The sequence below is a fragment of the Girardinichthys multiradiatus genome, chromosome 12 (assembly GCF_021462225.1).
Source record: "Girardinichthys multiradiatus isolate DD_20200921_A chromosome 12, DD_fGirMul_XY1, whole genome shotgun sequence".
In the NCBI taxonomy this organism is placed as follows: domain Eukaryota; kingdom Metazoa; phylum Chordata; class Actinopteri; order Cyprinodontiformes; family Goodeidae; genus Girardinichthys; species Girardinichthys multiradiatus.
Window position 1 is genome coordinate 6,104,937 of NC_061805.1, and position 141,395 is coordinate 6,246,331.

Consider the following 141,395-nt stretch of genomic DNA (forward strand, 5'->3'; position numbering starts at 1 on the left):
TACTGTTTGTTGCTCCAAAACCTATGTGTACCTTTCAGCATTAATGGTGCCTTCACAGTTGTGCAAGTTACCCATGCCATGGGCACTAACACACCCCCATACCATCAAAGATGCTGGATTTGAGCTTTGCACTAATATTAATCCAGATAGTCCTTTGCTCATTGGCCCCGATTTTCACAAACAATTTCAAATATGGGCTTGTCAGACCTCAGTACACATTTCCACTTTACGTCAGTCCATCTCAGATGGCTTTTGCTTTGCATGGCTTTTTCTCCTGTGTGTCTCTGTGTTGCCCTGCAATGGACTGGCAACATGTCCAGGGTGTGCCTCTCCTTCAGCACCAGGTCCCCTGCGACCCTCTACAGTAGAAGAGGGTATAGAAAGGGGATGGATGGATGGATGGATGGATGGATGGATGGATGGATGGATGGACGGACGGATGGATGGATGGATTTGGACTGAACTGCGTTCCACACAGCTGGGATTGAACTGAACTTGTTTGGTAATGTTTCTTGTGCTACGTAAACTAGATTAACTGAAGTTACTACAAACAATAAATTTTTATGAAATTTAATCAAAAGCAGTCTTGAGAAGCCTTAGGTAATAGTTTGCTGTAATAAAACGTTGAGCTAAGAAAAATAAGAATTACTTAAGGCTAAAAAAATGATGAAATTGTGTGGGAATTCCTTTCATTCATTCATCTTCTATACCGCTTCTTCCAGAGTGGGTCACAGGGGAGCTGGTGCCTATCTCCAGAAGTCTATGGGCAAGAGGCAGGACAGGTCACCAATCCATCACAGGGCAACACAGAGACATACACGACAAACAACCACACACCGATTAGAGAGTCCAACTAACCTAACAGTCAGGTTTTTGGACTGTGGGAGGAAGCCAGAGTACCCGTTGAGAACATGCAAACTCCATGCAGAAAGACCCCTGGCCGGGAGTCAAACCCAGCAGCCTTTCTTTCCATATGTTTATCTAACAACTTATTTGGGTGTAGTATAATGCATTTAGCTTTTTCAGCACTCCAAGTACTGTGTAATGGCTCCAGCTCAGATGTGGGTAGTAACTAGTTACATTTACAGAGTTATATTTACTTGACTAACTTTTTGGAAACACGGGTACTTTTAGGAGTAGTGTTACTGCACCATACCTTTTACTTCTACTTGAGTAATGTTATTTGGAGCGCTACTTTTACCTGAGTACAATTTCTTGATAGTCTATCCACCTCAAGTTATTTCACTAAATGAAAAACAAGCACAAAAACAAGTTTTAATCAAAAATGCATGTTGAGACTTCTAGTTTGTAAAAAAAAAAAGCTTCACTGTTTTAATCTGCCGAGGTAACATATTCCTACCCACACTTACTTGGTTTCAAAAATTCTATGTTGTGGAAAACCGAGGTTTGGAACTATGTTTTTCATCTGCCCTAGTTTGTCATTTTTTAATTATGAGATTATTTTTGTTTCGTTTTTTTTTTCTTTTTTTTTTTTTATTATTCCAAGTACAAGAACCTGCACATCATTTTATATTTTGTCTGTATGAATAAATCATTTCACATATTTAATCAGATGAAACAGTACTATTCAAGTACTCAGCATAAAGTAGCCTTTAACCAAATACGTTTTCACTCTAACATGAGTTAATTTTTGGATGACAACTTTTCACTTCTACTTGAGTAAAAATATATTAAAGTGGCGATCCTCTTACTTGAGTACAATTTTTGGCTACTCTCACACTCTATTAATATGGTTTATTTGTCATATGCAGGTTAACATCCAGTCAACAATGCGATTAAATGTTTAGGATAAGAAGAACCGTCCAACTCACTATAAAAACAAAAGTAGCGTGCAAAAAAAGTACACATCATGCAGCAATAATAAGCAAATAAATTGTCACAGATGTGGTTTCGTGCAGTATTATTGTCCAGAGTTCAGTAGTTTGACAGCTTGTGGATAATAACTGTCTTTAAGTCTGATTGAAGATCCTTTTATTTAAGGCCGATTTCAAAATAAAACTCAATGAATCTCAAAAACGGGTCTCCCACAAAATATTGCGAGATAACGCAAAGACTTTTCCGTGAGTACCCAAAAAGTATAGCGTGAGGACGCAAAAGAAAAAAAATTCCCCCATGTCCCCTCGCGGGCTCCGTAGCTTTACTCTCCCCATAATGGCTACTGTTATGAAATCCAGGCAGATCGCGGAGCATCTTGGGAAATGCTGTCTGTAGATAACCAGTGTATAATCGGAAATGGTTGAAGTTAACTTTCAAAATAAAATCATTTGACACAGCTTAGGAATAATGTGCTGCACCATAACTGGATCTCATCATAGCTGACTTTGATTGACTGAAGATTTAAAAATTCTGAGGAAATGGAATACTTTGCCAACATGTCCAGATTATGTATCTGTAATCAACGTGTCAGAACACTTTTTTTTTTTATCCATCCCATATTAAGCATAAAACAACTGCAAATGTTGCTCCTAACCTTTATCATCTACTTAAATTTCAGATCCAAATCGCTAGCTTTTGTAAGAAAATATTTTGGATTAGTAGAATGAAGCTATTTGCAAAAAAATCTGTATTCAGCCCCTCTCAGTCAATACATTATAGAACCATCTTTTGCTGCATTTACTTTTGCTCAAGTTTAATTAGATCAAGTGGAAGACGTGTAAAAATTTCTTTTCAATTCTTGCCCTTCCCCCTCCTTGAACTGCCACCTTAACGTGGTGGAGGGGTTTGTGTGCTCAAATGATCCTAGAGGCTATGTTGTCTGGGGCCTAAATGCCCCTGGTAGGGTCTCCCATGGCAAACAGGCTCTAGGTGATGGGTCAGACAAAGAGCGGTTCAAGAATCCCTCATGAGGACAAAAATATCGAGGCACGTGACGTTGCCCGGTACGGCGGAGCCGGGGTCCCACCCTGGAGCCAGGCCTGGGGTCGGGACTCACTGGAGAGTGCCTGGTGGCCGGGTCGCTCCTCGCGGGACCCGGCCGGGCCAAGCCCGAACGAGAGACGCGAGGCCATCCCCCAGTGGGCCCACCACCTGCAGGGGTACCGCGAGGGACCGGTGCAAAGAGGATTGGGTGGCGGACGAAGGTGGAGACCTCAGCGGCCCAATCCCCAGATGCTTAGGCTGGCTCTAGGGACGTGGAATGTCACTTCGCTGGGGGGGAAGGGGCCTGAGCTTGTGCGGGAGGTCGAGAGATATCCACTAGAAATAGTCGGGCTCGCCTCCACGCACAGCGTGGGCTCTGGAACCCATCTCCTTGAGAGGGGTTAGACTCTCTTCTACTCTGGAGTGGCCCACGGGGAGAGGCGGCGGGCTGGTGTGGGTTTGCTTGTTGCCCCCCAGCTCAGCCGTCTCGTGTTGGGGTTTACCCCAGTGGATGAGAGGGTCGTATCCCAGCGCCTTTGGGTTGGGGATAGGTCTCTGACTGTCGTCTCAGCCTACGGGCCGAACGGTAGTGCGGAGTACCCGGCCTTCTTGGTGTCCCTGTCGGGGGTGCTGGATAGTGCCCCTCCCAGGGACTCCATTATTCTGCTGGGGGACACATGGGAAATGACAATGACACCTGGAGAGGCGTGATCGGGAGGAATGGCCTCCCCGATCTGAATCCGAGTGGTGTTTTGTTATTGGACTTCTGTGCTAGTCACGGATTGTCCATAATGAACACCATGTTCAAACATAAGGGTGTCCATCAGTGCACTTGGCACCAGGACACCCTAGGCAGGAGGTCGATGATCGACTTTGTTGTTGTATCATCAGACCTTTGGCCGCATGTTTTGGACACGCTGTCCACTGATCACCACCTGGTGGTGAGTTGGATCCACTGGAAGAGGAGAAAGCCGGACAGACTTGGCAGGCCAAGCGCATAGTGAGGGTCTGCTGGGAACGCCTGGCGGAGCCCTCGGCCAGGGATGTATTCAACCCCCACCTCCGGGAGAGCTTTGACCAGATCCCGGGGGATGTTGGAGACATAGAGTCCGAGTGAACCATGTTCTCTGCATCTATTGTCGATGCTGCTGCCCGTAGCTGCGGCCGTAAGGTCTGCGGTGCCTGTCGCGGCGGTAATCCCAGAACCCTGTGGTGGACACCGGCAGTAAGGGATGCTGTCAAGCTGAAGAAGGAGTCCTATCGGCTGTGGTTGGCTTGTGGGACTCCTGAGGCGGCTGACGGGTACCGTGAGGCCAAGCGTGCTGCGGCCCGGCTGTGGCAGAGACAAAAACACGGGCCTGGGAGGAGTTCGGTGAGGCCATGGAGAAGGACTACCGGTTGGCCTCGAAGTGATTCTGGCAAACCGTCCGGCGCCTCAGGAGGGGGAAGCAGTGCTTCGCCAACACTGTTTATAGTGGGGGTGGGAGGCTGCTGACCTCGACTGAGGACATTATCGGTCGGTGGAAGGAGTACTTCGAGGATCTCCTCAATCCTGCCATCACGCATTCCGTGGTGGAAATAGAGGCTGGGGACTCGGGGTTGGACTGTTTCATCACCCAGGCTGAAGTCACCGAGGTGGTTAAAAAGCTCCGCGGTGGCAGGGCTTCGGGGGTGGATGAGATTCGCCCTAAGTACCTCAAGTCTCTGGATTTTGTTGGGCTGTCATGGTTGACACGCCTCTTCAACATTGCGAGGCGGTCCGGGACAGTGCCTCTGGACTGGCAGACTGGGGTGGTGGTCCCCCTTCTTATGAAGGGGGACCGGAGGATGTGTTCCAATTACAGGGGGATCACACTCCTCAGCCTTCCTGGTAAGGCCTACGCCAGGGTATTGGAGAGGAGAGTCCGGCCGATAGTCGAACCTCGGCTTCAGGAGGAGCAGTGTGGTTTTCGTCTTGGCCGTGGAACACTGGACCAGCTCTATATCCTCTACAATGTGCTCGAGGGTTCATGGGAGTTTGCCAAACCAGTTCACATGTGTTTTGTGGACCTGGAGAAGACATTTGACTGTGTCCCTCGTGATGCCCTGTGGGGGGTGCTCCAGGAGTATGGAATTGGGGGCTCTCCGGTCCCTGTACGAGCGGAGCAGGAGTTTAGTCCGCTTTGCCGGCACTAAGTCGGACCTGTTCCCGGTGCAGGTTGGACTCCGGCAGGGCTGCCCTTTGTCACCGGTCCTGTTCATAACTTTTATGGACAGGATTTCTAGACGCAGCCAAGGGCCGGATGGGGTCTGGTTTGGGGACCAGTGGATTTCGTCTCTTCTTTTTGCAGATGACATGGTCTTGCTAGCCCCCTCTAGCCAAGACCTACAGCATGCGCTGGGGCGGTTCGCAGCCGAGTGTGAAGCGGCTGGGATGAAGATCAGCTCCTCCAAGTCCGAGGCCGTGGTACTCGACCGGAAAAGGGTGGCTTGTCCTCTTCAGGTTGGAGGGGAGTTCCTGCCTCAAGTGGAGGAGTTTAAGTATCTCGGGGTCTTGTTCACGAGTGGGGGAAAAATGGAGCGGGAGATCGACAGACGGATCAGTGCGGCTGCCACAGTAATGGGGGCACTGTGCCGGTCCGTTGTGGTGAAGAGAGAGCTGAGCCGAAAAGCAAAGCTCTCAATTTACCGGTCGGTCTACGTTCCTACCCTCACCTATGGCCATGAACTTTGGGTCATGACCGAAAGAACGAGATCCCGGATACAAGCGGCTGAAATGAGCTTCCTCCGTAAGGTGGCCGGGCACTCCCTTAGAGATAAGGTGAGGAGCTCGGCCATCCGGGAGGAGCTCGGAGTAGAGCCGCTGCTCCTCCACATCGAGAGGAGCCAGTTGAGGTGGCTCGGGCATCTATACCGGATGCTTCCTGGACGCCTTCCTCGGGAGGTGTTCCAGGCATGTCCCACCGGGAGGAGGCCCAGGGGACGGCCCAGGACACGCTGGAGGGACTATGTCTCTCGGCTGGCCTGGGAACGCCTTGGGCTCCACCCGGAGGAGCTGGAGGAGGTGTCTGGGGAGAGGGACGTCTGGGCGTCTCTGCTGAGTTTGCTGCCCCCGCGACCCGGTCCCGGATAAGCGGAAGACGACGAGTACGAGTACGAATTCTTGCCACAGATTCTCATTTGGAGTGAGGTCTGGGCTTTGACTGGGCCACTCTAACATATGCATATGCTTTGATCTAAACCATCCCATTGTAGCTCTGGTTCTATGTTTAGGGCTGTCATCCTGCAGGAAGGTGAACTTCTGCCCAGTGTCAAGCAGCATCTAACTCGTTTTCTTCCAGATTTGCCCTGCTTTTATTTGATCTTTATTTTATTAGGAAGTTCCTATGGATAAAATTTCTTTTTTGAAGGACGGCTAGCCATGAGGCACAACAGTGTACAGTAAAAATATATGTATTTAGCTCCATCCATCTTCTAATCCACTCTGACCAGCTTCCCTATCCTTACTGAAAAAAGCATCTTCACAGCATAATGTTGCCACCACAATGTTTAACAATGGGGGTTGTGTGTTCAGGGTGATTATGCAGTGTTAGTTTTCTGCCACACAGCATTTTGCATCTAGGCCAAAAAGTTCAACTATGTGTTTACTTGACCAGAGCATGTACTTCCACTGTGTCCCCTACATGGCTGATGACAAACTGCAAACATGAGTTATTGGGGTTTTCTTTCGTCACTGTCGTCCTTCTCATTACTTTTCCATAAATACCAGATTTATGGTGTGCACAATTAGTAACTGTCCTGTCGACAGATTCTACCACCTGAGTTGTGGATGTCTATAACTCCTCCAGAGTTACCACAGGCCTTTAGGCTGCTTCTATGATTATTAATCTCCTCGCTCAGGCTGTCAGTTTAGGTAGACACCCATGTTTTGGCAGTTTTGCAGCTGCACCATACCTTTTCCATTTTCATATTATGGACTGAACAATGCTGTATGAGGTATTCTAAGCTTCAGACAGTGTTTTATAATCTATTCCTGACCCTGCTGTGTTCCTTGGTCTTCATAAAGCAGTTTGTTCACTAAAGTTTTCTAGCAAACCTCTGAGGTCTTCACAGAACAGCTGGATTTAAACTGAGATTAAATTACAATTTTTTTTTTACTACATGTAATTAGTAAATATGAAATCCACATATGTGTCAGTAGAATATTCTGCACTTTATTTAGTGGCTTATTACAAATGCACACCACTGAGATTTCTATCAGCAAAAAACTGTAAAACACATATATTACTTTTGCTCTTACAATAATGTGCTACTGTGTGTATGTCTGTCGAAAAAAATCCTAATTAAATACACTAAAAGATATTTGGTATATCATGAAAATATTTTAAAGGGTTTACTGGGTATGAATATTTTTTTACACGGCCTCGTCCATCCTTTTAATAATTTTTTTAACTTGTCCTTTATTTTGAAAGGTACTAGCGGAATCAGTTGGTGATATTCCCTAACATGATGGACTCTGGGTGTCTCCCCAGGGAAACGTCAGTATTTACATCAATATTTTCTGAAGGCTTTTCCGACAGTGCTTTCCAGCTCGGACAGGGATTTCGCCCGACGGTAGGACCGGTTTTGATCCATACATTATTTTGTCTCCTACCGTAAGCAAGTCCCAGATCCGTCTGTGTTTGTGTGATTTGGAGCGGTTTCCTGTGATGTTGCTGAGCGACACCCGTCTGCCGTGTGCACTGCAGTGGTACGCAGCTTCGCCTGGAGAAACACCTGTGCGCCTCTGCTCTCTGCCGGGCGGCCTCAGCCATGCATGCTGAGTAGGTATGGATGCAAGAGCAGTGCACCGTAACATCCACGCAGCAGCAGACACGGGGAGGCATGGGCTCTGTTCGTGCGATCGGCTTGTTTACCAAGGATAGCTCCCAGTTGTATTTTTGCTCGTTAGTTTGAACGGCAGCTTGGCCGTGATGGCAGCAACTCTCCCACTCTGGTGGCTTGGAAACAAAAGGAGTACGTGGAGGAATAACAATGTGTGTCTATGTGCTTTTCGTGGCATCTCTGTTTGGGTTGATTGTCTCACCTAACTGGAGGTGGTGTGCTGGTGGGTTGGTGAGGTGTGGGGGCGTCTTGATGCTGTCAGACGGGGTGGAGGGGAGGCTCTGTTGGAGCAGGATAACCGGACCATTTTTGGTGAGAGCACATCGTAGAGTTCTGATCACAGCTGACGCATTGCACTCCTCGCCTTGTGGCTGCTGGTTCATTAGCATTATATAATCACACTCATGTAATGCAGCCTTCTTTTGATACCAAGACTTATCCCTCCTTCCCCCAGGAGCCATTTATGCGGCTCCCGCTGAGCTACCTATTAATGCCAGTGCCAATTATAAATGTGGGTTGTTTCAACTATGTTTATGTTTACATAATTGTATGTGTGTGTGTGTGTGTGTGTGTGTGTGTGGTACCCAGTAATAGGAAAGGGGGAGATTTGATTTAAATGCAGCAATGTGCCCATGACTCATGGCTTTATAAAGTGCGGTACAGGGGAGTGTGTGGAAGGCTGGATTCCAGCTCTCAGTGTGTGCATGTGTGTTCAGGTCCAGCAGGTGTTTATTACATGCAGTGAATCAAGATGACAGAGACACATGTGTTTCATAAAGTGTACTTATGCCAAAACCATAGCAACATATAAAGAGTCTCTCTTGTCAGTCTCAGCTGTATAGGCCTGGGGCAGGATGAGATTCTACTGGTGTGATAACATTAGATAAAAAATACCACATTTTCAGGGTATTTAAACAAAAATCTGAAACAAACATGTATAAGAGATGTAGCGATTAGGGATTTCTTGGCGGATAACGATTTCCTGCTGTCTTTGAAGCCTTACCCGTTGATAGCGATCTTGATCAATTCCATTTTTTCTAAGGACTATAAAGTAAAAAAGACACTCCACTCAACATTTATTTGGTTTTTACTAAACTTGGAAATGTGCATCAGTGCACATGCTTTTGGTTGATATGAAAATTGTGGGTGATGCATGTAATGAAAAGGCAGGAAAAAAAGTTTCAGTATTTTACCTGCTGATCACAGATCAGAGTCAATGAATGGAATTTCAGCAGATTCCCATCTTGGAACAATAGTCCATCTCTAAAATGATTTCATTAGAGATGCACCAGTTGTCCCCATTCCTGTTTTAATGATATCACCTATTGATTATTACAGTTATAGTGATATTATCTGTCACATTCATAGGGGGCAGTACTATGCTACTCTATGTTTTATACAGCCAGAGAAAACTCATTTTGTTCATTTTGGTACTGTCTCTGACCTCTCATTTAAACGTATAAACTTGAGGAACAGTATGATGTGAAATTTTTGCAATAACTAAAAAAGAATCTCTGTGTGTTAAAACCGTTAACCGAACTGTGCCCTCTCAGCACACTCCAATAGTGTGAAATATTACATCCTGTTCTTTTTTAACTCTCTTCATCTCCTTCTGTCTTTGTTTTGCAGAGAACAGATAACCGCAGGGGAGGTGTCTGTCTGCATTTGTCGGAGAAAAGAAGCGAGAGAGCAGCAGAAACACTGCACAGCCAGACACCATGCAAGGAAAAACCTGCCCTCATCGCAAAGTGTTGAAATGCTAGACCCGAAGAGCAAGAGTTTCACATCAAATCAGCAGACTGTTTACATTGGTGGTGGCCGCAAGAGCCGCTTGACACTAGACTCCATAACTGTCCGTGTGTGGTTTAAGGCCCCCTTCAGTTATAATCGAGAAAAGACACATTAACTGATCCTTCATCAGCACTTTGTGCTTCTGTTGGATTCAGCAGCCCAGAGGCGAGCCAAGATGGAGTGGTCACTGGAGAGTGTGAGGGAGATGGTGGCTGGAGGGATGCAGTCTGTGAGGGAATGTGAGATCTGTGCTTTTGCCATAGCTATGTGTGTGCTGCTGCTTTTCATGTGGTACTGTTACAGAGTGGGCCGCGAGCATGGCACCAGCCCCCTGCGAGGGAGGTATCTGGCTGGGCCCAGCCGGATCGGAGGGGTGGTTGGGGGTTTTATGAGTTCAGACTGTCGAGGGAGGGGAAAAGGAAAGCATGGATCGCTCCTGGAAGAGCAGAATGGCTTTGCTTTCTGCCAGTCATCCGAGTGCTTTCGATGTACCAGCGCCGGCAAGAGCCTGAACCAGAGGCTATACCACAGCCTGCAGGAATACGCCAAGCGTTACACCTGGTCAGGTATGGGCCGGGTCCACAAGGGAGTCCGTGACCAAGGTCGGTACCTCAACAGCCGACCAACTATCCAGCGGCCAGAAGTCTTCTTCCTTCCCGACCTACCTTCAGCTCCTTTCTTCTCCAGAGAAGTACAGAGACATGATGTGGAGCTACTTGAGCAAAGCTTTCCTTCCCTTCTGGCTGAGTTTGAGAGCATCTACCACCAACCCCCAGCCCGCAGCGGCTCTTCCCTTCCACCAGGCTGGAAAGCTAATAGCACTCCTCGCGGTCAATGGTGCACTTACTACCTGGTAAACCAGGGCACCCCGTTGGTCCTCAATGTCAGGAGATGTCCACGGGCGTGGCGAGTGCTGGGTCAGCTGCGCACCTTCATCGCCAACAATGTCTTTGGAAACGCTTGCTTCTCCGTGCTGACACCTGGAGCTCTCATTACGGAGCATTACGGTCCAACAAATGTCAGGCTGCGCTGCCACCTGGGTAAGGGTGTCAAATGAACTGAAACTGATGAGGGTCTGTGTTTGTTAACCTCAGTGTAGCAGCAGATGATTTCACAGATAGTAAATCAGCTGCTTTAGTACTTTAGACTGAACTCTCCTGAGTAATAGAGACACATGGGTGAATTGTGCCAGTTGCAAAATTCATTATTGTTCTCTCTGCACCTGAGCTTTGATTTTATTTCCATCTGTACTCTCATGGCTATATATAATCACATTTATTGTGATAAAGGAATATGCTGTAAAACATCACACTGTAAGGATACAGACACTGGAAGTTAAATAGCAGCGCAACACGGTGCCTAAATTTACTCTTGACACATGGATAAACCTGTTATTATTCCCTGCCAGGTCTCAGAGTACCTCCATCCTGTGAGCTTGTTGTTGGTGGAGAGCCACAGTGCTGGTCTGAGGGCAGCTGTCTGCTTTTTGATGACTCCTTCCTCCACAGGGCTTTCCATGACGGTAAGAGGGGACAATACTGACAAAATCCGATCTGAGAAAAATAGAAAAACTCAATTCATGAACATGACAAAACTAAGTGCTTGATTTTTTTTCTTTTAATTTTTGTTGTCTTTATAGGCAGCCCAGAGGATGGCCCCAGGGTGGTTTTCATGGTGGACCTGTGGCATCCCAATGTGGCCGCTGCCGAGAGGCAAGCCTTGGATTACATTTTTACTCCGGGCCGTTTAGAGGACAGGGATGGGAAATAGTTACAAGTGAGAAACCAAATCTTTGAGTAAGAAACAGTTTAGAATAAGTGTCTGTATGATTGGGGAGCAACTCTTTTTCTGCCTTCAGACCAGCTTTTCACATTCACTGTGTACATATTATCCAGCTCTCACAGTATTGCTCATAACTCTTCTCAGCAGATAACCAGACATTGGGCCTCTCTTATCAAAAGCTTTTTTACCTGTGGAGCCATAATACATCATAGAAAATTAGTATGGTCTTATTGTACCTGTATATGGTACAATTCATCCAAACTTTGTCATTTCTAAACATTTTATGATTTGGTAAAATAATTAACTTTTCTGATATGCTGATGATTCACTGCTGTTTATTCAAAGTTTCATGTTACCTTTAAAATATGTTTTGTCCTTGTTTACCCAGATTGGTGACTTTTCAGATTGTAAATAAAATGTGAACAAAAGTGAAATATTCCTGTTAAACGATGAAGCGCTTAAATGGATGTGTCTGCCTTGCTCTTTAAAACAGTTAAAGAGCAACAAGAAAGTAAACACATTTTAAAGCAAAGTTTTTAAAATGAAACTGAATGATTGAATGTCAAACAGCCTATTACTATGATGACCCCTAAACACAACTTTTGGCATCAAAGATCCCTCAGCTGGGTTATGTCTGGGTTAGCTGGTTTTGCCACTCAAGGTGTAGCGGTTACTGCAGGTCTGTTTGATCACTCCATGCCTCCTTTTGTTCCGCGGTGCCAGGCTGGTTTTTGAAAGCTCACGTGGCTGCAGGAACTTTCTTGGTTGAACTGGGATTTATGAACAGACAGATGCAACTTTGGAGAGGGAGTCATGTTTGTGGATTAATGACAAAATTGTTTTAAAAAAAGACGCTTAAGTTGCATTTACAGTGATCCAAAGGAAGCACAGAAATTCCCTTTTTTATTCAACCTTCAGGCAAAAGACTAATATTTCTTTACTTCCAACAAAGTATGAAGAATATAATTTAACTGTTTATGACACATAATCCTTCGTGGTTAAGGTGCCATTTCTCCTAAGTAGCTATTATAAAATGCGTCGTCATTACACATATATGCTTTACCACAAGACCATACTGGACATTTCCTCCTGTTACATTACAAATTACTGAATGTTTATCTGCATACAGATCAATGTTGTAACAAATCATTCACTATGTTCGTTTTTTTTTTAAACTTTGGGCTGGTTCAGAAGGAAAAAAAGGATTTCTGAGAATGGCGGTGCAGGTCATACCTTTTTTGTTTTGGTCATCAGTTAAAGTGGTTAAATGGTCTGATATAGAGTTATAGATATAGAGCAGAGTACATGCAATTTACAAGGTTTTAAACTATCTGAAAAATTATATGTAACTTCATTCATGTCATCTCTTAGAGCATAATGGGTCCGTAGGCCAACCAATTCTGTTAACTATTAATGAAGATTCTTATGACATGAGAATCCTGCCTACATTTCAACAAGGGCTAAAAAACTATAATTTGGTATTTTTTATGTATATATATATACATTTGAATTGCAGTTGAATTTGCATTCAGATTTTCAGGATGAGCACTTTAGAATGTATGTATTTCTCTGAACAACTGCATCCTCCTGCTACCAGAATGTTAACACGTTGTCAATGATTGTACTACACATCACAACCTGCATACAATCACAATTACACATTATTTTTGTTCATTTACTCTTTGAAAAATCTTGTCTAAGAAGCACATTAGGTAACATTTAGGTAGCACAGAACTCATAAATAATCAGGAAGGGATGAATTAAACTTTTTTTATTGAAGGGCTGGATTATAGCAGGGAATATTTGGCTATTTCACATGCACATCCAGACAAAAGGGACACTAAAATCTTTCTGCTGATATCAGAAATAGGATTTGATAACTGAGGTCCAATGTTGATGATAATTTGAATGTTTACAGTTGCAGGTGCTGTCTCTGTCCCCACGCCTACTGGCGAGGTGGTTAATTGTGATCACCTTTGAAAATCACTCCTGTTTTCACTGGATGTGGTTAGACAAGCACATTTCAAGTTGATGTTTTGTGAATCGGCTTGTGCAGCGACAGATTTTTGGTAAAATTTACTAAACTCTTCTAATTTGGTTGTATTTGATATATAAGGTTTGTATTTCTGTAAATACATTTGAAGTGGAAAAAAACTAACACCTCGAATGCCCCGACATGTCCTAAAATGACTGTCCCCAATGCTTTAACTATTGTGTTGTCTTGATTTATAGCTAAAGTGATTGCAAGTCATCTTCTGACTGACAAAAGGCAACCATAAAAATAATTTTTGATAGATTTGATCAGAATGTTCTGTGAAATGTTTATGAAGTACTCTCTTTGTTGTTCTGTGATGTTTTCTTTAGATCACTGTAATTTTCCGAGCTCCGTATGGTACCCATTATAAAAATTACGATTCTTACTTATTCAACAAGCCTTCATGGATAAATGTGCGCAGTCTAAAAGGTAGTGAAAATGAATCGCGTCAGCTTTACTCGTCGTCCATTGCAATTCAAGAGACCCGTTTTAAGTTCTAATGTTTACAAAGCTGCGATCATTTTACATCAGACAAACACTGACTATTACGTTGAGCTGTGCATAATTGGGTTGAAAATCAACAGTGCTGCTAATCCAGTGAAGACAACAAGCTTCCAAACCATTGGCTTTATGCACACTGTATGATGGGGGACCCATTTTGTTTACATTTGGATTAAGGATTTTGTCCTTTAATACTTTCTTGTGTGGATTTTGAACAGTATTTCTGTACATTTAATAAATGGTGGAGTATCTTATATAACCAGCTGGTGTCAGAGTTCTTACTTTTGCACAAACATCACCAAATCTCCTCTTTTAAATTATATATGCATTATTTCCGCTGCAGTTTGCTGAATGGAGCTTTTTGAGAATTAGGCCATCAGTGCAAACCCTACTTTAGTATTGATTGTGCACTGACAAAATCAGTATTGGAAAGTGTACGCAATACTTGAGAAGGTTTTCTATGGAAGACTTTGTCCTCTTCAAAAGCTTCCCTCAAAAAAGTGCAGAAGTGTAAATGTACACAAACATAAAGAAAGGTCTGTAGGCAGTGTTAATGCAGCTCAGTAATTACCAAGTTGCCCCATTGAATGATGAAAACCTTTAGCTGTATAAGATACAAACAGCAGCATGAAAGCCAGGAAACCCAGCAGACAGGTCAGGGAGAACGTTGTGGAGAAATTACAGCAGGGTCAGGTTATAAAACAATATGCTAAGCTTTGGAAATATGAAAGAACAATATTCCATTCGTAATCTTAAAATGGAAAGCGTGTGAAACAACTGCAAACCTACGAAGACATGACTGTCCACTTAAACTGACAGCCTGACAAAGAGCATTATTCAGAGAAGCAGTCAATTTGTTCCATGGTGACTCTGGAGGAGCTGCAGATATTCGGAGCTCATGTGGGAGAAGCTTTTTACCATACAACTATTAGTTGTTGAACAAAGCCAGAAGAAGTGTATGGCAGTGTTTCTTAACCCTCCTCAAGGTCCACTGTCCTGAATGTTTATGGTGTTTCCCTTCTGACAAATAAATGGCTTAACAGAGGTAATGAAATCATTTGAATTGTGTGCTGGAGCAGAGACATATCCGAAGCCTGGACGACTGTGGGCCCTGAGGACCAGGGTTGAGAACACACAAGTTAAGGTGCCAAAGTAAATGTGAAAGAAGGTTCTCTGATGAGACCAAATTCAACTTTTTGGACAACATAAAACATTGTATATGTAAAGGAAATACTTTCACACTTTCATAACCCTGAACATATAAGTACAGGGCAACCCTGTAAGACTGGGGCAGAGGGTCACCTCCCAACAGAAAATTAATGGTAAACATACTGCTATGGGATGGTTTAGAACAGGTCTTCAACGATGGGGTTGTGACCCCTAGCGGTTCTGTGGAGGTACTGTGTAGGGGTCATGAGATTTTGGTTAGTAAGACTTTTTTAAATACCTTGTCTTTTATTTCAAAGTTATGTTTTTAAACACACATTAACATGAATCCAACATGTTGTAGCAAATTGAGAAGCACAGTGTCCGCTTCCGCCTCTCTGCCTGCTCAGACGCTTTTCTCCTAAGCTCCCTGCTTGCTTGCATTCTTTTACTCCTAACTTTTGATCTCTTAGCCAAAATTACGGAAATATTGGACTAAAACAACTTCTTACCAGCGACTCCCAAGGATTATTATTATTATTATTATTATTTTTTTTTTTTTCTAAAGGATTTTGATGTTTTTATAATCGAACTCGAAAGCAGGACAAGTTGACGCCAGCTAATCAGCACAAAATGCCTCCCTTTACCACAGAGGACTTCGACTAACTTTTACAGAAATTGGCTGTTTTGGAGATGAAAATCCATTGACTAGAAGTGAATGTGCAGGTGAATATAGGGTACAACGATGATTCAACTCTGCCTGTGATCCCAAACAGTGACAGCCAGCTCAACAACTCAGCCAGCAATCAGAGCACTGAGAATAAACCTACCGGTAGACCCCCCTGGCATGTTTTAAGGCACGTGCCCAAAAAATCAAGGTGGACAACTCACTGGAAGATCTCAGCAATTAAATAAATTAGAATGGCCAGAATTACTTTTCCCCTGGGAAAAGGAGACTTCGACAGCGAGCTGCTGTTACAACAACTGATAGGAGTGAGACAGCTGGAAACAATGGAATTCTCCTCCAAAACAGATATCCTCCACTACAGAATGAAAACCAGGAAAATTATCCATCTTCTGAGAACAATAAAAGGTTTGAGAACAGCCTTCATTCTAAACAGTCTTCTCCTAAGCTGCCAGAGAAAAAGCGACCCACCGGACCAAGAACCCTAATAGTGGGCAACACAGCTGTGGATGAGATTAAAAACCTCTGCAACAAGAAAAACACAGAAGTTATGATTGGTACCAGTAACGTGGTCTCTGATATCTCAGAGAATATTCTTGCAATCACAGAAAAGCGCCCGTCTCTAGAAAACCTTATTATACACTTTGGAGCCATGGTTGACGTGGCTAAGAAAAAATTAGAAAGACTGAAGGAGGATTTCACTTGTCTTCTGAATATTGTTGGAGGTCTCAATATCAAGGTGTTTCTCAGCGGACCCTTTGCACCGATTTTCTGTGGAGATGAGATTTTTTCCAGACTTCTGATAATTAATAAGTGGTTGAAAAAAACATGTGACATCTCACCTGTGAACTTCATCGACAACTTTAATATTTTTTGGGAAAAAAGACAACTCTTCAAGCAAGATGGTTTCTGTGTGAACAAGCCAGGAGCCAGACGTCTCACATCTAATCTCTTCTATTCAGTAAATAACTCGCCAGCAGCTTTGACCTTCAGCAGAGAACATGGAGTATCAACAACAATGATAACGCTGCCTCCAACAGCTCCAGCAGAAACAATCAGCCAGTTGGCTGAGAAAGAGAGGTCATCACAAAAGGTCTCCCCGTGGAAATCCATAGGAGAAGCTTTTTGCTTTACTGGATTCTGATAACATGAAAGGAGCTCTTAAAATCGGGACCCAAATGGCTGTGACATCTTCTCCATTCAACACCCCCCGTGGCCGAGGCCCTGCTGCTAAACCAACATCTTCCAAATGCCGCAGACCTCCAGCACCTCCTAATCTATCTCCTCCTAATCAGGATCTTCAAATCACTTCTCTGTGATACAGTCAGGGCCCCGGTGCTAACTCCATAAATGAGCATGTCCAGGAAAAACTTGGGCCCCTAATAGGAGATAGTTGTAAAATCTCTGTGCTTATGTGTGACAGAAAGAGCAAAGCCAAATTTACCTTGATGCGACGCCTCCGAACTACAATTTTCTTTGTGAGACCCGACAGCAAAGAAAAGATGGAGGGGTGGGCACATTGTTTAAAGATTTACTAAAGTGTAAAAAAGTATTTCTGGGCAAATTTGACTCTTTTGAAAATTTGGCTCTCCAGATAAAGAGCCCGGTCCGAACCATGTTCTTGAATATTTACAGGCCTCCTAAGTCCAAAACAACCTTTTTCAGTGATTCTAATGAGCTTTTATATGTGATATGTGTTGATTATGACTGTTTAATTATTGTGGGAGACTTCAACATTCAGATGGACAATCCTGAAGATAGAAGTGCAATAGATCTATGTGACACTCTTAGAAATTTTGGTTTGAGTCAACATGTTAAACAGCAAACACACAAACAGGGACATATTTTAGACTTGATCATCACTAAGGGTCTACACATTTCCAAGGTGTCTGTAACTGATGTTGCCCTATCTGACCACTTTTCTGTTATTTTTGAAAGCATCATCTGCAATGACTCAGTTTGCTCAGTTTGGACGGTGGTGCTGAAACCTTTAACCAGATTTACTCTTCTACCTCCACTTTGCCCTGTAACACTGTAGATGAGCTGGTAGATAACTTTCATTCTAAAATCTCGGACATTATTGATTCAATTACTCCAATTAAAGTGAAAGTTGTTTCTGGGAAGAAAATGTCTCCATGGAGATGTGAAAAACAGGAGTGTTAAAAAGCTGAACGCAGGTGGCGAAAGACTGGACTTCAGGTTCACTACATTATTTATAAAGAGAGACTATACAGATATAACCTACAACTGAAAAATGCAAGGGAATCTTTCTTTTCTGAGATCATCAGCAAAAACATTAACAATGCTCGTGCATTATTTGCCATGGTCGACAGGTTAACAAACCATCCTGTAACTGTATCATCTGAACTCCGTTCTACCAGGGCCTGCAATGAATTTGCTAACTTCTTTACTGAAAAAACCCAAAAGATCAGAGAGGCAGTCAGCACATCCACATCAACTCCAGTACCGAAGTTGTCTCCAACTAGAACTGATTTTAACAAAATTTCCCAATTTCACCAAATAAACTACAAAAACTTAGAAGAAATCGTACAGCAACTAAGCTCTTCTTCCTGCTGTCTCGATGTTTTACCCACAGCTTTCCTTAAGAAAGTTTTGCCTGTAATAACATCTGATTTAACTCAAATAATAAACACATCCTTTTTGTCAGGTGTTTTCCCCCAGGCCCTAAAAACAGCAATTATCAAACCTCTATTGAAAAAGAGCAACTTGGACAAGCTGCTACTACAAAACTACAGGCCTATATCAAACCTCCCCTTCATCAGTAAGATTATTGAAAAAGCTGTGTTTCAACAGTTAAACAACTTCCTAACAACGACCAACTGCTTCGATGTCTTCCAGTCAGGCTTCCTGCTCACCACAGTACAGAGACTGCTCTTGTCAAGGTGTTCAATGACATCCGTATAAATGCAGACTGTGGAAGAACCACGGTGCTGGTATTAATGGACCTTAGTGCAGCATTCGACACTGTTGATCACTCCATTTTATTAGAGCACCTGGAAAACTGGGTCGGCCTTTCTGGTACAGCACTCAACTGGTTTAAATCCTACTTGAAGGACAGGGACTTTTTTGTGTCAGTAGGTAACTTTACATCAGAGAGCACAAAAATCACATGTGGCCTTCCCCAAGGGTCCCCTTAGGGCCCCTTCTATTCAATATCTACAGGCTACAGGCTAACTCAGATTTTAACAAACAACAACGTAAGTTACAACTATGCAGACGACACACAGCTACACATTACAATGTCACCAGGTGACTATGAACCCATTCAAGCACTGGGTAAATGCTTAGAAGAAATCAATGCATGGATGGGCCCAAATTTTCTTCAGCTGAATCAAAACAAAACTGAAGTAATAATCTTTGGACCAAAGGAAGAGCGTTTAAAAGTTAGCACACAGCTTCAGTTAATACAGCTAGAAACCACCAGTCAGCTCGAAACCTGGGTGTAGTGATGGACTCAGACCTGAACCTTCAGAGGCACATAAAGGTAGTAACTAGGTTGACCTTCTATCACCTAAAGAACATCTCCAGGATTAAAGGACTAATGTCTCAGCAGGACCTTGAAAAACTAATTCATCGTTGATCAGACAGCTGCAGTTGATCCAGAACGCTGTTGCCCGTGTCCTCACTAGAACTAAGAAAGTGGACCACATAACCCCGGTTCTAAAGTCCCTACACTGGCTCCCTGTAGCTCAGAGAATAGACTTCTGTTAGTCTATAAATCACTGAATGGCTTAGCACCAAAATACATTACAGACTTGTTGTCAGTGTATCAACCACCCAGACCTCTCAGGTCTTCTGGCTCAAATCTACTCTGCATACCCAGAACCAGAACCAAACATGGAGAAGCAGCTTTTAGTTCTTATGCTCCACTGATCTGGAATAAACTGCCAGAAAACTGTAAAAGCGTCGAAACCCTAAGTTGCTTTAAATCAAGATTAAAAACATTTGTTTAGAGTGGCCTTTGACTGTGCCATTTAGGCATGATTAGTTGCGTTTTCAGTCTAATTTTCCATTCATTTTCTTGCCCATCATTCTATTCTCTTTATTTATTTATTTATTTTTAATTACCTCTGTTGTTTGATTTTATCATTTGATTTGTTTTTCTGTGTCTGTATCTGTGTTTATTTGCTTTGTGATTGTATTATAATCGTGTGTACAGCGCTTTGAGTGTCTCGTTGCTGAGGGGGGCTATATAAATAACCTTACCTTACCTTACCTAACCTTACCTTACCTTACCTTACCTTACCTTACACATTCAGTAAACACGCCAGCTACACTCTGCTTCACTCACAGTCTGACTCCTCCATGCATTCTGCACACAAACAGAAGGACCCGGCCCAGAGAATACTCCAAAAGACTAGCAGAACCAACTGCATGAAAAGGTGCTTCTGCACCTCAATGCTCAATGCAAATGCGGGTAACACTTCAGAATTTTATTTGTATGCTTTGCCTCCCACTTCACAATTATGCACTCTTTTGCGTTTGAATGTGACATAAATTCCCGAAAAATACAATACATTGACTACACATGCGAAAAATAAGCTTGAAAAGGCTTTGTGAATCCTTATGATTACAAAGCTCATTTTTTGTGGATCGCGTTGAGACCTTCTTCAATAAAAATCAGATAAATGACATCTACTTTTTAGATTAAAACTGTTCAGATCTGCTGACTATCCATACCTCCGTCCTTCTCCACGTCAGAGCTACAGAAAACCTTAATGGACAGGTGACGCGCTCTGCAGCGACGCAGCCGCTGTTGCTCTCCTGTTCGCAGCCTGAGTGCGCTCAGGCTGGACTACCGCACCGCGATCAGGTGGGGAGATGTAGCTCAGCTTAAATCGGACAGCCTTGACTGAAAAAACGACATGATTATAGCACGGAGAGAAGATGGTGTGGATGAAAGACCCACATAGGTGGAACAGATCAGAACCGCCGCGATGAGCACCTCCTTTCCGAAATCTGATTCCACAACCTCGCTACTCAAATCATCGAGGAGATCGACACACCTCCCTGATCAGACATCAGAGATCCAGAGAGGTCACCATCAGCACCAGCACCACCACCGTCCCGTTGCGCTCCAGGGTAGCGGCGGCAAAACCGATGAGTCTTTCTGGTCGGCCGAGGGCGACGTCAGCGCTCGGAGACCCCTGTGTCATCCCTCTCTCGTCGGCAGCCAGGACGGGAGTACTCCAGCCACTCGGAGTAAGTGCAAGCCCCATGCCCCCCTCAGCCAAGTTCCCGTTCAACCGGGACCAAACTGCGAGGCGGACCGAGGTGTGACCGAGCGGAGCCGTACTAACCCCAAGCCCTCACACCGTCACCACCACCACCACCGCAGGAAGCACCACCGAGGGGATAATCCAGATAACCCCGCGCATCCCTGTCACACGCATACCCACAGGGCGCCATCCCTTTCGGACAGCACCGACGACAGGGCCCCGCTGTGTGAACCGAGGGACCGTGAGAGGGGCAGTTTGGCCAGTGGCGGCGGTGGTCAGGTCAGCAGTCCATCCCCGTCCTCCTGCTCCCCTGTCCCGCCGTCCAGCAGGCCGTCCCGCCGCTCCAGGAGGTCCAGCTCTGCTTCTTTTGCATCTGACATCAATTTGAGGAGCGTCCTTAATTCACTGTTCGGGCAGGTACGATATTTGTTCCCCTAAAACTGATCATTTGGCTTCTATTCATTTGAAATTCATTGTGTGATGTCTTCCACTGCCTCTGGAAAATTCTCTGACAAGTTGTGACAGTGATGCTCCAAATCCACATTTAGATTCTGTGAAGGGGCTTCTTGGGTTTGCTGACTGAAGGTTTGCAGCATTAGTCCGTATATCATCTATAAATAATACCTCATTCTCTGAGACTCCTTTGTTCGGGTTGTTATTCTGGTCTCTTCCATCACCTCTATGTTTTCTGTGTTGCTGTTTGCAAACACTGTCACTACTGGACAGACTGGGGAGAGAAAAGCTCCTTTTACGCATTCATTTCTTATATAATTTGTAAAATAAAGTGCCACCTCCTACAGATTTCCTCAATCAGGCAGCTCTCTCTGACTGAAGTAGGACAAAAATATGTTCCAGGACAACAGAGGTAGAAAAGAAAAAAAAAGGCTTGTATGGACTTATGTTCATTCACCATTCAGTCAGAATGCTGGATGCAGTGATTGTTTTGTGTTTAAAGGTAATCACTGATGTTCCCACTGGTGATGGACCATCTATTTTGAGCTACGGGATGTATTTATACAAAGGAAAAGGAGTACAGCTTTATATGCCCGCTCTCTTATCTGTGCTGTCATTCTGCATAAATTGGCTGCTTTGAAAGCAACTGGCTTTATAGTTCAATGTTGAAAAAGCCTCAGAGCGCTCCAGCTTAAGTTTTAAACCACTGATATGTTGCTTACTAGGTGCATTCCAAAGAAGTCAGGGTTTATTTGCTTCCATGTTTGGTAATTAGGTGTTATCCAGAAGGGATTTACATACAGTGCTTTGTAAAAGTGAAATGTTTTACATTTGCTCATGCTACAACCACAAACTTCAACGTGTTTTATTGGGATTTTATGCAATATACCAACACCAAGTAGTGCATATTATTGAGATCTTAGGAAAAGGAAACATGTTTTTAAATTTGTCTTGTAAAAACACACCTGAAAAATCTCTAGTACATTTATATTCAGCCTCTCTGAGTCAGTAGTTTGTACAACCACATTTTGCTGAGTATACAAATATAGATCTTTTAGGGTATGTTTCTACCAGCTATGCAAAATTACAGAAGTGTGTTTTTGCCAGTTTTGCTAAATAGATTTACATTGAGATTCTCATTTGGATTTCAGTCTGGACTTTGACTGGGCCATTTGCACTTTGCAACAATTATTTTCCAGTCTTGCCCTTAACTAGTTCTATCCATATTTCAGCTCTGACCAGCTTCCCTGTCCCTGCTAAAGATTATCGCAGCATGATGCAGCTACCACCATGTTTTACTGTGGGGATGTTGTTCTCAAGGTGATGTGCAGTGCTCGCTTTTTGTCACACAGCATTTTCCACATACGTAGGTGTAAAATGTCATTTTTGACCAGATTACCTTCTTCCACATGTTAGCTGTGTCCCCTACAAGGCTTGTGGCTGAAACAGAACGTCTTCTTACATCTCTTTCATAAAGGCCAAACTTGGGAAGTGGATTATTGATAGTTGTCATGTCAAAAGATTTTCCCACCTGAGTGTCATTCTCTACAGCTGCTCCAGAGTCACAAGGAACCTATTGGCTTGTTCTCTGATTAATGCTCTCCTTGCCCTGCCCGTCACTTTAGGTGTCGATTTGTTGGATATTGTTCTTTAGCCTATCCCTGCTTTAAACTTTCCACAGTTGTCACTTGTCTGCTATGTTCTTTTGTCTTAATGATGCTGCTTGTTCCCTGTTTTTTTTCTAACAACCCCTTAGAGGCCTACAGCTGCATTTATAATAAGAATAAATGACACACAGGTTATCAGAGTAAACATGCAGATGCATGCCACGGTTTTAAGGTTTTTATTTTTTTAAAGATTTTTAAAACCTTGTATCATTTTCTTTGCACTTCACAATTATAAACTACTTTGTGTTGGTCTATCAGATGAAGTGCCAATAATGCACTGTATGTTGCTAAAATAAAAAGCTCTCAGTTATAAGTAAAACATGTTGCTCATCCCTCAAGGGAAGCCATCTGATACTCATAGTATGAAAATCCATTTGTACAGCTTACCCATGAGTCAGCCAAGGATCATTCTGTGAAAACATTAGTGTGACCTGAAGATGGTCTTTGTTGAGAAACCTACAGTTGTTGGTGAGGCGTTTAGCGACAACGAAGATGCAATGTACAGCTTTAGAGCTTCACGTCCTGCAATTTGAACAAGATGTTCAAAGACAACTCAGGAGCTGTTTGACCGGCCTGCACAGATATGCATAAACAGATGCTCATCAAGCAGCAGAGGATGTGTTAAAAAGAACGTCACGTTCACACCTTATATATACAAATATATGTGGTAAGTCTAGACATAAATGTCACCGCAATAAAAACAGCAGCTATAGCTCTCCCACTTGTTTCTTTGTCGTATTGCCATGTGGCAGCTGGACTGGAGGTCAGAGTAACCTTGTCATCACCTGCAGAGGGCAGAGGATGACGTGCATCACACCAGGGGTGGTGAAGCAGGAAAAACAAAGGCGTGTGCAGAAAAAATAAAGGGGGTTTATCTTCAGATGCAGTTTAGATGTTGAAAAAGATAAATTGTATTCCATACCTTGAGTACAGGTGAGGATGATGACATGAAGCTGGAAATAGGTTGTAACAGTTTTCTTAAACTTATCTTGACTGGATTTTCAGTTAAAGTGTAAACACTTTGCAATAATCTGCAGAACAATAATTAGGGATCAGGTGCACGTTTGTTAATCTTTTGCAGCATTTTCCTCTGTTGTTTATTCTCATGCTTTCAGAGCCCATAAGCCTGGGCCGAGATGTCAGCACTGTTTACAGAATAATCAACAGTTTGGGCGTCGTGACAGCTGAATGAAATGTCTTTCAGAGGTCCCTTTTCCTTTAATAGGCATTATTATCTTTCCTTCCACAGCCCTCCCTCATATTCTTTCTCTCCCTCCCCCCCAATCATTCTCACCCATTTCACTTTCCCTCCCTGATGCTGTTGCTGTCACTGGTCCGCATAGTATGGTGTAGGTTGGTGTTTTTACTGCGCTGCATAGGGACAGGTTAGCACCCCAGTCTTCATGGGTCTTGCTGAAAGTAGAGTTTGCATTCCTCTCAAAATCCGACCTGCAAATCCAAAGGAGAGAAAGTCCTCATGGTCGTATTTAATGCCACTTTTCTCGATTTGAATGGGAAACTGCTTAGACTGGCCTCTCAGAACGGTAAACCATGTGTTTTTTTCATCCATGTTTCTGGGATTGTTTGATTGGTTTTGTGGCACTCTAGAAACAGACAATAAGGGAAGTTTGACTATGCTCAGAATACTGTAATTAGGCTTCTGTTGAATTATTGCTTTAAGGTTTCGGCAAACATTTCCAATAAAATGCAAATGTGATATTTTCTAATTAAACTCTTTATTAAACTCTAGTTGCACAGTCTCCCTTGCAATATCTTTCGTGACCCGTTCCCTAGTTGTTCTGCTCGCCTTTTCTCTGCCTCTGAGTATGTTTACTCTTCCTGCGACAGTGTAAAGGTGCCAGTCTGTATAAGTGTCAAGTAAACTGTTATGAATAATGAGTGGAAAGTTGGCATCATGTTTGTTTTATAGATATATTTAGGTTACCTTTCTGCTATGTCTTCATATATTTGACATTGTTTCTCAGGTAAGGACACACAGTAAGACTTAGCGTTTCCTCTGCTAATGTCTGAAGCTCCCTTACTACTAAATAGGCTACATTAGATTTTTGCCTTGAAGTATAAAGACAAACCAAAGTTACTTTCTTACAGTGCCTCTCAAACGTTTTCGTAACCCCACTGAACTTTTTCATTGTGTCATGTTATGACAACATCATTTTTTTTTTAAACTAGATTTTAGGAAATAAACTGGCACATAGTTGTCAGTAGTTTTGAAGCAGAACGAAAATTTTACATGGGTTCCAAGCTTTTTGGAAATCTTCAAAGTGTAGCATGTATTTGTCTTCAACCCCTCAGAGTCAATACTTTGTACACAGCAGGAAGTCTTTTGGGGGTAAGTCTCTACCAGCTTTGGACTGAAAATGTTGCCAAGTCTTCCTTGCAAAATAGCTCAAGCTCAGGCAGATTGGATGGGGAGTGTCTGTAAACATCAGTTTTTAAGGCTTTTCACAATTTCTTTTGTGTTGCCACTATTTAAAGAGCACTCAATTTGTAGAGTGTATGTTTATGCATGGAATCTGTTGACAAAAGTTGTCTCGTCAACAGATTTTCCCACTTAAGCTTTGGATCTTTGCAACTCCTCTGGAGTTACCTGGAACTCCTCTGACTGTTTCTCCTGGTAATCCCTTCCTTCCTTGGCTTGTAAATTTGGAGTTTGGACGGTCATGCTTTGGCAGGTTGGCAGTACCATGCTCTTTCCATTTCCAGGCGCCGGACTGAACAGTTCTCTGTGAGATCTCCAAAGCTTGGGATATCGTTTGCTCTAACTTTGCGTTAAAAATGTCCACAACTTTATTCCTGATCTGCCTGATGTGTTTCCGGGTTTTGATGATGGTTTCTTCTCTAATGTTCCCTAACACACCTCTGAGGGCTTAACAAAATAGCTAAATTTATAATGAGAAAAAATTTCAACCGGTAGGACTTGGTGTGTAAGCGGCTTCTAACAAACGTTGATTGTACTAGATTTTATTTAGGGGCATCAGAGTAAAGAGGGCTAAATACAAATGCATGACACACACTTACAAATTATAAAAAATGCTCAAGGAGTGTGAATACTTTTACAAAACAGTGTATGTAACTTAAAAGATCTTTCCGACGCCTCTCTTATTTCTACTCTCCCTTGTCTCTGCACACCTTTGGAAAGATGCTCCAGGACGCTGAGAGGAGACTCAGACTTGTGCTGTCTTGTGAGGAATCAGGGTATCTCGGGCCGTATCAGGACTCCATTGTTTCCGTGTCACAAAACTGCGTTCTCGTAAGCAACATACTGGGACAAACCCGTGTCTTCCTGGGCAAAGGCATGGCAAAGTGCAGGCAGGCTGTACGTAAGTCTTGCAAAACATGCTTCTATCTGTTGTCGACATATTAGTAAAACTGGCATCTCTCTTATTCTAAAAGAAGCTACAGTAATGGATGAGTATATTGTGAGATATAGAGTAGAGTTATGGATGAAAAAATGACTACATTCTTTAAATGTAAGGTTTGAAATCTGAGGGTATAACTAAAAATTTATTAGTCTCACATGGTGTGAAATTAGATAAACATAACTTTATTTGCCTTGTTGATGAACAACCCATAGCCTGCCTTCAGTCATTTTCCCCCTCCATTATCTGTTGCTGTTTGGGATCACTGTGCTTTTGCAAGACACAGTAGTGGCCAAGATTCAGCTGTTGGAAAGACTGACTTTACTGTTGGAATCAAACACAATCATGCTTTACTTTACAAGATTGACCAATTGACTGAAAGAGGTCTTGGTTCTGCTGCGCCAAAACAAGCCCACAGCATTGTGTTTTATTTTGTTACCTCCTGCTAAAGCAAAGTTCGTTCAATCACCGATGGTTGCTCTACAGCCTTCAACGCTTTTTTTGCCCCCTGATAAAGATGTGTAAAACATCTTATATAAATAAGCGAATGTTTTACTACAGTGGTTTGGTCTCACCCTGTACCAAGTTAGAATTTTTTTTTTTAAATCGACCAGTCCTAGTAGAGTTTAGGAAACAGCACGTTTACATTTGTAATGGTTGGACAGAACATTTTTAAGACTTTTTACACATATTTAATTATCAATTAATTGTTAATTGAATCAATTACACTATTCCTCAGTTAAGGTTTGAGCACAAGTCACACATGCTGGCAACTGTGGTTCAGCCAATAAGCACATTTTTCAAAGTGTGCAGCTGTTCCCTTTAAATCCATATCCGCGATAATGATCAGCTTGTTTACATCCTTGTTTATTTTAAGGGGTTGCTGATTATGCTGTCTAACATGTAGGAAGTAAGCAGTTTCAAGTTTTTGTATTGTGATGGAGAATGTTAGTGATGGAGGTTTGTACACACAGAAAATGCATTTATTTGTCTAACTGTTACTTAACTAAAAAAGTACTCTTGAGATGTCAAATTCTCTTTTATAAGAGTGCCCTGAATGGGGAAATGTTACCCTGACGAACTGGCATTGATGGGTTGACACAGAAACTGCTGATGGTGTTGGGTTGCCACATAGTTTTGGGCTCATGCGCCTTTGTTTTTTGTGTCAGAGGTTCTGGTCAGTATGTACTTGGGGCCTGACGTCAGCACTTTGTGTTGTGTTTAGACGTCTCTCCACTCCTGCTTTTAACCCCTGAGTGCTCTGGGAAATGTCTGCTGCGCTCTCTGTCCTTTAAAGGTTGCTTTTATTGTATACAGGCACTGAAAAACAGAAACAGTCACATTCTTCTTTGAACTGCAGTGTTGAGGTTCCTTGTCCCCACTGATAGAGATCAGCGCTCTTTCCTCTAAAGTTTTTTTATTACGATGTGACTTAATTTCACTCGGCTGTTAACTTTTCCTTAACGCTAAACTGCTTGTAGCCGGGGCTCCTAGGAAGGCTGGGGAATGTAATCGAGAAGATTTGGAAATCAGATTTTGGCATCACTCTGGTCACAGTATTGTCAGAAGTATGTTTGCATGGAATGTGTTGACAAAAAAACTTTGTTTCACTGTTATAATAATGTATGTTGTTTTTCATTAGTGTGTGATCATTTGATTTTTACCAGCCAGTAGTAAAATGTTTTGTCTTAATAGGATAGAGAGCTGCGGCCAGAAGAAATGGATGGTAAGATTTTGTCCTCCATAAAGTCTCTTTTGAGTTCAGCTCTTCATCTTAGGGCCACACTGTTAGTATATCACTATACCACGTTCTGTCTTCTTCACAATAGAGCTGCGAGATGCTTTCAAGGAATTTGACAAAGACAAGGATGGCTTCATAAGCTGTAAAGATCTGGGAAACTGTATGAGGACCATGGGATACATGCCTACCGAAATGGAGCTGATAGAATTGAGTCAACAGATAAACATGAACTGTAAGCTCATAAGTGCCTCGTACTTTTATATGTAATGTATGTACAAGAGTTCCCATCAGAGGTTAACATGCAGTCATCATCAGCATGAAAATCATAATAATTTAGGGCCTCAAATAATTATTTCGCTTTGCAACAGAAGTATATAGCTGCCCAGATGGACATTGTAAATGCCTTCCAGAAGAAAGGTTTTATGGTCAGAGGAGACAAAGATTGAGCCATTTTGGCCACAATGACAGGAAGTATATTTTAGGAAGTCAAGTGGGGGTTTCAAATCAAAGAGTGCTGTAACAACTGTTAAGCATGGTGGTGGTAGCACCATGCTGAGGGTCTGTTTCACTGCTATTTTACACAAAGTAGGTGGAATAATAATTGAGATAGACGATTAACCTCATTTCTTACCTCCAACCTAAATCAGCAGCAAGATGGTTAAATCTTGGATACAGTCTGGTGCCCCAACAGGACAATGTCCCCAAACAGACATCAAAACGGGTTGTAGAGTGGATAAAGCAAGCTGACATAAAGGTCTGGAATGGTCCCCAGTTCATCAATGTTAAGAACTTATAAACAATACTTCAGTGCTAGGTTTGTGTCAGGAAACCAACCAATTTAATGAAGGTCAACCACTTTTGATAAGAGGAGTGCTCAAATATCCATCCAGAATAATAACAGTATGCTTTTGATGGCTACAAAGGTGTCAGTTTTTTTCTCTACAACTAGGTGAGCCAGATTTAATTGAATATCACTGGGGTTGTAGGCACAGTGCTGTAAAATAGTACCAATTTCAGATCTATTCTGTTTTTGCCTTTTTCAGATCATGAAGCAAACCATTAGTCAAAGATAACCTGACTAAATAAAAATGCAGCTTTCAAATTATGATTTCAATATTAAGGGAAAAAACTATCCTAGTTAACCTGCTCCGATTTTAAAAATTATATCCACCCCTTGTTCGTTCGTTCGTCGTCTTCCGCTTATCCAGGACCGGGTCGCGGGGGAAGCAGACTCAGCAGAGACGCCCAGACGTCCCTCTCTCCAGACACCTGCTCCAGCTCCTCCAGGGGGAGCCCAAGGCGTTCCCAGGCCAGCCGAGAGACATAGTCCCTCCAGCGTGTCCTGGGCCGTCCCCTGGGCCTCCTCCCGGTGGGACGTGCCTGGAACACCTCCCGAGGAAGGCGTCCAGGAGGCATCCGGTATAGATGCCCGAGCCACCTCAACTGGCTCCTCTCAATGTGGAGGAGCAGCGGCTCTACTCCGAGCTCCTCCCGGATGGCCGAGCTCCTCACCCTATCTCTAAGGGAGTGCCCGGCCACCCTACGGAGGAAGCTCATTTCAGCCGCTTGTATCCGTGATCTCGTTCTTTCGGTCATGACCCAAAGTTCATGGCCATAGGTGAGGGTAGGAACGTAGACCGACCGGTAAATTGAGAGCTTTGCTTTTCGGCTCAGCTCTCTCTTCACCACAATGGACCGGCACAGTGCCCCCATTACTGTGGCAGCTGCACCGATCCGTCTGTCGATCTCCCGCTCCATTCTTCCCTCACTCGTGAACAAGACCCCGAGATACTTAAACTCCTCCACTTGAGGCAGGAACTCCCCTCCAACCTGAAGAGGACAAGCCACCCTTTTCCGGTCGAGTACCATGGCCTCGGACTTGGAGGAGCTGATCCTCATCCCAGCCGCTTCACACTCGGCTGCGAACCGCCACAGCGCATGCTGTAGGTCTTGGCTAGAGGGGGCCAGCAGGACCACGTCATCCGCAAAAAGAAGAGACGAAATCCACTGGTCCCCAAACCAGACCCCCTCCGGCCCTTGGCTGCGTCTAGAAATCCTGTCCATAAAAGTTATGAACAGGACCGGCGACAAAGGGCAGCCCTGCCGGAGTCCAACGTGTGAATTAACTGTGGTGAGCCACATTTTTTGGGATTAATTTCACTAGCCTGACCCAAGTCCAATTGCTGCCTGACCTACATAATTAGGAGATCACTTAAACAGAACCTGTTGGACAACTTGAGCAAACAAAACAGCAACACATCAGGACAATGATCCAAACACGCCAGCAATTTGACATCTAAATGACTGAGAAAAGCAAAACAAAATGAATGTTTTAGCATGGCCTAGTCAAAGTCTGGGTTTAAATTCAATTGAGATGACTTGAGATTACCAAAAACAGGCTGTAAATACTCGAAAACCCACCAGTGTGGCTAAATTACAACCAATAATTATTAATGGCACGCCATGTTTTTCAGTATAGATAGGCAGTTACTTTTTTACAGGAAAAGGTTGGCATAGAGTTTTCCCTTAATAAATAAAATAATCATTTACCATGGCATTTTTTCTTTATTCAGGTTACTGTTGCTTGATATTATGTAATAAAATAATTTAAACTATCTTCTATTTAAAAATAATTACCAAAAAGCAATCCACTATGAAAACAGAATTTGTAAAATGCATAATTAAAAGCCCCAAATCAATTCAACATTTATGTTTATGATTGTAAACACCTTTTCTGAACTGCAGTCAATGTATCTGAGGTTGTTTTGATCTGTCTTCCATCAGTGGGAGGTCATGTTGATTTTGACGATTTTGTGGAATTAATGGGCCCAAAACTTCTTGCTGAAACAGCAGACATGATTGGGATAAAGGAGTTAAAAGATGCATTTAGGGAGGTAAGGTTGTCTGACATTTTAGTAGTTAATGCTCCTGTGTAATTTCTGCCATTCATTTTACTCCTTTTGTTTTGGATTGTTGTGAATGTTGCTCCTCTGCTTGTTATTCTCAGTTTGACACAAATGGGGATGGTGCCATAAGCACTACTGAGCTAAGAGATGCAATGAGGAAGTTACTGGGTCAACAAGTAAGTGATCAGAAAGAAAACCGAGCTGGTGAACTGATTTTTAACCCCCGTATGAGGAGTTTTACTCACTCTTTCTGACCTAGTTTTCTCTTTTTCAGGTAGGTCTTAAAGAGGTAGAAGATATCCTAAGGGATGTGGACTTAAATGGTGACGGACTTGTTGACTTTGAAGGTAAAATAACTTTTACCACCCCTTTTCAGTGCCTTGCAAAAGTATTCATGCAGCTTGAGCTTTTTCAAATTTTTTTCACTGTACAACTCCAACCTTTAGTGCATTTTACTGGGATTTTATGTGACAGGACAACATAAAGTATTGCATAATGCACAGCATGATGCTTCCACCACCATGTTTCACAGTGCAGATGGTGTGTTCAGGGTGTGAGCAGTGTTATGGTGTCATGTATGGTCTCATCTGACCAGAGCACAATCTTTTAGTGTTCTCTTGTTTCGTTGTCCGATGAGCCGGAGGCTATTCCATGCACCTGATGGAGAAAAATTATTCTGGTAACAACGAGTGATTTCTTGAAGGGAATACAACTTAATCTTCAGTTTTCTTCCTTTAAGTGGCAGGCACTGACACTCCAGGCTTCGATGGTTAAACAGGATCTTTGTTGTCATATGTTTCCGAAGACAGTAGTTTCCAGAAGCTGAAGAGTTGAAGTAAACCCGGAAACATAAATGAGGTTGATTCAGGACTTCCAGAAGCCTGAAACCTAGAGCAATCAGCTGTTCACCGATCAAGTTCACTTCTGTTGTCTTTATAAAAAGGCTTTAGATGAAATCCGAGTCTTAATCTTGAGGCACAGTCCTTTCTGGGCTCACAGGTTGATCCTCTATTTTAATGCAGTCAATCAGTTGGGCTTTGTCTCTGTTCCTTTTCCATCCAAGCTTATTTTCTCCGTCCGATCTTGTTCGCTGGTGTTCTGAGAGGAAACAACCCCGTTCCCTCCTTCACCATTGCTTTTATGGTGCTTGATGCTTTCACCAGTCAGCCCCTTATTAGGCTTCTCAGTTATTGCGCAACCTATTCAGCTCAGCTTCTTGGTTATTGCACAACCTATTTAGCTCAGCTTCTTGGTTATTGCTCAATACTTTAGTCATGGTCATCGTGACCTACTGATTCTGTTTCTCAGCCTTGGAGATGCCGATAATAGCCATGCAGCTGGCTGTAGTCGCATCCTCCCTTCCTCCCGTTTGCCTTGAAAAGGTTTGCTGTCAGCATGCAGCTGGCTCTCGTCACTCCTAGTCATCCTACAGTTCTTTCCCTAATCTGCTCAGTTTTAAACTTTACACAGTATTACACATTCCATTTTTCAGCTTTCAGCATTTAATTTAAAACACAGTTACAAAACCATCACTTCATTCTTTTTATTCATGCTTCACAAATGATTAATGTTATATCTCTTTCATATATAGATGATTGAGAATGTCAAACCTTAATGTTTTTTTACTCTAACTCTCAGTTCTTACCCACATTTCAATCGTACATCTTTTAACTTGTTAATCAAACGTTACTAATTTAATTTAATACATGTGAAGGAATGGAAAATCATCATACATCATTGGATACTTGTTGTTTATACTTCTGCAAAAGATAAGACAGATAATATGTGGCAGATAATATGTGGCTCCACACAGGCCTCTCCAGACTCTCAGCTCCAGAATATGAGAACATGCTTGTTTCACTCCTCACTGCTTCAACTGTGTTTTGATAATTATTGCATGGATTACACATAAGGATATTTATTGTAACTTTTATGGAGTTAACTGTGAGCAGTTACTAAATGTTGCATGGATTACATGGAAAGATCTCACCTTATTTTGACACTTAGTAAAATAAAACATTAAATGCGACTATTTATGGCAAGGGTATGTATACATCTGCAAGGCCCTGTACTGAAGCTGTACAGCAAGGTATGGCTCAGTTGTTCATTCGTACATTCCTTTGCCATTCTCTTCTCTTTCAGAGTTCGTACGAATGATGTCTCGCTAAGATCAGACATTGGTCCTGAATGTGAAGCTGTGTCCCACTTTACACCGAAACCATGCCCAACTAAAGGACAAGCCAAGATCCACTGAGCCATCGAAATCTAAACGACACTGGAATTCAAACTCCTCGAATGTCAAAGAGCGAGGGGGTCACCTCCCACTTTCAATCAATAAGTGTTCTTCCTTAAAACTTTTAAAGTTTAACTGAGGCAGAATTTGCTGTAGCATAGCTAACGATTGTCTAATTTATGTTTTTGCACTTTAATTCCCACTTAATAACTTCCTGTGTGGATAAATTGTCGGTGTCCTGTCTCAAACTCTATGTGGTGTGATTAAGTGTCTTACAAAATGTCACCTTCAGTGTTTCATCGGAATCACAATGAGAGACTGAATGTAGGGAAGACAAGACATTATTACTGTCAAATGTTTATATATTCACACACTGTCTGTTGTATGAGAAATGTACTTGAATGTACTTTTGTGCACCAATGGTGCTTCACCAAGAAATCAAAGTGGCAATACCACACCTGTAATGTAACTTTGTGATTATGTGTAGTTTTTCATTGTGCCAGACCTGTTCCAATGAAAAAGCATCACTGTCTGACATCTGGCAGCAAAGGAAGAAATCTGATCCTAATGAGAAGTAAATCTCTAAAATGTCTCCATATTTGTTATTAACTGAGATCAGCAAAGGAACAAGAAAGAAAAAAAGACTGTAAAAGATGGGCAGCTTTTCTCAAAAGCTTAGAAAGTCCTCACCAACACTTACCAGCGGTGATTTGCAGCAACACAGAACATATTAAGATTGTCTCTTTTTGTGTTCATGTCTGAATTTACAAAAGGCTGAGAAAAAAGAAATGACCGTTTTTGAAAGTCTGTTTAGGTCTGTATGAGGTTACACATTAGAAATTACAAATGTGAACTGTATGTACAGTGGATCTGATCATGTTGTACCTGCCACTGTCTTTATGACTCAGTATGTGCTAATGTTACATAATGTTATACATCTGAGCTGTCAAAAAAAGTTTTATGCATGCCAAAGAGAGACATTTACTACATTTAGTATGCACAATTTTGTCTATCAAAACAGGAAACATAATATTTCAGCAAGTTAACCATAGAAAAATAAAAGGTGTTGACATATGATCCTTTTTTTTACTATTGGTATGTGTTTTTTACTACATGCGCTATGTCAAAATGTTATTATGGTACTGAGAGATGTCACAGCATGTAGTGAGGATAAAGCTAGTTATATCATTACATAGATCTCCAGATGTATGTATTAAGGGAACACTCAAATAACACATCCTAGATCTAAATGAATGAAATATTCTCATTGAATACTTTGTTCTGTACAAAGCTGAATGTGCTGACAACAAAATTACACAAAAATCATTAATGGAAATCACATTTATTAACCGATGGAGGCCTGGATTTGGAGTCCCACAGAAATTAAAGTGGAAAAACACACTACAGGCTGATCCAACTTTGATGTAATGTCCTTAAAACAAGTCAAATTGAGGCTCAGTATTGTGTGTTGCCTCCACGTGTCTGTATGATCTCCCTACAACACCTGGGCATGCTCCTGATGAGACGGCAGATGGTCTCCTGAGTAATCTCCTCCCAGACCTGGACTAAAGCATCCGCCAACTCTTGGTGTTGGGCTGTGAGCACAACCCCCATTTGTGGACGTCGTTCCCTCATACCATCCTCATGGAGTCGGTTTCTAACCGTTTGTGCAGACACATGCACATTTGTGGCCTGCTGGAGGTCATTTTACAGGGCTCTAGCAGTGCTCCTCCTGTCCCTCCTTGCACAAAGGCGGGGGTAGCGGTCCTGCTGCTGGGTTGTTACCCTCCTACGGCCTCCTCCACGTCTCCTGGTGTACTGGCCTGTCTCCTGGTAGCACCTCCAGGCTCTGGACACTACGATGACAGACACAGCAAACCTTCTTGCCACAGCTCGCATTGATGTGCCATCCTGGATGAGCTGCACTACCTGAGCCACTTGTGTGGGTTGTAGAGTCCGTCTCATGCTACCACGAGTGTGAAGGCACCACCAACATTCAAAAGTGACCAAAACATCAGCCAGAAAGCATAGGTACTGAGAAGTGGTCTGTGGTCCCCACCTGCAGGACCACTCCTTTATTGAGTGTGTGTTGCTAATCACCAAAGATTTCCCCCTGTTGTCTATTCCATTTGTACAACAACATGTGAAATTGATTGTCAATCAGTGTTGCTTCCTAAGTGGACAGTTTGATTTCACAGAAGTTTGATTTACTTGGAGTTATATTGTGTTGTTTAAGCGTTCCCTTTATTTTTTTGAGCAGTGTATATATATATATATATATATATATATATATATACATACACAAGGGTTGGAAACACCTGTCATTTTAGTGTGGGAGGGTTCATGGCTAAATTGAACCAGCCTGGTAGCCAGTCTTCATTGATTTCACATTGCACCAGTAAGAGCAGAGTGTGAAGGTTCAATTAGCAGGGTAAGAGCACAGTTTTGCTCAAAATATTGAAATGCACACAACATTATGGGTGACATACCAGAGTTCAAAAGAGGACAAATTGTTGGTGCACGTCTTGCTGGTGCATCTGTGACCAAGACAGCAAGTCTTTGTGATGTATCAAGAGCCACGGTATCCAGGGTAATGTCAGCATACCACCAAGAAGGACGAACCACATCCAACAGGATTAACTGTGGACGCAAGAGGAAGCTGTCTGAAAGGGATGTTCGGGTGCTAACCCAGATTGTATCCAAAAAACATAAAACCACAGCTGCCCAAATCACGGCAGAATTAAATGTGCACCTCAACTCTCCTGTTTCCACCAGAACTGTCCGTCGGGAGCTCCACAGGGTCAATATACACGGCCGGGCTGCTAATGCCAAACGTCGGTTTCAATGGTGCAAGGAGCGCCAATCTTGGGCTGTGGACAATGTGAAACATGTATTGTTCTCTGATGAGTCCACCTTTACTGTTTTCCCCACATCCGGGAGAGTTACGGTGTGGCGAAGCCCAAAAGAAGCATACCACCCAGACTGTTGCATGCCCAGAGTGAAGCATGGGGGTGGATCAGCGATGCTTTGGGCGGCCATATCATGGTATTCCCTTGGCCCAATACTTGTGCTAGATGGGCCAAGGACTACCGAACCATTCTTGAGGACCATGTGCATCCAATGGTTCAAACATTGTATCCTGAAGGCGGTGCCGTGTATCAGGATGACAATGCACCAATACACACAGCAAGACTGGTGAAAGATTGGTTTGATGAACATGAAAGTGAAGTTGAACACCTCCCATGGCCTGCACAGTCACCAGATCGAAATATTATTGAGCCACTTTGGGGTGTTTTGGAGGAGCGAGTCAGTAAACGTTTTCCTCCACCAGTATCACGTAGTGACCTGGCCACTATCCTGCAAGAAGAATGGCTTAAAATCCCTCTGACCACTCTGCAGGACTTGTATATGTCATTCCCAAGATGAATTGACGCAAAAGGAGGCCCTACACCATACTAATAAATTATTGTGGTCTAAAACCAGGTGTTTCAGTCTCATTGTCCAACCCCTGTATACAGGTCCTTCTCAAAATATTAGCATATTGTGATAAAGTTCATTATTTTCCATAATGTCATGATGAAAATTTAACATTCATATATTTTAGATTCATTGCACACTAACTGAAATATTTCAGGTCTTTTATTGTCTTAATACGGATGATTTTGGCATACAGCTCATGAAAACCCAAAATTCCTATCTCACAAAATTAGCATATCATTAAAAGGGTCTCTAAGCGAGCTATGAACCTAATCATCTGAATCAACGAGTTAACTCTAAACACCTGCAAAAGATTCCTGAGGCCTTTAAAACTCCCAGCCTGGTTCATCACTCAAAACCCCAATCATGGGTAAGACTGCCGACCTGACTGCTGTCCAGAAGGCCACTATTGACACCCTCAAGCAAGAGGGTAAGACACAGAAAGAAATTTCTGAACGAATAGGCTGTTCCCAGAGTGCTGTATCAAGGCACCTCAGTGGGAAGTCTGTGGGAAGGAAAAAGTGTGGCAGAAAACGCTGCACAACGAGAAGAGGTGACCGGACCCTGAGGAAGATTGTGGAGAAGGGCCGATTCCAGACCTTGGGGGACATGCGGAAGCAGTGGACTGAGTCTGGAGTAGAAACATCCAGAGCCACCGTGCACAGGCGTGTGCAGGAAATGGGCTACAGGTGCCGCATTCCCCAGACCTGGGCTACAGAGAAGCAGCACTGGACTGTTGCTCAGTGGTCCAAAGTATTTTTTTCGAATGAAAGCAAATTCTGCATGTTATTCGGAAATCAAGGTGCCAGAGTCTGGAGGAAGACTGGGGAGAAGGAAATGCCAAAATGCCAGAAGTCCAGTGTCAAGTACCCACAGTTAGTGATGGTCTGGGGTGCCGTGTCAGCTGCTGGTGTTGGTCCACTGTGTTTTATCAAGGGCAGGGTCAATGCAGCTAGCTATCAGGAGATTTTGGAGCAGTTCATGCTTCCATCTGCTGAAAAGCTTTATGGAGATGAAGATTTCATTTTTCAGCACGACCTGGCACCTGCTCACAGTGCCAAAACCACTGGTAAATGGTTTACTGACCATGGTATTACTGTGCTCAATTGGCCTGCCAACTCTCCTGACCTGAACCCCATAGAGAATCTGTGGGATATTGTGAAGAGAACGTTGAGAGACTCAAGACCCAACACTCTGGATGAGCTAAAGGCCGCTATCGAAGCATCCTGGGCCTCCATAAGACCTCAGCAGTGCCACAGGCTGATTGCCTCCATGCCACACCGCATTGAAGCAGTCATTTCTGCAAAAGGATTCCCGACCAAGTATTGAGTGCATAAATGTACATGATTATTTGAAGGTTGACGTTTTTTGTATTAAAAACACGTTTCTTTTATTGGTCGGATGAAATATGCTAATTTTGTGAGATAGGAATTTTGGGTTTTCATGAGCTGTATGCCAAAATCATCCGTATTAAGACAATAAAAGACCTGAAATATTTCAGTTAGTGTGCAATGAATCTAAAATATATGAATGTTAAATTTTCATCATTACATTATGGAAAATAATTAACTTTATCACAATATGCTAATATTTTGAGAAGGACCTGTATATGTATATATTAAAGTGTTAAAGTGCTTATCTATCCAGGCTGGCTTTTAGTAGTTATTCTTTACTTAGATTCTGTTTTTATTTATTTACATACTGCATATTTGATTGCATTGTTCTTTTGATTATTTTAGATTCTACCAAAAATATTTTTATCTTTCTAGCATTTGAATCTAAATCTGCGTTTACTATTTATGGCTCTTTTTAAGTGTGCACATAAATCTTTATATTTATTTCCGGTTTCCTCGCAACATGATCCCGTTCTTTTATCCTCTATAATTGTCTGTTTTGTTTTTTTTCCTTTTCTTTTTTGTGTACTTCTTTTACCCAGCGTGTTTTTATGTCTGTTTTATTAAACATATAATAAGAACAATAATAATATATTTTTAAGGATACATTGCTGGTTAAAAAATATCGCTGTTGCCACAGTAACTACATTCATTCATGTCTCTAGTAAAACCTCAAGTACAATCTGCGCGTTGCGTTGGACTCTCCTGATTGGACAACACTTGGAGCATACCATATTAGAAAAAAAAAGGAAGGGGCGTGGCATTTGAAGCACGGTAATATTTAGCTTCAGAAATACATTTTAGCAGAATATAAAAAGTGTTTACAGTTGGCATTTGCAAAGGACAGTCATTAATCCACGAGCACAATGTGCTAGAAAAGTAATGAAAATTCAAGCACCGAACGATGAACACTATAAATGTTCATTTTTAGCAGTTTCAGAGGAGTCTTTTTCCGTTTGTTTTGTTTCTTTTTTTTTTCTAATTATCCACATTAACATAGGTTTATGAAATATAAATTGCATTTGTTAGATGAGGAAGCTTTAACGGGAAGCTGTGATTCGGCACAGTGCCTGTCACTCACCGTTAATGGGAAACCTCAGGTTAGGTAGCGCTGGTGTTCCGCCTCCTTCAAACTGCCAGCTGCTGTAGTTAGCAGCAGCACGGTAAATGTTACTTTGAATATCCACTCATTGAATGAGAGTCAGGGGCAGGCTGTGGCCAGTAACTGCATACACACTAAGGTTACCTTCTAGTGCGGCTTGTAGACGCTTGGCAGCACCGTGCCAGCAGAAATACGGCTGATACACCCGGACAAAAGACTTTAGAGACGGTTGTGGAAGGGAAAGGTAAGAGACACTTGCATTTACGTTAGCCAGCCAGGCTCTCATTCACCAAGAATTTCTGGTTAGACAGGTAGGTTAGCTAGACTGTCAAGCTAACTAATCAATGTTACTCGCTGATTCTCTTTTCCATTAGTTAATACAGAGCCGACGCGTTATATAGGTGTCCAGTTAAGTTAGGGCACTAGTCCATACTGTATGCGTATAACTGTCATTTCCCACATCTTGGTGTTAGTGCTACTCAGTACTGTTAATATTAGCATAGTGGCTAACTTAAGGATATCTTGTTCCATGTCACTCAGACACGCTGGCTAGCTCCTTTCGCTGGCTAACCTTGTGTGGAGGGCTCCCTTCATTCGGTTTAAAGGCAGTTTTAGCTTTATACGAAAAGATACCGACGCAGGCTGTCTCTGTGACCCAGGAGCAGGGGGAAGACTGCGCGGCGTGTGAAGCAATGCAGCGGGTCACGGCGCAGCTCGTCGCCGGGCTGCTGGCAGCGGTGCTGTCTCTGCTGTCCGAGCAGAGCTGGGCGGACGGTGGGGGGCCCAGCCTCGCAGAGCGGGTTATCTGGGCTGTAAATGCCGGTGGAGACGCGCATGTAGATGTGCACGGTATTCATTTCAAGAAGGACCCACTGGAAGGGAAAATTGGTAAAGGTAAGTCTGCTTAATAGAAACGGGTGAGTTTGCAAATGAGCGTCTTGCTGGGACTTATTTATCAGGAACTGGAGATTCTAGAGCGACGTTAGAAGGAAGATGTTTCTTTGAATCGCTTACGTTTTTCAGCAGCGACATATGCATGGTGTGGCTTCCGCAAAAAGCTTCGAACTAATGAAGAGTCAGCATAGAGGGCTAGAGCCCCGCCCCTCTCAACAAGCAGAGGAAGCAGGTGATATGTTCAACACATGATAATATGACTGCAGAGCTGGGTGGGAATTAAACCATCAGTGCCAGATTTACAAAGATGGAGGTGTGGGCCGGGCTACACCAAGTTTGGTGCCCTCCCCACAAAACTTCATATCAGCTTCAAGATTTTTAGGCCTTATTTTAGGCAATATTTATGTACAAGGCCACAGGACCTTTACCCATGCCGCAGAAACCTTTTTCAGATAAATCAGTACTAACAAAGAACAATGCAGAGGGAAGCAGAAGAGAGGAAGCGATGATGAGACTGAGGGTAGGTCAGACCTGCCGAAATGACATGTATGTAACTGAGAGAAAAAACAATGATAAATAGAAGCGATATGGAGAAAACGGAAATGTGGAACATACAGTATGTTGTTGAACTGTGAAGTGTATACAACTGAAAGAGAGAGAGGTGGGACAACGATGGAGTTTATGAGTAGTAGGAACTGAAGGGAAATAGGAGAAAACCTGTGAAAATAGAAAAGCATTGTTCATATAACTACATAATACAAAACTTAAAAACAGTTTAATGGGTGGAAGTTGTGTATGTTACACTCATTTACAGTAGGTGGCGGTATGCACCTACAAGCCATTTGCAATCTGTCATAGAGAAGAAGAAGAAGGAGGAACCAGACTAGTTTCTTGAGGCCATTATTATGCCCCTGTGTTTCCACAAGGGCAAAAACAAATGACCAGGGTTAGAATTTACCTTGATAGCAGGTTACTAGGAACCTTTGGATGGAGTTTTGCTGAAGGAGAGTGCTAAGTATTCCAAACTGGTTGAAGTTTTATCAGTATTATCAGCTGCATCAATTCAAGTTAATCTGCAGCTCATATTGTCTGTTAAACCGTGACAGATTTTAAATAATTGACATCTACCTACTTCCATCTGTATAGAAAGATGGAGTAATGGTGTGTTCTCTATATACTCAGAAGGTAGATTTTCCAAGCTCTCTGTTGGGGAAAAAAAGAGAATTTATCTGACTTGCAAGCAGAAAACTGTCAGTTCAGGCCTTGCGTCATTCCCGGCTCAAAGCACCTACTTCTGAGACGATTAAAATCCAAAGTTAATCCTTTACTGAAAGTAATAGTTTAGTGCGGGCCCTCAGACTTCAGCTCTCAAGGCCAGGTGTCCTGCAATGTTTGGATGCATTCCTGGTCCCACACACCTCTATCAAGGGCTAAGTTGTCTCCTTAGCATCCAGTCAAGGTCTGCTAATGCTAATGAGTCAGGTCTGTTGAAGCAGAGACGTTGCAGGAACCCAGACCTGCAGAACTTGAGTTTGAGATCCCTGGTTTGTCTTTAAAGGGTTTCTGTTCTACTGCAATAAACACAACCACAACCCTCCTCGATCATTAACTGTTTATAAGTTAAAAAACAACATCCTGCTGCTTGTCTACATGGTTAATTCTTCTTCTAGACACATCTAATAGCCCTTAATTATTAAAAATCTGAGCATGCCACAAACTTTCTCTGACTTTAAAGTGATTATAATTCTGGCCCACAGTTTAAACACTAAAATGTTAGGACTAGACCTTCAGCCTTTAATCCCATCCACAGCTGTCTCTCTCCTTTTTAAAAGATGAAAGTCAACGTAGGTGAAATCTCGATAACATTTGTTGAAGGTTACTTCCTTCTATGACCTTCATAGTGACTTTATATAAGTTCGAAAGTGTTTTCACTGTTACAGAATCATAGATATGGTACCTTTTGTTACTTTCATTTTCACACCGGGACAATCGGTCCTGCAATCAGTTGTTGAAAGAGATACAGGTCCTTCTCAAAATATTAGCATATTGTGATAAAATTCATTATTTTCCAAAATGTCATGATGAAAATTTAACATTCATATATTTTAGATTCATTGCACACTAACTGAAATATTTCAGATCTTTTATTGTCTTAATATGGATGATTTTGGCATACAGCTCATGAAAACCCAAAATTCCTATCTCACAAAATTAGCATATCATTAAAAGGGTCTCTAAACGAGCTATGAACCTAATCATCTGAATCAACGAGTTAACTCTAAACACCTGCAAACGATTCCTGAGGCCTTTAAAACTCCCAGCCTGGTTCATCACTCAAAACCCCAATCATGGGTAAGACTGCCGACCTGACTGCTGTCCAGAAGGCCACTATTGACACCCTCAAGCAAGAGGGTAAGACACAGAAAGAAATTTCTGAACGAATAGGCTGTTCCCAGAGTGCTGTATCAAGGCACCTCAGTGGGAAGTCTGTGGGAAGGAAAAAGTGTGGCAGAAAACGCTGCACAACAAGAAGAGGTGACCGGACCCTGAGGAAGATTGTGGAGAAGGGCCGATTCCAGACCTTGGGGGACCTGCGGAAGCATTCGACTGAGTCTGGAGTAGAAACATCCAGAGCCACCGTGCACAGGCGTGTGCAGGAAATGGGCTACAGGTGCCGCATTCCCCAGGTCAAGCCACTTTTGAACCAGAAACAGCGGCAGAAGCGCCTGACCTGGGCTACAGAGAAGGAGCAATGGACTTTTGCTCAGTGGTCCAAAGTACTTTTTTCGGATGAAAGCAAATTCTGTATGTCATTTGGAAATCAAGGTGCCAGAGTCTGGAGGAAGACTGGGGAGAAGGAAATGCCAAAATGCCAGAAGTCCAGTGTCAAGTACCCACAGTCAGTGATGGTCTGGGGTGCCGTGTCAGCTGCTGGTGTTGGTCCACTGTGTTTTATCAAGGGCAGGGTCAATGCAGCTAGCTATCAGGAGATTTTGGAGCACTTCATGCTTCCATCTGCTGAAAAGCTTTATGGAGATGAAGATTTCATTTTTCAGCACGACCTGGCACCTGCTCACAGTGCCAAAACCACTGGTAAATGGTTTACTGACCATGGTATCACTGTGCTCAATTGGCCTCCCAACTCTCCTGACCTGAACCCCATAGAGAATCTGTGGGATATTGTGAAGAGAACGTTGAGAGACTCAAGACCCAACACTCTGGATGAGCTAAAGGCCGCTATCGAAGCATCCTGGGCCTCCATAAGACCTCAGCAGTGCCACAGGCTGATTGCCTCCATGCCACGCCGCATTGAAGCAGTCATTTCTGCAAAAGGATTCCCGACCAAGTATTGAGTGCATAACTGTACATGATTATTTGAAGGTTGACGTTTTTGTATTAAAAACACTTTTCTTTTATTGGTCGGATGAAATATGCTAATTTTGTGAGATAGGAATTTTGGGTTTTCATGAGCTGTATGCCAAAATCATCCGTATTAAGACAATAAAAGACCTGAAATATTTCAGTTAGTGTGCAATTAATCTAAAATATATAAATGTTAAATTTTCATCATGACATTATGGAAAATAATGAACTTTATCACAATATGCTAATATTTTGAGAAGGACCTGTATTGGTTAATGCCACTGCAGTGTGAGGAGTGAACACTGTCTGCACAGTTGATGGCCCTGTTGTGGGCTCCACAGTGGAAATGTTCACAAGGTAACAGGCAGGCTAAATGAAGGTTCCAAAGTGGGTAAAATGTATGAGTGTTATTATCAAAAGATCCTTTCTAAGAAGTTCCTAAACATGACATAATTTCTAGAGATGTCTCCATCCATACAAAAAGATTACCTAAAACATCATGGTAACTATGCCGGTTGTAATGTAGTCAATGAAACCCACCAGAGTAAAAGATCGATGCATGAAGCAAGTGCTTAAAGTCCAAGGTTGTTATATTAGACTTGATTGGGTTTCAGGGTTAGAGTTGTGTTTTCGAAGATCATTTTGTTTTCAGATAATTGTTTATTGGTGATCTAGATAAAACTGCCAAAATTTAAATAGGCATGTCACGAATGTTGAATCAGTTGTCTGTGGTAAAAATGTCTGATTGGGTCATTAAAATAAAACCATGTTTGATTTACCTAATGGTGATTAGCTTTTTTTTAATGGATCAACCAATTAGTTGTCTTCAAGTACCTATGTACAAACAAATCAACTAACATGAAATGTGAGCACATGCTTAATCAGGCACAAGGTGTGAATAATTGTTACAAACATCCTTTTCGGGTTGTTTTGACACCTGTTTAGGCCACAAAATGCAAAGACTAATCATCTTGATCTCTAGCAAATGGATGTTTTTGAAAACGGTGAATCTGTTTCTGAACCGACGGGTGTTTTCCTTGTCCTTGTTCCTACTGTTCAACAACCATTCACCTGCTACACACCTATAATGCTGTTCTACAATCAATTCACGGTTCTTTCAGGTGGAAATGAGTAAATTTGGCATCTGCTTTGGAGCCTTCACCTTTTGAAATAAATGAAACGGTGCTTTACTCAGCAAATAACAGGCTACAAACTATATGCCAACTTCAGCTCATAAGGAGAGCGATTTTCAGTGGCATCTAAAATCTCAACACAGGATTCTTTCACACTTCTTTTTAACGTGCTTTAAATATGTTAATACTAAACACCTCCCCACCTGGTCCAAGCCTTAACTGGGGTGTGTTTTCTACCTTTTAATTCTCATTGTGTCCCAGAGAGTCAGTTCTGGCTTTATTACGGACGCAGCCGCCTCGCATTGCATCAGTGAGGAAACACAGAGTGATAACTATTCACTGGGGTTTAGGGAAAAGGTCACTGATTGTGTAATGTGGTGTTTTGCTAGACATTAAACATTGTCCAGTATTGGTATGCAAGAGGTCTTGTAAGCCTGATGTTATTCTCCTCTGTAGCATCTGATTATGGGGTGCGTCTGCCAATTCTACGCTCCAGTCCTGAGGACCAGATTCTCTACCAGACAGAGCGCTACAATGAAGACACTTTCGGGTACGATGTCCCCATCCGTGACAATGGAGACTATATACTAGTCATGAAGTATGCAGAGGTTTACTTCGCACAGTCACAGCAAAAGGTATGGCAGTTTATTATTCAGACGTGCTGAAGTCAGGTTGTGTGTGTGTGTGTTGAGGTCTGAGGTTTGCTTATGTTGACTGATTGAAAACTGTGAATCTTTAGGTGTTTGATGTCCGCGTAAATGGCCACACAGTGGTGAAGGACCTGGACATCTTTGACCGAGTGGGCCACAGTACTGCTCATGATGAGATAGTGCCCTTCTCTATAAAAAAAGGCAAGCTGAGCGTGCAAGGAGAGGTGTCCACCTTCAACGGCAAGCTCACTGTGGAGTTTGTAAAGGTTAGAGGGGTTTATGTGTGTTTCTGTGAGAAGAGGGGATGTTTTTCTTTTACCAATGTTGGACAAATCCTTGTTAATTTATTAAATATGATTGATACGTTTCATCACTCTAATTAATTTTTCAGGTTTTGGTATTCTTAGACTTTTCATAAGTGTCATAAATTATCCTTAAAGTTTCCATTGCATTATATCTTTCATAAACGGTACATGTTAATTTCTACAATGCACAGCAGTCGCATTAACAGTCAGGCATGCTCGCTAGTAACGGCTTCATTTCACCTTTAACAAGCTGTTCATAGAAATATGACTGATCCTCTCAACCTAATGGTTGCACTACATAAGCATTAATGTCCTTGGTTTTTTAGATGTTTTTACCTGCACCATCTTGTATTGTTGTTTTTTTTTATTATTATTTAAAGCCTTGAACCAAAAAAAGAGACTAAAGTACCTGACATTGTTTTAGCAGCAATGGAAACTTTTACTTTCTATTTCACTTCATTTCAGTGGTTTTTGCCGCTTCCGTTACCTAATATTCATTATATTCCATTTCATTTGCTTATAAAAACACTGTTAAAACTAAAAAAAAACGGCAGCCTTATTGATAAACCCTAAAATGTTTTTATGAAGGTGTATCATCAGAGCTTAACCTGTGGATTTGTGTCTTGAAGTGAAAGATCTGATTAACCTCATGTTTACAACAACTGTTAACCTTCAGAAACCTCAGGTTTAAGATGGATTTTTTTAGGAACAAAATAATAAAATCCTTTGGTAAATTTAGATTTTGTATATTCCACTGGACAAGTATTCCCATTCAATATTTTCTGGAAATAAGTATGTATATGCAGTCTATACACCAGAACAAACCTGTGCTAGACCTGAATTTATGGCAAAAGTTTTACAACCACGGAGGTGGAGGGGTCAATGATTTGGGCTTCCTCTGTGGTTACATGTTTGAACTGTCTCCCAAAGTTTTGTAAACCAGAATCGATGTCTGTCCAAATGCTTAAGTTTGGATGAATGTCAGTGATCCCACCGGTAACAGCACATCTACAACAGAATAAATAAACACTCAAGGTGTTGCAATGATTCTTTATTCAGAGAATTTAAAAGTCGTGATTCTGTAAACCAAAGACTGTAGATCAGCAACTATTTTCTTTTATTGTTTTCAGAATATTTTGAATAGTTTTTATTTTAACATCATAGATCTGTAAGAATTTAGTCTGTCTCAAAATTAGTCTGATGTTAGCCACAGACTGAGTATCTGTATGAAACCACCTCTGATGATGATGATGCCTGTTGAGGTGTATAACTGCTTTAAAATCCTAAATAAGTCTCCTGTTTATAAAAAGGCTCAGTAATTCTGCACCACACTGCATTTGTGCAAGATGACTTTAAAATAGAAGATGCATGGACAACATTTATTTAAAGCAAACTTCACTATTTGCCCTCAAAAAAATAAAGGGAACACTTAAATAACACATCCTAGATCTGAAAGAATGAAATATTCTCATTGAATACTTTGTTCTGTACAAAGCTGAATGTGCTGACAACGAAATCACACAAAAATCATCAATGGAAATAAAATGTATTAACCAATGGAGGCCTGGATTTGGAGTCACCCACAAAATTAAAGTTGAAAAACACACTAGAGGCTGATCCAACTTTGATGTAATGTCCTTAAAACAAGTCAAAATGAGGCTCAGTATTGTGTGTTGCCTCCACGTGTCTGTATGACCTCCCTACAATGCCCGGGCATGCTCCTGATGAGACAGCGGATGGTCTCCTGAGGGATCTCCTCCCAGACCTGGACTAAAGCATCCGCCAACTCCTGGACAGTCTGTGGTGCAATGTGACGTTGGTGGATGGAACGAGACATGATGTCCCAGATGTGCTCAATCGAATTCAGGTCTGGGGAACAGGCGGGCCAGTCCATAGCTTCAATGTCTTCATCTTGCAGGAACTGCTGACACACTCCAGCCACATGAGGTCTAGCATTGTCCTGCATTAGGAGGAACCCAGGGCCAACCGCACCAGCATATGATCTCACAAGGGGTCTGAGGATCTCATCTCGGTACCTAATGGTAGTCAGGCTACCTCTGGCGAGCACGTGAAGGGCCATGCGGTCCTCCTCCACGTTTCCTGGTAGCGCCTCCAGGCTCTGGACACTACGCTGACAAACACAGCAAACTTTCTTGCCACAGCTCGCATTGATGTGCCATCCTGGATGAGCTGCACTACCTGAGCCACTTGTGTGGGTTGTAGAGTCCGTCTCATGCTACCATGAGTGTGAAAGCACCACCAACATTCAAAAGTGACCAAAACATCAGCCAGAAAGCATAGGTACTGAGAAGTGGTCTGTGGTCCCCACCTGCAGAACCACTCCTTTATTGAGTGTGTCTTGCTAATCGCCAAAGATTTCCCCGTGTTCTGTTCCATTTGCACAACATGTGAAATTGATTGTCAATCAGTGTTGCTTCCTAAGTGGACAGTTTGATTTCACAGAAGTTTGATTTACTTGGAGTTATATTGTGTTGCTTAAGTGTTCCCTTTATTTTTTTGAGTAGTGTGTATAAACACACAGTCGGGAGAACAAGTATTTAATACACTGCCGATTTTGCAGGTTTTCCACTTGCAAATCATGTAGAAGTGTGTGCAGACCCCCTTCCCCACCGTTTTTCTTTTTAAATGCACACTACAACAACACGCATCAACACCACATTTGAGCTGGCGGAGGCAGGCTTGGGGTCTTTTCACACCCCCGTTCGCTATTTCCCATCTGTGGTCGGAAGTCGGGAGAGGGAATGGGCCCTCTAGTTGGGTCTTAGCTGGGGTTGGGGGTCGGGTCTTGGGGATTGTCTGGTGCTGGGCGTTTTGGCTCTCTCGGGATCGCTTGGGTTCCCTTGGATCTCGGCCCCTGGCTTTTGGGCCCTGGTCTGCCGGCTGGGGGGGGGTGCCGGGCTCCGGCAGGGGGGTTTTGGCTGGCGTTTATTGGGATGTGGCCCCGCTTTGATGGAGGGGCTGGCCAGCTGGACTGCTTCATGGCCATGTGGGGGTGCGGGTGGCCGGCGGGCTGGGGCGCCCCCGGGATAGCTGGCGGGTTGTGCTTGGCCTGGAGTGGTTGGCATGCATGGCCCAGGTCCCTGGCTGGTGCATGTATCCCTCTCGTGGACTGGTGGGCTGGGGCTGCTGGCACTGTCTGGGGGGGTTGGGCGGGGTTGAAGGTTTGCTGCTCTGCTGGTTGTCTTGTCTGAGGGGGGATCGGGGCGGTGGACTGGGGTGTGGCGAGGAGGGGCTGCGGTCTGTGGGGTGGAGTGGTTGTGTCCACTTCTAGGGCGTAGGGTCACTGGCATTTGGATCGGCTGGGCGGCGATGGTGGAGCTGAGCTGGATAGTGTTTCTCCCTGGGCGGTCGTTGCAGTGGCAGTGATGTAGTGTTTTTTGTTGCTGAGGGGGGTGGGGTGGGGTCACTGGCCCTGGGTGCCTGCCGCTGGCCGGGGACCTCTTGGTGGATGAGTTTGTCCCATCATGGTGTGGGGTCGGGGGTCCGGTTGTGGGTGCGGTGCTGGGTGGTGTCTGCCTTGTTGCGCCAGTGGGCGGGGGTGGCATTGCGCAGGGCCCTTGCCTTGCCGTTGCGGCACGCTGTGTGGTGGGGGAGCGGGGTGCGGCGGGGGTTCTTAGAGCGGGGCTGTGTGTGGAGCTTGCGCTGTGTGGGTGTGGCTTCATCGGCTTCTCGGCCACGGAGTTTACCTGTGGGGTAGTGCCCCTGTGGGGGTGGGGATTTGTGGCGTTTGGGTTCGGGGGGATGTGTTCGATATCGGTGTCCTTGTTGGGGGTGGCCCTGTGGGGAGGTTCTTGTTAGGGTTCACTGGGGGTGGGAGACTCATGGGGTTGGGATCGGAGCTCGTTGGGGGGTCGGGACTTCTCCGTCCTGGGGCGGCTCCGGTTGGCGGGTTGCTTTGGGCCATGTGGACCCCTCTTTTGTACATAGCCCCCTCTCCGGAGGTGAATGGGGGTTGTTGGGGACTGGGTTCGGGGCTGGAGCTGGGCCGGGGTCACCCGGGTCTGGGCAGTACCGGCGCTGTCTGCCTGCCTCTGCCCCAGGAGGGAAGGGGACCACCTCCTGGGTCCGGGAGCTGTTTGCCCCGAGGGGGTACCGGTGCCTGGACCTGGGAATATAGAGTATGCATGGGGAATGTGAGTGAGTGTATGACGTCCATGGTTGTTTATCCTTACGTTGGGTGTGAGTAATTTTATGTGTATGCATGAGGGTGGGAGTGAGTGATTGTAACTGTGTGCCTGTTTTTTTGTTTTTTTTTGTTGTTTTTTTGTGACAGGTTGGGTCTTGAACTGCTCCCTCTCCTGGATCAGCTTCCTCCCCGCCACACCGCCTGCCGGTGGTTGGAGTCTCTGCCCGCTGGTGTATTTGTGGTTCTCGGTGTCTGGGGCCGGGTGCTTTGGTGTGTGCTGACTCACTCCCGGTGGCTGCTTGCCGGGGCCTGGCCCCCTGGGCTCTGTCGGGCCTCTGCTTGGGGGGTGGTGTGTCCTGGGGTCTTGGGCCTCTGGCTGGATCTGCTCGGGCGTGGACGGCTGCCGGGGAGGCCTGCGGGCTCGTCGCTGCGGCTCCCTGGGGCTTCTGCACTGTCGCTGCTGGGTGGTTCCCCTGGGACTCTCCACTACTCTTCTCTGGAGGGGTTGCAGTAGTCCCGGCGGTGGTTCTCCTGGGGTTCCTGTGCTTTGGAGGGCCTTTAAATGTCTGTGGCTCGGATCAATTCAGTGTCTGTCCAGGGACCATGGGGCAGGCCTGTGGGTCCTCACACTCGCTATTGCATATTTTTGTGGAGAAACCTTGTATACAGGAGCGCGTCCACACCCATACTCACAGGTGTTAAGCTTCAGGTGTTGACACATACACAGATGTTCTATTTTGGGCTGCACCTCTCACTAAGTACATTTTACATTCAGAATTACCGTGTACTATTTTGTTAAAAAAAAGCTGCAGGTGTATAAGCAAGCAGGGTGTAATCTTGTATTCTCTTTATCCTTCTTTCTCTCCTCCACTCTTTCCTCCTTTTCTCCCCTTTTTCCCCCATCTCTCTCTTTTTTGAGCTTCTTTTTTCCTTTTCATTTCAGTCTCCATGTCTGTAACAATTGAAATATTCCCAAATAAGTTTATAATAAAGTTTATTTTATAAATATCAAGCAGAGCTTTAAAGCATTAGCTATAATGCTCTACTTGTGAAAGTAAATCTGTTGGGCAATTTCTTGGCACTCAGACAACAATTCTGAGCGATACTCTGCCGGACAGGACACAGTAAAAAAAAAAAAAAAGAAAAATAATAATGGCCTTGTGTGGATAAATGGTAGTTTTGTACCTTACTTTATTTGTAAACTGAAATATTTGTAAAATAAATTAATTATACAGTAGAAAGAAAATAAATAAATAAAAGATCAACTATTTTTAGGGTTATCACGGCAAAAAAAAAAGATGTTCTTTGTTCATGAGTTCACTATGGTTAAGGATTCTGTTTTTTTATCTTAAATTTCACGGTGAGTTGAAATTAGACAAAAGGTTATAATCTTGAGCATCGTAGCATGACGCCCACTTTCCCTGTTCAAAACCTACGTTGCACCATGTACTGTTTGACCTCTCTGCTTTGTGTTTCAGGGTTATTATGACAACCCCAAGGTCTGTGCCCTCTATGTAATGAAGGGGACTTTAGAAGGTGAGCCGTACGATTCCAAAGCTACCCTTAGGTTTTTGTACTTGAACTAAATATATCAAATATGAGGACTGAAACATGGTTGGATTAGAGTGGCTTAGAAAAGTATTCATACCCCTTGATTTGAATTGAATGTTTTCAACCACAAACCGCAATGTGTTTTGGGGGAATTTTGTGTGATAGAACAACACAAAGTTGTGAATAACTGTAAAGTGGATGGAAAATGGTAAACAATGCCGAACTTCACCTTCCAGCAGGAAAATAACCCTGAACATGCAGTTACAGCTGCAATGACAGGGCTTGGATTAAAATCATTCTTGTTCTAGACAGGGCAGGGTAGTATGGGCGAGAAATTCAGCCTTTAGATGTGGCCATACTGCAAAGAAAAATGCAACTGTGATTGCAGCAAAAGGTGGTTCTACAAAATACTGAAGCTATTAAAAAAACATGTTGTTTTCCTTTGACTTCACAATAATGCACAACCTTTCCTTAGTCTTTGCATCACATAAAATGTAGATAAAATGAGTTGAAGTTTGCGGTTACAATGTGAATTGGGTATGAATACTTCTGCAAGGCAATTTATTTCCACTTAACACAGTTTAGTTTATCACATACAGGTCCTTCTCAAAATATTAGCATATTGTGATAAAGTTCATTATTTTCCATAATGTCATGATGAAAATTTAACATTCATATATTTTAGATTCATTGCACACTAACTGAAATATTTCACGTCTTTTATTGTCTTAATACGGATGATTTTGGCATACAGCTCATGAAAACCCAAAATTCCTATCTCACAAAATTAGCATATCATTAAAAGGGTCTCTAAACGAGCTATGAACCTAATCATCTGAATCAACGAGTTAACTCTAAACACCTGCAAAAGATTCCTGAGGCCTTTAAAACTCCCAGCCTGGTTCATCACTCAAAACCCCAATCATGGGTAAGACTGCCGACCTGACTGCTGTCCAGAAGGCTACTATTGACACCCTCAAGCAAGAGGGTAAGACACAGAAAGAAATTTCTGAACGAATAGGCTGTTCCCAGAGTGCTGTATCAAGGCACCTCAGTGGGAAGTCTGTGGGAAGGAAAAAGTGTGGCAGAAAACGCTGCACAACAAGAAGAGGTGACCGGACCCTGAGGAAGATTGTGGAGAAGGGCCGATTCCAGACCTTGGGGGACCTGCGGAAGCAGTGGACTGAGTCCGGAGTAGAAACATCCAGAGCCACCGTGCACAGGCGTGTGCAGGAAATGGGCTACAGGTGCCGCATTCCCCAGGTCAAGCCACTTTTGAACCAGAAACAGCGGCAGAAGCGCCTGACCTGGGCTACAGAGAAGGAGCACTGGACTGTTGCTCAGTGGTCCAAAGTACTTTTTTCAGATGAAAGCAAATTCTGCATGTCATTCGGAAATCAAGGTGCCAGAGTCTGGAGGAAGACTGGGGAGAAGGAAATGCCAAAATGCCAGAAGTCCAGTGTCAAGTACCCACAGTCATTGATGGTCTGGGGTGCCGTGTCAGCTGCTGGTGTTGGTCCACTGTGTTTTATCAAGGGCAGGGTCAATGCAGCTAGCTATCAGGAGATTTTGGAGCACTTCATGCTTCCATCTGCTGAAAAGCTTTATGGAGATGAAGATTTCATTTTTCAGCACGACCTGGCACCTGCTCACAGTGCCAAAACCACTGGTAAATGGTTTACTGACCATGGTATCACTGTGCTCAATTGGCCTGCCAACTCTCCTGACCTGAACCCCATAGAGAATCTGTGGGATATTGTGAAGAGAACGTTGAGAGACTCAAGACCCAACACTCTGGATGAGCTAAAGGCCGCTATCGAAGGATCCTGGGCCTCCATAAGACCTCAGCAGTGCCACAGGCTGATTGCCTCCACGCCACGCCGCATTGAAGCAGTCATTTCTGCAAAAGGATTCCCGACCAAGTATTGAGTGCATAACTGTACATGATTATTTGAAGGCTGACGTTTTTTGTATTAAAAACACGTTTCTTTTATTGGTCGGATGAAATATGCTAATTTTGTGAGATAGGAATTTTGGGTTTTCATGAGCTGTATGCCAAAATCATCCGTATTAAGACAATAAAAGACCTGAAATATTTCAGTTAGTGTGCAATGAATCTAAAATATATGAATGTTAAATTTTCATCATTACATTATAGAAAATAATGAACTTTATCACAATATGCTAATATTTTGAGAAGGACCTGTATGTACAAACCTGATTCATGTGGTTTTTAACTAGTATCTCCTTTGTACCTAAAAGATGTACCAAAGCTTCAGCCTCACCCTGGCCTGGAGAAGCATGAAGACGATGAGGAAGAAGAGGAGGAAAGTGAAGTAGGCGAGGAAGGTGGGAAGAAAAAGGTCCAGCCAGGTTCAAAGTACAGGGTCCAGTCAGGCCCCCGAACACCAAACCCCTACGCAGCAGACAACAGCAGCCTAATGTTCCCCATCCTGGTTGCGTTTGGAGTCTTCATCCCGACGCTGTTCTGCCTCTGCCGGCTGTGAGCTGAAACTAACAGAGGGAGACACCAGCAGGCAAGAATGTGGGATATTGATGAAGAGAGAGAGAAGGGGAGAAAGGAGGAGAGGAGGTTAAGATGACAACAGCAGCACAGGTATAGGCATACACACAGGAGGGAGAGCCAAAGGCTTGGGGAAAATCACGACGGAGGACAAAAAGAGACAAGTTATCGGAAAGCCACTGCCAGACGACGCAAACGCTGCTCTATTAAGAAAAGGAGATGTTGGAAGTGTATTCTGCACGCTTCTTCGAATGTGTTTCGCATCCACCTCTGCTGACACTATTTTGAACAATCTTAGTCATTTCCATTTAAAAAGCTGGGCAGGATTTACAGAAGCCAGCCTTCATGCAGGAAGCCACATTTCTGCAGCTCAGAAATGCTCAGGAGTGACCGGTCTGGGCCAATTTTCTAAACTAAACACATTTGTTTTTGTATGAGGTGTAGCACGGAAGCACACTCTCTCAAACTCCTGAAAATGGTGCTGCTTAGAAATTGGATATCTAGAATAGAAAGTGTGAATGAGATGGTCTCTTTGAGAGGCTTCTGGTCCTCTACTTTGAAACGTTTGTTTTTGTTCAGATCTAGCTGGCCTTCTGTTGACATGCCGTCATCTACCTGCCATAAGATGCTGAAAGATGGAAGACATTACGCTTGAACCAGCTCTGTAGCTGGCACTTCATTTGCTGTCTGAGTCTGCTTGCCTTCACGTAAACGTAGGCTGGATTTCACAAGTCTGTTAAAACACATAAAAACATCTTTGGATTTTTCCCACCCTATTCTGATCCATAGTTGTTTGAAATATCCAACCGGGATAATGATTTTCCATTTGATTTCCATTTGATATCCACTCCAAACGGGGATCCATCAAGTCATCATGTGGAACCTTTTAGAAACTATTTGTATTTACTCAAAGGCAAAGTTTATGTGTGAAATGCTGAAGCGGGAGAAAGGATTGTACAGGTGCATCTCAATAAATTAGAATTCATAGAAAACGATATGTAGTTCAGCAATTCAGTTCAAAAAGTGAAACTCGTATAGATTCCTCACACACAGTGCTTTATTTTAAATCATTTTTACTTAATACATGTCTCACAGCATATTAAAAACCCCAAATTCTATTTCAATATCACATTAGATCGATAAAACCATATTTAATACAGTGATGCTGGCCTACTGAAAAATATGTCCACTGTGCAGAATATGCATAAATACTTAGTTTGGTCTCTTTTTGCATAAATTACTGCATTATTGCAGCAGGGCATGGAGGCGATCAGCCTGTTGCTCTGCTGGGGTGTTATCGAAGCCCAGGTTGCTTTAATAGCGAGATTCAGCCCATCTGCATTGTTAGGTCTAGTGTCTCTAATCCACTTCTTGACATTAGTACATCAATTCTCTACAAGACTTGGATCAGGCCAGTTTTCTAGCCAATCAAACACAGGTTACTTTTGGCCGTGTGTGCTGGTGTCTGGTTCTGTTAGAAAATCACATCGGCATCTCTATAAAGCTTCTCAACAAAGGTAAGCATGAAGTGGCCTAAAATGTGCTGTTAGATGATTCGTGGACGTTGGACTTCATTTAATAAAAATAAAAACCAAACTTGGACCAACACCAGCAGATGAAATGGCTCCCCTAATCATCATCGACTGTGGAAATGTGCAACTCTTCAAGCCACAAGCATTGTGGCTCTTGAAGCATCGACAGTCAAGTCATTGTGAATCCCCTCAAAACTCTTGAACTGTCGTTGCTTCACACTACTGTCAAAGATGTGGTCATCAGTGCTGCTTGTCTCTCTTTCTACCATACTTTTTCCTTCTACGCAACTTTCCATTAATGTTTGGATTCAACAAATTTTTTAGCTATGTTATTTGGAGTGACCACCCTTCACGTTTGTGTAGGCCAAAATGAGCCCATTAAAAGGCTTTTTTTAATTGTCCTTATGTAATGTTTTAAATTCTGAGGAAATTTAATATTGGGGTTTTCCTTAGCTGTTAACCAGAGATGTCAAAATAACAGAAACTTGAAATGTATCACTATATGATGAATCTATATAAACGCTTTTTTTTTTTTTTTTAATTGCCCTGATTAGATAAATAAAACTTTTTGATTACTTCTATTTATTGAGATGTACCTGTACAACTTTATTTAGTGTTTGGTTTTCTTTAATTCATACTTTCATTTGCATGCCTGCCTTTTTGTTTCACCAAAGAGTGTCTGTTTTATTCTTCTTTAGCAAATAGAGAAACTGGCCTGATTAATTTCAACGAGTTGAACAATCAGCTTAAAGAATGCTCTTCATCCAAAACAGCAAATTAAGCAGAGTTGGACATTTTTCCAACATCTTCAAGATGCAGATTTAACTTGTTTTATATTTTTTTTCCATTTAAAGCAGAGTATTCTGTGTGCCATGAACCCGTCCCTCCATCGTAATCTCCACGTTAGTGTTTTGTAAAATTAATGATTAGAATCTGTGCCAATCAATGCATGTGTTTCATACATCCTTTAGGTTTCCTTGTTTGCACCGCAAATCTGTACATCTGCATTCAAATGTAAGAAAGCACAACAAAAGGAAATATGTTTACCAACTGCTCCACATTCACTTTTTAATTCTCCCCATGCTTCCCTTTGGCCTTTTCAAGCTATGTTGTCTTAAATATTTGTCTCATGGGCTCCGCCATTTCTTTCCAGGATGGATTTGTTATGAAAGTCCACCTTGATTAGTCTTAGTTTACGGATGTCTGTTGGCTCCATCTCCCCATGTTGAATGAAACACACCGTTTCCCAGTTTTTCGTTGAGTCCCTGTTGTTTATGGATCCAGTTACCTCCCTTAAGTGCTTTGCTCTTACTCCAAGGATGACTTAGAAACTTTGCTTGTTTCACGAACGCGTCTTAAATTCCCTTCGCTTCGTTTTCCACCTTCCCTCTGCTGTAATGACGTTAATATTACTTAGGAAGGAAAATATTTCAGATGTTAGGGATCCTTTCGTCAGTCAGCGATTCTCCTTTTTTTGTGGATGCATTTTTCAAGACGTTTGTGCCATAAACTGTTCAGTCGTTTGCAGTTCTGCCTTTGTTGTTTTCACTGAAATCAGAAGCACCTTTCTGTCTTCTGTAAAGATGCCAGGCGTTTGATTAATTCAGCACCAAAGGCACTATCGCCCTACTTCTGTTGGTCAACGCAGTCGCGTGTGTATATATATACGGTACAGAAACCAGTTTTTTTTCTCATCGTTTTTGGGGTTTCTTTCAGGTTGTAGCCAAGGTGTTCAGGGGTTTAAATTTGTGGCCTTTCTTTCTGGGGAGCAGTCGTTGTTGGTACATGGTATAATAGGACAAAATGACAAAAAGCCACATTAACTGGCTGTTAGAGAGAAAAATAATGATAATGTTGCCTCTTTGATTTCATTATATATAATTTAAATCAGAGCAGGGCTGACCTGGAGATGTTTTATGTTCTACCTGGATTTGTTTGATTTCTTTTTCCTCCTCAGGATCTGTTTTGAGTTTGTGAAACATATTTTATTGGTGTGACATTTTGCACTGCCTTGTTTTTTTTTTTTTTTTTTTTTTTTTTTTTTTTTTTGTTGCCTTGAATTATTGAATACATTGTGCTTTACCATCATTCGCCTTGATCTTGCTCTTTTATTAGTTATAGAAGAACATTCTGGCTGCTTCGTTGAACAGTTTTCAGGGATTCTCATTCCACATAATGGCTCTTATTAAGAAGCAGATCAGCAGAAATATTACATCTAAAGACTCACTGACCTCAATTTTACTAGGAGCAAAGCCAGCCGAAACAAATCCATCCCCCTCTGATTTTCAGGACCTGTTTGTCCATCTCACAGCTGAATGAACTAGACTGGAGTTGTTTTTTTTCTTGCCACACAAGAACCAAAGAAATGCCATCAGCCCATCTAATTTCTTTTTTACAGTCACCTATGATTATTGTCCATTAGAGATGCACTGATCTTGTTTTTCCACGTCGATACTGATTTCCAAATTTTCTGTGAGGTCTGACCAGCCAGTCACAATTTTGACTGATTTCTAATTTTTTTTTATTTTGTTTTCTAAGGACTGAACCACATAAGAGGAAAAAAGTGACTCAAACAGAAAATTATTAAAAACTACAGAATTGCCATTATTTATGCATCAAAGCATAGGACCATAACCTTTATTTGAGTTTTATTAGACTTAAAAGGGTGGCATCAAAGTGCATGCTGTTGATGCATTTATAGACTGAAAATAGTGGGAGCTACTGGTTTTGATGCTTTTATACACCGAAAATAGTGGGAGCTACTGGTTTTGATGCATTTAATTAATGAGGGGAAATCAGATTTTTTTTCGGATCAGGGAAAAGTTAGATTCAGATCCCTGTTGGATGAATCGGTGCGTCTCTATTTAAATAATTTTTTTCCTTTCATCCTTTGTTCCACACCTGGAAAAAAACGTCCTCAGATTTAACCCTATTTCTCTTCCACAAAGACTTAAAAAGATCCAGAGGAACAGTTATTAATAACAAAAATGTTTCCTGGCATTTCTGCTCTTAACCCCCACCCATCTACCCCCAGAGTGCTGAATGAATTGGATTCATCTGCAGCGAGACACAGCTGAGAAGCAGAACAACTGGCTCATCAGCCGCCTACATACAATCAGCAAGGTCTGCTGCCAGTTGTGTGCGAGAATGAGTTTGTTTGCTTTACGCATCGTGTCATACTGTAGATACACGTGTTGGATAAATGTCGGAGGCGGCAGGTTGACTGGGAAATATTTGTAAGAACGCTGATCTTGTGATGCAGATGTGGCATATTTCAAGATGCAAGATGGGAAAATTGCTGATTTATGGTGTATCTTTTTAATAAATGTGCTATTTTTATCAGAATGTGGTTCAAACATTTTTGGCCTCCAGCAAGTTGCTTTTCATTACCGGTTAATGCTGAATACATTTATTTTAGCAGAGTAACTGTAAAGCTAGCAAAGTTCATCATAGAACATGTTGCATCTCTCTTTCTCTCTCTCTCTCTCTCTCTCTGTCTGTCTGTCTGTCTGTGTTTTCAGGTGGTCTCAGCACCTTTTTCCACCAGCACATATATTAAATGTACAGCACAGCTGAACTGAACCACATCGTGTACAGACGCATCTCAATTCAAGATATATCAGTAATTCATTGCAAAAAGGGAAAATCATAGTAAAAACCACACTATTTCTGATCATTTGATTACTGTAGCTTACATTTCATAGAATCCCATAATCCAAGGTTTCAGTTAGAATTTTACCTAAATAAAAGGGATGTTTAATACAAAAATGTTAGCCTAATGAAAAGTAAATGTTTTACATTATCCATGATCATCAAACTGAAAGGAAATAAAATTAAATATTACTGTGTGTAATGAATATACTCAAGTTTAACTAAACAATTACTGAAATGAATGTTTTTTTTATCATATTGCAACATATGGAGATGCAATTGTACTCACTGACATTGGATGTTTTTCTTTTTCTGCAGAGTAACAGTAAATTTAGCTAGGCTCGTCAGGGTCACATCACATGTACCTGCCTTGTTCGTTCAGGTGTTCTCACCACCTTTTCCCAAAGTCCACAATTATAGCCACATATCTTAAATGAGTAGAACAGCTGACCAAAGTGGACCAGAAGACAAGACTGGTTTTTCAGAACTTTATTGTCAAAGAATGACAAAATAAACTTTTAAAACTAAATATTTACATGCTTATACATATATATGCATTTTTATATGTAGAGCTTGCTAAACTTGTATAAATTAAGAAACCTGACATTGAAGTGCATGATACCTCTAAAAGTATGAACTTTTTTGACATGAAATGTTTCCATACTGAAAAAAGTCCTATCTGTAATGTATAACCATGAAGGGTGCATGTGAAAGATGAACACCCCCACTTTCACAGGGGACTCCAGATCCAGCCCGACTGCAGCCCAGGACCAAGCCCACTTCCAGAGCTATGACCCTGTTATCATTCCATGCTGTTCCATTGGTATCCTGCAAAATTTCTGAAGAGGTTTTTCCACCTGTTAGGTCCTTGTTGGAGAACAGCCAGCCCAGCTGCATGTTTACCAAGCTGTGACCTTGGCCTCCAGCACCTGCCATTTTCTGCAGGTGCTGGAAAAGGGACAGAAGGTCCACTTTCAGCTCTACTGCATCACCCCGTGAAACCAGTCTGTACCTACAAGAGAATGGTCACATCCAGGATCAGTTTATTAGGGGGTTTTTCTACTAGTGACAACTCTATCTAAAACAGGAAAAGCAACTTTACCTCGTAGGAAAATTGTGCTTCACCATGAAGGGAACGGTGGGGTTGATGTCGAGATGCCGTGGGTTAGAGAGCTGAAGATGAAGCTCGGCTCTCATGACTGTCATTGATAAAATCCACCTGGGGATGGCAAATTCCACACTTCCATCTGGTGAGGAGAGAACAACTTTCAGTCTAGTATTTCATGCAATAGAGCCATAAGTTTTCAGCTTCTGGTCCCAAAAGTGATGACTCATGACCCCAACAATCAGTTGAGAGTACAAGCATTTCTATCAGTTAAACGGGGTAAATGGCTACACAGATTCCACAGCAAATATAATCACTTTGATCTATTTATACATCTTGTTTTTGTCTCCCAGGTGGGGTCTCAGCCCCAACTTTGGGAACCACTACAATGATCCATCACACCCACTCCTGTATGGGTCAGTCAGGCATCAGATCTCCACCACTCCTTGTTAATCTCTTAGCTAGGTACCTGAACAATATATAGAACATTAAACCCAGCTAGGATTTATGTGTATGCTGATGATCTAGTCCTTTTTTTCAACTGCAATAATCAAGTCATTAGGCATACTGCTTTGCTTTTAAGTGTTAAACAGCTTGTGGCATTTATGAGACGGCCATTCTTCATGCTGTCTCTGTATCACGTACGGTTGCTGCATATCATTTCCTCTTTCTCACCGCTTATCCAGTATCATCAGCTTATAAAACAATGTTTTACATCTAAGCACCAACAAACCCTCTTAAATGCAACACTGTCCCCTTCCGTTGTGAGATTGCCAACGTGGTTCTCATTTAGATTCTCATTCAAATTTGCATTTAAAATGTTAGTATGGTTAACAGAAATGTTGAGATAAGATCCACATTTTTTTCTTTGGGGGTTTCCATTAGACACAAAGAAGGAAGAAACTAACTCGTATGTTTAAATTCTTCCATAAGTGATCACATGTTAAAGCCATAATTTATGATCTGCATCCTTGTTTTAATCCTTAAACTCTGCTGTGGTGTTTTCGAAGTGGGTAACATAGCTAGGTACCCCATCCTGTGCGGTTCAAACAGAAAACATCTACATGTTTTGCCTCATAAAATTTAGCAGTTGCCGATTTGCATGTCCTTTCAACAGGAATGTTTAGGCCACAGATTAAACTAGAAAAAAAGACCTTACACCGCAGCTGTTAATTGATCCGCTGCTTCCCATTCAGCACGAATTTAAATTCCTGTTTCAGTTCGTCTTCACTAAATGCTTTATTCCAATTACAGACTATTGGAAGTGCAGTTTGTGTTTTTGAGTTTTAGTTGTTTAATTTTGCTCCAAATTCTTGTCCTTCATAGTTCAATTTTCTGAGTCACTTACTCTGGGTCCCGTCTTCAATCATGCCACAGGACAAAATTAGGTCAGAAATGAGAAAAGCTGCAGCATTTTAAAATCATGTGTAATAAAGCACATGCTAACATATCAAATCAGAGAAATTTTTTGGCCCTTTTGGAAGACAAAGATTTATATTTTTTGTTTAATCAGACATACGTTTGAAGTTCTGACATAGGAAATTACCGTTTTTTGTGGCGGTGCCCAATCGATATGTTAGGTTTGGGACCCCACACTTGTTAGTTTGTGTCATCAAGTATGGTCCAGAAACCCAAATTTGGGAGCCATTGTTTCGCAGACGGTTATGATTTTTAAGATGGGTGACATGACTCTCTGCCAGAGCAGCTTGGGTTGGAGATCAGCTACACATCAAACTGACTAGACATGCTTAGTTGCATCTTCCGTTATTTGGAAAGAGGAGGGTGAACACACTAAGCACTGTAAGAAAATATTTCTGTACACCATGGGTGGCGATTCACGCCAAAGCTTATATATTCATATATTAAAGGGCTATTTGGTGATTTATTTTAAGGGTCTGTGCAAAAATTGACAATCTCTAGTTTAAAATCTGACGTATTTAGATTGCTCCGAACTCAACTGCATATTTCTTCATGGGATAGATATTTAAAAACACAATTTGATATTTATGAAATCTGTCATATTTTAAAGTTAGAGCTGAAGACTTGTATAAGATGATTATTTATCTGTTTATTTTTGAGCATGGGATTTGTCCATGGCATCATTTAGGCAGGAACCGCGACTCTTTGTAGGGTCAAAGTGATCGCTGACAATGTTTTTTGGATTCTTACCTCTTCTCAGTCTACCTTGAATCCCTTTAACCCTCCCGCAGCCCACTCTCTTCTTACAGCAGCGGTAAACCCGTCGGAAAAAGCTGGAAAGATAATTCCCGGGAAAACCCAAACCCAGCGACTCTCCAGGGGAATAGGTCCGCACACGGAGCTGCAGCACCGTCGTGCCGTCCTCGGGGGCTTGCTGCTTGTTTTCCAGCCAGGGGGCTTTCAGCGCCGCGCAGTTTCCCCGATGCGCCGCAGCCTTCACGCGCCTCCACCGCCTCACTCCATCCGTGCGTAAAGTCTGTCCAGATTGTCCATCAGCGGTTTGCAGAGACTGTAACAGAAAACCAAACGAGTCCGCTGCGCGACCAAAAACTCCAGCGTTGCTTGTAAGTAAGATAACAAACGAAGCAATCCATATATAGTTTGGAGCAGCCATGGTGAGACCCTAAAGTCTGCGGTTTTTAAACAGCGACTTCTCTCTCCGCGCTATATACCTCACTGACAATGGGCACAGCTCATCACTTAGAATTTGAATCCCGACCCCCCTCACAGTCCCTGCCCCCCTTTTTGTCCCTGCTCCTGAATTACTCATTTGACCCCCACTGCTTTCTTTTAATGCGCCTGCATAATGAGGCGCCCCAAAGCGCGCCGATCTGGTCCATTCAAATTCAGCCACTCAGCTAATGACCCTAATAAATCCATATTTGGAGCAGGCTTATTCACAGCACGTCTTTTACTGCAATTCCTACTAGAGATTGACAGACCACAGTACACCTCTCAATGATCAGGCTCAGTAAAAACATCAAGCAGATCTATTAGATATTTCACGTTTTTATTAACAATAAACACTTGACGTTTGATTGTGATATATGTGAAAATAAAGCAATATATTCAACATTCTTTTTTAGTCAAGGATACAAATATGCTGCTTTGGTCGTATTGTGTGTGCTAAAGCATACAAGAGCAACATAACATGCTGCTTTAAGAAAGAAAATATCATTAGCATGATGACAATGGAATATTTGTACACTGTGTAAACAAGTTCTATAAAAGGTAATATATTAGGCCTAAAATAATCTATTTTACAGTGAATCAATATACATATTACCCAAACTGTGGCTAAAAGTCATTTAAAACAGTTATCTTTTCAGCCCCTGAACATTGATACATTGTCTTGCAGAAGTATTCATACCTCTTTTAAATTAGACTTCATTAACCTCACAATGGAGAAATTGTTCTTTGCATCCCACAGGGAGCAGTAGGCTGCTATTGTGCAGTGCCAGGGGAGCATTCAGGGTTTAATGGTCATGCTCAGGGACCTAAAGTGGCAGGCTGTGGGATATGAACCAGGGTAGTTGTGGCCTCTTCAGGACAAGAATGCCCTGCTTTTTAACCACTAGGCCACCACCCTTGAACATTTTCACATTTTGTCATGTCACAACTGCAACAGACCAACACAAAATAGTGCAGGATTGTGAAATACAGGGAAAATGATACAAACTTTTTTTTTTTTTTTTACTAATAAAACTCTGCAAAGCATGGTACGCATTTGTATACAGCCTCCCTAAATCAGTTATTTGTAGAACCCCATTTTGTTGCAATTGAATCTGCAGGTCTTAAGGGAAATATCTACCAGCTTTGCACATCTTGACACTGAACATTTTGCATCATTTTGTCAAAAAATAAGTTCTGGGCAGTCAGACTGGATGGAGTGTGTTTGTAAACAGCACTCTCACACAGATTGGATTTTAGGTTCAGATTTTGACTGGGCCATTTTAAAACATGACTATGCTTTGATCTAAACCATAGCATGATAGGTTTGAATGTGTTTAGGGTTGTCCTGCATGAAGGTGACCCCTCTGATTCAGTGTGAAGTATTTTGCAGCCTCCATCTATCTTTTGATAAATTCTGACAGCTGATAAAGAAAAGCATCCCACAGCATGATGCTGCCACTTATTCCACACCAGTGGACTATATTAATCAATTTAATTAGGTGCTTTCTAAATGTACCTGATTGCACTGTGTTTAGAGATATATGGGTAAACAATTTGAAAACCACATATTCTGCTTCCTCTTCAAAGTGATGCACCATTTCATGCTGGTCCATCGAAAGTCCATAACAAATCCCAATAAAATCCCTAGAAGTTTCTGGTTGTGATGTGAAAAGCGTGAATAAGGCACTGTATGCTATCCAATGTATATAACAGTAACAATTTCAAAACAAACTAATTTAATCAGCATATAATATTCTGTGTTATTGGGTGAAGTTCAGCAGCAACACAATAAATCTTTAATCAAATTCTAAAATTTGATTAAAACCCTGATTCACAAAGTTCTTGAGCTAGTTCTTTTTACATTTTTTATGGAGCGCTCAATTAAGGCATCACGATGCTGTCCGTTCACAGCAAATTGACCCTGTGTTTGAGGAGTTTGTGTCGGGCCTTGCTGGGCAGCGTGAACGCGCTGTCTTGCTGGTTGGGGATGCCAGAGTTCCTCACTGATCCGCCGTGCTGCTGGAAGTAGGTCTCGTGTGCCACGGTGCGGGTCCCGTACACCGCTGTGCCGGCACTCCTGTGGTGATAATGAGCACAAAAACATTTCTATTTCAAACATGAAATCCTGAGCATATAAAAGGGTGTTTCTTTGTGACTGCTTGAGTGTGATCTATGGAACTTTAAGACAACGCATTAGAAGATGTACAATACGAATGTTAAACATACAAATGTGACAAATTATCCCTCCCACCCCCCAGTTTCTTCTCAGAAGAACAAGAACTCCCCCGACTACAGCCATGCTGACCTGATAATAGCCTCCTGCAGAGTCTCAGTGTCAAAGAAATGCGAGTGGAGAAGTGATGTGGCTCGGACAAAAGGATGCTCCGGGGCTCCCCCTGGACGGCCAGACACGTTGGCTGCAGAGACACACAATAACAGAGGACCATTAACCCGGCCTAGGCATGTCTGCTGCACAAAGGAATGCTGATCACAGTTTTAAATCATTTGCCGTTAGCCCATTCAAAGACAAATACAAACTACCGAATCCCTCCTCAGATTCTGGCTTCTAGTTACTGTAGCAGAAAAACTGGGAAGATGGGAATGAGTTGTAAGAAAGATTAACCAGAGAGAGACACATGTATTTCAGGAGTCTTACTTGTCAGAGTGCTCTGGATAGAGTCATGATGGGCAAATAAGTAAGGGCCTGCAGCATCTGGGGCCGCTGGGGAGATAGCCCTGAGATGGGCCTCAAGTCCATTGAGTGAAGCCAGGCTGCTGTGATTCTGGAAACAAGCCACAAAAACAAGGTCAGCTTAATATTAGGATGATCAAAGCTTGATAAGGGAATCAAGTAATGCTGTCTACATATAAGAAAGAGTTTCCTCACCACTTCCTCCATAGAAGCAGTGTCACTCATGAAATGAGGCTCCACTAGCAAAGCCAGCACCAAGCTGTTGACCCGGTGCATATACAGCATCATGGGGATCAGAGGGCTCTCCTCCAAACTGTCAAAAGCACAGGAAACCGGAGGAGGCCGTTTCGTCTCCGCCTTGTGGCCTCCAGCCTTGCTGCAGGAGACTTCAACCTCTCCTGCTGCCATCTGATCATCACGTAATAGATCATTCCCACAATCAGCTCCTCGGACCTCGAATGATGTCTCACGGGTGGCATCACCACCCAAGGCACCTCCGTTAAGATAGAGGTTTTCCTCAAACACTGAACCATCTGCTTCGTTGTGCATCTGGCTAACTTCATCTCCACAGCTGTGAAAACTGTGATAATGTGACTCATCCAGTGCTTTCTCCACAGTTTCATGAGAGTTCCTTCCATTTGAAAAAGGACGCACTGGTGACACAGGAGAGGGATTGGGGGAATCAGCAGTGCTCTGTGATGAAGCTGGACTAAACACAGAGTCTTGAGATCCTGACAGGTGTGGGTTGAAGGACAATTTCTGAGGGGACTGACACGATGTTGGATGAGATGGCTCCGAGTCAGAGGAGGGCGTGTCCGACAAAGTTCTTGAAAGCCTGGTCTTCTTTGGGAGAGCATCTTTCTCTTGAGTAGAATGGGAACTGGAGGATAGAAAACCATATAGTCAGAACTCACTAAAAAGGTTTCTGAAGCGGTTTTTAAAAAGGTCAAATTCAAATATGTTCCGTCCTGTGGAGATTCGATATGTGCAATATGGCTCATTGCCCAGGGCAGCACAGCCTGGTAGGTGGACACAAAATGAGTTTCAATTGAACATATTACTGGGTGGAGGTGCATGAGATGAGTCAAGGAGGGAAAACATTACCGGGAAGTTTTGTCGACAGGAGCAGCCTGCAGGTACTGAAGTTCGGATGGTGTCAGGAACACAGCAGTTGAGCTAACAGGACCACCGTCTGAGCTGGACAGGCTCGCTTCACTCAACATCTGGGTCTTCACAAAAAAATAAATAACAGTAGCTTCATTTTCTGTTAATGTAACAGTTTGGTTTTCTATTGACAGTCTTTTTAAAAAGGACAATCAATATTATAATAAATATCATCATAGATCACAAAAGTAGCTGTTAAGTGAGGCTAAAAATCTGCTAGGCTAGTTGTTTAGCCAGTTTAACGTATAGGAAGCTGATAGGTAAAATCTCCATAACATCAACCGTAATTACGTCATAAAATGTCTGTTATCTTTTGTTTTGCACTTGTACAAATGAAAACTGCAAACTGTCGTAGATTTTAGATTCTTTGCCAACTAAATTTTTTTTAAAATGTTTTAAACGATGTAAAGATTTTGAGATGGAGATGGTCATAGTAATTCCTAGTCTAACCATTTATTTTTCCACAGCAAAACTAAACACCTGTGACAGAGACAAAAAAAAAAACAGTCCTAGACGTGGACCAGTTACCGGCATCAAGGTACCAGGGATTTGTAAAGTTATAATGAGATGCAAGAGAAAGTATCAGAGTGACTAGAGAAGGGAACATTACAGAACAGCCCTTCTACGACATGTTGCTGCATGCAGTCCGTCAGCTGGCTGAAATAAAAAAGAAAGAAATGTAGCTCTTTGGAAGTATTTCTGAATTCAAAAACACCTTCCATCGCCTCCATTAGAGTTGAGAAGTTACAAGTAGTGTCTGTGTTAAGCAGCCTGGCTACTCGAGCAGCGAGCCTGATTACTTAACCAGTTAATATGAGCTTGTTTTAATGGTGCTACTCTATAAGTAGCAGAATGGAAAAAGGTATGATATTCAGCTCAATATCCTTTTTAAAACTACTATTAAATTTACTTGGTGTTGATCTTATGTTTTTGCAAATGTTTATGTATCAAAATTAAAATAACTTAAGATAAATGTTAGATATATAAATATAACAAAAATATTATGGGAATAGTACATTTGTTTAATAATTTTAACTGTAGTAGAAATAATTGTTGCTTTCCAGCTTTAAATAAAGACATTCAAGATCATAAATACCTTTAAAACATGGTATTTTAGTCAAGGTTGTTATACTGTTAGAATTTCAAACTGGTCGAGGCAAAGACAGCATGAAGCCGTATGAAGAATGGGTCTACCACTAGGCCTTAACAGGTACATTACTGTGCAATAAGACATCAAATATTGATTTTAAGGTGGACAACGAAAGTCAGTGACCATCTATGCCATCACACATCTACCTTTGCCTGAAAAAGCAACAGTTCTTTTTCTTTCGTGAAACATGTTTGAAGTGTACCATGCCAGTCTTAGGAAAACCACCAATGAGAGGTGTACATTTGTAGTGACCAACAGTTTAACCAGGACCTGCTAAACCAAGCTAAACAACTGAACATAAAAAAAAAACTCTGAGATAGCTCGCACATATTTGACCTGTGGGCCTCTCCGGAAAGAGCTCTAAGCTCTTTCCGGAGAGTGTAAGCTCTTAGAGCTTACACTGTTAGAAGAACATCAAAGTCAAAGACCAGATGATTTGAATTCATGTTCTTTGAAAAGAAAGTTCAGATTTATTTGGGCCACATGTAGAAAAAGACTAAGGAAGAATCTACAATGAAGCATGATGGTAGAAGTATTATGGTTTGGGATAGCTCCACTGTCTCAGTGACAATGGAATTGTTGACATTGGGTCAACTATGAATTTAGTATCTTAAGTGATGACATCCATTTAAAGTCCAACTTAACCAGAATGTGGACAATTTAATTGTACCAAAATATTACATTTGATCTGGTTCTATAAAATGTATATGTGCCATTATTCTAATACTGATGGACTGAGGGGCACTTTACCAAACAAGATTAAGGAAACATTTGGACAAAAACAGTAATTCCCACCTTAGTGTATGTTTTGCTCTCATGAACCATGACCTTCATTGTTAGCTGCGGAGGCATCTGTGTGCTGACAGCTCTTAAAGAGATGAAAAAAGGCAGATATGAAAAAGGAAGTCCGTTATACCAGGTGTATAAATATCAGCTCACCGTCCTCTGAAAAGAACACAGCCTGCTAACACCAGGGGGCATCGCTGGCATGCCTGAAGAATGAGGGCAGCTTTGAGGAGAAGAAGTGGGTCAACCTGAGAAGAAGAGTCAGAATCCATATATTTTAGGGCCTCCAAGAAGAAAACTACCCAGGCTGACTTAGTTCAGTTTTACACCACAGCATGTTACTGAGACAGGAATAACAGAGCCAGTGATGAAAAAATTAATTTATGTAATCTCCAGGAAAATGATACATGGTTTTCATTGTTGTCATTTTTAAAACAGAAAAATCTTCCAGCAAGACAATAACCCAAAACACCCAGCCACAGCTGCAACAGAATGGTCTAGACCAGCATATTTATACATTAGAATGGCCCAGTCAAAGTCCAAATCTAACTCCTATTAAGAATGTGTGACATGACTTGAAAACGGTTTTTCACAAACACTCACTATCCAATCTTGCTGAGTTTAGGGTATTTTGCCGGGATTTTGTCTTCAGATGCACAAAGCTGGTTGAGACATACCACAAACAACTTGCATTTGGCTCTACTAACCATTGACCCAAATAGCTGAATACAAATGCAGACCAGTCTTTTCAGATAGTTTTATTTGAAAAACATTCTGAAAACCAAATATCTTTACACGCTTTACATATGTGCTACTATGTTCCTAAAAACCCAGTAAAATACATGGTTGTGGTTGTAACATGAAAATGTGTGAAGAACTTCAAGGGATTTCAGCATTTCTTTCAGTCATTTCAGAAAGTGTAATATTGCAGACTGAAATGTTTCAAGGCTTCACAATTTGTAGTTTTGATGATCATATCTTGCAGGTAATGAAAACCTAAAATTCAGTGTCTCAGAAAATTTAAATGTCGTGAAAAAGGTTATAGCATACTCATAGAAAGTTGAGTAGAAGCAAATTGTGGTAAAAGAAAAAAAAGGTGCACCAGTAACAGGGATAACCACAGCCTTGAGAGGGGGTCAAGAAAAAACATTCCTTCAAGAATATGGGGAAGCTTCACAAGGAGTGGACTGAGGCTGGAGTCAACAAATCCCAATTGAAACCTACACATGGGCTTAAAGTGTCTTAACTGGGCTCAGGAGAAAAGGAACTGGACTGTTGCTCAGTGGTCCAAAATTCTCTTTTCAGAGAAAAGTAAAGTTTGGATTTAATTTGGAATCAAGGTGCCAGAGTCTGGAGGAACAGTTGAGAAGTTTACAAAGTCACTGATGGTGTGGGATGCCATGTCATCTACTGGTGTTGGTCCACTGTGTATTCTGAAGTCCACAGTCAACCCAGCCATCTACCAGAGGGCTTCATGCTTCCTTCTGCCGAAAGGTTTTATGGAGATGCTGATTTCATTTTCTAACAGGTGTTGGTACCAGCCCACACTGCCAGAAGTACCAAAACTGGTTCAATGAACTGTGCTTGATTGGCTACCAAACTGGTCTGACCTGAACCCCATAGAGAATTTATGGAGGATTTTGAAAAGGAGGCACCAAACCCAACAATGCAGATAACCTGAAGGTGGCCATCAAAGCAACCTGGACATTAGCAGAACCACAGGCTGATCGCCTCCATGCCACATTGATGCAGTTATTCATGCAAGGAGGCCAACCAAGTACTGAGTTCATCAAAATTAACACTTTTCAGAGGCCTGTTTGAATGTCTGTTTTTTTTTATTGATGCTTTGACATATTCTACTGAATTTTGGGTTTTCATCTTTGCCTCATGCAAACCTTTTTTTCCTAAGAGTCATGATTTTAAAAATTGTTTTACAAGACAGTTTCAAACATGAGATTGAAGGATTCTAAAAACTTGTTAGCATCCAATCTTAAAAATACTTATTTTTCCTAAAAAAAGAAAAAAAAGTTGCCACTTTAGTATTTATATTACAGTTAAATATTTTTGATTCAATATAAAATTTATATGATTGTCAATTTACTGAATCTTGCTGTTTTTTAGTAAGGTAAAAATGTGAGATGAAAGATATTTGGACATTTCATTGAGACATGCCGAACGCTGATAATTCCAGAGGGCCGTTTCACAGAGTCATATCCTGTCTCCAGCAGCAGGGCAAGATAAACAACAAGCACCCAAAAGCAGAACTCTTAACAATGTTTAGAACTTACTTTTGTAAGATCTATGGTTCTCACGCTTCGTAAGATGTAGTGCAACTCTGAGGGTCCAGACAGCACGTGGAAAAGGTATCGTGCCCACTCAGCAGCCAGACTTTCCTTACTGTTGAGCTGCAGAGCAAACAAACTTCACATTATAGAATGCAGTGGGTGGAAAATATTTATGCTAGAGATACACCGATCAGGCTTACAATGGCCAATACCTGTCAGTTGTGATTTTTTATTCCCTCTAACGATTATAACACATAAACTATGAAAAATGTGCAGCAGGTTCTTTGACAAAGTAGCAGTTTTGAATCCAAAAGAAAATGAAGGATTTACAGCGCCTTGCGAAAGTACTCGGCCCCCTTGAACTTATCAACCTCTTGCCACATTTCAGGCTTCAAACATAAAGATATAAAATTCAAATTTTTTTGTGAAGAATTAACAACAAGTGGGACACAATCGTAAAGTGGAATGAAATTTATTGGATGTGTCAAACTTTTTTAACAAGTAAAAAACTGAAAGGAGGGGCGTGCAACATTATTCGGCCCCTTTACTTTCAGTGCAGCAAACTCACTCCAGAAGTTCTGTGAGGATCTCTGAATGATCCAATGTTGTCCCAAATGACTGATGATGATAAATAGAATCCACCTATGTGTAATCAAGTCTCCGTATAAATGCACCTGCTCTGTGATAGTCTCAGGGTTCTGTTCAAAGCGCAGAGAGCATCATGAAGACCAAGGAACACACCAGGCAGGTCCGAGATACTGTTGTGGAGACGTTGAAAGCCAGATTTGGATACAAAAAGATTTCCCAAGCTTTAAACATCCCAAGGAGCACTGTGCAAGTAATCATATTGAAATGGAAGGAGTATCAGACCACTGCAAATCTACCAAGACCCGGCCGTCCCTCTAAACTTTCATCTCGAACAAGGAGAAGACTGATCAGAGATGCAGCCAAGAGGCCCGTGATCACTCTGGATGAACTGCAGTGATCTACAGCTGAGGTGGGAGTCTGTCCATAGGACAACAATCAGTTGTACACTGCACAAATCTGGCCTTTATGGAAGAGTGACAAGAAGGAAGCCATTTCTCAAAGATATCCATAAAAAGTCTAATTTAAAGTTTGCCACAAGCCACCTGGGAGACACACCAAACATGTGGAAGAAGGTGCTCTGGTCAGATGAACCCAAAATCGAACTGTTTGGCCACAATGCAAAACGATATGTTTGGCGTAAAAGCAACACAGCTCATCACCCTGAACACACCATCCCCACTGTCCAACATAGTGGTGGCAGCATCATGGTTTGGGCCTTCTTTTCGTCAGCAGGGACAGGGAAAATGGTCAAAATTGATGGGAAGATGGATGGGGCCAAATACAGGACCATTCTGGAAGAAAACCTGTTGGAGTCTGCAAGAGACCTGAGACTGGGATGGAGATTTATCTTCAAACAAGACAATGATCCGAAACATAAAGCCAAATCTACAATGGAATGGTTCACAAATAAACGTATCCAGGTGTTGGAATGGCCAAGTCAAAGTCCAGACCTGAATCCAATCAAGAATCTGTGGAAAGAGCTGAAGGCTGCTTTTCACGAACGCTCTCCATCCAACCTCACTGAGCTCGAGCTGTTTTGCAAGGATGAATGGGCAAGAATTTCAGTCTCTCGATGTGCAAAACTGATAGAGACATACCCCAAGTGACTTGCAGCTGTAATTGCAGCAAAGGGTGGCGCTACAAAGTATTAATGCAAGGGGGCCGAATAATATTGCACGCCCCACTTTTCAGTTTATTTGATAAACAGTCATTTGGGACAACATTGGATCATTCAGAGATCTTCACTGAACTTCTGGAGTGAGTTTGCTGCACTGAAAGTAAAGGGGCCAAATAATATTGCACGCCCCACTTTTCAGTTTTTTATTTGTTTAAAAAGTTTGACATCCAATAAATTTAATTCCACTTCACGATTGTGTCCCACTTGTTGTTGATTCTTCACAAAGAATTTGAATTTTATATCTTTATGTTTGAAGCCTGAAATGTGACAAGAGGTTGACCAGTTCAAGGGGGCCGAGTACTTTCGCAAGGCACTGTATAAGATTATACCCATTTATGCATCAAACATAACCTAACCTTTTTCTGATTTTCAGTAAAAGCAAAAATATATAAGGTATAAAGTAATGGTGTAAAGGTAAGTGCTGTTTGTTTGTATGTTTACAGATCAAACATGTGAGTGTTAAGTTTTAATGCAATTACTGAAATGGGAAAAAGAAACTGATTTTTGACCAATCAGAGTAAATCAAGAGGAAATTGCCTGATACCAATCTCTGATGGAGGTACACTCTTAACTTTTACAGGGTTATTTTTGGGTATTTGTCCTGTTGCAATCCTTAAATTTAAATGTAGAGAAGTTACACTGGCCACACCTGATAGCTCTGGCGAACAGAGCCATTGTAGAAACAGAAGAGATTGATGAGATGATCCAGGAGCTCACAGACACTCTCAGTAGGGACTTCCATTGAGCAGCCAAGAGCCTTCCAGAGAACACATTTACAGTCAAAGAATGGCTCATTCTTAAAAAGAAATGAAAAACACAAACTGTTTCTGGCTGGCGGAGCTCTTACCCAGAAGAAGTCCTCCTTCATGCGGATGGCAAACTTGCAGCGACGCAGCCTCAGGGTTTGTACAGAAGAGGAGGAAAGCTCAGAAACACAGCGGCCCACGCCTGCAAGCTGACCACAGAGCAGATCCTGCTTGTCCAAAGGGGTCTGAGTGGAAAACAAGGAAAATCGAACCTTTAGAAAGAGCATGATTATTAATGTTTAATGGCTTTTGTGCTGTGAGCCTCTCATACTTCCTCAGGGTAGAAATAGCAGATGCCATTCCTTGTGGGGTCCCCCTCTCCTCTGACCTTTGATCCATCATAGAGGAAGAAATAATTGCACCTGCAACACGAGCAGATACGTAAGTAGTTCTTTGAAGGTGCAGCAGCCGGTGGAGAGGAGTCAGATAAGTGTCACAAGCTGCTGCTCTGAAGCCATGACGTTGTAAAAGCACAGATGGATGTGTGGAACGGGTTAGGTGCAGAAAGAGAAACTGGCGGGGTTTTAAAAAGATTTTGAAATTGAAAGATCAGAACTAACAATTACATGTGAATGAAGCAGATCCGATCTTACCTCCTTGTGTCCGGCGGCGTGAGCCCAGCCATAAGTTATCCTCAGTGGTCGATCATGGGTTTCCTCCTCCAGGCTGAAGATGCACTTTGACAGAATCCGAGGCGTAGATCCTTCCACACAGTAGATCCTTCCACACAACTGTGCGATGTTTGCGCAAAACTAAACCAAGGACGGGTAGTAATCTCTAGTTAAAGTTCGCTTAGCGTCTCTCTATAAGTGGAAACCAACTTGTGAAACTGACCATGACACTTGAAGAATGCAGGGCAGTCACACGCAGTGGAAGTCATGTGAATGTATGGGAGGCACGGAAGGACAAACTAGTGCGGAGTTCGGAGGCGTTTCTATTAGAGCTTTTAACAGAAATGATTCTGATTATGAACATATTTTCATCAATACTGTCGTGTAAATAACCTCCTGAATATGAGTTATTTCCTAGACCGTCTCTGTATTAGTTCACTTTCTATTTATATATTACTCTATCATTAGGTTTATGGCTCTGGGGTCTCCAACTCCAGAACTACTGCCCTGCAGCTTTAAAACGCATCCCTGCTCCAACACACCTGAATCAAACTTGATGACATGCTGAAGGAGTAATTCCAGGGGTAAAACCATTTGATTCAGGTGTGTTGGAGCAGGGATGCGTCTAAAAGCTGCAGGATCGTAGCCTTCAAAGAGGACTGGAGTTGGACACCCTGCAACGGGTCATCAAAGTAGATCCAGCCATGATGACGGAGTTTTGACCCAGGCATCAGATAAAGTTATGAACCAAAGATTCTCAATGCATGAATAAGTAGCACCACCTCCTTGACACAGTATCGCAACAGGACTTGAACTTTATCAGCTCATTGTCTTATATCAGAAAAACAAAACATTCTGATTCATTGGCACTGATTGGTTGGATTGTGCAATTTGATTATGTGTTTCGTTTTTTACCTAGAAGTTGAAAATTACTATTTTGAGGTTGGAAAACAATAATCAAAAGATCTTTAGAAGTTCTGTACCTAAAATCCAATATGGCTGCCTTGATAGGGCAGTAAAGGATGAGACAGACAGAAAGAGTTGATTTGCTTTTCTGTCCAAATTGAACTTTTATATGCTATACAACCTCCTTTGTTTGAAAGCAGAAATTGCAAAGAAATATATTGCGATTACCTTGGATTGTTAATAGGAGTTATCCTGTTCATTGATGATAATTCCTAACTGGGTTTTTTTTTAACCTGGAACTGGGTAATGTTGGTTTGATGACATTCCCAGATCCAAGTTCAAGTACAAGAAATGACTGAAGCTTATCAGTCTTATGCTGCATGGCGAGCACCTTTTATAAACGGGAAATGCCTTGTGTCAAAGTTAGACAGGAAATATCACAAAAATACAGCATTTGTTTAAAAACAGACGTAAAACTTGGCTGAATGAAATCCTGATTTATGAGTGACCTTTAAAAATTTACATTTTTTGTAAAAAAAAAAAAAAAAACTCAACCAGTCATGCATCACATCCAGATGAACAGAGAACAGGAGATTACAATGGCATCCTCATTTCAAGCTTTTAGCAGCCGTCATTCCAAGCCATTCAACTCCTGTTTTCAGCGCTCGATTAAAAAGGCTGCATGAGCGGCCATGGCGTGGACGCGCACTGGCTGCAGGTCTGAGGAACAAGCGGCTACCTTACAGAGTGACCGCACTGCTAAGAACTGCTCCAAGAAGAAATGATTGGACTTGATTCGAGGTTTACATTCCCAATCATATTTTCCTCCTGAGCTCCTCGCTGCAGATCCATTGGAGAATGTCCAGGCCGCCCACAGCGTCGTGGACGCGCAATGGCGGGCAAGTCGTGCACCGACGGATTTGGGGCTCCCAAACAACTGCTTTTTTAGAATAATCCCCTGAACCAAATGGTTAATAAGCTCTTCTACAGAAAGCAATATTCATATTTCCCAAGGAAATCGCCGACATGACCTGATAGTATGCCGTGCTCTTATACTGTATAAAATCTTTGATGTATTTACAGCAAGAGACAGTTTTTTTATATAATAAATTAGTGTTTTTAGTAAGTGCATACAAAAATCATGATATTAAAAAAAAGAAATAAATACAATTATACTTACAGCAGTTTAGAAATATAATACACATAACTATAAATAATAATGAAAATTACATATTACTAAATGGATGTTTGAATAATTCAAATGATTGTTATTGTAAAATTATTTTGAACCAGGTTATTTTTGCTCTTCTTCACATTCATAGGGAAAAAATGAGAAATATGAAATAAATATGAAAATACAGCATATTGATAATGTTTCAAAGAGGCAAAATAAACCAGAATGTCTCAACATATCCCTTTATACCTGATTGTAAATGTTTCAGGAGAGTAAAGTGAGATCACTACAACATGTCCACATACAACAAATTAAAATAAAACAGGTCCTGAGTAACCAAAGTAATCTGACTGTAATCCACATGAATGGTCTGAACCTAGAATAAAGAAATGAGAAGGCAGGGGGACAACAGTTTCATTTTTGGTGCAGATTTTGATACGTTTTAGCAATTCTGCAAAACCCTCTCAGAAATAGACATGATCTCAGACTTACTACTGAATTATATTTTATCAGCCTTAAGTGCAAAGTGCTAGAATACTGAAACAACACAAACAAAGTTGTCCAAATGCCTCTTGAGACAGTGGCATCTTCTGTTGCTCTAAAAGCCCATCCTATCTCTGAATGTGTTATTAATGACCCGGTTCCCTTCGTAATGATAATGCAGACGGTTAAAAACAGCAAAACCCCAGACAGAGTTCCAAATGTATTTTTAAACCTTTTCACCTAATTTTAGATGCATCAGCCCGTTTCTACAGTTACTGTGGGCCTCCGATGCAGGATCCACTGATTTTTGATAAAAATGCTATCTGCAGGTACATTTCAGTAAATTAGGTGACTTAGCAATTGTCAAGCAGAAAGCCACCTTCACTAGGAGGTTAAACCACAAATGTTATTTGCTAAAGAAGGTGACTGTTCAGACAATGCTATATCTAAGCAAATTAATAGAAAATTGAGTTGAGAGAAAACATGTTTTAGAAAATGATGCACACGTAGTTTTGAGAGGATTGTGAAGCAAAGCCCATTCCAAAGTTGTTGGCAGATTCACAAGTGTAGACTGAAGCTGAAGCCAGAGCTTAAAAAGGACACCACATATAAACATATGCAGGACATGGGCTACAACTGCTGTAATCCTTGTATTAAGCTACTTCTGAACCAGAGGAAATGTCAGAAGTGTCTTATGTTGGCTAAAGAGTGAAAGGACTGGACTGTGGTTCAAATGTTCTTTTTTCAGGTAACACTCGGTTTGCATATCATTTTGAAATCAGGGTGCCAGTGGTGGAAGAGTGGAGAGGCACAGAATCAAAGCTACATGAGGTCCTGTGTGAAGTGTCCACAGTCAGTGATAAGGAGATTCTGGTTCCTTTTTCAGCAGGACAAGGCACCTATCCACACTTCCAGAAGTACCAGCACCTGCTTTAATTACTAACATCACTGTGTTTGATGGGCCAGCAGACTCACCTGACATAAACCCCATCTAGGAACAATGGGGTATTGTCAAGGGAAAGATGAGAAACACCAGACCAAACAATGCAGATGAGCTAAAGACTGGGTTTCCTTAACACTACAGGTTGATCACCCCCATGCTGCATTGCCTCTATGTAGTAATTCATGTAAAAGGAGCCTCAACCAGGTATTTATTGCACATCCTGTACAGTACATGGACATGCTTTGTAGTTGCCTGACAGCAGTTAGAATTGGTTTTATATCATGTTCTAATTTTCTGTTAAATTTTGTGTTTTTATGAGCTGTAAGCCATAGCCATCATTAGAGAAATTAACACTTTAAATATTTCACTCTGCGAGTTTTACATCCAGAAAATATGAGTTTCATTTTTAAGTCGAATCACTCAAATAAATAATTTTTCAATGATATTCTTGATCATTGATCTGTACCTATTAGCAAGATGCTGGAGGACATATGGGTCAATAAGTCAAATTTGCTTGACATCTAACTGTGACTGTTAACTGTAGTATCAAGCCATGGAGATGTTCCTTTGTGTGACTAGTACATTTGCTCATTTACTCAAATCTATAAATACAGGGGTTGGACAATGAAACTGAAACACGTGTCATTTTAGTGTGGGAGGTTTCATGGCTAAATTGGACCAGCCTGGTAGCCAGTCTTCATTGATTGCACATTGCACCAGTAAGAGCAGAGTGTGAAGGTTCAATTAGCAGGGTAAGAGCACAGTTTTGCTCAAAATATTGAAATGCACACAACATTATGGGTGACATACCAGAGTTCAAAAGAGGACAAATTGTTGGTGCACGTCTTGCTGGCGCATTTGTGACCAAGACAGCAAGTCTTTGTGATGTATCAAGAGCCACAGTATCCAGGGTAATGTCAGCAAACCACCAAGAAGGATGAACCACATCCAACAGGATTAACTGTGGATGCAAGAAGCTGTCTGAAAGGGTACGTGTATCCAAAAAACATAAAACCACGGCTGCCCAAATCACGGCAGAATTAAATGTGCACCTCAACTCTCCTGTTTCCACCAGAACTGTCCGTCGGGAGCTCCACAGGGTCAATATATATGGCCGGGCTGCTATAGCCAAACCCTTGGTCACTCATGCCAATGCCAAATGTCGGTTTCAATGGTGCAAGGAGCGCAAATCTTAGGGTGTGGACAATGTGAAACATGTATTGTTCTCTGATGAGTCCACCTTTACTGTTTTCCCCACATCCGGGAGAGTTACGGTGTGGAGAAGCCCCAAAGAAGCGTACCACCCAGACTGTTGCATGACCACAGTGAAGCATGGGGGTGGATCAGTGATGGTTTGGGCTGCCATATCATGGCATTCCCTTGGCCCAATACTTGTGCTAGATGGGCGCATCACTGCCAAGGACTATCAAACCATTCTTGAAGACCATGTGCATCCAATGGTTCAAACATTGTATCCTGAAGGCAGTGCCGTTTATCAGGATGACAATGCACCAATACACACAGCAAGACTGGTGAAAGATTGGTTTGATGAACATGAAAGTGAAGTTGAACATCTCCCATGGCCTGCACAGTCACTAGATCTAACTATTATTGAGCCACTTTGGGGTGTTTTGGAGGAGCGAGTCAGGAAACGTTTTCCTCCACCAGTATCACGTAGTGACCTGGCCACTATCTTGCAAGAAGAATGGCTTAAAATCCCTCTGACCACTGTGCAGGACTTGTATATGTCATTCCCAAGATGAATTGACGGTGTATTGGCCGCAAAAGGAGGCCCTACACCATACTAAAAAATAATGATTTTGGTCTAAAACCAGGTGTTTCAGTTTCATTGTCCAACCCCTGTACATCTCAGTTCTGTTAAATTCACCATTCAAAAACTATAAGAAATTTTGAAATTGAGCTTATTTACTACAAATGAGTGGTTTTTGAGATCTACAGTCTGTATGAGAACTGAAGAGATCTTGGGAGCCACCTACTTGCTTAGGGGCCCAAAGCTGTGGCTAAGATTATTCATACCTTGGGTTGGCTCTGTAATAAGTATAACAAGTCCTTTGTCAATTTACATTAATATAATAAATCTAAGTACTTTTTTTACAATCACATTAGCTGTTTATTAAGTAACAGGATTTCCTTTTCCAGCTTCTTCATTTTAAGTGCTCGGTAGGCCATCTCTTGGTCCCGATTCTCTATCTCCTTTTTGAGGTAACAGCAGTAGAGGGCTCTTAATTCATCTGTCTGCTTCTGCAAAACATAGTGTGATATTAGTCTACTAAATAGCTGATGCAGCCTGGTTATACTTGTTTTCACTTAATTCATCTGTCTAGACTTGAATCATGATTCACCTCAGCACACCTGGTCCCACTTGTAGCCCCTGCTGAGCTGCCGACCTCCTGAAAACTGCTGTTCTGCACATCCTTCATTAAAAGAAAAGGAAAAAACAGTCTGTAATAAAATTTCTAATTTAAATGGTTCAAATGAAGCATATGTAAAGGTGTTTACCCCATCAAAATGTGGCTCGCTGATGTCTGTCTCATCACCGCTCAGGCTCTCTGGTTCTGTCTTAGTAACAGGCAGGAGGAGGACCGGATGGCCTGACACTTTCATCATGTCAACAACATTAAGCCCAGTTTTTTCCAAATGTACAAACGGCACTTAACATGGATGAATTAAACATACCACTCATAAAAGAGCTGTCAGATCCCCTGATGGGTCCAACGCAGGCGCCTCCAGGTAGGACCTCCACTCTCAATGTGTTTTCTCTGCTGTGCACCACATCCTCATCTGCTGAGGTCAGAGAGGGGCTTCCCGAACCTCCCTCAGTCCTCAGAACCTCTGCCCTTTTCCTTTTTGCTGTGCAGGGACGAATTTGAGAAAAAACATTTGAGCACAAATTTGAAAGAGAATGGCATATTAGCAAGGTCTAAAAACTAATAAAAATAAGTTTAGGAACAAGGTGCAGGAGAAAGTATTTAAAACCTGACAGAAGGGTCTCTAATATCTGATGTTTGTTGCTTTGCAAGAATACCTGTTTGGATGATGTTCTTGTGTTTGACTTTCACTTGTTGCCATGTCCTTTTATAGCCACTATCTGAAACCCTGAAACAGAAACATGACTATTACATCAGATACTCATTAGATATTCAAACTATAAGTTGCCATACAATAAAAAGTATTAACACCCCATGAACTTTTCCACATTTTGTCACATTACAACAACAAACTTCAACATTTTTATAGGGCTTTAATCTAATAGACCCACACAAAGTAGCACAAAATTCTGAAATGGAAGGAAAAAGATACATGGTTTTCAAAATTATTTGGCAATAAAAGTCTGTATAGTGCAGTTTCTATTTCTATTTAGCCCTTTTACTCTGATACCCATAGATAAAATCCAGTGCAATCAAAATATGGCAATTGAAACTAAAAGGAGACGATTATTCAGAGAAACAGCTGGGGCCCATAGTGACTCTGGAGGAGCTGCAGAGATCCACAGCTCAGGTGGGAGAATCTGTGACCCAACTACTAGATATGTACTACATAAATATTTTTTAGGGGAAGAGTGGCAAGAGGAAAGCAATTGTTGAAGCAAAATCATGAGAAGTCCTATTATAAATGGTTAGGTACAGGCCATGCAGAGGACACACTATACATGTGGAAGAAGGTGCTCTGGTCAGATGAGACTTAAATTGAACTTTTTGGCCTACAGGTATAACACTAGTTGTAACAGAAAACCAACACCCTGAACATGTCATCCCTATGGTGAAGCATAGTGGTAGCAGCATCATGCTGTTGGGGTGCTTGTCTTCACCAAATACAGGGAAGCTGGTCAGATCTGATTGGAGGATGGATGAAGGAAAACCTGTTAGAACTGTTAAAACTTAGCCTACAAATTCCTGCCAGGGACTCCTAGCATTAGAGTGATTCAGAGTGTTGAAATGTAGATTTGGTCCCGGGATGATGGTGCAAACAAATAGGCAGACTTGGGTGTTCATTCAGCATATGCCAGCTTGGAATGTGAGAAGCTCTGGTACCTGCTGCAATCAGAAGCTAGAGATTAGATTGGAGCACACCAGAGAACTTCCTTACACTCAGGTGGGTGTTGATAACCATTTAGGCTATGGCTGCTGACATCATCATGCACAATACAGCAAATACTTACTCACCTCATTTACATCTTCCTTTTATGTATACTGTCTTGTCTAGGGTGTGTTTTCTGACTTTTTCCAATTTGTTCAAAAAGTTTATTTTTTAAAGTATTTTACAGTCTGTAAATAATATTTAAATTATTCTGTACTATATTGTTTGCCAATGTTTTCATTCTTTATTCATTGTTATTCATTATTGTTTCTATAATTTTCGTTCCTAATATTAACTCACTAGAGGGGCACCTTAACCTGTCCTGCTGCTGATATTATTTACTTTCGCCCTAGAGGGATGATAAAGTTTATATTATCTCTATATTAATAATTATATGACTGTTATAGAAGTTTATTTGTTCACATACTTGACTTGGGGTGAATCCCTGCACAATCGAGCCAGTAGGGTCTTATTAATTCACTGTTGTTTTTTGCACGGAGAACATATCTCCTGTCCCTTGGTCTTACACCATCTTCTCTGCTTAAGACAACCATAGGCTGACTAAAAGTTCTCACTACTCTTAGTATTTGTTCACTTTAGGAGCTCTCTGAAGGCCTAAAGTGCTTTGTGAATAACTTTTATCTTACCCAGGTAAAATTTTAAGAAAATCGTAGAATTCGAGAAACTCTAAGGTTTCAAATACAAACAAATACAAAATTTTTACTTTCTTAAAATAACATCACTAGGAGCAACTTTTAGTGTTAGGATTCTTTGTGAATATGGGCCCTGATCAACTTCCAGCAGGAAAGCAGGAGAACATCCAGTGAGAACTATAGTCGGAGGGTTTAGATCAGAGTATATTAATGTGTTAGAATGGCCCAGTCAAAGTCAAGACCTAAATGCAACCTATGGGGTGATATTTGTAGATTCAATTTCCTAATGCATACAACTGAAAAATCCCCGCCTCAAACTTGCAGCTGTAATTGCAGCAAGCTGTGTAGTAATCCAAGGAATCTGAATACAAATACAAACTTTTTACTTGTAAGAAATATTGAAAAGAAATGTCCTTCACAACCATGCACTACTTGGTGTTCACTCTCTCACATAAAATCCCAATAAAACACACTGAACTTTGTGATTGTATCATACCAAAAAGTGCAAGGGTTCATGGGGTATGCATTTCTTTACAAAGCATGCATCTAGGAGAGACATAATGAAAAAGTACAGCTTTCATGATAATATTTCCAAATTTAGATGACCAAGGAACATGTGTGACTCTTACGCATTTATTTTATCAGCTATCCTCTGCCAGGCTTCCTCTCTCAGTTTGGAGGCACTGGTGGTGTTGGATTTAGCTGTTAGGATCTCTCGCTCTTCTTCATACAACTTCAAAATAAGTTCTTGCTCCTTAGAGCTAAAGAAATGAGCCCTCTCCTGTTTTTTAATCATCTGAAAATCTGTGATCATAACATATTCATCTGTTAATGTACATTTATCAGACATATGTATCTTTGCTGTTTTCCATACATTTATATGTCTTAAACTCTTTTCTCCTCACCTCTGTCTGCGTTCATCATCATCATCATTGTTGTGATCCGGGGGTCGATGTGCGACTTCTCTCCCCTGTGCGGCGGAGCGAGTGCGCGCAGTTATCCTAGATGTTCCAATGCTAGATTTAGTAATCAAAACGTAATCCGCTGCAGAGAAACGGGGCGAAACCGAGCCGGATCGGGGCAAGAATTAGCTCCGGGATCCTTGACGTTGGCAACGGCTGCCCAGGAGACAGAACCGAGGAAAGACGACCGTTGTCACCACGCGGTATTTGGACAAGCTTTGTTAACCCAGGATTTTCTAATTCGGCTTAAGGCGCGTTCACGTGAAAGAGGTGGAGTCTGTAACAAAGACCGAATAACATGTAACGCAGCGTCGCGTCATAAGGCATTAATAAGCAATTATTGCACTCTTAGGACTCATGTATGGAAACATGAAATGGACTGAAAATTATGTTCTTGAAGAAGTGCCAGACTTTGACCCAGTGGCGGCTCCAGAGATGTTTTTCTGCAGGTGCTAACGAGGACTAAGCATTTTACTGATGCTTTGAAGGATAATTTGTTCCAACATTTCTCAACACACACAGACACAAGTACAAACAGAGGTACACTCACAACTCTGACGTGTTGCACGTCAGAGTTGTGAGTGACTAACTAATAAAGTTGATAGTGAATATGTGGTAGTCTGCTGTTTAGTTAAAGCATATGAAAACATGACATATTAATGTATGGAGTATAGTGTAGTATGTAAACTGTTACAATGAATTCACTGAATTCTGGTTCACTAGATGTATCTGTATATGTGGACATTTTCAGTCATCAACGCCAAATGTATTACAAAATCAGAGATCTTCATAACAGGACAACGCAGCTGTTATTGTGGTTGTGGGCAAAAGCATAAAAAATTCTGTGGCTGTCCAGGATCCTATTCTTAAAGGATTGATGGCAAGAAGTGCCAGGTTACTTGTTTGACTGTCTTTGTTGCTGTTTCTACAAACGATTCAAACTAGAAAAACTGCGCTCACAGCTTAGTGGTGTTACTGGAAGAGTCAAAGATGTGGATATACGAGTTCAGGGAATGAATCTTTGTGGAGATCTGCTGACATCTTCTCCTCGTAAACTCCATGATGACAGGCCAGAGGCAGTGTGCATATTTGGTCGAGGAACGGGTGGTTGGTGCTTAGAGCTGGCAAACCTTTCTGTACTTCATTTGTTTCTGAAGATATATGCTGTTTCAGTTCCATTGCCATCCTGTCTATAACAGGACAGAATGACCCAGTTTTTATGTCACCTATGCTGTCTGCACCTTTTTTTTCTATTGGTGTCAGAATGTGACATTTTGGACATTGTGTTTTGTTTTGTTTACTAATTATCATATTTCTCCAGCCCCTCTGGTTAGGTTGTGTTTACTTATTGTTTACATTTTGTTTGTTTACATCCTAGTCCTTGTGTTCTCTGCTTCCCTTCCTGTCTGTTCAGTCTGTGTGGTGTTAGGTTTCATTACTCTGTAATCTGGTTTGCTTTAAGGGTTTCCTGTTCGTTCTTAGATTTGGTGTTTCTTATCTTCCCTTCAGTTTCTCAGTTTCATTATGTTTTTGTGGGTTCCTTGCGTTACAACTCGACCCTTTATCCTCGTCCCTGCCTTGAGTCTCCATGTTCCTGCAGTGTCTGTAATGTAAGTGTTTGGATCTCGACCCTGTTCAGTACCTGCAGTGTTTTTGTTACGTTTTGACTTTTTTTGATTAAAGCTGAGAGACTGCTTTTGGAAATGCTGTTTCCAAGCTCTTGTCTGCGCTCCTGTCCACTCCAAAACCCGACCGTGACAGAAGGAACCCACCACAAGGACCAAGCAGACAGAGCTACAGCGCTAAAAGGATGGATTGAGCCACACCACAGACCACAGAGGACCTCGCTTCGAGGGTTCGCCGCCGGCCTCCGAGGACCTCGCTCCGAGGGTTCGCCTGGCCTCGCCTCCGAGGACCTTGCTCCGAGGGTTCGCCTGGCCTCGCCTCCGAGGACCTCGCTCCGAGGGTTTGCCTGGCCTCGCCGCCGGCCTCCGAGGACCTCTCTTCGTGGGGTCGCCTGGCCTCACCTCCGGACTGCCTGCATCTCTGTCGCCGCCGGTTTCCTAGACGCCTGCTGCCCTGCCTTTGGCTATTCCATGGCAGGCCTCCTGATCGTCGCTGCCCTGTTTCTGGCTCATTAGCAGCCAAAATGTTGGACCCTTGTTTTTTATGTGCCCCTGGCCTCTCGATCTAGGGTTTTTGTTTTTGGACTCTCGCCCTCTGTCCGAGGCCACCTCCACCCACCTTGGTAGGGTTGTTTTTGTTTTGGACTTTGTGTGCTGCTTTTGGTTGTCTGGAATCTGACCTTGAGGGGGAGGTACTGCCAGGATGTGACATTTTAGACTTTGCGTTTTGTTTTGTTTACTAATTATCATATTTCTCCAGCCCCTCTGGTTAGGTTGTGTTTACTTATTGTTTACATTTTGTTTGTTTACATCCTAGTCCTTGTGTTCTCTGCTTCCCTTCCTGTCTGTTCAGTCTGTGTGGTGTTAGGTTTCATCACTCTGTAATCTGGTTTGCTTTATGGGTTCCCTGTTCGTTCTTAGATTTGGTGTTTCTTATCTTCCCTTCAGTTTCTCAGTTTCCTTCAGTTCATGTTTATCCCTGATTCTTATGCTTTATTTTTATCTTTGTTTATAGTTTTGTTTTAGGTCTGCTCGGTGTCTTGTTAATTACTTGTATTAGGTTCACCTGTTCCCTCTGCCTTCCTGCCTCCTTGCCTCACCTGTCCTTAGTTCCTTTGATTATCTGCCTTTGTTTTCTCTCTGCATATTAGTTGGTTTGTTTCATTATGTTTTTGTGGGTTCCTTGCGTTACAACTCAACCCTTTATCCTCGTCCCTGCCTTGAGTCTCCATGTTCCTGCAGTGTCTGTAATTTAAGTGTTTGGATCTCGACCCTGTTCAGTACCTGCAGTGTTTTTGTTACGTTTTGACTTTTTTTGAATAAAGCTGAGACTGCTTTTTGAAATGCTGCTTCCAAGCTCTTGTCTGCGCTCCGGTCCACTCCAAAACCCCACCGTGACAATCGGGGGGCTTCAACAATAAAATGCTCTAGCTGTTTAGCTTTTTGGGTCTGGCTTTTCTGCCGTCGTATAGTGTCTGATGCTACTCCTATTAGGTTACCCACTTTTCATATGTGCGTTTTTCAGCTATAGTGATTATAGCACGAGCCAGGCCATTGCTGCTACTAGATCTAAATTAGGAGAATGTAGCTGTTCAGACACGGATTTAGTTGTTCTAAAAATATACTCAAAATTTCTAGGATTCAGAGAACAAACTTCTGATCTATAAATGCACTGAGAACTTTAACCTCTGTCCCCCGTTTCATATTTTCCTGGTGAACAACGTGGGGCCATAACTGCGGAGAGAGCTTTTTTGCCAACATGTATGTAGTCGTACTGGCATGCCCAGAGGGTCTCTTCTAGGCACTGTCCCGCTGACAAGTTCCTCCTGCTTTGTCAGAAAAAGATCATGAACTGACCAGGAAAAAAATTTCTGAAGCACTTGCTGCTATGAATCAGAAAAAGGCGGACCCAAGATTCAGCTAGACACAGTACTGAAAGTTTAAAAGGTTTATTCAGCCACAGGAAAACGTCACACAGTACCTTGGGAAAAAGGCATTCAGGGACAAAACAGCGGTCAGGTGGACATGATGGTGGGATAGGCAGATCTCTAATGGCTTCCTGGACCTCCCTTTCCACCTCCACTCGGGACACAGACAATCTGACGGTTTCAGGAAGGATAAACTCCTCTTCACCCGCAGACTGAGATTCTTCAGGCTCTTGAATCGTCAGGGGGTCAGGTTTGCCATTTTTACTCCCTGGCCTGTAAGATAGGGAGAAATTAAAACGACCAAAAATCAAAGCCCACTTAGCCTGTCTGTGGTTTAGCCGTTTTGCTGATTTCAGGTACTCCAAGTTCTTATGGTCAGTCCACACCATAAACGGCTCCTTAGTCCCCTCCAGCCAATGTCTCCTCTGTCAACGCCAACTTGACAGCCAATAACTCCCTGTCTCCCATGTCGTAATTCCGCTCAGCCTGTGACAGAGTCCTTGAAAAGAAGGCACATGGGTGAACACGATCATCCTCACCTCTTTGGCTTAATACAGCTCCGACCCCAGTGCTTGAGGCATCCACCTCCACGATATACTGTCTCTCTGGGTCAGGAGACCGTAACACTGGAGCTGACGTGAAGAGTTCCTTTAACCTATTGAAGCCCTTCTCCGCATCCTTATTCCACACAAATTTCACCTTGGAAGAGGTAAGAGCATTTAGGGGAGTAGCAACCAGACTGTAATTTCTAATAAACCTCCTATAGAAGTTTGCGAAGCTCAGAAATCTTTGAAGCTGCTTGCGATCAGTTAGAACAGGACATTCCAATACGGCCTTAACCTTGGAGGGGTTGACAAGCACTTGATCTGGGGAAATGATGAAGCCCAAAAAGGAAGTGGTAGTTATGTGGAACTCACATTTCTCTGCCTTGACAAACAACTGGTTTTGGAGAAAACACAGGAGAACAGCTCTGACATGTTTTCTGTGGGTTTCCAGATCTTGAGAATAAATCAGTATGTCATCAAGATAAACAAATACGAATTGACCCACCATGTCTCTTAGAACGTCATTGACCAATGACTGAAAAACTGCAGGAGCGTTAGTAAGTCCAAATGGCATGACCTTGTATTCATAATGTCCCGTAGGCGTGTTGAAAGCCGTTTTCCACTCATCTCCTTCTCTGATTTGGACCAGATGATATGCATTCCTTAGATCCAGCTTAGAAAATATCTTGGCTCCCTGGATCTGATCAAAAGCTGTGTTCATGAGTGGTAAGGGATATCTATTTTTAACTGTTATCTCATTAAGGCCTCTATAATCAATGCATGGTCTCAATGAACCATCCTTCTTCCCAACAAAAAAGAAACCAGCACCTGCAGGAGAGGAAGAGGATTGAATGTGCCCTGCCTTTAATGCCTCATCAACATAACTCTTCATGGCCCTGTGCTCTTGGACCAGACAATGAATAGGTTCTGCCTTTAGGGGGTGATGTGCCAGGAAGCAAATCAATAGCACAATCATAAGGTCTATGGGGTGACAGAGCTGTGGCCTTGATTTTATTAAAAACCTCCTTTAAATCATGGTATTCTTGCAGTACCTTGGATAAATCTGAATAGGTCTCCTCAACCTCATTCTCCACACTGACCTCCGTAGCAGACAAAAGACAGTCAGCGGAACATGACTCAGACCAACCCAAAACTTCTTTTTTCTTCCAGTCAATGTGAGGGTTGTGTTTCTGCAACCAGGAGGCCCCTAGGACTACAGGAAGTTCAGGTGAATTAATGATCATGAAAGTTACTTTTTCTTGATGATTACCTCCAACTGTTAAGGTAATCTCCTCCATCCTGAGATGTGAATTGTTCATGCTGTGACCATCTGAAGCTAGCACGTTTCTTGTGTCAACTGACGGAATAAGTTTTATTCCGTTCTTATTTGCAAATGTTTCGTCCATGAATTCAGTATCTGCTCCTGAATCAATAAACACGGCCCCCTGGAGAGACAAAGAAGAGGTTTGAAAATGGGCAGGAAACAAGAAGGAGGAGGCAGTTAGTTGACTTCGGCTCAGTAGAGACCTCCCTTCCTCTGCTGAGCCTGTCCTTTTAGTGGACACCTGAGTGCTAAATGTCCCTTCTCTCCACAATAAAAACAGAGCTTGAATCTTCTCCGACGATCATTCTCCTCAGGGGTAATCTTGGTTCTGCCCAATTGCATGGGCTCTCAATTATTATTTTCCTCAGTGAGAGGTGACCGACTCCTTCTCTCATACCAGTGTGCAGAAACCTGAGTTAATGATGAGCGACCCTTCTCATGGCGCTTCTCCTTCCTTCTCTCTGCCAGCTGAATATCAATGCAAGCAGCCAAATCCTCGAGTTGTTTCAGGGAAGAAGGATAGTCACGGGTTGCTAGCTCATCCTTGATGTCTTCATTTAATCCTTTCATGAATGCATCCATCTGTGCTGCCTCATTCCAACGGCTCTCTGCAGCCAACAAATGAAAGTCAATTATATAGGTTGAGACAGGTTGATCACCCTGTTTGAGGGACAATAATCTTCTTGCGGCCTCACGACTTGGAATGACCGGGTCAAAAACTCGAATGAGTTCCTTGGAAAAAGTTTCATAAAGATCACAAGATGCAGACCTGTTATGCCATTCAGCAGTTCCCCACTGTTTTGCCTTTCCTGCCAGCAGAGATATAACAAATGCCACCTTGGAACGTTCAGTGGGAAAGGATGACGGCTAAAGCTCAAAATGAATTTCACACTGAGTTAGAAAAGCTCGACATTGGTCTGAGTCTCCCCTGAACATCTCAGGCGGAGAGAGGCGTGGCTCCCTTACCTCTGCTGTTGTCCGTGTTACTTGGGCGTGGTTTCTTTGTGATGGTGGCGGCTCGGAGACAAGATTGCCAGAACGTAATGTGGAAATTATTTTCTCCATGCCGGAACCAAACCAGGAAAGGGTCTCATCAACGTGAGTACGCCACTGTTGTGCTGGCGATGGGTCCATTTTTGGCCAGATTTTTCTGCTATAAATCAGAAAAAGGCAGACCCAAGATTCAGCCAGACACAGTACTGAAAGTTTAAAAGGTTTATTCAGCCACAGGAAAACGTCACACAGGAAACACTCCTCACAGCTTCCAGGAATCACTGCTTTTGTCTTGAGTGGAACTTGAAACCCAGAGGGGAAACCTCAGTGGGCGGCAGGCGGTGATGTCCACAGCACAAGTAAGAAGTGACTCCAGGCTGAATAATCCGAGGGCTAGGCTGGCTCAATAATTCAAGGACAGAAACAGGGTCAACGATCGGAACAAGAGGCGTCAGGCAAGGGGCAAGCAGAGGCATAAACCAGATGCAGGAAACAAGGTTGACAACCAAAATCCAAATAGTCCGACAGGGAGCAGGCAGAGGCATAAATCCAAAAGGCAAGGCAAGGTCAAGAACAATGATCAGACAGGAAGGAACGCTGGATATCTACTCACACGAATGGCTTTCAAAAATCTGGCACCGTCTGCTTGTCATAGTCGGTATATATCAGGGAAGACACAGGTGTATGGCATGCCACAGATTGCACTGCACAGCAGCAGCCACCAGGTGCATCTAATCTGCTGATTGCAGCCAGGGAGACAGGGTAGAGCAGACGTGTCAGAATCATAACACTTGCAATGTCTCCAAGAAATCTGGTGCGGCATCAATATCATGGCAGTGGGTGTTCACAAATACAAAATCCAGATCCTGTTGCGTGATGTTTTTTTACTCAATTTATAATTGTTTATTGACATTGGATGTGTTTTGTGAGATAATTATTACAAGAACCACACGTTACAGAATATTAACGTAGAGGGGTGATATGAGTTTTCCAGGGGGATCTACAGCACCCCCTAGCACCCCACTGGCACCGCTACTGTTTTGACCTTCACGGTTCAATGCTTCACTGATGAACCAATGATCTGCTGTTTTCAGTCTCAGGTGAAAAGGGTGTGGTGTCCAGATACATGATGGCCTGCCAGCTGTGTTTTAACAGGATACTGTTTCTTCCACATAAAACCTGCTGGTACAGCTCAATTTTTACTTGGTCTGAACGGATGTAGGACATTTTTAAAAAAGCCTGTTGAGAGAAAAATGAAACTTCCATGTCACAGTTTTTCAGCATCAACTCCTTTATACTATAGAGGCAAGTTAGAATTAAAGTCCTCTGTAACGTCTGTCCTAAGTGCTGCAAATAAAAATATTAGCTATGAAATGGCCTCCAATGTGGTTAATAAACAACATTTTTTATATATTTCTTACCATTGCAACACAGCTTGGTGGATACAATCCAAAATATAACTAATTTCCTATTTTAAGTTTTGAAGGCTTGCCATAATAGCCTAACCTATCAAAGTAATTTGAAATAAAGGTAAACAGCAAATTAGCACCAATTCACAACACGTTGTCTCAAGTTAACTCAAATCGAATCATACACTAATAGTTGAAGTCATCCTGAGAATTGAAAGACTGAACAGAAGTAACAAATGATAAACCAAAATTGTCATAAAGCACGGGAACGTCGTCACTGAACGAAAGTAAAACAGTCTGCTCATAAAGTCATAATATGCTTGACACTTCAAGTCTCAGAAATTACAAGCTAAAGCTACACAATTTGAAGACATTAAAACTATAATAAAGACGTGTAAGTTTAACTTACTTAAAAAGTAAAATATAACCTTTTTCAGCTGTCTTTTTCCACTTGTTCCCTAAAATCCACAGCTTCTTACAGTAAATGGCATGCTTTGTTATGGGTTCAAAACTGGATTTTAAGCCAAATCTAATTAAATAAATACATGATGAGCAAGTACCCAGTCATCACCTTTGGGGCTGATGTGGGACTGCCTGCAGGTTATATAAAGGTCTCATGTGACCTGCCAATAAAAGGGTTGATGGGTAAAAAGTGGGACCCATATGGGTCTTCAAGGTGTTGCACGATTTGAACTGATTTCCTTAACACCCAGCTGGGGGTTGTGAACCCATGTGGGTTCCATATGAACAGCCTGCTGTGAACCCATCCAGGGTGATGAAAATACATACTGGGTCACAGTATATATGTTATATAAATAGTGGATAACCAGTGTCTTTTAAGGCCTACAGTTAAGGTTATTAGATTGAAGGCTTTTTAAGACCCTGAAGAAACCTGGACTATACCAGTATGTTATTTACTAAAAAAATAAAATAAATAAATAAATTTTATGTAATGCCTAAAAAGATTCATAAGCCTTTCATTTTAAGGGTATAATGATAGGAAGGAGCATGTTGGACTCGAGTAGATACATTTCTGTGACCTTTAACTTCCTAACCCAAACTTCTACTTTCTAAAAATACATTCTTCAAAAAGAAAAAAAAATCAAACTAAGGCTACGTTCACACTGCAGCTTGAAGTGATCAAAATCCGATTTTTTTGTCCGTATGCGACCTGTATCCAAACTTTTCATGACAGTCTGAACGACACAGATCCGATTTTTTCAAATGCAACCCAGGCCACTTGGGCTACGTTCACACTGCAGGTCTTAATGCTCCAATTTGTTGCGTGGTTGTTCACATTTCCAAATATATGTGACTTGTAGTGATCTCCTGTGTGAACGCATTCATACAACTCAAGTGTCCCGCATGCGCAGTAGACGACGCAATGATGTCACATGTAGCGAGCGTGCTCAGTGTTTGCGGAAGTAAATAAATGTTGGACGGTATCTTGAGTTTTAAGTTGTTTTCCAACCAGAGCCAGCACATTAACAACCATGTCCACCATGGTTGTTGTTTTTCTTCCCGCTTTCGCGTAGCAGGATCCAGAATCGTGACGTTTGTCGAGTATCAATGACGTACAGGTCGGATGAATGCGAAATAGTCATACAGAAACAGGTCGCATTTGAAAAGATCAGATACGTAACAGATTTAGGACCACATATCCAAGTGGCCTGGGTCGCATTAGAAAAAAAAAATCGGATCTGTGTCGTTGACTGTCATGAAAAGTTTGGATACAGGTCACATACGGGCAAAAAAAAAATCGGATATGGGTTGCTTCAAGCTGCAGTGTGATATTTGGTCCTAAATCCGATACGTATCTGATCTTTTTAAATGTCTGTACTGCCAGGTCGCATTCATCCGACCTGTACGTCAGTGATAATCGACAAACGTCACTATTCTGGCTCCTGCTAAGCGGAAGCGGGAAGAAAAACAACAACAACCATGGCGTAACGTGGCTCACTTTCTTTTCGATCTTTTTAAAAATATTGTGTTGTTAATGTGCTGGCTCAGGTTGGAAAACAACTTAGAAATCGCAAGATACAGTCCAACATTTCCATCAATACTTACTTCCGCAGACACTAGGCACGCTCAGTGTGACGTCATTGCGTCATCTACTGCACATGTGGGACACTTAAGTTGTATGAACGCAGCTCACACAGAAGATCACTACAAATCATATATATTTGGAAATGTGAACGACCACAAAAAAAAAAAAAAAACGGAATTGAGGATCAAGACTTGCAGACTTGAACATAGCCTTAGAATCAGCTGCATTAAACTAGCAGAAATAAGAAAACTGAAACACAAAATACAAATCAGCAGAAGTAATATTTATTTTATTAATCTTAAGTTCAAGCTGACATTTTGTTTAATGGTCCAGAACAAAGGAATTATTGGTTTAGGTGCCCCATGTCAAGAGCACAGAGGTATAAACGATTTAAACTCCAGAGAATAAACTGTAAACAGGAGTGTGGTCCTGTAACATTAGCAGAAGGACAGTGCTGAGGTCTGGGTTTACTCATCATGCCCCTCATAGCCATCCGGAAGGGCATTCACATGTGTGTTGTGGAAAAGGGTTTTGTTGCCATCTCCCCAGGGGAAACGCTATTTTAAAAATAGAAACAGCAGCATTAGATGGAAAAATGAAGCAGGAAAATGAGACAAGTCAGTAATATACATAAATTATGACGTCCAACCTTGGTGCGAATGCGAAGGTGAGTGTATGGGACAAACTCTAGTTGCTCATGATGGCTGTGTTCCTTCTCTTTCAAGAAGGTGTTCAACATGCACACGGCGACAGCAGGCAGGGCAACCACAAAGGAGAGGATCTTCCATGTTTTAGCTGATGAGAAATGGCATTTATGTCATAAACCAATGAAAACATGCTCACTGGACTTAAAAAAGAAGATTAAATACATCTGCACCAACTAACAGCGAGACCTGGAAATATCAGGGCCAGGAAAGCACAAAGTACATCACTAAACAAGTTATAATAGACAATATCAGCAGACAGATTGTGTCAGTTCATATCTTTGCTATTTGTATCACATTTCATACGTTGCCATTTTGTCCCAGCCTCCTTCCATTTTGTACTTCCACATTTGACTTCATTTGCCTATAATCATCAACGACACCTTCTCTGAGCTGGTCTGGAAATGTGCACTGATATTGCAAAATGCTGATACTAGTTTTCTTACAAGCTATTTTTGCTGCATTAACTATAAAGATTCTGAACTGTTTTACACATTCTTGTAAACAAACCATAAGAGATATTTAGCTCATTTTGAAAGATCATGAAAACCTGGAACAGCACAAATAGAGCACAGAGCTCATGATTGTGTTGTTATCAGATCATAAAAATCAAACAATAAAAAATTATATTTGTAATACGTCAGGGATGGGGAAACTTCACAATATTCACATGTAGATTATTAAGCCTTTCAGTTTTACTAATTATAATCAGAGACAGGAAACAAATGTGTTCATTTAGACACGGTTTCTTTCAGGCAGTTTAGCTTTGAAGAAATGTCATGTATGGGCATATTAATATGCAGGAGCTGTATTCAACTAGCAGGAGGTTTTGCTTTTGTGTATTTTTTAAAGAGCAAACAATTGGGACAGCTCAGAAAGCGCCAACAACTGTCAAAATGTCTGCTGCAGAGTAAGCTTATCCTATACCTGAGAAACACACACACAGACACACACCAGTGGAGGTTCAGAAAAGGCCCCAAGTGTCCCAGAAACAAACAAATCCCAGATCTGCAGCGATCTTCCAGTGATTTTGTATTAGGCGGAAAAAAAGCCAATAAAAAATTCGTGTATGCATCATTAGGCAGAGTTTATCTATTCAGGAGATTCTGTTTTCACGTCTGAATTTTGTCAGCCTTAAGCTGATGGATGGACTTATGGTCTGATCAGCCAATCATTTTTATTTATTGGGAGACGAATAAATGGGAGCCATTAATGGTTTAACATCCCACGCTTTATGGAACTGAAAAGGCTTTAAAACCCTTGGCCGTTTAAATTAAAGCTAAAACACTCGAGGTCATCTAAACTTAACGATCACAAGGACACATTTGGGACCATATACAGGTCCTTCTCAAAATATTAGCATATTGTGATAAAGTTCATTATTTTCCATGTCATGATGAAAATTTAACATTCATATATTTTAGATTCATTGCACACTAACTGAAATATTTCAGGTCTTTTATTGTCTTAATACGGATGATTGTGGCATACAGCTCATGAAAACCCAAAATTCCTATCTCACAAAATTAGCATATTTCATCCGACCAATAAAAGAAAAGTGTTTTTAATACAAAAAACGTCAACCTTCAAATAATCATGTACGGTTATGCACTCAATACTTGGTCGGGAATCCTTTGGCAGAAATGACTGCTTCAATGCGGCGTGGCATGGAGGCAATCAGCCTGCGGCACTGCTGAGGTCTTATGGAGGCCCAGGATGCTTCGATAGCGGCCTTTAGCTCATCCAGAGTGTTGGGTCTTGAGTCTCTCAACGTTCTCTTCACAATATCCCACAGATTCTCTATGGGGTTCAGGTCAGGAGAGTTGGCAGGCCAATTGAGCACAGTGATACCATGGTCAGTAAACCATTTACCAGTGGTTTTGGCACTGTGAGCAGGTGCCAGGTCGTGCTGAAAAATGAAATCTTCATCTCCATAAAGCTTTTCAGCAGATGGAAGCATGAAGTGCTCCAAGATCTCCTGATAGCTAGCTGCATTGACCCTGCCCTTGATAAAACACAGTGGACCAACACCAGCAGCTGACACAGCACCCCAGACCATCACTGACTGTGGGTACTTGACACTGGACTTCTGGCATTTTGGCATTTCCTTCTCCCCGGTCTTCCTCCAGACTCTGGCACCTTGATTTCCGAATGACATGCAGAATTTGCTTTCATCCGAAAAAAGTACTTTGACCACTGAGCAACAGTCCAGTGCTGCTTCTCTGTAGCCCAGGTCAGGCGCTTCTGCCGCTGTTTCTGGTTCAAAACTGGCTTGACCTGGGGAATGTAGCCCATTTCCTGCACACGCCTGTGCACGGTGGCTCTGGATGTTTCTACTCCAGACTCAGTCCACTGCTTCCGCAGGTCCCCCAAGGTCTGGAATTGGCCCTTCTCCACAATCTTCCTCAGGGTCCGGTCACCTCTTCTCGTTGTGCAGCGTTTTCTGCCACACTTTTTCCTTCCCACAGACTTCCCACTGAGGTGCCTTGATACAGCACTCTGGGAACAGCCTATTCATTCAGAAATGTATTTCTGTGTCTTACCCTCTTGCTTGAGGGTGTCAATAGTGGCCTTCTGGACAGCAGTCAGGTCGGCAGTCTTACCCATGATTGGGGTTTTGAGTGATGAACCAGGCTGGGAGTTTTAAAGGCCTCAGGAATCTTTTGCAGGTGTTTAGAGTTAACTCGTTGATTCAGATGATTAGGTTCATAGCTCGTTTAGAGACCTTTTTAATGATATGCTAATTTTGTGAGATAGGAATTTTGGGTTTTCATGAGCTGTATGCCAAAATAATCCTTATTAAGACAATAAAAGACCTGAAATATTTCAGTTAGTGTGCAATGAATCTAAAATATATGAATGTTAAATTTTCATCATGACATTATGGAAAATAATTAACTTTATCACAATATGCTAATATTTTGAGAAGGACCTGTAGATGAAGTACCAACAGATTCATCCAAATGGAGAAAGTGGACCCAGTTTCAACAAACATTTTGTGAGTAAAACAGATTTTTGTACTTATTTGGCCGCAGTCATTTTTCCAGGATGTGCCCTTGAATTAAGTTCTCATTCCCAAAGCTTGCGTACAGCTTTCCTGTTCACTCTTTAGTAGTGTGTTGGTATCTACGTTGTAGCTTGGCAATTATCTCCTCCTCCTACAATATGACTGAGCTCTCCTCTTCACACATTTTTTGGTTTCTTGCTTCACATGTGTATATGTCAGCCTGTATCTGTATAAATGATGCGACTTTCATATAGACTTGCACCGTAGACGTTTTAATGTGCCCGTTCCAGTCTCACGTCGATGGCAACATAACCAGAAACTAAACTGCTAACTTAACGATAAAGTCTGATTACCAACCTTTTTCTTTTTTAAGTAGCAATGTTTTCGAAGACGTCCAGGGAAGCTCAAGGATGAAGCTCGGCTGCTAAAGGAGCTAACGCTAACTCAGCAAGGTCACACTCCAAAGATAACCTGTTGTTCTAAAGCTCTGTTAGACTTCATTCATTCACTGGGACACAGTAAGGACTTATAATTACCTGACTGCTCGCCATGTCCACCGGCAGCGGCGGCAGCAGATAGCTGACGCCGGGTTTGGGTCAAAGAAGACCTCCACAACATCTGAGAGAAACGTCCGAAAGCCGCCATTTTCCCTACAGTAAGACCGGAGACCGGAAGCAGTAATTTGTAGAGCTTGAGTCACGTGAAAGCTCGACCGCTGAGATCTGGAGGTCTACTGCGCCACCATGCGAACACGTGAGCTTTGAATTGCTGCTCCTAAACAAAGACGGTGGAGCATTCTGCCTAACCACCATCTTTGCGCAGCACCTTATTTAGTGAAAACCAATGAACCATGAACATAAAACAGCACCAAGCAAGGTGGGGGCAGGCTGAAGATTTGGGCTTGTTTTGCCACCTAGGTGCATTGAAGTCATGTACTCCTTAACCATCAACTTTTCTGTCAACCAAAGTATTCAAATGTAAATGCATCTGCTAGTTAAAAAAAACATGGCCCTGCCTTTGTTATAAAATAAGAACACCGAGGCTGAATCCCATCTCAGCCCTTACCCCTTAGCTCCCACCCCTGTTGTAGGACGTCACAAAGGTTTCCGTCAAATAAGAACAAATTATATCTCTTAAAAGTGGGCTGGAGTCTATCACCGTTAGCAAAGATAAAATATTTTCCATTTCAAATATTATACCATGATTTGAGCCTTCAGAATGCAGTTTGATGCAGACCAATGTAATTTTACTCAATATTATTATATTTAAAATAGATTATCTTGAGAGCAAAACACAAGGGTGTTTGGAGATTGAAATACTCAAAGTCTGCTATTTTAAAAGGATCATATACCATATATTTTTATTAGTATACTGGCAATAGTCAATAAAAAATCAAAATATATTTTAAATACATTAATGTATATTTATTTTTCACAATACTACATTTTGCATTGTAGTTTTGTTTTTCCTGAACGTGCATAAAAAATAATGTATGCTGATGTCTGCTGTCTGACACATACGGGAATATTAGGACATGTATGTGTTCACTGTAGGGAGGACCATTGATGTATCCACTTCTTAAATGTCCCGTATTTCAGTGAAAACCTTTAACCACAACCTGTAATTACAGGGGTTGGACAATGAAACAGAAACACCTGTCATTTTAGTGTGGGAGGTTTCATTGCTAAATTGGACCAGCCTGGTAGCCAGTCTTCATTGATTGCACATTTAAGAGCACAATTTTGCTCAAAATATTGAAATGCACACAACATTATGGGTGACATACCAGAGCTCAAAAGAGGACAAATTGTTGGTGCACGTCTTGCTGGCGCATCTGTGACCAAGACAGCAAGTCTTTGTGATGTATCAAGAGCCACGGTATCAAGGGTAATGTCAGCATACCACCAAGAAGGACAAATTACATCCAACAGGATTAACTGTGGTCGCAAGAGGAAGCTGTCTGAAAGGGATGTTCGGGTGCTAACCCGGATTGTATCCAAAAAACATAAAACCACGGCTGCCCAAATCACGGCAGAATTAAATGTGCACCTCAACTCTCCTGTTTCCACCAGAACTGTCCGTCGGGAGCTCCACAGGGTGAATATACACGGCCGGGCTGCTATAGCCAAACCTTTGGTCAGTCATGCCAATGCCAAATGTCGGTTTCAATAGTGTAAGGAGCGCAAATCTTGGACTGTGGACAATGTGAAACATGTATTGTTCTCTGATGAGTCCACCTTTACTGTTTTCCCCACATCCGGGAGAGTTACGTTGTGGAGAAGCCCCAAAGAAGCGTACCACCCAGACTGTTGCATGCCCAGAGTGAAGCATGGGGGTGGATCAGTGATGGTTTGGGCTGCCATATCATGGCATTCCCTTGGCCCAATACTTGTGCTAGATGGGCACGTCACTGCCAAGGACTACGGAACCATTCTTGAGGACCATGTGCATCCAATGGTTCAAACATTGTATCTGGAAGGTGGTGCCGTGTATCAGGATGACAATGCACCAATACACACAGCAAGACTGGTGAAAGATTGGTTTGATGAACATGAAAGTGAAGTTGAACATCTCCCATGGCCTGCACAGTCACCAAATCTAAATATTATTGAGCCACTTTGGGGTGTTTTGGAGGAGCGAGTCAGGAAATGTTTTCCTCCACCAGTACCACGTAGTGACCTGGCCACAATCAAAGAATGGCTTAAAATCCCTCTGACCACTGTGCAGGACTTGTATATGTCATTCCCAAGACGAATTGATGCTGTATTGGCCACAAAAGGAGGCCCTACACCATACTAATAAATTATTGTGGTCTAAAACCAGGTGTTTCAGTCTCATTGTCCAACCCCTGTGTATATATATATATATATATATATATATATATATATATATATATATATATATATATATATATATATATATACACACTGCTCAAAAAAATAAAGGGAACGCTTAAACAACACAATATAACTCCAAGTAAATCAAACTTCTGTGAAATCAAATTGTCCACTTAGGAAGCAACACTGATTGACAATCAATTTCACATGTTTTTGTCCAAATGGAATAGACAACAGGGGGAAATCTTTGGCAATTAGCAACACACACTCAATAAAGGAGTGGTCCTGCAGGTGGGGACCACAGACCACTTCTCAGTACCTATGCTTTCTGGCTGATGTTTTGGTCACTTTTGAATGTTGGTGGTGCTTTCACACTCGTGGTAGCATGAGACGGACTCTACAACCCACACAAGTGGCTCAGGTAGTGCAGCTCATCCAGGATGGCACATCAATGCGAGCTGTGGCAAGAAGGTTTGCTGTGTCTGTCATCGTAGTGTCCAGAGCCTGGAGGTGCTACCAGGAGACAGGCCAGTACACCAGGAGACGTGGAGGAGGCCGTAGGAGGGTAACAACCCAGCAGCAGGACCGCTACCCCCGCCTTTGTGCAAGGAGGAACAGGAGGAGCACTGCTAGAGCCCTGTAAAATGACCTCCAGCAGGCCACAAATGTGCATGTGTCTGCACAAACGGTTAGAAACCAACTACATGAGGATGGTATGAGGGAACGACGTCCACAAATGGGGGTTGTGCTCACAGCCCAACACCAAGAGTTGGCGGATGCTTTAGTCCAGGTCTGGGAAGAGATTACTCAGGAGACCATCTGCCGTCTCATCAGGAGCATGCCCAGGTGTTGTAGGGAGGTCATACAGACACGTGGAGGCAACACACAATACTGAGCCTCAATTTGACTTGTTTTAAGAACATTACATCAAAGTTGGATCAGCTTGTAGTGTGTTTTTTCACTTTAATTTGTGTGGGACTCCAAATCCAGGCCTCCATTGGTTAATAAATTTGATTTCCATTAATGATTTTTGTGTAATTTTGCGGACCATGTGCATCCAATGGTTCAAACATTGTATCTGGAAGGCGGTGCCGTGTATCAGGATGACAATGCACCAATACACACAGCAAGACTGGTGAAAGATTGGTTTGATGAACATGAAAGTGAAGTTGAACATCTCCCATGGCCTGCACAGTCACCAAATCTAAATATTATTGAGCCACTTTGGGGTGTTTTGGAGGAGCGAGTCAGGAAACGTTTTCCTCCACCAGTACCACGTAGTGACCTGGCCACTATCGAAGAATGGCTTAAAATCCCTCTGACCACTGTGCAGGACTTGTATATGTCATTCCCAAGATGAATTGACGCTGTATTGGCCACAAAAGGAGGCCCTACACCATACTAATAAATTATTGTGGTCTAAAACCAAGTGTTTCAGTTTCATTGTCCAACCCCTGTAAGTGTCTAGGGATGGGGGAAGGGGCTAGGAAATGGGATTCAGCTCAAGCTTAGTAGCAAATCTACAAAAGAACTTTTGAAAAAGAGAACAATGGTGTTACAGTCGTGCAGATGAAGTCCAGATCCTCAACTTGAATAAAACATAATCATAGTATCATAAATAAATGCTGAAAAACATGAATGAATTGCAAAGACTTAGCCAATATTCCTCCATGATGTGAAGAACTGATACACTTCCTTTGTTAAGTAGATGCTTCAATTTAACGTTGCGAAAGCTGGTTTCTGGGTTCTACTGAATCATGGAGAAACATTAATTGTTCACTGATTAATTTTAATGTTTGCCTGTTGTTTCATTAAAACAGAGTAATAAGTAGATTCTTTTTACACTATGAGAAAAAATGTTTGTCGTAAACACATTGGATGTCATTATTAGTGCCACCACACACACTTTAATCTAATTTCTACTCAGTTATTTCCGACAGAGTGACAAATCTGAGCGTTTGTGTTTTCAGGAATCCAGAGAATATTGATGTACGGTATATCCTTTACAGCATCCTGGTGTTGCTGCTTTTGATTCTGCTGATGGTCATTGGAGTAAAATGTAGGATTTAAACAAATCACAATAATGTGGAGGATTAATATATTACTGTAAATCATAAAATAATATTACTTCACAGTCTCTCAGCTGAACAAGGAAATTACTGATGTCAAACTACAGCTCAAGACTATCAATAACAGACGACCGTCTCTTTGTACTTCAGGTAAAAAAAGGAAAAAAGGATTTCTGATTTCTCAGTATCAAGATGCAGCCAAAACTGTGTTCTTTAAATTACGTATGCATTTGTGTGGCTTCTCAAACTAAAGGTCCAACACCAGCAAAAGAAGTCCTGTTGGAGAGACTTGCTCCAGTTAGAGGCAAAAACTCAAATATTTTAAAACAAACAGGAAAATTTTGTATTTGATCTAGTTTGACTTTGGTGATGCTTATGAAATCAGGAACATGCAGGGAGGGATGGGGGAGCTTCCAAGGGAGCTGCTATCTGCTTTCCACCACCACTGCTACTTGGCAAAGAGCAGAAGATCAGTGTCGATCACATGGAGGACACCTGCTAGTTCTCAATAACATGGAGGAGCTGGTGAGGGCCAATTTAGCCAATTTGTACCCCTTGAAATTTATTACATTTTGGTATGTTACAGCTACAACATTTAGTGTATTTTATCAGAATTTGCTTGAATATATCTACACAAACCAGTGAATGACCTGAAAGTAATCCAGTACATGGTTTTTCAAAACTTTTTCCAAAATAAATCAGAAAAGTGTGGTGTGCATTTGAATTCCGCCCACTTTACTCTGGCATTCCTACATAAAACTCAGTGCAATTTAGTCCAATTTTCCATTTGCCACATCTGTATAACAATTTTGTATTACAACATTTAACATTTGGTATATTTGTTTTTAATTCAATGTTCCTGAGATTGTCAAACCATGTTACATTTACAAACCAGAATTTATCATAAAAAACACTTTTATTTAGAAACATGTCAGTTAATTCCAAAGAATTTCTCAAAATGAATTATCTTTTTCTGCTAGTTTACACCTCAGTTAAATTATGAAATGATAAATTCAAGATCAGTGAGTGTTTTACATAACTGTGAACGTATTCTTGTTTGTTCCTCCTTAAGAATTAAATATTATTAACCTTGGGCTTCCAGCTTGGGATGTACAGTATGTTATCCACTGTTTGGACATTGTATCACTCTGAAAAATTAAACAGAAGTTCAATTTTGTTTTGCCTTTATGCACCTGCTGTAGAGGTGAAACTTAACTTATCCAACAAGATTACTTCCTGCTCCTCTTGGTGTTCAGATTCTGGGACATAGGTCAACCTGATAACTGGGACTTCAGAAAGAACGGAGGATTATGGGCAGCTGCATTCCACCATGAATCACAAATGCAAGATGTGGAATGATGCAGATTGTAGCCTTTTGTACAGGTACATCTGTGAAGCCAATGCATGAGAGACAGCTGGAATTTATGTATAGGTAATGCTTTTTTTTTAAATGCCCACACCGATGAGGGGAAAAGGATCGATTAAAGCAAACCATTCGACTTACTAAAACATTTCTTAACCAGTGGTTATCATAGTTTTCTGTTCCTTATAATAGGAGTGTGTTGGGACCCACAATCGTGGTTACAACGTGACTTTCAAAATAAATTGCATCAACCTACTTCCGGCACACCCAGGAAACGACTTCCTGTCCAAATAAAAGCACCGTTCTTGCTACATCCTGTCTCTTCCACCTGGGACTCCGCTGCGAGGCTGGCCGGAGAGACAAGTGCGCTAATGTCTCTTTGCTGGCAAAAAGACACAAACTCTTCAAACTGGATCCAAGGGTGTCATACGATCTTCAATCATATGCACTGAGATAAGTACAAATGAATCACTCTGTGTATCCGGTAGATGCATTCATGAAAGGGATTAAGGTACACGCATGGCTTGACTTTCTCTCTGAGGCCTGCAGAAGCAAACGGTGTTCCAGAGGAGTCCCAGTAGAGAAGCTGTCTCTACAAACCGAGTGAAGCGGTTTTCAATGCCTGAGAGAAGGACAACAGGAGCCGCATCACCGTGGTTATGGTAACGTGCAGTTTGGCCGGCTGACAGAACAGTCGCCACTCCCAATAGCTAAGGAGGTTAGCTGTAGCTTACCTTTGAAAGACTTTGTACGTTTATTCGCCACCCTGGATAACGTTCCTCACCACAGTTCATGAGGTTAAGTGTTTGGGCAGAATAATATAGAAGTGATTTAGATTGAAATGATCTAAACGTTTTTCATTTTATGAAGTTTGGTTTTGTTTGTGTTGAATTCAGCTATCTTGGTGCTAGCAGAATATCTGCAGCACACAGGTTCAGTTTGTGTTCTTGGTTTGTGTGTTTTTAAAGTTAAGACAAACTTTATTTAAAGGGGTGATTTTAACACAGAAGATTGATCATAACGGGCCGTCCGTGCTTATGCATTTTAACCCTTTTATTGACGGTATTTTTAAAGGTGTGTGTTTGATTCTGGTGCTAAGCTATCAGCCTCCTTTGTTAGCTTCAACTGCTAACAGCTAAGAACAAATAATATTTACCCAGAAAGGTTTAATTTTCAATCCAGTAAATAATGTGTCCCTAACATCATTTTACTAAATTTGATAACTTTGTAAACACCATTAAGCCCCATTTCTCCAGAAAGATTTGGCTCTTTTCCAAAATATTCCCTTAATAATATTTATTTAAATATGATTTTAATAAAGGCAGTTAATGAGACCCCATTGAGAATTAGTCATCCAGAAGGTTGGTTTTATTCAGCAGATCATTATTTAAAACATTATTTTATTAAAATAATATTTTATCTGATCTTGCATTGTGAATGGTTGTCTAAGTTGGTTCCAAGACTAACTTCACTTCACTTCCAGATTCTTCAAGATAATCCTTGGTTCTCAAACATAAACATTGCATGGTAATGTTGCATCACTCTTTTGGTCATGGTTTTAACCATCTTTAATCAAGTTGTTTATATTTTACATAGCCCATTAGTCTTCCTTATTCTTTAATCCTGCTTGGTAGTTTAGTCGGATTGTTTTTAGCATAGTACAGAGTTTGTTTATTGAAATATGTTTGACTTTGAGTTGACTTATTTTTGTTGATAAATTCTTGTATTTTAAGAAATTGTGTGAATTCATTCCATGTGTGTGCAGAGTTTATGCTGTTCAATAATGTCAGAGCTCGTCTCACACCTTTCTATTTTATCCTAATAACACCGCCTTACTGGGCTGGTATTCACAGGACAACCCTTAATAGACCGAAATATTATTTGATAAAATATTAATATTAAATCTCAGATTCATAATCCCAACAAGTGCCTTTAACTAAAAAGAGCTCACCTGTTATAAAACCACCTTATATACAGCATCTTGTAAAAGTATTCATACTCCTTGAAAATTTCCACATATTGTCAGGTTACATTGACAAACTTAAATGTAGTTTATAGGAATTTTATGTTAATGACCAACACAAAGGAGTGGAAAATTGTCCAGCTTGTCATGTAAGATTACTTTTTGTCACTGGTATCAACTTGGTTAAATTCCAGAGACAGGAAACACCAAACATCCATCCCCTCTACCAAAGACTCAGCATCTGCCTTCCTGCAGAGACAACCTTTAAGCCAGGTCACATAGAAATTGTGCTGAGACTCTCATGTCTACTGAACTGAGGATCAATGCGTTCAGAGATGCAGGTCCATTCTGGTTCATTTAGAGGTGAAACAAGACCCGGGCCAAAAGTAATGCTTGCCTTAACAGTTTATCTAAGGCAGTTTTGTGGAACCTGTTTGATCTCAAAAGACCATATCTAACATTTCTTAAAATTAAGTCAGGTGATACAAACCGAAATTATACAATTTGCCATAAGTGTTGTACCAAACACCTGCAACACTTTACATTACCCTGGACACACCGTTCCCACCATGAACACATGGTGGTGGCAGCACCTTTCAGTGTTGTGCCATAAACTGATGATCTGCCAAAAATTGATCATTGCAACAGTTGCACTTACCATACAGTGATGACCTGTCAAAAACGGAAGCAGTACTGTCTAGTAGCTGCAATGGGCAAGTTATTTTTTTCCCCCTTCATTTGTGTGGCTATAGGCTAACTCATGCCCTGATTATTTTTCTAACCCCAAAAATAGTTTTCTGTTTATTTTCCATATTTATTCCTAACCCTAACTCCATAGATTTTTTTTTAAGTTAAAGGGCTGCAAACCCAGTGATGGCTGGTGATAGAAAAAAAAAAAACATTTGGGGGGGCGCACTACAGATCGGTGATTACAACACAAAAATAAACTCTACTTGCCTCCTGTTGGATTTTAAAATCCAGTCCAAATTACATTTTTCTGATTTGTGAAAATATAGTTTTGTAAATAAATGACAAAATTTTCTTTTGCTGCACCATTGTCTCCTGTCTTGTCGTTGTTGTCTGAGTCGTCCGTTGCTTGCGAATGTTTCAGTGACATTCCAACCTCCGCCTCAAGATGCCGGTGGTTTGACTTTCATTGACAAATCTTATGGATTAATCTTATTGGACCAAGAACAACACAAAAAGCGCTGATTCGCCACGGATGCACAGAGCTGCATCCCAATAAGGTTCTTTAAGTAACCAATGGGAGACCAGCATGAAGTTACATGGAAGCCAACAGTTTAAGAACATACAGTCATTTGGCCGGTGTTGTGCCATAAAGGGATGTCCGGCCAATAACACATTGAACTGCTGGGGATGAGTCTCCGACCTTACTACATGCCTCGGGCGTTGACACATGCTCTCCTCACTGCCACCATGGGCTGACGTGCAGGTGGCATGTTGACATGTGTGACACCATTCACTACACCTTCTAAGGTGCAGACACAACAACAACAACTTTACCTGTTTTATGCCAATGTGAGAGATGCATACAGGGTTACCCTTTTGCCACCTCTGGAAAAATCAGATCACAATTCAGTTCTGCTGCAGTCCCTTTACAAACGAGCATCCTAAGGCAGCCTACCACCTCTCGAACTTTTAGAATTTGGTCTCCTGAAGTTGAAGACGCACTTAAGGACTGCTTCAAATCAACAGTCTATGGTGTACCTTGATCCACATGGTGAGGACATTGAGGGGTTAACTCACGAAATAACTATTTACATTTCTGTACAGACGTTGTTCCACAAAAACGGTATCTTTCCAAACAACGAGCCCTGGATAACCAGCAATGTGAAGGACATCCTTAACCAAAAAAAGAGGGAGTTCAGGCACAGACAGTGGTTTCACACCAAACCTTTGGAACGCTTTGTAGCATGCCAGAGTCCAGTTTCTGGAGGGGGTCACACCGGTGGTAATACATCCTGGACCCTGAAACTGACCAGCGAACCGTATCGTGGCACGGTTACAACTGCCAGTCTCTACATGGTTTATCCAGACCCTGGAGCAGTTTGCTTGTAGCGTAAATACATGGCGGGCCAGCATACCAAAAGAAGGAAGAGAGGCTGAGCATTTGAGTAGAATAAGTAGTGGAAAAATAAAATAAGAGCGCAAATCTGAAGATGAAAGAGTTTGAAAATGTCTCATGGGGCTACATGGAGTAGTAAAGAGCTGCAGGCGCACAACTACATTTAAACACCAAAGTAGTAACAAAATCCCAGATCAGACGGTTTTCCTTCTCGATCTGTGCAATACTCCCCACAAAACAATCTGTTGCAACTGCATGACATTGTTTGGTTTGGTCTAAAAGATCTGTGTCAAAGCAAACCAGGCCAACTGAAGGTGGGAATTTTCTCACTTTTACCGATTCCTGGACCAATCCCTAGATCAGCAGTGTGAATGCACCCAGAGATATGTCAAGGCTGAAGTTAGTAGAAGGAGAGGTTAAGGTCCAGATTAGAGAGGCCAGGAAGTCTTACAGGAGGAAAGTGGAGTGAAGCTTTAAAATAATAACATAAGTGAGGTGTGGGAGGCAATGAAGACTATTATTGGCAGCACGAAGAACAGCAACCACTCTGCAGTACGGAATAGAGACAGAGCTAACCAGTTAATTTTTTTTTTTTTCAATAATAAGTTTGACTGTCCTATTCCTGTGGCATTCTTGGCTCCCACAGCTGGTCTCCTACCTCAATAACACATTTACCATCATCATTTGAAACACGGGCAGGAGACTTCAGCACCCACTCCCATTTTCCCCCCTTGCCACAGACCAGGTCAGAGGGCAAATGCAGAGGCTCCACCTTGGGAAGGTAGCTGGTTCTGATAAGATGTGTTCCAGGATGCTCAAGGTATGTGCTAACCAGCTGGGGAGCCCCTACATCACATATACAACCTAAGCCTGTGTCTTGGGAGGGTCTCATGTCCCATGGAAAACTTTTTTCCTCATTCTAGTGCCTAGAAGGTACACGAGAGAGAGCAGTGCTTCAGCTCTCTCTTTTTATAGGCTTTTTAGATATCCTTTTTACTATTTATATATCCTCTACAGTACTTTTTATTGGCCAATAGCCCCGATATACCATGTGGTGAAGACTATGGAGCAGCAGTGAGTGCCAGCAGAGCTAGACTACTTATTCTAAACTTGGATCCAAAGTTGAGTACGGTCTGACGTTCATGTTGTATTTCACTGTAAACCAGCCAAAGGTTACGTTATGCGCTGCTGTATGTGCATCCAGCATTCATATCATGTGAGTAATCAAGACAAGCTGTTTCTTTCTGAGCTTCTGCAGAAAAAATTCTGAGCCAGAGATTCCCACCGAAGGAGAACATGTCTCAAATCACATCAAGTGATTGCTTTGTTTATGGTGCTAAAAGGCTAAACTATTTGAGTGCTTGCAGGCGACCTGCTAATGCTAATGGCCATTGGGCTTAGGTGATACAAGGCCTGTAAGACTTGAGGCTGGTTTATTTGTTCTGTTATTTGTTGTGTTTTAAAGTTGCAACTACTTCAATGAGTGGTTTAACTTTGTTGTCTGGTGACACACAAACGGCCTGCCGCTAAACACCTCCAAGACTAAGGAAATGGTCATCAACTTCGGGAGGGACAGACCCAGCTCAAAACCGGTTCTGTTAGGAGGGGAGGAGGTAGAGGTTGTGCAGACCTACAAATATCTTGATTTGTGGCTGGACAACGGGCTGTACTGTTTGAGCAACACAAGGCAGCTATATAAGAGGGTCCAGAGCAGGATGTACTTCCTGAGGAGGCTAATATCTTTTAACATTTGCGGTAAGCTACTGGGGATGTTTTATCAGTCTGTGATCGCCAGCATTTGTCATACGCTGTGGTGTGCTGGGTTGGGAGCACTTCTAAGGTAGACCTCTCCAGACTGGAGAAACCAGTCAGGCAGGCCAGCTCAGTGGTTGGCACAAAGCTAGACTCTCTGGAGACAGTGGCACAGAGGAGAATACTGCACAAACTCCTGGCTATTCTGGGCAAAGCTGGCCACCCTCTTCACACTGTCAGAAGCAGTTTGTCTAAGCTTTTATTGTTTTAACTGTTTTTAATGATGTATGTCTAATAGTGCTAGGTGTGTGATGGAGATCTTAGTTTCCCTGAGAAACTATCCCAAAGATATTAATAAATTTTCAATCTATCTATTTTTATTAATTTGGTTAATAATGTTTAATTATTAATTATAATTATTAAAGTTGCTAATAGCCTAACCAAACATATACAACATTATTATATATTTCTGGTTTTTATGTGTATGTCCTGGATAAAGTGATCTGAATTTCTTTCCGGGATTCTATCTTATGCTGAGGGGATGCTTTTCTTCAGCAGGGACAGGGAAGGTTGTCAGAATCCTGGCCCTCCTCTAGGAAACCTGTAAGAGGCTCCAAAAAAGAGTCTGAGACTGGGGCAGAGGTTCACCTTCCATCAGAACAATGTCTCTAAACATATATATGAAAATTGATGCTCACTGATGCTCTCCATCCAATATGATTAAGCTCGGGCTCTTTTGCATACAAGACTGGGCAAAAATCTCAGTCTCTAGATGTGCAAAACTGGTAGAGAAACACATAAACCAAAAGGTCTTACAGTTTTATGTGCAGCAAAAACTGGTAGTATGAAGCATTGTATACACATTTCCATATTTCTATTTGTATAAAAGTGTCTTTCAGATTCACAATTATGCATTACTTTAGTCAGACAAAATCATAGTAAAATATTCCAAAATTTGTGGAAGTAGTGTGACAAATGTGAAACAGGTATAAATTCCCTTGCAATGCAACTGTACAGTGCAAAAACTACTGCATGCATGACAAACCCAAGCACAGATATAAATTATTTGAACATATTTCCATATGTTTATAATCTTTACCCCTGTATCAGATATTGATTCCTTGTGTATTAATAGCAAATAATCTAACTTGGTAGACGTTCAGAGGAAAGTTGTGGGAAATCTAGCAAATGTCACTTATTTACAGAGTTATGTTCAGTCAGATTTTTATTGATACAGGTTTAAAAATACAAACCCAATAAATTAAATAGATATTTTGGGACCTGAAGATGCTTCAATGGCTGCTGCTTATGCTTTAGGGCCAGAAGAATAATACAAAAAAGAGTCAGTCCCTTTACATACGCTTAGATGATAGCTTTCTAAAAGAAACTGTTTAGGTAGTCTGGTGTTTGCTGAATCTGTAGTTAAATACACTTCTCAGGCCTCCAACTTCTTCTTTTCATTTTCATCTTTCATTAAAGATTTTTGACAAATGTTGCCACAATCAAGAATGTGAAACAATTTGCGAGAACAACAGAGGCATTTAAGTATATGTAGTTAAAAAATGATAAAGATTAGTTGTTTTATTTTGTAAAAATAAAACAACTAGAATTGGATGGTGATTTGTGTGAAGGTGTGCATATCAGAATGCTCCTTCAAATGTGAAATTCAGTCTACTGTTCAAGCAATAATGAAGTAAAAAGAGGGCAAGCCAAAACATGTGAAATAGTGGTGGAGAATGACCAGTGAACGGGGGCAAACATACAGATCCATTCAGCAAATTTGATTATTACTGACAAGTTCATTTATTTAAGCAACTCAATTCACTAAGTGATACATATTATATAGATAAATTACACACAGACTGATGTTTTCAAGCATTTTTTCTGTTAATTATGATGATTTTCCACGTACAGCTAATGGGAACAGGACATTTTGATTAGAATACTAGGTTTAATGAAAAGTAGGTTTAATACCTGCATAAAGGTTGTTATTTTTAAAAGGTACTTTTAATATGACAAGAGGACCTCACTGTTTGCATTTTCTAATTTATTGAATATGACACAATTATAGAACAAGCCAAGAAATGGAATAGATATTTTTCTTTTTTGTCATTTTATTGGTACTGATGTTTCTTCGTGATGAGTTCATTCCCAAAGATGGTCTCAGAAGAGAAAGCAGGTTTCTAGAAGAGGCTTGATGCAGGTGGGTTTAGTTTTTCTGCAGAACCAACCACAGATCCACACAAGAGGAGCAATGCTTAAGGGACTGGATTAGTTTGGCCAGATTGATTCGACACATGAAAATCATGCAGCAGGATTGGTTGGACCAAGCAAGGAAAACTTTGAATAGTGAATTCCTCCCACCCCCTGCTTTGCTTGTTGTTATGCTCAGCCTTGCCATTCTTTAAGAGAACGCTCCCCCAGATTCAATCTTCTCCTGATCTGCAACCATGTATGTCAAGGCTCTTCTGTTGCTTCTCACTGGTAAGCCTGCAACCATTATTTTAAGAGCAGACCCACTGTTTGAAGTTCTGTTTCTTGTGTTTATTTGTCCACCTCACATGTCCTTCCCAGGATCTGTGGTCAGTGGAGGTCATCTTCCCAAAGCTGTCTGGCAGTTTGCAGAGATGATCAGTTGTGTCCAACCTGGTGTTAATCCTCTGAATTATAATGAATACAGCTGCTGGTGCGGTTTAGGTGGAGGTGGAACTCCTGTGGATGATGTGGACAGGTAGAATGTAATCCACTTTTTAATCTTTTATTAATTAATTTATTTTTACTGGCAGAAAATAAATCTCTCATCTGCTGCATTTTTAGGTGCTGCCAAGTCCATGATAACTGCTATGGCAACAGCAAAACGATTCCTGAATGCGAGGGTATTTTGGACCTTCCCTATGTTATCATTTATGATTTCAGCTGCTCCAACAAACAGGTAGATTGTTCAGGTAAGACTATAAGAGGGTGATGGATTATGATAATAAAACTCCTCTCATTTAGTCTTTATTTAATCATGTTTGGGATTTTAGAACGTAAAGATATAAATGGTAATCTTTACAGGGACATGCCACAGTATTCATTCGATACAACCACCGATTTCAATCTATTTTACAGGCATTTTATGTGATAGACCAACAAAAGTAGTGCTTAATAACGAGGTAGGAAAATTGTGACAGTTACAGCTGGAAGTTTTTCGGAATATATCTCTACGTACTTTTTGCCAATTGTTATTTTTTATTTATTATTTGCAAAATAACTCAAGCTCAGATTGGATGGAAAACATTTGTAAAAATCAGTTTCTGAGTCTTGCCAAATATTCTGGATTTGAATTGGGCCATTCTAACAAATTGAGTCACTCTTAATAACTTTTAAAAAGGGGAAAGAAACGAGTGTTTTTGCCCCCACTGTACAAGTTAGATTTTTTCTTTGTTTTCAGAACTAAAAAATTAATACAAAATTATTAATACCACAATAACTTTTCACTTTTGCAATTAAATAAAAAAATAATCTGTATACAGGTCCTTCTCAAAATATTAGCATATTGTGATAAAGTTCATTATTTTCCATAATGTAATGATGAAAATTTAACATTCATATATTTTAGATTCATTGCACACTAACTGAAATATTTCAGGTCTTTTATTGTCTTAATACGGATGATTTTGGCATACAGCTCATGAAAACCCAAAATTCCTATCTCACAAAATTAGCATATTTCATCCGACCAATAAAAGAAAAGTGTTTTTAATACAAAAAACGTCAACCTTCAAATAATCATGTACAGTTATGCACTCAATACTTGGTCGGGAATCCTTTTGCAGAAATGACTGCTTCGATGCGGCGTGGCATGGAGGCAATCAGCCTGTGGCACTGCTGAGGTCTTATGTAGGCCCAGGATGCTTCGATAGCGGCCTTTAGCTCATCCAGAGTGTTGGGTCTTGAGTCTCTCAACGTTCTCTTCACAATATCCCACAGATTCTCTATGGGGTTCAGGTCAGGAGAGTTGGCAGGCCAATTGAGCACAGTGATACCATGGTCAGTAAACCATTTACCAGTGGTTTTGGCACTGTGAGCAGGTGCCAGGTCGTGCTGAAAAATGAAATCTTCATCTCCATAAAGCTTTTCAGCAGATGGAAGCATGAAGTGCTCCAAAATCTCCTGATAGCTAGCTGCATTGACCCTGCCCTTGATAAAACACAGTGGACCAACACCAGCAGCTGACACGGCACCCCAGACCATCACTGACTGTGGGTACTTGACACTGGACTTCTGACATTTTGGCATTTCCTTCTCCCCAGTCTTCCTCCAGACTCTGGCACCTGGATTTCCAAATGACATGTAGAATTTGCTTTCATCCGAAAAAAGTACTTTGGACCACTGAGCAACAGTCCAGTGCTGCTTCTCTGTAGCCCGGGTCAGGCGCATCTGCCGCTGTTTCTGGTTCAAAAGTGGCTTGACCTGGGGAATGCGGCACCTGTAGCCCATTTCCTGCACACACCTGTGCACGGTGGCTCTGGATGTTTCTACTCCAGACTCAGTCCACTGCTTCCGCAGGTCCCCCAAGGTCTGGAATCGGCCCTTCTCCAATTTCTTTCTGTGTCTTACCCTCTTGCTTGAGGGTGTCTATAGTGGCCTTCTGGACAGCAGTTAGGTCGGCAGTCTTACCCATGATTGGGGTTTTGAGTGATGAACCAGGCTGGGAGTTTTAAAGGCCTCAGGAATCTTTTGCAGGTGTTTAGAGTTAACTCGTTGATTCAGATGATTAGGTTCATAGCTCGTTTAGAGACCTTTTTAATGATATGCTAATTTTGTGAGATAGGAATTTTGGGTTTTCATGAGCTGTATGCCAAAATCATCCGTATTAAGACAATAAAAGACCTGAAATATTTCAGTTAGTGTGCAATGAATCTAAAATATATTAATGTTAAATTTTCATCATGACATTATGGAAAATAATTAACTTTATCACAATATGCTAATATTTTGAGAAGGACCTGTATAGTCATAAAATATAAGAAGATATCTTTTTTTTCCGAGGGTTAATTGGCTTTTGAAACTAAACAAATTTTATTTTGTACCAGTAAGAAAAGGTTAATGACCCCTGAATTATGGCCAGCTGTATGTTTAGGTTCACATCCAGTCATTTGCAACCTCTAACAAGTTTTCAAGGACTGCCCTGTGTTGAGCTCTGCCCATCCTTCCATAAACTCTGACTAGCCTCTCTTTCCTGCACAAAAGTATCCCCATGGGATGAGGGGATAGTGTGTTGAGGGTGATGTGAAGGTAGACAAAACTAACAGTTGTGCACTAATGAGGCGTTTTGGAAAGCAGTTGGGTTTCATTACATTTTATTTATGGGTAACAGGTTTAAAAAGGGTGTAAATCAATAGGTATGTCTATTTTTATTTTTAGCAAATCTTTGAAAACCATGCATTGTTTATCTTCCACTTCACTGTTACACACTATTTTGTATTGGTCTATCACAGCAAATCCCAATTAAAAAACTAACCCTTTAAGGATGTGACAAAATAGGAAAATACCTTTGAAAGGTGCCAAATCTAACAACTTCATAGCTTGTTGGATCTCTCTAAAATTGTTAACAGTAGATACCACCACAGCAAACTGATCAAGGATGTATTTGTAGCCTGTGTAGATACCTGTGTTTAATCAGCTATGAAAAGATGCTGTGCAGCCAAGGCTACATCCTCTCACCCATTCCTTTTTCTCTGTATTTGCAGCGACCAATGATAAGTGCCAGGCTGCAGTTTGTGAGTGCGACCGCGTGGCGGCTCATTGCTTTGCTCGACACGCATACAACCCTGATAACAAGTACATTGATCCTAAATTATGTGCCAACTGAGTCACATGGAGCTCAGAGCTCAAAATGTGTATCACACACAGCTGTCTTCCCAATCTTATCTGTTTCTCATTAGTGATTATTAAATAAAAGTAACTGAATAAACTATTTGTCTGCTCATGTTTCAAAAGGTCCAGTTATTCCAGTACAAAATAAATGTTATTGCTAATTTTACTTAAAGCTACAGACCACTTAAATAACTAAAGCTACAACATTGGGCTCTGACTTTGGTGAAACAGAACTTCTATGGACCTTTCCTTGCTCATCAACAGATGCAGGCCCTAGCCCTGGTTGCTCCTGACCTGAAGAGTCAGAACCAAGCAGCATAAAATCTGCATTTTAAAGTGGGCAGGTAGGATTTGTTAAATTAATACCATGTCTAGAGGAACTGCAGCTTTTACTGTTGTCCAGGTCAACTCTCGTATAATTTCAGCCTCACTATATTACCATTTATACCCTTACATTTACATAATTGTAAAAATAAATCAGGATCAGAAAAAGTAATCTTACGCTCTGACCCAGTACAGAAATGATCCTAAATCCAACAAAAACATATTCAGATGTTTGACCACAACAAATCAAAAGATAACGTTACAAGCAAAGATTTCTGCAAAGCTACAACACAATAACAGACATTTGAAAGATGATTACATATTTAATATACTGCTACAGATTATTAATTTACAGCCAATTTACTAGAAGGTGAGGAAGAATAAGTGATTTAACTTATTCCAATATGGCAGAGATTTAGATCATATTGAGTTTAGCTCAAAAAGTCTTCTTTCTCCACACGTTTTAGGTCTGGCAAGAAGAGTATTAGTCAGAGAAGCAACCAAGAGCTCCACAGTAACTCTGGAGGAGCTGCAGAGATCCACAGCTCAGGTGGGAGTATCTGTTGGTGGACAACAATTAGTTGTGCAATTTAAAAATATTTACAGACCATCTTCATCCAATGTCACAGAATTTGAGTTATTTTGCAAATGCAAATGAGAAAACAAAATCTGATTCTGGTGGAGACATACCCAAAAAGGCTTGCTGTTGCAAAGGTCTCTACAAAGCGTTCACTCAAAATATGACAACCACATATCAACAATGAACCATTTTCTTTCACTTACTGTATCACAAAAAATACATGCAAACAGCGTGTGGTGACATGACCAGATTTGGAGAAGTTTAAGGAGTATGTATGAAAATGTACTGTATGTATACAGTCCATGCAAACATGACAGACCCCTAAACACAAATATAAACTATTTTAAAATACATACCATATTTAGAATCATGATATGTTCTACCAGATGTTGTTTCTGGGTTTTTAATAAGAAATCCTCTAATGTGGTTGAGTGCAGAGGAAAGTCATGGAAACTCCCCAGGTGTCATTTATTTACACAGCTGTGCTGAGCGCTGCAAGATAATTACGAATACGAGCCTGAAAAATACAAAGCTGAGAGGCTTTAGAGGGACCAAAGAGAAAAATAACTATATTAAGGAATTTTTGTGGACAATGGACCTCACCATGCTGCTGCAGGACTGAAAGGACAACACAAGGACTGTTTACAACCCAGCCATACAGTACATACAGTCTTGAGATAAGATCCACATTTATGTTGCATAAAGATATGACAAATTAATCACAGCAAACTACACAAGACAAAAATGTATTGTAAATATCAGGATATCAGGGAAGTACAAAATGTAGACAGAATGAATCATCCATGGACGAGTGAATGGGTGCAAATATACAGCAGGTACATCAGCCGTTAAACACTCACAACATTTTTCTCTGTGATTTTGTCCAAATTCACCGTTGTTCCCTTTTTCAGCACGGTGGTAAGTGCCATCAGCTTCTATTCAACAATGTCCCGATACATTTAATTCTGACAGTACCGTATGCTGAAAAACAAAGCCCACCTCCAGGCTTTACTGTTGGTGTTTTTGGGGTGATGTCTGGTGGCATTCCTCCTTCAAACATGTTGTGTTCAATAACATGCAAAGAGTTCAGCTTGGACTATTTTGTCCCAGTATTTCATTGGCTTGTCCATATGTTCTGCAGCAAACTTTTGACAAGCTTTAATGCATTTGTTTCAGCAGTGAGTCTTGGGGATTAAGAGTGTATGGTCACTGAGTCTGCATCAACTCTTGTGATTATTTTTTACTCCTCCTCCAGAAACTTTAAGAGGAGTATCTGCTGGTGGTTCATGGTGAAATGGTGGTCAATGGAACATTCAGATGTTTAGTAATACATCTGTAACTAATGCTGTTAGTATATTTTGCAACAACAAGGTTTTTTTTGGGGGGGGGTTTTATCTTATTTTTTACAGGTAGGTTATTTGAGAACTAATTTCCATTTGCAATGACGACCCGGTCAAGAGGCAGCATGCACGGCAGCTGCAACTTCAGAACACAAAACAGAATTCTGAAGGTCTTGAAAGAGCTCTTTGTTTTTACCTTACATTAGCAAGTAAGAAAAACTGTATTTATATAGCACCATCAGCAGGCTCTGATCACAAGACCTCAGGGACCTGCTGAGGTCCTCTGGAGTTATTTCAGACTCTCACTTGTCTTGGGCAACTCATATAGATGATATTGTGGCCAAAATGGGTATGGCCATGATAAGGGAATACATTACATACCTACCCACTACTGTGGCTACACATGTTGTACAATCTGGTTTTGAAATATCTGGAGTACTACCCAGTTATATGGTCATCTGCTTTATAAACTTCAGTTGGCACAAAACAGAGGAGCCAAAATTGTTCTTAAGTGCTCACAAAGGACAAATGTGGCCTCAGCGCATAGGCGCCTTTTATGGCTAACAATTACTAATTAACTTAAGCTTAGATTACTTCTTGTAATAGAATCTTTCCTTTACAAAACTAGGGATCCAAATAAAACAATAACCAACAATAAATCTGGTGTATGTGTCGCGATTTGAGGTTTAGAGTGACCAAAGCACAGACAAGAGCTCAGGGGAGATTAAATTCAGGTGTGGACCAGGCTGTAAAGAACTGAGGGAAAGTGAATAGTTGCTAAGGTGACAAGGCTAGAAACAAAACGAAACACGAAAGCTAAACCATAACATAAATCCAGAGGGGAAAACATGAGGGAAGCTAGACAGTAACATAACCAAAGGAACCTGACTACAAAAACAAAACTATAAATAACAAAACTCAGGGAAAACAGATCAAAGCAAAACTATGGACGAAGATAATAAACCAAAAGAGACATAAGAACCTAGAATAATCATTAACTAAAGCAAACCGAGAAACTAAAGAGAATAGAAGAAACACCAAAACCTAATAATTAACAAAGAACCCATAAAGGAACTCTGACTGTAAATAAACAAAACCTAAACCACAGAAAGGGAACCAGGACGAGGAGGAACAGAAAAAATAAACTAGTAAACAAAGAGCGCAGGTGAACAAATACCAAAACATAAATAAACACAGATATACTAAATGGGAAACTAAACGAGAAACTACAAGGAAGACAAATGAGCTATAATAACAACGAATATAATAATAGTCATAAGAAAACCATAACAAGTAATAGAAAAGAAACCACTAAAAGAACTTTAGCAGGTATTCATCACCGTTAGCATGCCTGCATCTGTTAGCAACTCGTCTGCAGCCAGCAGCATGGCTGGTTTTTAATTTGTGCATTACACTGCATAGTCAGTTAAGGGTTTTAATGTTAAAGAAATGTTTGAAACATCTGAGATGTTATAATACAAACAACTGGGTGTTGTTTTAATATATTCATTAAAGTTTATATATTGAGAAATAAATATTAAATTGAAAGTTTTTGAGATTTTATTATTAAACGAATTAACATTTATTAACACATAAACAAACACAAAAGTATTGGAAACTGGTACCATCGAGTACCGGTATCGATTCCCAGGTACAGATAATCCGTATTGTATCGGTTCAAACGTGAAAGGTACCCATCCCCTAGTAAGATAAGTGCTTGGAATGGAAAAATCTGAGCTAAAAATAAAACTCAAGATTTGTACTTTAATATGTAATGTAATTTTCTTATTGTTAGAATTGATATTATAAAACTGGTATCGAAAAAAGTATCGTTCAGGAACCGATATCGAAGTGAAGGTATAGGTATTGGTACCAGTATCGAATATTTTTGATTGATGCCCAGCCCTGGTCCCAGCCCATAACCCAGGGGTACATGCAACAGGACTGGAGAAACAAGGACAATGGACAAACTTCACTTTAAAGTAGCCACAAAAAATTAACTGTTGCACTCTAAGTACGACAAACCACTCTAGAATGAATCCCGGTAAAAAATCCCAGCTCCTTAGGTTGTTGAGCCAGGTCTGATGGTAAGGTCCAGCATAAGCAGCACAAAACTTTCATCAGAACATCAGAGCATTACTGGGAACTTTTAGAAGAGCAGTTTCAGTGAAATAAAGCCTAGGATAACCTGCTTAAAGTGGTCAAGAATAGTGTGCTGATCCAGAGCTGCAGTTGCTGCTTTACCAAACCCTTTTCAAGAATCAGAGCCAAAAAGCAGAAGCTTTGAGATTAGTCTGTATCTGCCAAAGAAAGAAGGGTCCAAGTTGTCTTACAAAAACAGGACGTATTACCTCAGGTACTTGACCACGGGTCAGTGGAGCATTCATTGTAGAGAGACTGGGACACACACTGGGACCAATGCACTGAAATACGGTATGTTGGGGAAAAGATTTCAGGCATAGAGCCCAGAAAGCAAGAGAACACTTGAGTTGTACCAACTCTTTCGGCTAGCTCAGTCATAGACACTGGTCCAAAGCAGTCTAAAATAACAGATTATTTTTGGATGATATCTATATAAATACATGCTCCTTCAGCTAGGACTAAACCAGGGGATATTATTTGCAGAACTGTTTCAAATATTGAGAGATGTAAATAGGTTTCTTGGTGTTCCACAATGTTTTGAGCCTTCTTTATTCATTAGCCCTATATTTAATCCCAGTTTCACTTCACTTCAGTACAATTCAGTACAACAGTGGCTGCATTCTGCTCGGAAAAACATCTTTCTGAGCTGATTACAGATGTGGAGAAAAAATACACGAAGTCTTTCATCATAATACTGGGAGATTTTAACAGAGCAAACCTCTCCCATGAGCTCCCCAAATACAGACAGCATATTAAGTGTCCCACCAGAGACCAAAAAAAAAACTGGACCATTGTTACACAGCTTTAAAGGACTCATATCATGCTGTTACCAGGGCTGCTCTGGGTTTTTCGGATCATTCTCTTATCCACCTCATCCCAACCTACAGACAGAGACTAAGAGTTTCCAAACCCGCAGTTCACACTGTTAAGAAGTGGACTGAGGAATCAAAGCAGACGCTAGAGGCGTGCTTTAAATGCACAGACTGGACTGTTTTTGAAACCTCAGCTACTGACCTAAACCAACTAACTGATGTGGTGACATCATACATCAGTTTCTGTGAGGACATGTGTGTGCAGACCAACCCCTTCTGCACCTTCGGGAATAACAAGCCATGGTTTACTCCACACCTCAGGAATCTGCGCAGGGAAAAGGAAGAAGCTAACAGCAGTGGAGATTGGGCGCGGTACAGGCAGGCCAGGAACAGACTTACAAAGGAGATCAAAGCAGCCAAAAGAAGCTACAGTGAGAAGCTAAAGAACAACCTTTCTACTGGTGACGCTTCAGCTGTATGGACCGGTCTGAGAAACCTGTCTGCCTAAAGGAGCTCCCCAACCCATCCTGAACAGTCGTCTCCTGGCCAACCGTCTGAATGGCCTCTACTGCAGACATGACAAGAAGCCATTCACACCTCAAATCATCTCCTCTACATCCCATTCAGGAACAAGTTCTTCCCACAAAGCTACCAACCCCCTACCTTCAGATCCTCTGCCTGCACTAAAGATCTCCGAGGAAGATGTAAATAGGGTCTTTCAGCGCATGAAAACAAAGAAAGCTGGAGGACCTGATTACATCTCCCCATCATGCCTGAAAGCCTGGGCAAATCAACTCGCTCCGATCTTCACAAGGATCTTCAACAAATCACTGGAGAAGTGTGAGGTCCCCTCCTGCCTCAAACAATCCACCATCATCCCGGTGCCCAAGAAACCCACCATCCTAGGATTAAATGACTACAGGCCTGTAGCCCTGACGTCTGTGGTCATGAAATCCTTTGAGCGGCTGGTGCTGAAGCACCTGAAAGACATCACAGGACCCCTGCTGGACCCCCTGCAATTTGTTTACCGAGCAAACAGGTTGGCAGATGATGCTGTTAACTTAGGTCTACACTTCATCCAGCAACACCTCGACCGTCCAGGGACGTACGCCAGGATCCTGTTTGTAGACTTCAGCTCGGCCTTCAACACCATCATACCAGACATCCTCCACCAGAAGCTCACCCAGCTCAACGTCCCAGCCTCCACTTGTCAGTGGATCAACAGCTTCCTGACGGACCGACAGCAGCAGGTGAGACTGGGGAGCATCTTCTCCCGATCCAGATCAATAAGTACTGGTGCCCCAGGGGTGTGTTTTCTCCCCACTCCTCTTCTCTCTGTACACAAATGACTGCACCTCATCGGACTCGTCCGTGAAACTCCTTAAGTTTGCAGATGACACCACTGTCATTGGACTGATCCAGGACGGTGATGAGTCTGCATACAGACAGCAGGTGGATCGGCTGGTACACTGGTGCAGTCAGAACTACCTTGAACTCAACCCACTCAAGACTGTGGAAATGGCGGTGGACGTTCGGAGAACACCACCCCCATACAACCCCTCACCATCCTTAACAACACTGTATCGGCCGTGGACCACTTCAGGTTCTTAGGAACCACCATCTCTGAGGACCTGAGATGCACATAGACAGTGTTCGAAAGAAGGCCCAGCAGAGACTGTACTTCCTGAGGCAACTCAAGAAGTTCAACCTTCCACAGGAGCTGCTGGTCATCTTCTACACTGCTAACATTCAGTCTGTCCTGTCTTCATCCATCTCAGTGTGGTTTGGCTCATCCACAAAACAGGACAGGTCCAGACTGCAACGAATAATCATGAATGCAGAGAGAATAATCAGGGCTGACCTTGTAAATGGTAAATGGACTGAACTTATATATCTCAATCTAGCGCTTTACATTGGACTTGGTGATGTAAGACCTGGATGAAGCTGTTCAGCTTATGAAACCCATTCCATAAAGTTCTCTATACTTTTAAGTGAACTATCACCTTGTGGCTGAGTTGTTGTCATTCCCAATCACTTCCACTTTTGTATAATGCCACTAACAGTTGACTGTGGAATATGTAGTAGAGAGGAAATTTCATTGGATTGGATTTATCGCACAGATGGCACCTTATTAATGTACCACCCTGGAATTAACTGAGCTCCTTTCTTTCACTGTTTCTAGAAGAAGTCTGAATGCCTAGTGCTGAATCTTAAGCACCTATGTCCGTGGAAGCGGTTGGAATACAGGTCCTTCTCAAAATATTAGCATATTGTGATAAAGTTTATTATTTTCCGTAATGTCATGATGAAAATTTAACATTCATATATTTTAGATTCATTGCACATTAACTGAAATATTTCAGGTCTTTTATTGTCTTAATACGGATGATTTTGGCATACAGTTCATGAAAACCCAAAATTCCTATCTCACAAAATTAGCATATCATTAAAAGGGTCTCTAAACGAGCTATGAACCTAATCATCTGAATCAACGAGCTAACTCTAAACACCTGCAAAAGATTCCTGAGGCCTTTAAAACTCCCAGCTTGGTCCAAATAAAAAAGAAAAATGCACTAAGCTGCCATAAGTATCCAGATCACTGAGTTCATGTACAGGTCCTTCTCAAAATATTAGCATATTATTGCATGAGGCCATCATGATTGCTTTAATTAAAATATGGTCACCTTGTGACCTTCCAAGAAGAGGCCTCATGCAAATAGATTTTATCTCTTCAGGGACATGAAGCCACAAATGCACTCCACCCAAAGAGAAAAAGTCAGGACTCACCAGTCTGAGCAAGAAATTTCTCGAACAACACCTCCCACTTTGCTTGCATAGTCCCTGTGTTACTTCTCTCTGATCTTCTGTGCAAACTGCTCCAAACACTACAACCTATTGACTGTTGCCATGAATGTCAAGGCTCTTCTGCTGCTTCTCACTGGTAAGCCTGCAACTATTCTCTTTATGTAATGTTAAGAACATATCCAGGTTGTGAAGCAATGTTTCTATTGTGTATTTGTCCACCTCACATGCTTTCCAGCATGTATGGTCAGTGGAGGTGATCTTCCCAGGGCCGTATGGCAGTTTGGGAAGATGATCAGTTGTGCCCAGCCTGGTGTTAATCCTCTGGCTTATAATGAATACGGCTGCTGGTGTGGTTTAGGTGGGTCTGGAACTCCAGTGGATGATGTGGACAGGTGGGAAGCAACCAGTCAACTTTTTTTTGTTTGTTTGTTGTTTTTAACAGAAGAGAATAACTCGCTCAATACATTCTCTCTTTCACTGCATTTTCAGGTGCTGTGAAGTGCATGATAAATGCTATCAAAACAGCAGAAAGCTTCCTGGATGTGACGGTGTTCTGGATCTTCCATATGTTCTCGTGTATAGTTTCAGCTGCTCAAACAAGGAGGTACATTGTTCAGGTGAGACCAACAGGGAGTGATGATTTAGATTTTAAAAATGTATACTTCTCTCATTGATCTCTCACTTTCTTCATAGAACTCAGTCATTTATGTTCTAGGTTAAAGAACATAAAATTGCAGCAACACTCATCAAATAGATGGTGTTGTCCACTGACAGCATGCAGCTTTACAGTAAAAAGGACAAAGCTGTATTTTAAGCGTTCTGTGTAGATATTTTGCAATAATACTTATTCTTGAATATTTATAAAGATATTGCCCAGCCAGGATAACATCATCTCACATGCATTTTATTTACATATGGTACCTTGCAAAAGTTTTCAACATTCTTTGCAAATAAAATTCTGAAAAGCTTGGCTGGTATAAATATTGAGCTCCTTTTACTCAGATACCCTGAGAGAAAATCTAAGATTACAGAAGCTACCTGTTCATAAAGCTTTATAATTGAATCTCATTATAATTCCAGCTGTTCTGTAAAGCATCATGCTGTAGGGATGCCTTCTTTCAGCAGGGACAGGGAAGCTGGTCAAAGTTGATGGGGGGTTAGGGGGTTAGGGTTAGCCCCAGACAGATGGGGCTAAATAAAGATAATTCCTTGAAGAAAACATAACGTTGAAGGCTGCAATGACCCGAGACTGGGCGAGATTTTCACCATCCAGAAGGACAACAACCCTAAACATACAGAGCTACATGGTATGGTTTGGATCAAAGCAAAATTATGTGTTCAAATGTCCTAGTCAAAGTCCAGGCCTAAATTCAATTGACATTCAGTTTTATTGCTGTTCATAAATGCTCTCCAGCCAGCTTGAGTTATTTTGGAAAGAATGAAACAATGTTTCAGTATTTACAAAGCTGGTACAGATATACCATAGAAGACTCACAGCTGTAATTCCATGAAAATGTGGTTCTACAAACTAATGACTCAAAGGAGCTGAAATGCAAATACATGCCACATTTTTCAGATTTCTATTTGCAAACCATGGACCATTTCCCATTGACAATGCTTATACGCTACTCTGTGTTGGTCTAGTTTGAAGTTGTAATGTGAAAAAGTTCAAGGGGTGTGAACACGTTACTCAGCATTGCAACCCCTCCCTTTTTCATGTTTTGCAGCTTCTCAACATGTAGGAAATTTCATGCTTTTTTTCCCTGTCTCTCTGTTTGCAGCAGCTAACAATAAGTGCCAGGCTGCAGTGTGTGAGTGTGACCGTGAGGCGGCTCACTGCTTTGCTTGGTGCACATACAACCCTGAGAACAAGCACCTGGATCCTAAGCTCTGTGCCAACTGAGACACGTCGAACACAGAGCACAAAATGTTTAACACAACTGCCAGCTTTTTAAATAGTGACTATAAAACAAAAGATGTTTGATTATGATTTCTTTGAAGGAAATTATTTGAATAAACCATGTCAGCTCACGTGTGGAGAGATTCTGTTCCTGCAGTTTTGATGGTAAAGGGGGAATTTTACACACAAAGCAACAGAGTGCTTAAATTACTGAAGCTGAATGTCAGGTTCTTTGATGAAGCACCAGAAAAAACAGTAAATTATTCTCTTTTGAGGTTGTTTATGACAAAGACCACATGTAATGTGTATAATAAGTAAATTTGTGTTGAAATACATAAATTAGATTTTTCAATTGGGGTGGTATAAGAGGCCTAGAGTAGTGAGAGACCGGCAAAAACTAAAGAAAGATCTTGTTGGGAATTGGGAGTGTTCATTCCTGTGCTTGTCCACCAGAGGTCCCCCTGGAGCCACTACTGACTTTTACAGGTGTTTCTGATCTTCGGGTGATTGTACATACCTGTGAGGAGTACAGGTCCTTCTCAAAATATTAGCATGTCATGATGAAAATTTAACATTCATATATTTTAGATTCATTGCACACTAACTGAAATATTTCAGGTCTTTTATTGTCTTAATACGGATGATTTTGGCATACAGCTCCTGAAAACCCAAAATTCCTATCTCACAAAATTAGCATATTTCATCCGACCAATAAAAGAAAAGTGTTTTTAATACAAAAAACGTCAACCTTCAAATAATCATGTACAGTTATGCACTCAATACTTGGTCGGGAATCCTTTTGCAGAAATGACTGCTTCAATGCGGCGTGGCATGGAGGCAATCAGCCTGTGGCACTGCTGAGGTCTTATGGAGGCCCAGGATGCTTCGATAGCGGCCTTTAGCTCATCCAGAGTGTTGGGTCTTGAGCCTCTCAACGTTCTCTTCACAATATCCCACAGATTCTCTATGGGGTTCAGGTCAGGAGAGTTGGGAGGCCAATTGAGCACAGTGATACCATGGTCAGTAAACCATTTACCAGTGGTTTTGGCACTGTGAGCAGGTGCCAGGTCATGCTGAAAAATGAAATCTTCATCTCCATAAAGCTTTTCAGCAGATGGAAGCATGAAGTGCTCCAAAATCTCCTGATAGCTAGCTGCATTGACCCTGCCCTTGATAAAACACAGTGGACCAACACCAGCAGCTGACACGGCACCCCAGACCATCACTGACTGTGGGTACTTGACACTGGACTTCTGGCATTTTGGCATTTCCTTCTCCCCAGTCTTCCTCCAGACTCTGGCACCTTGATTTCCGAATGACATGCAGAATTTGCTTTCATCCGAAAAAAGTACTTTGGACCACTGAGCAACAGTCCAGTGCTGCTTCTCTGTAGCCCAGGTCAGGCGCTTCTGCCGCTGTTTCTGGTTCAAAAGTGGCTTGACCTGGGGAATACGGCACCTGTTGCCCATTTCCTGCACACGCCTGTGCACCGTGGCTCTGGATGTTTCTACTCCACACTCAGTCCACTGCTTCCGCAGGTCCCCCAAGGTCTGGAATCGGCCCTTCTCCACAATCTTCCTCAGGGTCCGGTCACCTCTTCTCGTTGTGCAGCGTTTTCTGCCACACGTTTTCCTTCCCACAGACTTCCCACTGAGGTGCCTTGATACAGCACTCTGGGAACAGCCTATTCGTTCAGAAATTTATTTCTGTGTCTTACCCTCTTGCTTGAGGGTGTTAATAGTGGCCTTCTGGACAGCAGTCAGGTCGGCAGTCTTACCCATGATTGGGGTTTTGAGTGATGAACCAGGCTCGGAGTTTTAAAGGCCTCAGGAATCTTTTGCAGGTGTTTAGAGTTAACTCGTTGATTCAGATGATTAGGTTCATAGCTCGTTTAGAGGCCCTTTTAATGATATGCTAATTTTGTGAGATAGGAATTTTGGGTTTTCATGAGCTGTATGCCAAAATCATCCGTATTAAGACAATAAAAGACCTGAAATATTTCAGTTAGTGTGCAATGAATCTAAAATATATGAATGTTAAATTTTCATCATGACATTATGGAAAATAATGAACTTTATCACAATATGCTAATATTTTGAGAAGGACCTGTATTTAGGAGCCTGCCACCAGTCCTTCGTTGCCCGAGTGTTGTTGCCCAAGTGGTAATAACCAAGCCAGTGAAACTTTGTCTGTCTGACTTAAACCTGAGCTAACATTGTTGCTATTTCTGCTTCCTGCTAGAAACCTGTGAGGTGTGGGCCAAACCTTCCAACCTGGACTCGAACTACCTGTACCCTCAACTACTGTTTGTGTATTTGGATTATTCATCTCAAGACTGTGGTTCGGTTCCTAACCCTCCTACTCCTGCCCTTGTGAGTACTCTGGCTGGCTCTGGACTATAATCTTGGACAACCATTCTGGATTGCCTGACTTCCAAACCCTGATGTACCTTCCCCATATTTCCCTGCCCTGTGATCAAGTAAGCAAACACCTTGGACTTCTGGATGTTAGTTTCTTCGTGACCTGAACTAATCTATATTTCTCTCTTCAGTGGACCCTGAAGTCCCTGTCACCTTGGATTCCGGAGGAACTCTATTCGTGTTGCAAAATAAATCTTTGAACCTTATCTGGTCTTCTGAGTGAGTTTTGCATGTGTGTCAAACAAATCCCTAAAATAATGACATACCTTGCAGACAAATGGAAAAGGAATAAAATCCAAAATGAATAAACCAATTCTAAATCTATTTTTCTATTCTTACCCAGACCTGAAAAACATTTCAGTCAAATCCTGTTTTTTCCCAACTGGGCAGGAGCCTTGTAATTTTACAGATTCCTGTGTAGCCAGGCTGTCTCCCACTGGCAAATTATAGACAGAGCCAGAGTTGATCAAAGTTAGAATATAATTATCCAAAACATGCACACAATCTTAGTTGGCAAGAAAATGTACTTAGTATTTTCATTATGAAACATTATGAAGTGATAATAAACAAACAGCTCAGCAATAACAGGCTGATCAAAGAAAAAGTAATTTTCAGAATGCTTCGTTATAAATGTTGGTCCTGTTTCCAATAAACATCATCGGTAGCAACTGAGTAGAACATCAGATTGTTCTCATCTGAAAATAAGAAGCTTGACTGTGACCTCTCAGGGTTATATGGGCTTGTAGAGGAGCGTGGTCACATACTTCTTTTTGTATCGGTGCGTCGCGCTGAGAACCATCACCCCATCCTAAAACACAGACGCAACAAGACTGTTTACAAAGGATTTCCTGGGGTCACAGTTTGTACTGCGGCGTTTCTTCTGGGTTATGATCCAAACGTCAACTTGGGTCTGCAGCTTACAGGATGTTAGGTTTTATACAGCTACTGTTTTAACATTTTACACCTAATAGTTATGTTCTATAATCCATTCGATCAAATAACCATAACTGTAAGTGTTGAGTAGTCAGGTATGCAGGAATAGTTTCAGACCGTTACCTTGATGGAGAGGGCATACAGGTGATTGAGCATGACGTGGTTGGGCTCTGGAAGTAGTGTTGGGTCACACTGCAGGAAGATTCAAAAGCAATGATGTTTTTTTACTTAATTACAGATGCCAGTTTCTTACAAAGGGTGCAACGTCCAGGCAAGAACTTCCACTGGCAACAATTGTGGACTTACAGCAACCCCCGTGTCCTTGTTGAGCAGCACTTGGAGAAGGTGGGGCGGCAAGATAGGAGGGTGTTTGATCTTGTCTTCCGGCTTGATGAGATATCCGTCCTGTTGGTAGGGCCCGGGTGGCGAACTAGACAAGTCTGAAGCACAATGATCACATTAGTAAAAAAAAAAAAAGTAAAAAATTGTCGCAGTCTGGGTTTCCAAGTATGAAGACTTGTTTAAACTAAAAATGCACTGATCAGAGTTTTGTGGCTGACTTCTGATTTTTGTTAAGCTTTGACATGCAGATACAGATTTCAGCTCATTCAGATTTCTCTTTAGGAGCTAAAATTTATTTTATTTTTTTTATTTCATTTAGTCTTTTATATTAGCACTAGTGTTGATTCCACACTGTTTTTAGGATTTTGCTAACTTTACCAAAGACAAAATGATAAGTTACCATTTTAAACCGTAATTAGCATCTTATATTACTGATTAGCATAGTCAGAGTAACCATTGCCTGTTTACTCCATTAATAGTGTTTGTCTTTCCCCAACTGTCAGATTTACGAAAGACAACATTTCCATGAAAGACAAAGATTAAAAGCTTAAAAGGATAAAACAGAGCAACGTCTATGCCTTACTGTTATCTTATGAAAGCATTGCTCTCTCCTGATCTCCCGCAAATGTCTTGACATGTCATATGAAATATAGTTTATTTAAATTAGGCTGTCGTTTCCCTCCATCAGTTTAAAACACTTTCCTTACAGTGAAGAAATTTAACTTTGAGTTTTTTTTCCCTCAGTACAACTTGCTAGCCCTGTGGTATGATGCAATCCATGATGCGTAAAACATCAGATTGCTACATTTCTCACCGGGCAGGGCCAATCAAGATGAAAATCGGGAAATTCCACTCTTTGGCCAATTTCTTGGTACATTTCTGGTTTAACCTCACAATAATTCAAATGTTCTATTTCAAATGACATACAGCATTTTTGATATTTAACCTAGCGGACTGCACTTCAATAATGTAGTTCCTGTTTACCGGACATGTCTGTTGAATCCTGCGAGTCGATCTTGAGGGCATCGAAGACTTCAAAGTCAGTTTGATTCACCTGTATGATGTTGTTGACGGTGCCAGTCTTGGTTGTTATTACAGGCTGTTGGAGCACAATCAAAACTTTGGTACAGGAGCTTGGGAGAACAGACAAGATTGATGTACGATGAGGAAAAAAAAAGACTCCTCATAAGTGGTCGGATCACCTCCAAAACCCTAAACACCTACTCACCCCAGTCGGATCCAAAGTCCACTGTCCGTCTACGCAAAACTTGTACTGGTGCTCCCCTTCTGGTAGGTCCACAATCGCCACAAAGTTATTCCGACTGTGTTTGAGAAACAACATGTCACATTTAAAGAGATAAACAATCAGTTCAGGCATAAGAAAACATCTCAAATTGCTTGAATTGAAGTTGAGCAACCTTCTGTTAAGCGGGATTTTAGTGGCCCAGTTGTTAAAAGAACCAGACACATAGACTTCCTTGGCCGACCCCGTCCATCTAAACACGGTCGGTCTGGCCTGTGTTGGCTCCTTACTGTCACAGTCGAGGTCCTGCTGCCAGGCCAGAAACTCTTGAATGTCTGGTGAAGCCTGGGCCAAAAGACATCAAGGTACAAGGTCCATGACAATGAGACACAACTTCTCTGAAACCAAACACTTCCTGTGCAGGACACCATTGTTTTGCATGGTGTAGGACTGGAAGACCCCTCATCTGAATTGTGCCTGTCATTATGCAGATACGCTTCAAATATATCTTATTTGTGTTCTTAACCTCCATAAAACACACAAGCAACTGTTATCATTAAAACTAGCCTACCCCACAGCCTTAAAGAGGAGCGTTTTGCCTCACCCTGTATAATCTTCATGATCTAGTAGATGTGCAGGGACCTTATAGTTACCTGGGAAAACTACGTCAGACAGCCCCTGTGCAGTTAAACAACCACAGAGAAGCCAAGTAAAGGTGCTTAAACACTCTAATTGGTCATTGTTATGTTTGTTTACATGAGTTTCTGACACAGTCTATACCTTAACTTAGTTTGACTCATATCTTCAATAACTGTGAATATCACCCATTATTAATTTGCCAACAATTCCTGATCTGCTCGTTTCTGCATGTTTCCATTACAACAATTAGATTTCCAATTTTTTTATGTTAAAAAAAATCTTCTGATTTGGCACTGCGAATCTTTTGTGTAACTATTCTTACGTTAAATATGGAACCAACCTGTTATTCCAGCAACACTCCACTGTAATGCTACCGGGAGACTGTCTGAACTGAGAGATTTTAGTTAGTTACACTGCACAACGCTGCACAATATTAGGAAAATACAAAATAGCACCATTATCATTGAATATTGCAATGGCAATCTCGATTGTGATATACCCTCATTTTCCTTCCTACTCCCTCTTTTTCATCATCACGATCCTTCCGCCGCTCTGCCAGGGTTTCAGTATCTTGGATTACCAACATCAAGGTGAGGTGTGGGAATAAAAGACAGGTCAGACCTTCCCACCGACTAAATATTTTATTAGCAAACCAGGTTTGAATGCATGGCCTGTGAAATGTATTTGTTAGGCTTTAACTACCAAATATAACATCGAAGAAGTCCTTTGAGCTTTGGATCACTGTTTTATTACTGCTGAGAAGATTGCTATACTGGACAGAAGAACACATACTATCTGATACGCTGGACTGAATATTTAATATCTTTATTCATATTTATGTTTCCACTCAGGTTGGCATATTTTTATTTATTTATTTATTTTTTTTACAGATAATTCATTTTTGTTTACAATAAACTGTGCAGTATTCCAACACAATTTTCAAGTCAATATCCCATACCTTTCCAGGTTATTCACCTTCAGTTTTTAGCCATTTGTTCTTATCGTATAAATTCTAAACTTCCCTGGGAATTTATGGCAGATACTTCAAAATCTTTTAGGCTTTACATCTAAAAACCTTCACAAACAACAGGCTGGATGGATGGTGCAGCTTTTAAACAATAGGAGAGAAAAAATCTGGAAATGCAACTTTTCAATTGTTTTCCCATATTCTAATTTCCAAGGAGGGGAAATATATAAATGAAATTCCACACTTTAAAATACCTATCAATCCTGAGCATGCCTGTATAAATGAAAGCAGCAGCTACAAAACTGACCACAGAACAATAAAGTTTTCGCGTTGTTGATTTGATGGTTTAAGGCAAAAAGAGAACATTAATGTAGCAGCCATATTGTTTTATTCATACTTTTTGTTGTCTAAAAATCCCAGGGCTTGATGCTTGCTTTCATCCACCCTCGCTGATGTGTGATCTTCAATGGAAATCTGTAAGTGTACCTTTGGATCTTCTCTGTGGAACAGCTCTGCATCGTCGGTGCTGTCCATCATGATGTTGGGACGAGCCTCCTTCCCTCCAGACTGTCCATCCCTGAATGACCTCTCGCTGCTGGAGCGATCGCTGCTGCTGTTGCCCATCCTGACCCTGACTGCATCAAGCTCTGAAACGCACAGAAACACAGCGCTGCTTTCCGAGCCGACCATCAGAAACAAACATATTTAGATAACAGATGGAGCGCAAAACACAGAAAAAGGACCCACCAAAATGATCTCAGGGTGATATCCGGTCTGCTGCTGTAGTCTGATCGGGCGGAGGAGGTTCACTTAAAGTAGCCTACATGTGTTTTTGTGTTTTCAGCTCGTACAAAGGTCCGAAGTCTCTGTCTAGTCACGGTTTCCGTCCTTAAAGCGGAGAAGTTTCTGTTTTAAAAACTGAACACCGTCTCACTCCGAACAGATAAAGACCGAGTACTCACTTTATTTCGATCTGTTGCCAGGATTTCTATTTTCTCCTCCTTGTTTCTGTTCTTATCCTGTTATTTTTTCTGTTTTCGCCATCTGGAGGAAACTTGAGTGTGTGTCAGTGAGGGAGACACACCTCTTCCGCCTCTGGGCCCCACCCCCTCTCTCTCGCTCAGGGAGCATTAACCCTTTCATGTCCGGGCCTTGTTAAACAGCTGCGTTTGTCGCCAGTTTTAGAAACAATTCTACATAGAAAATACTCTAATCCTCCCAAAATGGGATGAATCCAGACATATAGGGACATTTTTCATTAAATGTTCCGAGCTTAATTTCGTTCTCAGGCATTGAAACGAACGGAGTGCATTTTTCCTCATAATGTCGGTTCCCGTAATGTGACAATAAATTCATAAATTGTGGAAAATATTTGTACATAGTATATATTCTAGATCACGCCAAACAAATTTCGAACGATATGTTTTGTAATTTGGGATACAGTTTTATTGATGTAGTTTATTGTCTCGCTGTAAACGTTGTTGTTAGGGGGCGGGGCCCAGCCTTAGAGACAAGGTGAATGTCCCCATCACCCGGGAGAGCTCAACCCGCTGATTAAATCATTAGAGGAATCTGTATTTTTAAACAATATTTTAAAAATCACAAAAGAGAAAATCCACCATTCAACTATGCAAAACTATGCATTTCCCGTACCCCATCCCACCCCCATTGCTGGAGGAGCTGTGTCTCTAAAGGACAAATAACTGACCTCCACTAAGTAGCCACTTCATAAAAAGACATGTCCCACATTTTATTTACGTCCACTTCTCAATAGAATGAAGCACATTATCATTTGTAATCAGAGCCCATTTTGTTCACCTCATTACTTCAGTTGATTTTTGTGACAGACTGCTGTGTATTCAGTGGAGGAGCCAGAAAATGTTCATAGGGCTGGCCAGACTAAGATCACTGATGGGTGGCCGAAAACTGATCTTCGGTTTCTTGTTGTGATTTGAGTAGTGGTGGTCAAAGGTAGGCTTATGGTGGCCATGGCCACCCCTGGCCACCCCCTGGCTTTGTCTCTGCGTGTAATGCCTTGGAAATCTAAGCTAGCTACATTGTTTTTACAGATTTGAGCTTTTCTGCTGATGGTTACAAATATTTATATAATATTTAAACCCTCTAAGCGATAAGTTTTCAAAAACTTAGAAGTGTTTGAGTAAAGTAACAGGTGTGACAGCAGATAGAGAAAGAAAGAGGGCGAAAAACAGCAAAATCACAAAATGTCCAAACTATTTTTGACTATGGTTAAATTATTTGATATTTGCCAATTCTGATTCAGATGGTAATAATTACCCTCTAGGAATGTACATTATTTCAAAAGTCAAATTGTAGTAATGAATATTACTATCAATATGATTTGGTCTTGCCATTTCAATCAGGTTAATTGCCAATTATTCCATATGCTGGATACAGTACTGATAAGGTTACATTTCACTGTACCTTTAGCATTCCACACAAAAATTGCTCTTTAGAAATCTCTGAGTATTGTCCCGGCCAACAATGAAATGGATGTTCGGCCCTTGCTGCACTGCCACCCTATTCCTGGTCAAACTGTTGCTACAAAGTGAAAATGTGATGCAATTATTTTAGGAACTACTCAACCTGTCTGTATTGTATTGTATGTTGATAATTCGATCAGCCTAAATCTGACTGTTTTGTTGAACTGTATATGTCCGAAATGAATTCTGACTGAATTTGCTTGTACATAATTGGATATGATTTTGTTCCACAAAATGTGATGACTTGTGCTGTAAAGATGCCCAAACATACTGAACTGAATTGAATACAATAATGGGAACAATTGGTCAACATTAGGGGTTTGATGCTGTTTAGGAAATTTTGAGCTGAGCAAGTCAGCTTACTCTGTTTGAACAACTACCATGTTTATTATGATGCTCAGTTGATGCTGTCATGGGGTAAATGAAATGCTTCATCCCTAAATGATCAAAAATATCACCTTAGCTCAACGCTGAAGGTTTAACCTAGGTAGGACAACCTCTGTTATCAGCAAGCAGGTGTTCAGTGTAGAGTTATTACATAGCAATCAGAGCAAGGCTTACTGAGACAAGGTTTTACACTCCCGTTGTTTATTTTTAAATTATCTCTGAAAAGAAAACTGTCCATTGATTTAAATGTATGAAGATTACAACACAATGCTCAAAGATCATAATCCTTTAGACTCTTTCATGTTATCACCTATTTGCTACACAGACTGATGTTCTTTTAAGAAGGCCTCTAATGACTTTGTTTCTGGAGTATTAATAAGAACCAAGGGCTCAACATTAGTTTAAATACAATCAAATACTAAGATTCAGGATTCTTTCCTTGTGTTTGGTGTTGACAACAATAGGTTGGAGCACCTCAGCATTTTCTATATTTTAGCACGTCTGACTCCTGTGACACATTCCCATGGCTATCCAGTTTCCGTGGTGGGAGCGTGTACACTCCAAGTAATGATAAACAGTTTGCTCAGTAGTTCAATAAAGACCAGTTCACCATTTTCCTTCTTTTCCTTGTTGTTGATTATCGTTGCATTGCATGCAATCACTATTCATCAGTGTCTTTTTGTTAAGCTTTCACATTTTTTATTACATTGTAGTTAATTGTCATTTACTTTTAATGCTTGGCTCTACAGTAGTGTGGAACTATTTGATATTGGTTTAAAGTTCTTACCATTGTTTGGAAGTGATATTCAAAGTCTTCCAAAGTTCTCACTTTGAGGACAATGAATATTTTCATTAACATCTCCCTCTATTAAATACATACATACTTTTACACATGTTTACCAGGAGTGCCAATATATTTGTCTACATCTTCATGGACAAATTAAGACTAGATGGCTAACTTGATCTCCATGCTGATGAATTCAAGAGCAGCGTTATGATTGAGTGTAAAAGTAACTTCAAACTAAGTGGTTATAATAGATTACAGTAAAATAAGATAAGTTCATTTACATTTTATGTGCAGAGATGAAACCAAGTGCTTCAAAAAATGGAGAAGGAAATCAGTAAAAACAATTTAATTAAATAGAGAATTATTTATTACAATATATTAATAAATACAGAATAAAATAAACATGTAATAAATGTGTTTGTTAGTGTGAAACATACATATTAAAATATAGTAATAAATACTCTTGTACTTTTAAAAGACCTGCAGTTTTTTAAAGAGCTGTTTGTTTCCAGCAGAGGGGAGCAAAGCAACTGAAAGTAATTTCACCTTGTTTTTTTTTTTTTTATTTGTTTGTTTTTTTAACCGTTTCCGGTCCGGCAGAGAAGCACTCAGAATTGTTGTATGAGTGCCAAGAAAAAGCCCAACAGATTTACTTTCACAAGTGGAGCATTACAGCTAACACTTTAAAGCTCTGTTTGATGTTTATAAAAGAAACCTTATTAGAAACTGCTTTGGGATTATTTCAATTGTTATGGACAAGGAGACAGAAATGAAAAGGAAAAAATAAGAAGCATGAAAGAGAGAGAGGTGGGAGAGAAAGGAAAAGGGGAGAGAAGGAGAAAAGAATGGAGGAGAGAAAGAAAGATGAAGAAAATACAAGATAACACCCTGCTTGCTTCTACACCTGCAGAAACATTCATATTAACAGCTTTTTTACCAAAAAGTGCACGGTACTTATGAATGTAAGATGTATTTAGTGGTAAATGTGGCTCAATATAGAACATTTGTGTATCTGTTAACACCTGAATCTAACACCTGTGGGCAAGTGTGTAACTTTGGGGCTAGCCTTGGGGGGGTTAAGCTCTGCCTATTTATTTATTGAATCATTTACTTTTGTAAAAGGAGTCAGGCTAATTTTGCGTTTCTGTGTTAGAAATTCATTCAAATGCTCTTACTGTGATTTACTTAACTTTCCTGTTCACATCAGTTCAGCAATTAATAAAAGGCTTACTTTTTACTTTACTATCTTTTTTCTGACACAGAACCAAATATTTAACATTTTTAGAGCACTTTCATATTGCTGGACCTTTCTTGGACTCTCATCTTGTGTCCTGTTATCAGTACTAATATTACAGTTATTAATAAATGTATACATAAAGTGATATGTATGTATTACATTGCGTAATACATAATTCATAATATGAGCTATAATATTTAATTTCCCTTTGGGATTAATAAAGTATTTTTGAATTGAATTGAATTGAATTGTAAAACTGTATCCCTGTTTAATGAGTTTAGTTTGTATTACATATTACATGTATTATTCAGAAAAATAAAACAGTTAACTAATTAATGATCCACCTGTGACTAACTGTGATTTATTTCTTATTAATTCTGTATCTTTAAACAACCCAGAGCTGAATGTTTAGGATCAGAAGAAATGAAAGAGAAGAGGGATGCTTACTTTTGCTTTCTACTCTGTCTCACTGGCACCAGGAGATATTTTCCTGGTTTACTGAGCAACACCTATTTCTGTCTACACGTAGAACTGGACTATAGGATTGGCTGGAGCCATGAGATGCAATGTGGTGATCTGAAGGACCTTTTACTGTGTTTAGTAACTTCAAGATTAAATGCTTTGATTTTGACTGAAGTATCATAACATCAGATGTTTTTCACATCACGGTGCAGATCCAACTGGAAGCTCACAGAGAGGGTTCTATCACAGCCAGGCCATTTAACTTCACCTGTAGCTCAGGTGAAGTGATGATGCTCATAGGTGAACCTCCACCTCATGTCTTGCTGGGTGATTAGCGCTAGCTTCCAATTAGCCCATTCTGAGCCAGCTCTCAGGTTTAACACTAACTCTGGGTTGAGGCGCTCTGCTTCCACCCGTTCCTGGTCGAACACACCCACCAGGCTCCCACTCTGGTTGGCTCCGCGGCTGCTGTGAAATCAGCTGTCTCTCCCATTGTAGCCCTGTTTGTTGCGCTTAGTGGAAATTTACGGGTAATTGTTGAGGCAGGCCAACGCTCCTGGACTGACCACGGACAAATTGCCAGTCCGCCCGAGCGCATAGTTGCGCAGTCGTGGTACCGCGTGTGCGCAAATTACCACTTTTTGCCTTCTTTTCCTTTAGACTTATTGTCAGGTTGGGTAGAGCGGGCAGTGATTATATGGAACAAAAAAGAAACAAATCTGATTGTTTTTTTTAATAAAAATGTGAAGTCTGTCATTTTGGGTCTTAATGCATCTTTTGAACAGACATGAACTCCTAAATGTTTTCTTTCATGAGATTCCGGGCTGGTCTGAAAACATCTAGAGCTTCAGTCCCAGAGGTCCAGGTGACAGGTCTAACAAAACACCTGGGTACCACTGTATTTTGGAGCTAGTCTACATGCACCACCATTCAGTGTGTCTGCATGTACAGGTGTGTGCGAGCAACATAGAGAAAACTAACTCAACAATACATATATATTTACCTCATTTTGCTCTTTTTACAAGGGGTTGTTGTCAACCATCAGTGAAAAATTGTTGTCTGTCCACTTTTTGAGAGTACAACCACTCTTACCAACGACTGAATCAACAGTACAGCAAAAAGTGAATGTTTGGGGGAGAAAGTGGGTTGGGTGACACCAGGTTTCTGGGAGGAGGAAGGGGGTTAGATTACCAGATGAGGATGCTATTTTGCTGACAAATGAAAATAAAAGAAAATCAACAAGTTATTCATGCAAAGAGAAGAGCAGGGGAGAGTCCCAGGGCAACCACCCAGCAGCCACAGTGCAGAAGACCCAGGGACCTGCAGCGGTGAGCCCACATGCCCCCCCGGCAGCCGTCTACGCCCGAGCAAATCCAGCAATGGACCCAGTGATCCGAGACCCCGGGACATAAACTGCAGTTTGAGCTGAATGATACTTTGTAGACGGTGGATGCCCTTAGAGGTAAACTAACAGAAGTAGGAAATAGGTTGGACATAATTGAGTGTAACCAGGCCACTCCCCCATCCCTGGAGGAATGGGGGGGGCGAAAAAAACCCCACCTCACAGGTTGAAACCTTTGAAGGTGGGCCATACCTGCGATACCCTGAGAGAATCTGCAGGTCAGATTTGGAGGAAGTAGAAGCTGCCCTCCAGAGATGACCTTTCCAGGCTCATGGGGTTCCCCATACATCCACCGAGTCCAGAACAGGTGTAAATAGTCAGAATAGGTTCAGTGGTGCGGTGCCCCACCCCACTGTAGTCCGCAGCCATGAACAATACCTGGCTGTGGATCCAGTAGGAGTAAATAGTTCAAGGTTTAGAGGCAAGCAGCCTTCAAACTTGACTCGCAGAACAGTCCTCTATGATCCCTCACCTCCGACAAGGCGACAGGAGAGGCGTCCCTGGAATTCAGGTGCTTCTTCAACCGCTGCTCAGGACCCGAGTCCGGGGAGCACAGGGCCCACCGTTGTACCCTGAGCAGCCTCCACTGCCTCCTCCAAGGATGAGGCGTGATGCACTGACACACCCTGAGTGCAGCCGGAGTGAACTTTCAGATGATGACTTAGATGAGCCGGCACCAATCCCTGAGAGTGGATTGAGCACCTGCCAGCTTGAGTCTCTGGCCAAAGACATAGAGCCTTTCGACCCTAATAATGCAGAGTCAAACATTGAGGATTATCTTAGGGAAGTTGAATGCTGTCTTTTAGATTTGTACTGCCCATCAGCACGGGAAAAACTGAAGCTCATCTGGAAGACAACATCCAGGAGCATCCATGTTTTCATGGAGAGCCTGCCCCATGCAGTCCGAGACCGTTATTCAACCCTCTGCGAAGCTTTAAGGGAAGAATATTCTGTCTACATGGACCGAGCCTCCGCCAACACTTAGTGCTTTCACTATCCAGCAAAAAAAAAAGCGAAGCACCCAGGGAGTATTACCGGCGCTTAAGAGCTGTTTACTTCCAAGGACGCAATGCGCCCGGCATTGAGGAAGAACATGCTTTTAAATCCCTGTTCCTCGAAACAGGAAACCGACCATCCAGGTAAACCAGATCCGAAATTCCCGTCAGCGTGACTAGGCGTGGATTCCGTCTCCACGGCAACTAGAGTCTATCTGGTCGGGTGGGGAGACAAACCTGAGAAACCTCAAGAACCCTTTGGGACCTCGTCACCCCACTTCAACCATTTCAAGTTGAGGGTTGTGATGTAAGCATCAACAGCTACACCCAAGACCGCTCATATATGGTGTGGTTGGATGTTTCATTCCAAGACATGACTTTGGTCCACCCTATTTACATTTACACATTGGACACAGAGCCTCTCTCCAGGGCCAACTCTGGGCCCAGGTGGAGGTGCCAAAACACCTGGGTGCAAGCAGTAAACCACCCTTTGCTATCAACCAAGTTTCCAGCTTGGAGGGGCCCAAAGAACCTCTAGCAAAGCTCATGCCTTCGACAGAGCCAGTCTCGGGCACCTGTGGTACACAAAGGCCCCGACCACCCAGGGAACTGCCCTCCGCAGTCATGACTCATTTCTTTGCTCTCTGAAAAGTGCAGGGGTGAAACCTTACAACCCCAAAATAGTGGAAGGTGTGCACCTGGAAAACACCTTCGCACCTGAAGTGATCTTAGCACTTTGGTTGGAGAAGTCCGCAATCAGCAGGGAGCTATATGGCCGTTTGTCGAGGGAAAACCCACGTCTAATTGAGGCACGACGCAGCCACAGTCTACTTTCAGCAGACTGGCCACGCCGCCTTCTGAAGGCAAGTGGAGTCTGCACCCTCAATGTGCAGGTTGGCAAGAGACAGCTCTCCCATACGTTTAGTATTGCTCAGCCCCTGCACCCTTCGGTTTTCAGACTACTTGGTAGTCTGTGTCATGCCAATGCTTGAGCTGAGCTCAAGCAACTTATCTTTTGGTGGAGAATCCAACCCAAGTGCCTATCCAGGTAACCACAAGAAAACCCCTGGGGATGCTCATAAACAGCTCCTTTCATGACTTCGAGCTAACCATCCCTGTCATTGGAGACATGCCCTTATTTGTGTCCGGTAGACAGGACTCTCCAGACGTTTTGTCCACGTTTCCATCGGACATTATCACAATTGAGAGACATGAGGTTTTAACAACCAAATCCACCTGTGGTGCTACCCTGGGGGCTGAAGGCAACCTGGTGGTGTACGCACTGGCAACACATCCAGGGCAACCAGCTCAAGAAGAGCCGGGGACCCGGGACTCATCCAGCGAGCCCTACCCCGGTCTACCTCACGCTGGCCCAAGATTCACCTGGACCAGGAGCTGGCTAAGGTGAGAGATGCTCGCTTTTTCTCCACAGTGGACATGGCGAATGGCTTCTGGACAATGAAGGTAGACCCAGCTGACCAGTACAAATTGACGTTTTCCTTCGGGAACCGCCAATATACCTGGAACAGGTGCCCCTTTGGGTACTCAAACTCTCCAGCTGAATTTAACATTTTCCTTCAAAAGGCCATCTCTGACGCCGCAGCCCGGGGAAACCTCATTTACGTCGATGACATTTTTATGAGGAGCAGGACATTTGAGGAACATCTAGTCAAATTCCGGCGGGGACTAAACTAGCACTCGCCAAAGGCCAATGGTGCTGGACAAAAGTGGAGTACGTTGGCTTAACCGTGGGCCCAGACGGCATCGAGCCCCGAGCCAGCAGGATCCGGGCCATCCAAGACATAAATGCTCCAATGAATATGTCTGAACTTCGAAGTTTCTTAGGGGTCTGTAACTACTCCCACCAGTTTATTGAAGACTATGCGGAGATGGCCAAGTCCCTCACAGAACTCCTGTGCAAAGACACGCCTTTCACTTGGGGAGAACCCCAAGAGTATGCTTTCCAGCTCTTGAAGCAGAAACGTGGTTCTGCTGCTTGCCTGGCTTACCCAGATGAGGACAAGGAGTTCTACCTGGAAGTGAGTTTCTCTTCCAAGTGTCTAAGTGCTGCGTTAAAGCAGAAATATGACCAAGACATGCGAGTTGTCGCATACGCAAGCCGACCTTTGAGTGACATAGAGATTAGGTTCTCAGACTGTGAGGGGGCTCTGCTTTCTACAGTCTGGGCAGTTGAACATTTCCGTAGTTACATTGGGGGGCAGAAAGTGATTATTGAAACGTGCCATCAACTAGGTCACCTTCCTGAACAACGAACGGTTGAGGGAAGGAAGATTGCCAACAGTCGCATCGCAACATAAATGATGGCACTTCAAGGTTATAACGTTGAGATGAGGTACGGTCAGAATAATAAAATGGTGTAGGGGCAGGGGTTAGCAGAATGC

The 141,395-nt window shown here is 41.7% G+C and overlaps 11 protein-coding genes and 1 long non-coding RNA gene across 20 annotated transcripts; 7 read left to right on the forward strand and 5 right to left on the reverse strand.

The window, feature by feature from the left end:
• The first annotated feature begins 7,320 nt into the window (after positions 1-7,320).
• Positions 7,321-14,111, forward strand: asphd2 (aspartate beta-hydroxylase domain containing 2). Of its 4 annotated transcripts, none has more exons than XM_047381277.1 (5): positions 7,397-7,473; positions 7,608-7,686; positions 9,373-10,574; positions 10,943-11,056; positions 11,174-14,111. In XM_047381277.1, exons 3-5 carry the CDS (start codon positions 9,710-9,712, stop codon positions 11,302-11,304), a joined length of 1,110 nt encoding a protein of 369 aa, XP_047237233.1. In that variant the 5' UTR covers positions 7,397-7,473; positions 7,608-7,686; positions 9,373-9,709; the 3' UTR covers positions 11,305-14,111. The 4 variants fall into 4 exon arrangements, with proteins under 4 accessions (XP_047237232.1, XP_047237233.1, XP_047237234.1 ...); XM_047381278.1 differs by having other exon boundaries at positions 7,402-7,473; positions 7,608-7,682; XM_047381276.1 differs by lacking the exon at positions 7,608-7,686 and having other exon boundaries at positions 7,321-7,473.
• Positions 14,112-20,393: 6,282 nt separating this feature from the next.
• Positions 20,394-34,380, forward strand: cabp1a (calcium binding protein 1a). Of its 4 annotated transcripts, none has more exons than XM_047381272.1 (8): positions 20,394-21,340; positions 26,204-26,380; positions 28,119-28,149; positions 28,253-28,396; positions 30,949-31,058; positions 31,172-31,246; positions 31,345-31,417; positions 33,213-34,380. In XM_047381272.1, exons 1-8 carry the CDS (start codon positions 20,642-20,644, stop codon positions 33,236-33,238), a joined length of 1,335 nt encoding a protein of 444 aa, XP_047237228.1. In that variant the 5' UTR covers positions 20,394-20,641; the 3' UTR covers positions 33,239-34,380. The 4 variants fall into 4 exon arrangements, with proteins under 4 accessions (XP_047237228.1, XP_047237229.1, XP_047237230.1 ...); XM_047381273.1 differs by having other exon boundaries at positions 26,213-26,380; XM_047381275.1 differs by lacking the exon at positions 20,394-21,340 and adding an exon at positions 24,390-24,587.
• A 4,857-nt stretch (positions 34,381-39,237) lies between these two features.
• On the forward strand, positions 39,238-58,720 carry mlec (malectin). Its single transcript, XM_047381501.1, has 6 exons — positions 39,238-39,520; positions 39,936-40,170; positions 45,123-45,301; positions 45,406-45,582; positions 51,247-51,304; positions 53,582-58,720. Exons 2-6 carry the CDS (start codon positions 39,969-39,971, stop codon positions 53,824-53,826), a joined length of 861 nt encoding a protein of 286 aa, XP_047237457.1. The 5' UTR covers positions 39,238-39,520; positions 39,936-39,968; the 3' UTR covers positions 53,827-58,720.
• A 780-nt stretch (positions 58,721-59,500) lies between these two features.
• si:ch211-170d8.2 (uncharacterized protein LOC571755 homolog) lies at positions 59,501-62,814 on the reverse strand. The gene is made up of 3 exons (XM_047381500.1): positions 62,301-62,814; positions 60,129-60,273; positions 59,501-60,038 (listed from the first exon to the last, which is right to left on the reverse strand). Exons 1-3 carry the CDS (start codon positions 62,722-62,724, stop codon positions 59,702-59,704), a joined length of 906 nt encoding a protein of 301 aa, XP_047237456.1. The 5' UTR covers positions 62,725-62,814; the 3' UTR covers positions 59,501-59,701.
• Positions 62,815-63,101: 287 nt separating this feature from the next.
• On the reverse strand, positions 63,102-74,540 carry hps4 (HPS4 biogenesis of lysosomal organelles complex 3 subunit 2). The gene is made up of 12 exons (XM_047381828.1): positions 74,025-74,540; positions 73,703-73,793; positions 73,473-73,616; positions 73,275-73,382; positions 70,864-70,980; positions 68,729-68,823; positions 68,585-68,657; positions 66,580-66,704; positions 65,671-66,355; positions 65,440-65,566; positions 65,089-65,200; positions 63,102-64,860 (listed from the first exon to the last, which is right to left on the reverse strand). The coding sequence occupies exons 1-12, from the start codon at positions 74,054-74,056 to the stop codon at positions 64,689-64,691; spliced, it is 1,881 nt and encodes a 626-aa protein (XP_047237784.1). The 5' UTR covers positions 74,057-74,540; the 3' UTR covers positions 63,102-64,688.
• A 5,115-nt stretch (positions 74,541-79,655) lies between these two features.
• On the reverse strand, positions 79,656-84,590 carry LOC124878070. Its single transcript, XM_047381830.1, has 7 exons — positions 83,205-84,590; positions 82,929-83,103; positions 80,595-80,665; positions 80,246-80,419; positions 80,069-80,166; positions 79,912-79,983; positions 79,656-79,810 (listed from the first exon to the last, which is right to left on the reverse strand). The coding sequence occupies exons 1-7, from the start codon at positions 83,230-83,232 to the stop codon at positions 79,667-79,669; spliced, it is 762 nt and encodes a 253-aa protein (XP_047237786.1). The 5' UTR covers positions 83,233-84,590; the 3' UTR covers positions 79,656-79,666.
• An 8,804-nt stretch (positions 84,591-93,394) lies between these two features.
• LOC124877273 (cytochrome c oxidase subunit 6A, mitochondrial) lies at positions 93,395-97,534 on the reverse strand. The gene is made up of 3 exons (XM_047380352.1): positions 97,380-97,534; positions 93,782-93,927; positions 93,395-93,689 (listed from the first exon to the last, which is right to left on the reverse strand). The coding sequence occupies exons 1-3, from the start codon at positions 97,486-97,488 to the stop codon at positions 93,600-93,602; spliced, it is 345 nt and encodes a 114-aa protein (XP_047236308.1). The 5' UTR covers positions 97,489-97,534; the 3' UTR covers positions 93,395-93,599.
• Positions 97,535-97,693: 159 nt separating this feature from the next.
• Positions 97,694-103,389, forward strand: asgrl1 (asialoglycoprotein receptor-like 1). The gene is given in 5 exon segments (XM_047380872.1): positions 97,694-97,719; positions 101,651-101,739; positions 101,816-101,899; positions 102,978-103,053; positions 103,055-103,389. Coding segments are annotated over 5 exon segments (378 nt in total). The 3' UTR covers positions 103,158-103,389.
• A 6,447-nt stretch (positions 103,390-109,836) lies between these two features.
• Positions 109,837-119,918, forward strand: LOC124877275 (phospholipase A2-like). Its single transcript, XM_047380354.1, has 4 exons — positions 109,837-111,397; positions 111,488-111,644; positions 111,731-111,858; positions 114,649-119,918. The coding sequence occupies exons 1-4, from the start codon at positions 111,364-111,366 to the stop codon at positions 114,768-114,770; spliced, it is 441 nt and encodes a 146-aa protein (XP_047236310.1). The 5' UTR covers positions 109,837-111,363; the 3' UTR covers positions 114,771-119,918.
• A 2,835-nt stretch (positions 119,919-122,753) lies between these two features.
• On the forward strand, positions 122,754-124,809 carry LOC124878068 (phospholipase A2-like). 2 transcript variants are annotated; one of them, XM_047381826.1, is made up of 4 exons: positions 122,754-122,914; positions 123,014-123,170; positions 123,268-123,395; positions 124,560-124,809. In XM_047381826.1, the coding sequence occupies exons 1-4, from the start codon at positions 122,881-122,883 to the stop codon at positions 124,679-124,681; spliced, it is 441 nt and encodes a 146-aa protein (XP_047237782.1). In that variant the 5' UTR covers positions 122,754-122,880; the 3' UTR covers positions 124,682-124,809. The 2 variants fall into 2 exon arrangements, with proteins under 2 accessions (XP_047237782.1, XP_047237783.1); XM_047381827.1 differs by having other exon boundaries at positions 124,563-124,809.
• A 1,867-nt stretch (positions 124,810-126,676) lies between these two features.
• LOC124877271 lies at positions 126,677-127,304 on the forward strand. The gene is made up of 2 exons (XR_007040487.1): positions 126,677-127,157; positions 127,230-127,304. It is a non-coding gene; the product is annotated as an uncharacterized LOC124877271 (long non-coding RNA).
• A 256-nt stretch (positions 127,305-127,560) lies between these two features.
• On the reverse strand, positions 127,561-132,341 carry prkab1b (protein kinase, AMP-activated, beta 1 non-catalytic subunit, b). Of its 2 annotated transcripts, none has more exons than XM_047380349.1 (9): positions 132,185-132,341; positions 131,970-132,110; positions 131,709-131,869; positions 129,792-129,961; positions 129,602-129,695; positions 129,358-129,472; positions 128,338-128,471; positions 128,155-128,223; positions 127,561-127,906 (listed from the first exon to the last, which is right to left on the reverse strand). In XM_047380349.1, exons 3-9 carry the CDS (start codon positions 131,844-131,846, stop codon positions 127,829-127,831), a joined length of 798 nt encoding a protein of 265 aa, XP_047236305.1. In that variant the 5' UTR covers positions 131,847-131,869; positions 131,970-132,110; positions 132,185-132,341; the 3' UTR covers positions 127,561-127,828. The 2 variants fall into 2 exon arrangements, with proteins under 2 accessions (XP_047236305.1, XP_047236306.1); XM_047380350.1 differs by having other exon boundaries at positions 131,709-131,892.
• Positions 132,342-141,395: the final 9,054 nt, after the last annotated feature.

Coding starts and splice junctions, on each gene's coding strand:
- LOC124877275 (XM_047380354.1), top strand. CDS start 111,364: ATGTATGTCAAGGCTCTTCTGTTGCTTCTCACTG. Junction 111,645..111,730: donor CCTGTGGATGATGTGGACAG/GTAGAATGTAAT, acceptor CTGCATTTTTAG/GTGCTGCCAAGTCCATGATA. Junction 111,859..114,648: donor CAAACAGGTAGATTGTTCAG/GTAAGACTATAA, acceptor CTGTATTTGCAG/CGACCAATGATAAGTGCCAG.
- prkab1b (XM_047380349.1), bottom strand. CDS start 131,846: ATGGGCAACAGCAGCAGCGATCGCTCCAGCAGCGAGAGGTCATTCAGG. Junction 129,962..131,708: donor TCCACAGAGAAGATCCAAAG/GTACACTTACAG, acceptor CTTTTGGCCCAG/GCTTCACCAGACATTCAAGA. Junction 128,224..128,337: donor ACAAGGACACGGGGGTTGCT/GTAAGTCCACAA, acceptor ATCTTCCTGCAG/TGTGACCCAACACTACTTCC.
- hps4 (XM_047381828.1), bottom strand. CDS start 74,056: ATGGCTGGGCTCACGCCGCCGGACACAAGGAG. Junction 70,981..73,274: donor CTGTTCGCCAGAGCTATCAG/GTGTGGCCAGTG, acceptor TTTGCTCTGCAG/CTCAACAGTAAGGAAAGTCT. Junction 65,201..65,439: donor TATCCAGAGCACTCTGACAA/GTAAGACTCCTG, acceptor GTGTCTCTGCAG/CCAACGTGTCTGGCCGTCCA.
- si:ch211-170d8.2 (XM_047381500.1), bottom strand. CDS start 62,724: ATGGCTGCTCCAAACTATATATGGATTGCTTCGTTTGTTATCTTACTT. Junction 60,274..62,300: donor TCAAGGTAGACTGAGAAGAG/GTAAGAATCCAA, acceptor TCTCCTCACCAG/ATGGAAGTGTGGAATTTGCC. Junction 60,039..60,128: donor AAGCACAATTTTCCTACGAG/GTAAAGTTGCTT, acceptor ATTCTCTTGTAG/GTACAGACTGGTTTCACGGG.
- LOC124877273 (XM_047380352.1), bottom strand. CDS start 97,488: ATGGCGGCTTTCGGACGTTTCTCTCAGATGTTGTGGAGGTCTTCTTTG. Junction 93,928..97,379: donor TGGACATGGCGAGCAGTCAG/GTAATTATAAGT, acceptor ATTTCTCATCAG/CTAAAACATGGAAGATCCTC. Junction 93,690..93,781: donor ACCTTCGCATTCGCACCAAG/GTTGGACGTCAT, acceptor TTTTTAAAATAG/CGTTTCCCCTGGGGAGATGG.
- cabp1a (XM_047381272.1), top strand. CDS start 20,642: ATGAGCACCTCCTTTCCGAAATCTGATTCCACAACCTCGCTACTCAAA. Junction 28,397..30,948: donor TCAACAGATAAACATGAACT/GTAAGCTCATAA, acceptor GTCTTCCATCAG/TGGGAGGTCATGTTGATTTT. Junction 31,418..33,212: donor CGGACTTGTTGACTTTGAAG/GTAAAATAACTT, acceptor CTTCTCTTTCAG/AGTTCGTACGAATGATGTCT.
- LOC124878068 (XM_047381826.1), top strand. CDS start 122,881: ATGAATGTCAAGGCTCTTCTGCTGCTTCTCACTG. Junction 122,915..123,013: donor TCTTCTGCTGCTTCTCACTG/GTAAGCCTGCAA, acceptor CATGCTTTCCAG/CATGTATGGTCAGTGGAGGT. Junction 123,396..124,559: donor CAAGGAGGTACATTGTTCAG/GTGAGACCAACA, acceptor CTCTGTTTGCAG/CAGCTAACAATAAGTGCCAG.
- mlec (XM_047381501.1), top strand. CDS start 39,969: ATGCAGCGGGTCACGGCGCAGCTCGTCGCCGGGCTGCTGGCAGCGGTG. Junction 40,171..45,122: donor GGAAGGGAAAATTGGTAAAG/GTAAGTCTGCTT, acceptor TCTCCTCTGTAG/CATCTGATTATGGGGTGCGT. Junction 51,305..53,581: donor AATGAAGGGGACTTTAGAAG/GTGAGCCGTACG, acceptor TGTACCTAAAAG/ATGTACCAAAGCTTCAGCCT.
- asphd2 (XM_047381276.1), top strand. CDS start 9,710: ATGGAGTGGTCACTGGAGAGTGTGAGGGAGATGGTGGCTGGAGGGATG. Junction 10,575..10,942: donor CAGGCTGCGCTGCCACCTGG/GTAAGGGTGTCA, acceptor ATTCCCTGCCAG/GTCTCAGAGTACCTCCATCC. Junction 11,057..11,173: donor CCACAGGGCTTTCCATGACG/GTAAGAGGGGAC, acceptor TTGTCTTTATAG/GCAGCCCAGAGGATGGCCCC.
- LOC124878070 (XM_047381830.1), bottom strand. CDS start 83,232: ATGATGATGATGATGAACGCAGACAGAG. Junction 80,666..82,928: donor ATAGCTGATAAAATAAATGC/GTAAGAGTCACA, acceptor TTTCTGTTTCAG/GGTTTCAGATAGTGGCTATA. Junction 79,984..80,068: donor GCGAGCCACATTTTGATGGG/GTAAACACCTTT, acceptor CTTTTAATGAAG/GATGTGCAGAACAGCAGTTT.